The sequence below is a fragment of the Struthio camelus genome, chromosome 2 (genome assembly GCF_040807025.1).
Source record: "Struthio camelus isolate bStrCam1 chromosome 2, bStrCam1.hap1, whole genome shotgun sequence".
Lineage (NCBI taxonomy): Eukaryota > Metazoa > Chordata > Aves > Struthioniformes > Struthionidae > Struthio > Struthio camelus.
The window spans coordinates 100,979,755-101,105,261 of NC_090943.1; the positions used below are offsets into that span (position 1 = coordinate 100,979,755).

General features: G+C 41.9%; 1 protein-coding gene across 4 annotated transcripts; it reads left to right on the forward strand.

Annotated features, from left to right (window-relative positions):
- Positions 1–12,966: 12,966 nt before the first annotated feature.
- Positions 12,967–121,332, forward strand: NEDD9 (neural precursor cell expressed, developmentally down-regulated 9). Of its 4 annotated transcripts, XM_068931857.1 has the most exons (9): positions 12,967–13,251; positions 41,278–41,491; positions 91,259–91,340; positions 93,189–93,629; positions 110,081–110,182; positions 111,333–111,434; positions 111,883–113,109; positions 113,453–113,542; positions 115,498–121,332. In XM_068931857.1, exons 4-9 carry the CDS (start codon positions 93,195–93,197, stop codon positions 116,005–116,007), a joined length of 2,466 nt encoding a protein of 821 aa, XP_068787958.1. In that variant the 5' UTR covers positions 12,967–13,251; positions 41,278–41,491; positions 91,259–91,340; positions 93,189–93,194; the 3' UTR covers positions 116,008–121,332. The 4 variants fall into 4 exon arrangements, with proteins under 4 accessions (XP_068787958.1, XP_009676269.1, XP_068787957.1 ...); XM_009677974.2 differs by lacking the exon at positions 91,259–91,340 and having other exon boundaries at positions 115,498–121,331; XM_068931858.1 differs by lacking the exons at positions 12,967–13,251; positions 41,278–41,491 and adding an exon at positions 76,047–76,275.
- Positions 121,333–125,507: the final 4,175 nt, after the last annotated feature.

The following is a 125,507-nucleotide window of genomic DNA, read 5'->3' on the forward strand; positions in this document are numbered from 1 at the left end:
TCAATGTTCATGTCAGCTTTAAAGCAGGACAGGGCTGCAGGGAGGAGACAGAGAAGGCTTATATGTCCTCTACACACTGCATGCTGAGGGGGACATATGTTGCATTACTGCTCTGAGAGCTACTCTCCCAATTCCCTTTAATTTAGTTTTTTGCCCTCGCCCCTCCAATAACTATTTCATTCTTAGTGACATCCTTTCAGGACAAAATTAGCATTTTTACAAGGCAAAGAATCACAAAAACCCTTGGAGAGCAGTTCTTAGCTCTAATTTCTTATGGGGGTCAACTTGTCCTTTACGCGCCAAAGCAGATTCTTCTGCACTTCTGTACATCAGGATTGCAGACTCATGGTTTTATCACAGTATTTAAAGTTCAAAAACTCCTTTAATGATCCTCATGCACGGAATCAGGTCATTCTCTGTCTATATCCATTGTCTGACTCCAAGTAAAAACTCTAGAATCAGTCTCAATGTGTAGTCATCTCTCTCCGCAATGAAATGAACTGAGGCCAAAATATAAATAGATGAGATTTGGGGATAGTTCGGGTCCTGGCACAGAGAAGATGGCCCCCTTATGTCTACGCCTCTTCTCATACTATTGTTCTGCGAGTCTGCAAACAATCCTGCTCCATCAATCCTTGTTCATCCCCCTTCTTCCTCTCCTTTCAAATTGCTAAACCCAAAGAGTAACTGAAACCACATAATGACCTTCTGCACCGACTATTCTGTCTTTTGTGAATCTAAATTGATTTTCCTTGCATGGGAACATCCAGGACCTACCCTTTGACCTTCAGCCTGAGGTTATGTGTTAGGAGTAAGAGAGAATGTGAAAGCGCATTTGACTGTCAGCATTGGCAAGAAATATGAGCCACCCTATGCTAGGAAACAGTCTGTTTCTGTCCAGTGCCTGGAAAAATGGGAATTGCCAGACTCGGTTAGACACAAGGGTCAATATCCTGCCTCTGATACTAGCCAGCACCAGATGCTTCAGCGAAAGGTCTGAGAACCCTGTGGCTGGCAGATATGGGATAATCCCGTTCTTATCTCCGTGCTTTGGAGGACAGTATAGACATCACGCACACAAATACAGACACGTACACGCACACTGGAAACTGCCTATCTCTGAGACCTCTCTTCCTGAAATACTGCAGTATTCTTATTGTCTCATATTAAGTATTGCTAAATGCCAATTGTGATAGTGTGCAACATATACCAAAGACGACTCTGTTAAAGAAGGGAATGAATAAGACAAGGCATGAAGAGGATTCAGCAGCTGTGTTCAGTGTATGGGTTTCTATAATCAGCGTGTAGCTGAAGATTCAGCTGAAAATGGCTGAAGAAGCAACCCTGTTCACCAGCCCAGAGTCAGCAATTCAGACAGGAGCTAAAATATCATCTTTTTGACAGAACAGCAACACTGTTGGAATAAATTGCTAACTCATAGCCCATATTGCCTTAACTGGGACATATACTGGGTTGTGATCTACTGTCCCTTTCCCACCCCTCCAGAGTCAACAGTTAAGCTTCCCAGTGATTTTCAGTAAGTAGTCAATGATCTTCAGATCTCTAAGCTGTGCTCAACTTGTGCTCACGATCCTTCTAGCACCTACTGGAAAATGACAGACAAAGGCTCCAGATGACTTCAGTCATCTCCTGACTGCTCTGAAAGAAGTTATGTCCTGTTCTGAAAGGACAGTTTGTATTTGCCTTTGGTTTCCAGTGCCCATGCTGAGCCTTGTGAAGCAATCAATAATTGTAACTCTCCTCACAGCCCTAACACCCTATTCTGTGGCAAGTTGGGCTGACCCTACTAGATATGTAAAGGGGTGCACAGCCCTCAGCTAAATGAGTGGTGCTGTGCAGCCACGCATCCATGACCCATCCTGTAGCATGGGATCACCCTCCACATCAGTGGCTATTAACTGAGGGGCCAAGTTCCTAAAGCCTCTTTACCTTTCCTCACACCTTCCTCCTTCTACCCCAGTAAATGCTTTTCTCAAAGTGAACAGTTGTGCATCCTTCAGTGAAACCTACTCACAGTCTTTTAAGTTGGAAAACCAGAGCTCTCCCAAGCAACTGGGCTCCTGAGAGTGAAAAGGCACTGGGAGGAGCAGGGCAGGTTTCTGGGATTGAATTACACAGACTGTAGAGCTCTGCTGCCAAAATGGTATTTGAGTTGAGGTCTCCACAGGATAGGGGGCTGCCTGGGATACCCCGCAGGAACAGTGGGCAGCTGTGACCCAGGTGCAGGGAATTTATACACCCATGGAAATCAGCATTTGAATCTCGGTATTACGCTATGGGACTCATCATAGTGGGAGCAGGCTGAGTTTAGATATCTTTCTGCGCTGTCCTGAACAGATTGCCCTTTCTACCTGTTAGTGTATTTTCATACTATCATTGATCTGCATGGAAAAATGGACTTTCTTCATGTAAAATTGCAGCTGGTATTTGAAGTGAGGTGTGTCAGAAATTCTGAAAACCTACTGAAAATGCCACTGTGAATTTCCTGGCCCAATTTCTTTTTATGTTATGAATTTATCTGCTTTTAAGTATATCAGGTGATTATGAAAATATTCTACTGTTCAGTACTGACAGCTCAGATGCGAGGGGGAGGAGGAAGTTGGCAATGACCTATTAGAGAATTATCACATTGATACGGTTCAGGAAAATAGAAATCTTAGCATACTTTGCTCGTTTCATTAGTGTCTATTTCTAAGCCTTCCATGTACTGTAGAATTCTTTCTATACCAGTAATTAAAATGCATAAAATTGTTGAGAGTTATAACACGATAATCCACATTATCTGATACCGCTGCTATTTGATAGCCCTTCAAACAAAGTACAAAGTAACCTTGATCTTCCTAATGCTCTTTACTCAGAAAGAGGCCCAACACAAAGGGACTATGAGGTCTGCTTTCTAAAATCAGTAGGCATGAAAAATAGGATTGCAGTTTCTTGGCAAAAAAAGTGTTTCCTTGGTATCAATGGAGTAAGCTATTTTTAGTTTGCTCTGAAGTATTTGTAAGGGGCCTCTCTCAATCACTTCAAAGCACAGAAAGTCTTCTTCCATAATCTGGAGAATATCTTACTCCCTCTCTTTTGCATTGTATGCTACTGATCATTAAAATGAATAATAGCCAGCTTTTTTTTGGAAAGGTTCCTTAAATTAAAGTTGTCCCTACCTTTTCCCACCCTTTACAGAAACACTTCCATCCAAGGGTTACTAATTCATCTGAAAGCAAAGGAGAGCCCTGTAGCTAGAGCCGGAGCTGAGTGCGGGCAGAGCAGAGCTCCAGTGTTAACTCTGTCCTTGGCTCTCTGTATACAAGTCACATATGCCCTCAGGCCCCAATAGGCAAACACTTCCTCTCTTCCCTCCTCTTCCCTGTTCTGTCTGCAATGGCAGATGATCAGCAGAGCTCCCCTTTTTAGGCAGGTCATGGTTTAGAGAAACAGTAAATTCAGATTCAGGGCTCCTAGTCCCACATGTGAAACTGTGTGACCATGTGATGCAAAGAACTGATCTGATATGAACTCCTTCTGCTGGCTCAAATCGGTTCAAAAATGTTGATGGTTACCACTATACTGGCAAGATTCATGCCAGATCAGACCTTTCAATCAGTACAAAGCCACCCCAAGAGCACGAAATCAGCATAAACTCTATGTTGCAAGTTCTAGCCAAACCATCGCATTTAAATGTCACTGTGAATCCCTTCCTGGAGGGCGATGAGTTTGTACTGGTGGATGATTTCTCTGTGTAGGCCTCCGTCAACAGATCAGGGCTTCGGGTAGTTCAGGGCCTCAGCAGATTTAACAGTGCTATCCACTACTGCACGTTGCACCTTACGTCCCACGTCAAGCTGTGTCTTGGTGTTTCAACCACCTGCCCCCCATCAGATCTCCATGCCTGAGATCCCTGTAAAAGGGATACTGAGGACCCACCGCTGCATGGTCTTGTAAGATTTAGTTCCTGACTGCCTCCAGGGTGCACTGAGAGCTTAATGTACATTTCTCTGCACCTCACACAGCTGGTACTCAGGATAAGCTCATTAGCTTACTGCTGAGAAACCTGTCTCTGTATTTGAGTCCATCTTGCCTTCCCTGGGGGATGCAGTCCAGCTCTGGAGTCCCTTACCCCTCCTCTGGTAGAAAAACGGAGACGTGCACTTTCAAAGACTATTTCCCGAGCAGCACCGCTAGGCTATTTGGCAGTGGCTGCTGGGGTCAGATGCTTGCCCTGTAACTGATCTCACTGCGGCTTGACAGGGCAGGCCTGGTCTTTAAAAAGAGAACAACTTCAGGATGTAACAGGAGAAATTAGGGGGCCTCACAGATTCAGAGCCAGTACAATACCGGCTCTGAGGATGCTGTTCCATGGGGTTAATCCCTACAGCTATTAAGGAATAAATTGTTATATAAAGCCACGCTGCAGCCAGGTAGAGTCTCAGGAACACGGTGGTCACCAGAGAGCTGTTAGAGTCCCGGTAGCTACTTGCTTGCTTGCTGTTAGAAACACTCATGAGATTATAAAAGCTTATGAGGAAAATTTATCCCTGTACAAGTCCTGCCTCTGGGACTGAGGCTGCATTAGGTACCTAGTTCTTCTGTCGCACTGCCTATCATCTGCTATTCGAGTTTAAATGAAACCTTTTCCACTGTAAACAGTTTCCTATGGAAAATGGGATGTTTGGTTAAGTGAAATTTTTCATCATGCGCACTAATACAGAGTAAAATGTTACCATGTGGGCAAAGAAACAAATGCTCCCAAACTCAGAAAAATTCAGCCAAAATACTACATTTTTGATACTGCCAAACTCAGTGTTTTCCACACAAAATGCCAGAAGGACATCTTTTCTGAAGGAACCCTCCAACTTCCTATTTTCTCATCAACTAGTCAGGATCAAACCACTGTTTTACTGTCAGCAAGGGAGAAAAAGGTATGAAGGCTGTTCAGAGTAAGCACCGTTTTTCTTCTAGATTGGTGATAACTCAGGCCCTGAAGAAAAAGGAAGATAAAACGTGGAACTGTTTTTCTCACCTGGAATAAAATAGAGACACCTACTTTCCTCTGATCTTGAGAAAAGCCTTTTTCCCTTGAGACTACGAGAAGAATTTCCTGTATTTTTGCTCTGGAGATGCCCAGCTCCACTTGCCTTTTCAATGAGGCTCTGCTCTCAGGGGCGACATCGGCCTCTGTGTGAAAGCCCTGCCTTCCTGCCCGTCACCCTGAAAAGCTGGGTGATGTTTCGGAGCGAGCCAGAGCCTCGCAGGTGGTGTGCTCTGCTTCCTTGGCAAACCTGCCTGGTCAGGGAACGACCGGCTTGAAGAAGAAAGCAAGCTTTGCAGAGGCTTTGCCCTGAGCTGTTAACACTCTTGAAGCAAAGCTGGTTACGTTTGTTTCATTTCATAATTTTAGGGAAGCAAATTATATGCCTTCTGGGTTACAGCATGTTTCCTTGCTAACTTCACAGAGTAGCAGGAATTAGGTGGCTTAACCGACAAAGGGACTTTGTCCCTCAGTCCTTTCGAGTTTTCTTTTAGCAAATTGAATGTTTTTCATGCTTAAGATCTAAGGTAAAATGGTTCTGTTCAATTCAGACGCTGTCCCCTGAAGAATATCATTGCATGTGTGCTCTCTCTCCTTCTCTCCCCCCTGCCCCAACCTTTTCCCTGTCAACTGAGTCCTGCCCCAAGGATAGTAATAACTTCAGTTTGATTAAAAGAATAACTGTTCCTTTTCTTATGCATTCTCTTCCCAGATTCTTCACTGAGTTCTAATTTTTACCTGTCCTGGAAGTTTTTAAATTACAGAAGGCAATAGCAAACTGCAAAGGCAAATTGCAGTCCTCTGCTCCCATGCATATTTCTCATTTCTTCATAGCAAAATAGCATCATAGTGATAATATTAAAGCTATTGCCAAAGTGTAACTTCAAGAAGTTCGGAATGAAGAATGGTCATTATTAGCACTGCTTTACTGTGTTTTGGTTGAACTGAGGGTATGAGCATCCTTCATATGACCATAAAACATGAATAATGAAGGTATTTGCAGCTATATGCTCTCAAAAGAAAAGCATGGATCCAGAAGCACTGCACATAACTTTTCTGCTGAAAGTGATTAAATGCAGATGGCTAGTGGGAAAGCTAGGTTTCACAACAGCGGTCTTACAGACCCTTCAGACTGTTTGGCTAGTCATTTAAGTTAGAAAAGAAATTCACAGAATGTGACCTCTGGAATGTAGCTACTCCAGGAAGACGTAACATATTATCACAGAATGAATTCCAGGGCTGAGTTATTTGTGGTAACAACCGAGCTACAACAAAAATATTTATGACTAACTTATTAAACAAAAACATTCAAGTATTTGTCAAGGATGTTATTTACAATGAATGATTGCTGCAGATCTCATTAGTTTCTTCTTAGGAGAGAAGTAAGTGGGTAGACACTTTGGAAATGGTCCTATATGTTCATTTACAAGATATATGTAACTCCCATTATTTTTAAACAATGGGGTAACAAATAGCAAAGAGTAACAAGCAAGGCACAAAACTCTCAGAACTTCTGAAATTGCCCAGATACATACTTCAGCATAGTTCTTTAAGGGCAGGCAGGTCACACTAGTGACTCAGGATCATCCTGTGATCAACTAGTGTATCCATATCTTTCTTTTCCCTGCATACAAAAAGAGATTGCACGAGTCATGTCCCAACCGCCCTACCAGTTCCTTATTCTAAAGCTGTTCTTACAACCTATGCCAGTCTTGGCCCCAAAATTCCAGCTCTGGAGGGATCTAGGATATTCCACTCAAAAGAAATCTTGACCTGTGAGTGCCTCTCAGCTGTCAACAGCTCACAGTCCTTAATGTGTCCTACACCTATTTTTTTCCCATTTTTCTCTTCCGGGCATGCTATCGTGTGGCATTTCTCCCCAAAACAGCCCACTCCCCCACCCCTTCTTTTCAGAATAGCATACATACTTCAGCCTCTATTCAGTCAGCCTTGGAGTAATGTTTGCTACTGCCTCAGGGGCCAGCCTTGACTTCTTTTCCTGGTACCAAGGAAAAGAACAAATGCTCTACCCCTAGATCTTCCCCATCATGTGTTCCCCACCTTGCTAAACAGTACTGAAACAATATAACAGAGTAAACTCTTTGCTCACGCAATGTTAGTTATGTACTTCATTATTTCAGGGAAAAGATTTTGCAGTAGCTAAATATAGTTCTTGGGTTTTATGTTATTTACTTAAGTGTGTGTTGAGCAATCTAACCTTAGCACAGACAAACAAAGTAACTCAGGGAAATTTTAGTGCAACAATCTGTCTATCTTGAGAGAAAGTCTTCCTTTCAGTTAGAAAGCAGAAGGAGGAGATTCAACGTGCAGCTGATTCCGATCTTCCATTTTACGGTGACTTATTCCTATTGTTTCTTAAAGCATCTCATAGGTGGAAAGTGATCAGGACCCTAGGCATAACTGCAGTATATCTATCAGGTCAGTTATAATGGCTCGGCATGTCCTGTACCGTCTCTCCCTGGTGGTCCCAACCCTGTCTCATTTGCAAAGCACAGCAGCAGCCAGTAGAGCTCAGATATTCTGCATTATTTGTATCATTTCATGTAAAATGAGTTCAGTTCCATGGTAATTCAGCCTGGCATGGAGATGCATCCAAAAGGACTTTGTGTACATTTTCATAACTCAGCAATGTGTCATTCAACACTGTTGCTTAAAACATGCCTAGAACGTGCCCTTTGACATCTATTTTCAATTTTGTAAAAGAAACAACCTCAGAAGACACTGTAGTCTCTCCTCTCAAAGCCACCAGTTTACCCATCGTCAGAACCAACAGGCTATTGTTTCCACTGTGAGAAAAATATATCAAGTGCTGTTGTGCTTTCCTGAAAGACCCAAAAATCTTAAAAATGTACCCATTTTCAGGCTGCAATGTCAAAACAGACCTAGGACCAGATTTATTGTAAAAAGCTCCTTCTAGCCTATGAATCTTCCAGCAAACCTCTGATGGCTTCTGAGCACAATTTTGAGCAATTTTTATAGCTTCACTCTGAAGCCCAACACGACGTCTCATTTCACACGTCTTTGAAAGAAACCCAGCTGAAACTTGATGGATGGCTTTACTTTTTGGTATCTGCTGGTGCTTCAATACAACTTCATTCTCTGAGCAGAGAAACAAACCCCATGTGTTTGAAATGAGGAGGAGACCCAAGGCAGTCAGTTTGTATCTGGCTTCGGTATTTCTGGGAACTTTTAAATGTAGATTTCAGCTTTGGTTAAATAGGAAAGGGTTTTTTGCTGTGTTTGGTGGGGTCACACCCGAAGCACAGAGATACAGATCTGTCTGAAACAAGAAAACAGGAGTTTTGTTCTCTAAGAAAACTAAAGGAAGCTGTCTCCCAGAGCTCGCTGATCTACAGTGATGCAAATGCAAACACCCATGTTTTCTGGCAAGCGATTCATGTTTCTTAGGACCAACTTTCTCTAATTTCTTCTTCTTTATTGCTGCCGTTATTCAGGGTTTGCACTGGCAACCCCTTTCCCATGTCTATCAAGGCAATATATCTATATGGGCACATATCTATATACTTTAAAGGCTAGGGAGGTGGTAACTGTTTTTAATAACACTGAACAAATATAAAGCAAAAGTCAATTCTGACGCAAAGGGCCTCTGCAGTTGATGTTGCCAAGGAGAAGAGGAGAAAGAGGGTATTAACAGGATGCCAAAATTTCTTATCAGAGATCACAGTCCATGGCAGGGCTAGGAAAAGAGCCTTAAGTGTTTTGGCTTCCACTCTACTACCTTTACCAGGAAGACTAGCTTTGTGAAAGCCCCAGCTTGCTCTGGGGTTGCATATCCACCTCTCCCCAAGACCCTGTTGCTTGTAAGCTTGATCCTGAGTGAACGTATGCCAAAGTAGCTCCTGGGGGAAATAAAGACACAAACCAGCTGCAAGTGGATAAAGAGAAGCTTGCTCAGTTAAGCTTAATTAGCTAAGAGACATCTGAAACCTTAAGAGGGTCCTGACTGAAACACACAGGAGTGTTTCCTGCAGGCTGACATGCTTTGCTGCTGTGATCGAGACAGCCCAGCAGCCCCCCTGGAAGTGCTCCAGGAACAGCTCATGGTCTGCAGACCACGACTTGGAAGGCTATATGACTAAATAAGACTGTCTGTCAGGACAGCCTCATGCCAGAGACAATGAAAATGGGAAAGGAATAAGATGTGAAAGTACTCAAGTCCACTGAATTGTTTTATGCAACATTTGCTTCATGTCACATTTCATGTAACAATTGCTCTGTGTAAAAGTGATTTATGTAAAATGGCCTGAAGAGGGGCATAGATATATAGACAGCTCTGGGGGGGGGGGGGTGTACAGCTCAGACAAAAGCTTGATGAGTCTAAACTTTATGAGGTACTAATTACCTCAAAGGAGGCTATAAACATATAGATTCATGGAGCTATTGGAAAAGGATTTCGGGAGAGAAATATCTTTAAAGAAATAGAAAGAGATGGCCACTAAACGTAGGGGAAAATGGGTAAGATGACTATAACAGTGGTACAAGTTGCAAGCTGGAAGAACAAATGATCATTTGGACTAGAGTTGAATAGGAAAAGAGTCTCTTCTAAAGGTGGAATACCTCTGGAAATAGCTTTTGCCAAGCTGTACTGTAGGCTATGAAACAGTATAAGAATGAACAGACATCAAATTGTTCAATAATGAACCCACTGGCATTTATATCATGAATCGCTCTGGGCGTAACAGTCCCTGTGAGCCAAATGCTGCAGTAATTGATGTCCATAACATGGATACAGTCTGAAATGAACTGAAGCTGACTGAAAGGAGGAGTTTATTTTCTTGCAGTGTTTGAGCAACGCTGCTGGCATTTTTCACCAGCTCGATGACTGAGAAGAAACCCTGGAACGATTTATTCAACCACATATTTGGGGGAATTATAAATTTACGTGTGTGTTTCAAATAGCAAAATGCACAACTGTACCACTGAAAAAGGAGGAGTCAGTCTGGATGCACAACATCAATCTGTCTAGCTAAGGAAAATGGGAAACTGGGAATGAAAATCATGACTTGAAAGAGGTGGTAAACCTTGAGCAACTATTCTGATGTGCTCAACAACCTGCAACAAAAGCATTCAGTTCTTCCCTTTCGTCTCAAGGTAGCTCTTCATTTCAGCAGGAAGAGGGGTCCTCAGATACATTTCCTTGGATCTACAGTGATATATGTATTGTTTGACTTCTCCAAGAGCATGTATCCACATCCCTTACAGCCAGAAAGGCCATATCCCAAATATTTGAAATTATCGGAAAGAGTTTACAAATCTATGATGAGACCTCTAAGGACTAGGCAAATGCTTTACCTCTTGTAACACAGGGAGAAAACAGCAATCTTCCTGGTGTGGCAGGGATTATTATAGAGAGACTTACATATGCATGCAAGAAGATGACCAGTTTACGCCAGCAAGAGGCACCTTTTGCCAATATGCCAGAGTTTGCACCGACAACTCTGTAGTTTAAAAAAGGTATATTCATCTCATACCTCATTAGAATAAGAGCTCCAGACTATTCAAGTCTGGTCTTGGGTTTTCCAGGGTTTCCAAATGTCTGAGGACCCTTTTCTCCTTCCACCTATCCTGTTCTTTTGAAGGTAATGTGTACCCAAAGCACTAATATGTGGCCACAATTATTTTCTTCATTAAGAAAGTTTTCTGTGGGAATCAAACTTTTTGAACATAGCTCACAGAGGCACTGAGGTACCTCTACAGGCTCTGGTTTACTATCCTACGAGACAGAGCTCCAATAACTGGAGACTTCCTTGATCCTAAAGCTTCAGCTCTGCACCCACTTCAGCCTCAGTAGCCAAATGCAACAAGGATTGTGGTCCAGAAGGTTCAGCCAATACGCCCCACAGCCAGGCCTGCTAACAGGGGTTGAAACTAATGTAAGTAACTTGGGTGCCCATGGCCGTGATTGGAAACTTAGGATCAGACATATGAGCCAGACTGCTGCATCTGTAGAGGTGATAACGTCCAGACCAGGTGCAAGGCAAGCAGCTGGAGACAGCACCCTGCAGTCTGAACTTTGTTCTCAATGGGAATAGCGTGCCTAATCCCTCTTTGTGAACCTGAACATGGAAGTCCACGTATCGCCATCTCCAAAATAAATGAGCAAACAATAGCACTGATGGAGCTAGGAGCTGCAGCCAGCTTGGCCCATGAGGCAGATGACGGAGACGTAATTTCAGAAGAAATATTAGTATGGCTGGCTTCTGGCCAATGAGTACAGAGCCAGGTCTGGTTCCTCCTATCTTAGAAGTGAACACTGGTCTTAGCACAAATGTTCCACAAACAATTTAACATCCTTATGTAGGTGAGCAGCTGATTAGTCTAGACGTCAAAAATATCTGACTTTTGCCACGAATGGAAAAAGCTAAGACTAGCAAACAGGCAGTTTAAATAAAGATAAACAAAACAAACAAACATAAACAGTACTTCACAAGGCGATTAATGAACTCCACATTTTAAAACAGAATAGATTTGGGCATAGACTGGAAGGGTTCTTTGTAGTTTTGAACCACACAGAAATTAATAAGTTTACCTTTTGTACCTTTCATACTGGGAAGCTTTCCAGCAAGTATTCCACTCCATAGTTGCGTGCGTTGCGACTAAAAAGCCAAAGTACAACAAACTAACCTTCTAACCTCTCCTTTTTTCTTGCTAACTTCAGTTTTCTTGCTGATGACCTGTCCCACCCTGGTGCTTCCCACTTTTCCCTCTGCTCAGCTCTTTTGACCTCGGAGATCTGGCTTAATCTTCCCACTCACTGGCAGAGCATTTTGGATCTTGTCTTGACTAACTGCTGTTTCCTCTCAAATTTGACTGTCTCACACCACCACTCTGTCTCTATCCATACCATCCTTTCTCCCCCTTCAGTCGTGCTCCATCATGCAGTGAGTGGAGTTTACAGAGGCCTCATTATGTACTGAAACCACAATAAACTGAGCTCAGTTACTCAGTATTCTTCATAGGACAGATATTAGAGCCTTTCTCCTGAGTTAACTAGATTTTTCCCTGCCTGCCTGACCAGGCTGGTAGGAGCGCAGCACAGTTTTACTGCTTGACCTTTGCTTGACAGCTAGGTTCACTTCAGGCTCTGCAAATAACCATCTGCAGAGCCTACTACCAGCACCTTATTGTATCTGTTGTTCCTCTAGAAATTGCTGACACCACAACTGACTGACACCGCTGTTAGCATAACCAGAACAACTGCAGCAATGTCTCAGAAGAGGCAAGAAGAGGAGTACAACTAACCTCATTCCCTCCTCCTGCCTCCTCTGTTTGTTATTTTTTCCTTTCTGACTGACAGGAATTTTTTCACCAAAGAAAAGGATTTGTACACCTAATCCTACTTTTTCAGTTTGAGGGTTGAGATGAATGGCTAGGCCTTGTCCCAACTCCACACCAACGATGGGTTGCATACTGTCCCTCCATCACTCCCATTCCCTACCCACATGGGAAGGAAATCCTGGTTTGCAGCAACCCTGCTACTCCTTATCTTCATTTTTTCAAAGCAACTCAGGCCCTTGGCTTCTTGATAATTTGAGACAACGGGAGCGAGGGTCCTGAACCACCAAGGTACTTTTTGCTACTCATGATTTTAATCTATTGTCCATGCACAACAGTGCTGCCTTCTGAATCCACGGGCATGCAGAGCTCTGCTGAGCCAGGCAGCCTGCAGCAGTCTCACTTCACACAGCAGAGCTGGGCTGCAGCGTGGAAAATCTGAAGCCCGTGATCTAACTTTCCAGAGGTATAAGCTCTTTTCGGCACTGAAGCAAGAAGGATAGAAATATTTTCAGCAACTGTGACTGCCAAGTAAATAGTCATAATAAATCGAAATCATTAGTCTGAACTGAATCTGGTACCTAAAATGCAGTCACAAATGGCCACTGAATTCTCCTCTGGGCCTTCTTGTTCAAGGAACAGTCGGTCTGAATTTCTGAGAAGTTTGCCAAGCTGAGAGGAAGTGACTAAAGCCGGAAGAAAAACATTTATAGTTTCTCTCTTTTATAAGGAAGAGGAAAGAGATTAAAAATGCACTTTTATGACAAAATCTTCCCTAACTAACGAATGGGCAGACATACTTTTCTCAGGCTGTGTTAACGTTACGGAAGAGTACAGAAATACAAAGGGAAAGGTCGGTGGAGGGGATTAAGAACGACCCTGGCAAGGTAAGTACTACCTGGCTACACTGCCTGTTGCAAGTGTTGACGTTTTTGAGAAGCTCTACTGTCTGACACCTGAGCTTGAACCTGAAAGTCTAGTAACAGTCTGGTCCCTGTTAATGGAGCATTCCTGTATATATTTAGACATGTAGCAGTCTTCCTGATTTTTGAAAAACCCTACCAACTAATTTGATTTTTGTGCTTGCGAAGAGCTAGATTATTTGCCATTTTACTGCCCTATGCTTTTTTACTGAAATAATATTTTCTCTATCGCAACCGACCATTGCAATTCACTTCTTTCAACTATGTGGATGTTATTAAGCTCTTTAATGATGGCTTGTTTCACTAGAAATCAAAGAAGTCCTGCCTCATTTACAAAAGCAAATTGGGAACTTGGCTGGTAGCAGTTAAGTTTATTTGCAGAGTTGCCACTCCTGCCTGAGAATGGGCTAAAACCCATGCGCTTGCTGATAGGAAATACTGGACTATAAACTCTCTGGAGAAAGCCTATCCTTACTCTTATTAAGCACTGCATTAACAAACAGATCATCAGTACTTGGTTATCGTAGCTACTGTATTTGTTAGGCAGGAAGTTTCTCATTTCCTTTTTACTGCTGAACATACAGTGAAATCTGCTGCAGTCAGTCATGAATGCACCAGGACTGGTAATTGTCTCAGCAGTTTTAGGGAATGAGAAAGTTTGAAAACATTTCAAATTCGAGTTTTAAAGGCAAAGGAGATCATTCTTCATGCAAGTTTGAGCACAAGTGTTTTGATTGCCATTCCTATTCATTCCTATGTTTTCTAGCCTATAGACGTTCACATGATTGAATTTGAATTATGTTTTTCTGCTTTATTAAAGTGATTCACAGTAACTGAGGATCATAAAATGATTGCTACTTTGATGGTCTATAGTGTTGGGCACGGTGTATTCTAATGCTGGTGGCATTTGATTTGTTTTAAGCAGCAAGAAAGTTTGGAAAAAAAGCATCTGCAAACATTGTTTGCATAACGACTGCAAAGTTTTTTCAGCGGTATGTGCCCCTTTCTTTCACTTTCTGTAGATGTTCACAACCAATCTGTTATTGTTCACAGAAAAAACACCACAAGTACTCAGGAAACATTACCTAGTGACCTGCAGCACACAGTCTGGCCTCTGAGAAATGCCATTAAGGATGTGATAGGATACGATAACAGAATATGATTTTGGTAACATTATGAGTTATAAGCAGAAAATGAATAATTCTGTCCCCTTTTACCCTATTTCAAGAAATCATTTCCTAAGTTAAAAAAATAAGTTTGAATAAAATGCTCGTAGAGCAAATTCAGTTAAACAATATGCAACGCACTGTGTATTGTTAAAAGGAGGCTAATTCCTTCTACTGCACTGAATAGTTCTCTTGTATTTCTTCTGCAGCAGCAGCAATCAGGCAGAAGGGTTTGTTCAGCAGCACCACCATGCACAGCCTCTTCCCACCTTGTCCCACAGAGCTGTGGGGAGGGAGTCATGGCAGAAATATGGCACTCAGTATCTTAGGCCAGACTCTCAACTGGCCTAAAGCACTGTAGGTGGATGGAGTCCATATCTACCAGCTGCAGTTGAGATAGCCCTCTAAAAACCAGGAAATTACACAGAAAGAGAATTCAGCTCACAGTGCCAAGGCTTCCTCCGAAGCAATGGTGCTTCACAGGGTTAAATATAAAAATTATCCCAGCTACTAAAAGCATCATATGAACAGAAAGCAAAGCTTGATAAAAGATGGACACGGGAGTCTTGTGCTGAGGCTAAACCTCTGGAATACGAAATTTTCTGCTCGCTTCTCAGGAAAAAAACAAAATATATCCTCAAGGCTGGTAATAGTAGTGCATATTTCATCAAATAGGCTACACTGCCTCTTGGAAAGAGCTTTGACTCTCCTTTAGAGCAAGGGGACCACTGTGGCTTAGAGGGCTTTTCTGCACCTGATAGTGGATATAAATGAACTTGCAGGGGTCAAGCTTTGAAGAGTAGTGTGACCCAATACTTCTCAACAAATGTGTTCAAAATTCAGACCTGTGACAGAGCATGATATGGGGAGAGGAATGCAAATTGGGAAGGAGGAATCTGGTGTTTCACGAAAGAAAGGAGATGAGGAAGAGTGAAGCAGTTTGGGGAAGATATGGCAGGGTAAGCGGATGGCAACTGGTGTCATTCATAGAGGGGAAGGGTCAGTGGGTTTTGAGGGTGTGTGGAGAGGAGACTGGGCTGTTTCCAGCTGTGTTGGAAAGAGAGGCCATGAGGATGCAGAAGACTGTGGGAATCTTCAGAAGCTGTTGATCTATGGATAGGTTGGTCTCTCTCTACTCCTCCATCCTATATGCCTTTCCCCTACATCCCCTCATTCTCCTTCCCCCCTCTAACACTCTCCATCAACTCTTCCTGCCAGTCCTCCTACCTGTCATCTTTCCCCAGAAGCAAGTTTTCTTCTTACCACTACCGCATGCCATTAGAACAGCATGGTTTCCCACAGAGAATAACAAACTTCAAGGAGCTATTATATAAAGTTAATGAACTGTTAATTATATAAAGTTAATGAACTAGCACCTGCTAAAGCACTACAACATATACCTTAACATCCTGTGATATATCTAGCCTCTGCTAATGCAAATAGGCAAACCTGCGGACTTTCTCTGCACTACAGAGAGTTTACCCCCATAATCAAGGCAGGTTACTTGATAATGAGAGTTAACACCATTTAACTCTTGTATTAATTGGAATGATATCTTTGATTGTAGGTTGCGAGTTTAAAAAACAATTTTCATTAGCCTTGTCTCACCCAAATTTGCCCTTTTACCACAAAGCATTTTCTGACCGTTGTACTATGCAAGCTTAGAGGCCGGCTTTTTACCAAAAGCAGCATATTTTAAGTAACTATTAGCACTTAAAACGAATTTTAAATTGTACTTTCAAGAACTGATATTGAAAACTATTGTTTTGATTACTTAGTGGAAGCACAATTTGAATGAATCGAATACTATGCAAAGCCATGAATTTGGTATCATGAAGGTACCAAAGGTTTAAGTGTTTGCATAACAAATAGACAGCCACAAACTATTTTTTTTCGGTGAGGTGTACAGAAGGTGTTCCATTCGCTGTTATTTGGTCTGAAGAATCTAGATGGCTGTGCTTAGACCCTCCGACATCCCACACAGGAAGAGATCGATGATTCTCCTCTGTCATTAGCAGAAAAAAGGGAACTAAATAAACCGATTCCCAGAAGTTTTAGCAGGTCAGTATGTTCTAGGGTAAATATAATGATCTTCAATGAATTTTTCTAATCCCTCCGATTTAAAACACAATGGCTGTGTTCATATGGCTCCTGAGGAGCAGGCCAGCAAACAGCCATAGTACAATATGTCCCCTAATTGATCCACCTTGTATTCTTGTTGAAGAGGCTCTCAAGATCCAGTGCAGACATTTTCCCCCGAGATAAGGAGCAACCAGGGATCAAGTTCCAAGAAATATCTGGGTTCTTCCCTCTGCCTAACTGCTCACAGAAATGCCCCTGTCCAGTGCCTGACCCGTACTGGGCTCACTGCATAAAAGGGCACCCAGGCAAGTGCCTGCTGCTGTGCCTCCTACTTATCTTTTATAGAAAATTTAATCTTGGTTTGCAGACCTCCTCGCTTAGTGCAGTCACTTCCTTTGCAGTATCCATATATTCAGCCTGAACAGGGAAAGCTCAAAAGTATTTTGTGGCTCTTGAGGAGCCTCTGGTCACCTGCTGCTAGAGAGAAACTGCAAAGCTCTTCTGGAAGGTGACAAGCAGTGCTAGGGACTCTGAAATATCTGAGGAGAAGGTATTTCTTCACATGGTCATGTTGAGAATTAAAAAAGGGAAAAGGAATCTTATTTTGTATGATCATCCAATTGCAAGAAATGACTCCAGTTACCCTGAATCACAGGTTGAGGGGAGGCTGTCTTGGCTAGCTGCGCTCATCTGCGGTGCATCACCACCTCATTTATTCAAAAGCTTCACATGATGTGTTGAGACACACCATGGCACTGTGCAGGAACCCAGCCATAAGGAAGTATACAGCCATGAAGCATCTGCACTCCCATCCCTCTCTTTACCTGCAGCAACCATCCTCACTCTGGAGTTTTGTTGTACTCGCAAACACATTACTGGCTAGGTCTTGGGTAAAAAGTCCATAGGAAGGACACTGGAAAAAAGCTCATGTTCGGAAATATACATTTTTGACAACAAATAACTGCAAGGAAATCATTTTGAGCAATCTAATCTGGGTATCTGGCCCCCACACGGCAGCAAGCGATGGAGACCAACAGAAAGGGCCTTTGCTACTCCGAATCCAATGCACAGCTTCAAGAAAAGAAACAACTCCATTTTCTTTACACTTCATCTTCCTCTGAAGAACAGTTTATTCTACAAGTGCCATTTCTAGCTGAATTGATGAATTCTTAATGGCTGATAAAAGGTCTCTGAATGATTCATGCAGGACACCTCAGCAGGATTTTCTTTTGTGTCTTCTGCTCTTCTTGCACGGCCTTCTGAAAATGAGACCTTGCTGTGCAACAACAGCTCTAATTATTTCTACTTAGCTTTCTGACTGAAAGTGGCTTGAAAGAGATTTTCTTTTTCTAAGCAGCAATTAAAGAAGCCTTTGTTGAAGAAAAGGAAAGAAAATGTCTAAGCAGATTTTCTACCACAGTATTGGTGCATTTTAACTTCCACAGCCTGGTTCAAATATTCAGTCATCATGCAAGCTCCACTCTTGATGTTGTGTTGGACTGTTCTTTTAAGTATAAGAATGACATAGAGTAAGAAACATCATTTAAGGTGGACTATATCACATATTACTGAGAAGATATGGTGCTTTAGAGAGCCCCTCTGTAAATCCTGTTTTCTCCTCCCTCCAAAATAGTTTGCTGTTGATATACCTAAGTAGCAAACTATGATGTTCCCACAGTAAGTAAACTAATTAAACAGCAAAATGAAAGTGATGCAAAGTGATACAGAGCTACGACTCAAACTCTTCCTGTCACCCCCCTCCCAGTCCCCACAAAATCATTTCTCTCACCCTTGAACATCTTGACCAAAGGCCAGGGTAACTGATGCTCAAGTGGGAGGGAAATTGTACTGTCATTTTATCCCACATGCAGGTAAACAGCTCACTTTGCAGCCTAGCTAGTGCTGTGGTCCATCTCAGCTGAGATGAGAGAAGGGCTCCCTTTTTTCCTTTAAAGTGACAGATATTCTTCAATTCATTTTATAGCTACAAATGACAGTTGTCTAGAGAAACTCTTATGTGAGGAGAAGTTAGGAAGAGAAGAGCCAGCATGGGGGTAGAGGTCTGCAGCTCTGCCCCTCCATTTGATTTGGTCTCTTTTAAAAGTCACCCACTGTGACCCAACATTGATCAAAGTATCTTTGTAGAAACAGTTATCCCAAGGAAGATTTATATAACACACTTGTGCTATAGCTCTCTATTCTTTTTTTTTTTTTTTAATTACTTAGACCCATATAATAACTTTCACAGGCATATCATAGGAGACTGCCAACATTTCAAACATTTCCTTGATGTAGGATGATCACAATTGAAAGGAATGTGAATTTTATTCACAGTCAGTAAGGTTTTGTTTTCCTTAATCCCTGAAACGAAATCACTGGATAATTTTTAGTCTCCAAACTGAATCTTAATTGAGTCTTACTGTCATTTAGGCTACTGCGTGACTCTTCTAACCAAAATATTGAGGTGTCTTTGAGGAAGTACTGAGACAGGAACAACAGTAAACTATTGAAACAGTAACCCTTAGCACTTTTCATTGTTGCGAGTTGGTTATGCAAGAGAGCTTTTCAATACTTGGAAAAATATGATCAAAGTTCCTTTTCAGTATTAAAATTGCTTTATTTGACATGCTCTCAGTCAAACCTATGACCAGTGTAACTGAGCCAGGCTTCCATGGACTAGCAATAAAACTGGTGGTTTGTGTCCCAGGGTGCTATAATTTTACTTTGTGCTGCACACACATTGGGTTTTTTTTCCTACTAACATAAGAATTCAGCCTCTCTCTCAAGAGACGTACAAAACCAAACCAAACCCTTCCTCCCCCAGAACAACTCACTAGCAATTGGATTTCATCTAGGCATCAGCAAACACAGAGCAAATCAAAGCAGAGGTATGGAAAAGACATCATTGCAGTTCAGTTGGTGGTAACTGCGTTACTAAAGTTAGTAGTAGAGATCCTGGCACATGTGGGAAAAATAAGGATATTTTGGTTTCACTTCTAGCAACATAATGTGGGCTTCCTCTGAGCACTGCAGCAGCTAAACTGCAACATTTTGCCCCATGAAGTAGGTCAGGTCCATTTTCAAGTGGAGCAGAGGGCATTTTCTGTCCCCAGTGCCAGGCTCGCCTATAGATGCAAAAGAGCTACAACAGGAGCATCATGTGCAGCCCTCTGTTGCCCTCCCCAGCTAGAAGGGGCCCATGCCAACAGAGCGGAAATGTCCTGCCAAAGAGGGGACTGAGGTAGGAGATGAACAGCCTGTCTCTCTCAGCTCCTCTGTGTCAGCACATCTCCATGGCATCTGTGTTTGGGAATGTCAAGCCAAGCAAGCAAACAGGTTATCAAAACAAAGTTCTCTAGATCTGTCCCATGAAACCAAACAAACATGTGGGCAATGCCATTGCTATGAAAGGAAGGTATGTAAGACCCCGGACCTTAAACTTACTCTATGCTTTGGCTAGCATAGCTGTGAAGACAAAAAACATGGAGAGTGAGGGAAAAACAACCAACCAACCCCCCTCCCCCCATCAAAAATTTCATCCTAAGGCTTCAGTGTAGACAGGCAAACTAACATTAAAAAGTCCTTCTGCTGGTAAAATTAATTCCATTTAGGAAATTAATCTACACTACAAAGGCAAAAAGCTTTTGGTAACATAAACTCTGCTTGCATTAGCTGAATTTGCTATATATCCATTCCAGCAACACTTTAAAGTTTAGGTTAGTTTTTGGGTGTTCAGCCCATATTACAGGTTCACTCTTCCCCACCCAGTTGAAGTTAAAGACTTCTGAGCTTTACAGCACAAATAATTGATACTTTTCAAACTCTGTGTATACAAGACAGAGGAAGGCACAGGGTCAGAAGAACACATGACATGCACCTAATGCTTGGGCAAACATGATACCTTTTGGATGTGGCAGTAGCTTGCATGTAAGTTCAAAATCCTTCCAGTCTCTCTCAAAGTCAAAGCCTACTGAATAAACGTGGGATGTGTAACTCACCGCCTGTGTAAAACAATTAGCTCCATCGTATATGAGCTCACATAACAGGAAGGCCCAACAAAAGGAATTAGGAGACATCTTAAAGTGTATTTGCACTGCAGTCACTTAATCCTGGTCCGCAAGTACCTGAGGCAAGCCTGCTAAGGTAAAAGCACTTACACACCTGGTTTTACTGCACCATCATATTTTACCAATACCAAAGAAAAGAAGTTTCATAAAGCAGCCCATGCTGACCTGCACGGTGGTGAGGAAAGCTCAGTTATGAGAAAGCCAGTTAGCTCTCTACACTGAGTAATAACCCACTATGCCTCCCCTTTATTCAATTCCTGTCTGCTTATCTGGGGGATTAGCCTCCCTATGCCCCTCATTCCTACTTTACCCCCAGCCCACGTCATTCTCCAAAGTGCAATTACTTCATATAAACCGTGTTGAGAAGATAGGTGTGAAGGGAGCTGTGCCTGCTAGCCTGTCCATCAGATTCGCCTGCATGGCTCTTCCATTCACTCCACCGGATATTCCCTGAAGATGTTAGGGAATAGTTTTACAAGCTGTATATGCTGCCTAGCATTTAACTACCTCCTCTTGCATCTGAGTGCAGCCAGATGTCTAGTGTTTCTGTTGCTACTACATCTACGTAGAAAAAAAAGCACAGGACAATGCAATTCTTACTTTGCATGGGTTCAGTCCAGTGCTTTTAGTCGCTGCCAGGTGATTATCGCTGTCCTGCAACCAGGATCCAGATCTTATGGCAGAGCAAGAAGTTCATTCTGGCTTACACCTTCCTATGTATATGCTACATGTGACTAAGTGAATCTGAGGTATGCATGTTGCCAGCCGTGACTACAGTATATCCATTACCTCAGTCTTTAATGTATTTATGCACAGAACTTTTTGTCTTCCTCAGAGAGTAGCAGAAAGGGAATCAAATTTCTCTTCCCATCTGTCTTTCATAACCATAATATGCCAATCTACCTTGCAACCTATAAAATCTCCATCTAGATCAATTTTATACCCCTGAGCTTAGGTATGAACTTGGCTTTTTTTTTTTTTTTTTTTTTTTTTTTAAATTTGGCTGGTTTTATATTCTGCATGATTTATATTCTGATGATATGCCAAATTTGAAATCCAATTGCAAATTGAAATGATAAATATTCAGTGCCTCATAGAAGAGTCATATTGATGTTTATATTCGTATTGGGAAAGGTCCTTTCACTGCTCTGCTGAAAGGCTTTCTTCATCTCAACAACCACAGTTAAAAAGCTTCACCATTTAGTGTTTGGAGTGTTTAAAATCACAACAAAAATCAATAGGAACAACCTGGGAGTGGAACTGTAAAAAATAATTGGTAGTCAGGAAGAAACAGGGCTGTAATTTTGATTTCATCCTTGTTTGTGTTTTGAACAGATTTGAGATGCTGGCCTGAATTCTGGCTTACCCTCTCTCCAGTGGCTTTTATCACTAGAGAAGCATAAAGTATCTGTAAAGCCAGACCTGCCTCAGACACTCATGTTGCTACCAAAGAACCACCACAGCGCCCCTTCTCCTGGGTTTTCTAACGCTATACAGTTCCTGAGTGCAGGACACCCTGCACTTGAGGGACCACAGGCAAGCAGCACTGCATCAGGAAGAGGGGTGCTCTTCCTCTGACTGCTTTAACCTGCACCAGAAACTGAGCTGAGTTAGGACAACTAAACTTCAGTGAACTGGTAGTCACTGGTAGTCAGTAACAGCGTTCCTAGGAGCTTCATACTTAGTTTGTAAGCTAGACGATGACTTTTGTCTGCCCTATAAGTTCTACTTGTGATACTCAGACCAAATCAAGATCTCTACCATTACCAGCAACAATTAAACATTTGATTATTTCCAGGCATTCTGTGTTTTTACTCAAAATTGTTAAAATTATGTGAAGAAAAATCATTCTCTATGCCCAGAGCCACTAAAACTTGTAAAAGCACTTAGCTTGACCTACTCGAAAAATACCAGCCACAGTATTTTACCACACCACTTGTGCCTCATACTCAAAAACTCTTGTTTACCAGGATCCCATCTTTTTAGAAAAGATTCAGTGCTGACTTACAGATTTTGTGTGACAGACCATCCCCACATCCTGAGTTAAGGAGTTAACGGCTGCCACTGTAAGCAAAAGGCATTTTTAGTTGCCTGTTTTCTAATCTGAACTTGTCTGCTTTCAGCATCTAAGCGTTAAAATCTTACTATTCCCTGGAGAGTTCTCTATTATTAAGCATTTCCTTGCTAAAAGGTATTGGTGGAAGAATATCAAATCTCCTTTTAGACAAATTAAATTGACTTACTTTTTCTTGTCTCTGATTAGAGGGCACAGTTCAACCTATGTACCCTTCTGCCAAGCCATTCTCTGCCCATCTGCCAACATCCTTTTAAGAGTGTAAACATCAGAAGCAGACTCAGTATTTCACTGACAGTCTCATTAATGCTGTACACCTGGAAGTATCCCTTCCCTGACTTTTACTCAGCAATCTGCTCTAATCCACGATACTAGCACTTGCTTTCAGGTATACTGTATCATATAGAGAGCACATGTTTAGCTGATCATCCTTCGCAACAACAAGCCTAATCACTGGTTTCCAGTGTGATTTCCCAGTCTACGTGGCGTGACTGCAAAGTACATTTTTGGTCGGCAGGTACCTTGAATTTCAGTAAAGATTTAAATACACACTGTTTAGATAAAATTAGTTTACCAGACAATCCAGATGACCCCGAAGAACAGCTTTGTCCTTGACATTGTCCTTTATGACTTCATCAATGGTTGTCTCATCATTGCCTTTGCCGGCTGAAACTTGGCATTTGCTCTCAAGTCATAAACTAAGTGACTAAATAGCACTGGGCCCAAGAACAGGTCCTTTGGTATATCTGTCAGGAGTGTCCTTTTTGAATGATTCTAGTTTGTAATTGCTTGGAAAGTGTGCCTGTTAGCCAGACTGCACTCCATTTAGTGTCTTACATTAGTCTGGTATTTGTCGTTTTATTTTGAATCAGAATGTCAAGAGGAACAGTCGCATGCCTTCCAGAAACTTCAATATATTTATGTTTAAGTAAATATCAAAACCATTACCTTTATCAGCAAAACAGGAGCTATCTTACAAAAGTTATGTCAAGTATATTTGACAAGACATGGTTTATATAAAAATACATTGACTAGAATCAATTTTATTACCTTTCCTCTAGCTCCTTCCTGATTGCAATTCCACATCAGCCTTCACAAGATTTGCCCCAGAAGTCATGTTCTTACTTATCAGCTTATTACCTCATCTATAATTATTTGAGTCGTCCTTTCCACCTTTGCCTTATTTGACTTAGCTGTCTGGGTTTAGCTTCAATTTTCTTAATGCCCAACTTCATTATTTTCCAATTCTTGGTGCTTTCTGAAATATGAAGAATGTAAGAGTGCACCAATGGTAATACATTTTTCCTCAGACCACAGTAGAAACTTGCAGTCTTGTCTTGGCCATTCTAACTTTCTCCATATGCTGTCCCCTCTGCAGGATTAAAAATAAAATTTCAAAGGAGATTTGGCATGCCCCTCCTTCTCCTCAACGTGCACAACCAGGTTCGCTTTAAAATAAACAAAAAAACCCGAGGCCCCCTCTCACCCCCCAAAAAGTTGAAAACTCAGAACTCTCACCTTTGCCCTTATTTGGCCAGTGGAATGAAAACACTTTCTCTGTAAGTTCAAGTGGAATTTAACACTTCCCATTTCAATGTCCTACTATGTTTATTTAAAGTGATATCCATCACTTCAAACCATGTCATTTTAAATCTTTTTACAGTGCCTAAAAAAAAAAAAAAAAAAAAAAGAGTGCCTCATCTGACAGATTTCTAAACCACTGTAGTACATTTGACTAATAACAAGAGTATAACCCTACTACTATTCTTTCTCAGTTCCTTACTCTGAAAATAGTAATACGGTTACTTCGGGCAAGGGAAGGCAGTAGAAGCATTACAGAAAGAAAAAGGTCCTCTTTCTAAGCATCTCAACTCTTCATTTCTTCTGGCTTGTCCAGGATATAACCTCTCTCTTGCTTTGGAGAGGATGATTTCCACATGATATGACAACCCTGTGGCTCATCCTGAAGGTCCACAGTAGCAAAGGAGACCACCATAGCTGCTGAAAATGACAGAAGGGGAAGCCTGACCTTCAGAAGATGTCAATTTGTGCTTGGTGCATCTCTGGGCATTGCCATTACCCTGGCTTTGCCTTGCTCATGCCTTCTATTTAAAGAAGGCATAAGGCTCTGGTAATTTGGGATTGGCTGCCTATGTAAAGTGATACTGAATGATAGGAATGTCCCAGCCCTGTCCTAGTATGATGATGGATTAGTAAAGACCAGTATCCTAAATTCCAAGGTGGACTCAGCTGCTGTTTCCAGTTACCTAAATGATAAATTTATGCTATCTATAAATTCATCATATATGGGTTAGTACTGCTGCCTCACACTACCTTGTTGCTGCTAAAGTCATGCAACAGGAACTCAGGTGACCTTGCAAATCCAGATGGAGGGTTTTAAAAACTGAATTATTACTTACATGCCACAGGAAAGTAACTGATATGCTGAAGTGTCTTTGACAAATGTATTTTGTCTAGCATTTCATCTGCTCTAAAATTGTGTCTGATTTATCACTTCTGACAAGAAGCAGGATCACTTGTGTGGCAAGCTTTACCCATTAAGGCTGAAAGCAATTTATACCATGTTATTGCTACCTATATTAAAAAGGGGCAAGGGGGAAGAACAGCCACTACCCTTTGCACCAGCTCTAAATGATAAAGATAGATGGTTAGAGAGTGGTATACTTCATGTGGGAAGCACAAGGAAGGGAAAACGCTGGCAAAAACTATGCCATAAGCACATCTGTGCTCAGAGACAGACATCCACTATTTAAGGAGTGGCTCCTTGATGCTCCGCTTTCAAAGTGGAACAAATATTTAGTGTTGGTTCTGAGTACTCTAGCTTTTGACTTTAAAGTAACATGAAACAGTCTTGGAGAAGCATGGAGCCATTTCACCCTGGTTTATTCATTCAGATAAGACCATCCCCAGCCTAACCCTGTAAGCTACCTTCTGGGAGATGACCCACTGCTCCTTGTCTGGCTCTAGAGTCAAAGCCGCAGAGACAACCTCAAAGTTTCCAGAGGCTCTGCAGCACTAGGATTTAAGTGCCATATTTTGCAGATGTCAATACTTAGGAAACTAGGTGAGAGTTAAGGACTTCCTGGAATTAAATGGGAGGCACCAGAAACTGTGATAGAAGACCACAAGGAGGCTTTTAGGAGGGGGACCGGCACAAAATCTTGGTCTCCACTCATCATAAATATGCTTCTTCTCCCACACCCCACTCTAGTATTACTGCCTTGATGAACATGCTCACTTCAAGCAGGAAGAGCAGCAACAACTATCACAAAAGGGGAGCAGCTCAGGAGCAGGGGAAACTTGCATGTAGTCATGCTTTCTAGCATAAAGAAGCGTGTTTATTAAAAAGCAGAAGGCACACCAATCTGCTGGAAGGGATGTCTCTGGTCAAACTCAGAGGAGCAAGGAGAGAGCAGATGGCTGGGGTGTAGAGAAGGTGTCACCTGCAGAAATATAGTGAAGGACATAGCTAGATAAGTGGGGTTTACCCACTTCTAATTTAAGCAGCATGTTTACCTCACCAGCAAAGTGTGCCCGTGAGTGAGCTCACCCACTGTTGTATTTACAGCTCCACTACTGCTTTTGCCCACATGGTAGCCTGCGGCAATGCCAAGTCCAAGCAAGAAGCTGTGAAGGAGAAGCTGTTATCCTGGCCCTTCAAAGTCCAGTCTTCACAACTACCATTTTCTCACTGCAAGGGGTTGTAATTCTTCATACATCCTTAGCTTTTCAAGGTCAGCTTCTCTCCCACTGCTATATCCACTTTTCTTTTTCTTAGTTCCTTTTCATAGTAAGTTTGAGATTTATGTTTTATAGGACTTTTTTTTTTTAAATGGTGGTTAAGGGCCATCAGTCTGAGAAGGTTGATGATAACCACCTATCTGAGAAAAAGTGTCAGTGAAAGCACCAGAGTATTACTATGCAAACCTTTTCCAACCCGGTCTGCACTATGCTCTCACAGCACATCCTCTGGGATGTCCCAGCCATTCTACTGCTGTGCCCCTCATCTCCAAAATACCCCTTCAAAACTTTAAGTTGGAAACTTAAGAGCTTTGATAAAGAATAAAAAAAAAAATTGTAAGCCCACTATTGCAGTGACAGATTGACTTGCTCAGGCTCTGTTCACATCAAGGCCTAGGCTGCAACTGTCCTCACTGAGCCATGGGCACTCAAAACAAAAGTAGCAGAAAGCTAGAGGAGGGAAGGGGAGCAGAGGAAGGGAGGGAAGAGATAAAAAGGGAAAGAATAAAACTAGAGGAGGGAAAGATAAGGGAAATGAAGGAGCAAAGCAACAGGACAGAGAGGAAAGTTCTTGAAAGTGTCCTTTAGGAGGGAGAACAACAGAGGAGACTGCTCCAGCCCTTCCCTCCCCAAACAAACCACTGCAACAGCCTTATATAGACCATCCACCAGCCAGAAGCCCAGCATGCTGAGCGTGGCCCACAGAGCAGGCAACATTACGGGTAACCGGGCACAAATAGCAGTCAGGGGAGGAGAATGGTTTTGGCCTCACCTGGCAATTCCAGGTTGCTGGAAAACCCTCAAAGTATGGGATGCTCATGGTACTGCAGCCAGCTGGAAAAGCCTCACACCCATCACAGGAGAGCTCAAAGATGCTCCACCCTCCTGGCAAGCATTTTTTAGGGGAAAAACACATCCAGCTGTTTCCACCCACTTAGCGGGCTGTAGGAGGGTTTGGCCACAGCTGTTATGGCAGATCACTTCATGTTACATTCTTCAAGGGGGTTGTGCTTCCTCGCTGCAGGGTGAGGATTTCTGAAAAGGTTGGAGGGGGAAAGAGTCACAAGAAGAGAGCAGTGGAGATAGGGTTGGGGGTAGAGCTAAATGAGGTCCAGAACTCAGTTTTCATTTTGTCCATTCCCAGGTAAGTGCTTACACTGTGAACTGCACTTCACTGCATAGCATGTCTCACTTCTCCATACAGCTCTATTCAGAGGCTATCTGTTTTCCTTGAAAATACTTTGTAGTAAGCATCAAAGAAAAAGCAGATACCTAAATTATTATGCAGAAAAGGCCCCTGGTCTGAGTAGTTCCACGCAGAAAGGCTGATTGGATCATATGTCCTTCTCTCCACAAAAAATATTTTTTAAGGTTGTCTATTGAGGGACGGTTTTACTACTGAGTCTAGTAATACACTAGGCTAGAAACAGTCATGCCACATGGGGGAAATATTTTAAACTTTGAAAATCTGGATTTTTGTTTGGAATAATTATTCCAAAAATTGAAATCTTAACAGCAACAAAAAAGTCACGAGGATGCTTAAAAAAGAAAAAAAAATCACTGAAATGATCAAATTATTTGGATTTTTTTTTCAGGGTTTTAGTTAGACAAAATGCCAAACCAAAATTAATTTTGAGCTAGAGTTTTTGTTCTCAAAAATGTCACAAGGAGACTTTAATTAAAAGTCAATCTTCTGAAAATTTTACTGCCAATAGACGTGTTTTGAAATAACTAATTCTAAGCAAAACTGTCAGTTTTAAACAAAGTAATGTTTTTTTAAATTAGAAAAATGATTTTGTGAGAAATATTCCCAAATAACTCTTTAACAGGGCTGTCAAATGCCTTGTAGTCATGTCCTAGGGAAACTATTTTGTAAACTGAAACTTACTGCTCTTGCAAAAGCAGGAAGACCCTCCTCTGACCTCCCTGCTTCCGTTCTTAGGAAAGCACGTTTCAATGACGCAAAAAAATGACTTACCACAATATTTCTTTGAACACAGAATCTCCTCCTCCTTTCCTCTGTCCAACAAAATAATGCTTATATGCAATTGTGAATTCACGACCAGTGACAACGGCTTTCTGCTGGCCTTGAACTTCTATTCACCCCCTGCAGATATCTCAGAGTGTTACCAGGGCCATCAAGCAGGTGCTGCGTCTCAATTTATTAAAGGGTTAATCACTTCTTAGCCCATTTTCCAAATGGGCCATCTGCCTATCCTGTTCATGTCCTCTCCTCCTAGGTTTGAATTCACTATGAAATTTGATGGTGGACTTTGCACTGTTACGCCCCTGCAAGTGCTGTTAGAACTGGCAGGCAGGTGAAAAGAGTAAGGGAAAGGCAGGTTGGAAGTCAGCTCCTACACTTTTTGTTTGTCGGTGACCAGTGGACCAGTTTGTACCTCTTTACCAGCTGCTATTTAACACATGTAGCTTCTATTATCCACAGCACATGCTGGCTTATCTTGTGAGGGCATTAAGGTACATGGAAGCATTCGAGATTATCACAGTTTCTGTCAATTCTTTTGTTAATTCCAGTGCTGCTGACATAATTTAGTTCTGGGACATGCAAGTCACTGACTTTACTGTTTTCCTGAGCCTTTTTGTGTCAGGCTTGCTCACAGATAGAGCAAAAGTCTCACTGCAGGTTACCCTTGGCTGTCCCTTAGGAAAAAGGGACAGGCGTGTTTGGCTCCCTTTGAGGCAGATTGTCCCTATGGAACTAGCAGACTGATCAGGGAAATAAATGGGAAGTGGTGTTTTGATCCATTGACAATCTGTTGCATGTTAAGGACAATCACTTTATACAGGTGCAGCCAGGGCAGTCGACAGGCAACACATTGCTACCTTTTCTCTTCGTTTGCTACCAACATTTTTCCTTTGAAATAGGGCTCAGTTGTGACTGAACACATTGCTTCCAAAGACAGATCTCTAGAAGATGAAAATCATAACACTCCACAGTGCTCCAATAGGTGACTTTTCCATTGATCTACTTGCAAAAAAGACACGACATCTTGCTCTGGGTTCTGCCAAAATTAGTTTTCTGCAACTATCCTAGAGTGAAATGAAATCAATCTATTCAGATCTATTTGTATCCATAAACCCCAGTGCATAAAATACTTCCTCACATAAGTTACTGTTCTTGTTTAGTCTAACTGGCCCAAAGACCAGACTGATGCACACCATAGCTCAGATACAGTTACTAAAACTCATGCAGCTGTGTATGGTCCTGAATACATTAGGTGGAAGCAGTAGACCTTCCCCATGAGAGGAGCTGAGGACACCCAGCTCCTGGTCAGATGTATTTGGCACATCCGTGGCCTGACCCCCTAAGGACACATTCTGCTATCACGTACATACAGAAACATCTGCTATCACGTACATACAGAAACAGGAGTTGCGTTCGCTGACTTCATAGCAAGCAAAATAATCTGTTTTGAATATTGGGCTCTTCTGAGTGATTCCAGATTCGCACTTGTGTAAATGAGAGTAGCCCTGGGCCCGCACTGTGCAGGGGTCAGTAGTTCTCACGAGCTGAATTCCCCTGGAACAGGCCCAGCTCAGGGCTGGCTGTTAGCTCCTTGCACAGCCTGCTAGAGGTGGTGCATTCTGCAGGGTAGCTGTTGGAGCGTGAAAGTCTCAAAAATTGCTTTTGTACATGAGAAAACTATGAATACCGTAGTTATTTGCTTGGGTTGTTCACCTGCCTAATGTGCAGTGTTTTATTACAGTGTGAGTTAACCCAACACAGCGTACCTCCTGGTGTGGTTTCAGCGCACCCCGCACGCTCACCTCCCTATCTGCTGTTAGTTCATCTCACACCTGAGCCATTGAGCTCCAGGAGAGCCTCCCCTGCAACAGCAGCGAGGTTTAAACAAACAAGTGTTTTTCATTCTTGTTTAATGAAAACGGTTGCCAGAACTTAAAGTCTCATATATATATATACATATTTCAGAGATTTGCTGAACTTTGAGAAGCATTTTCTGCCAAGTGGTATGCCCTTCTTTTTGTTACCAGACCAAACATACACATTTGGGCTTCAATTACCATAACTGGTATGCTAGTGAGATGTTTAGCTAGGGATATAACTTGCTGTGAGCGGTAGAGGAAAACCAAACCAAACCAAAGGTTTAACACGTTACAAGCAGTGTCTTTGTGTTTATACCAATGCTGAAAGTAATTATCCCTTGGCAATTTTTCAGCAGTAAAAATTCTGACTGTTTGATAGTGCTGCAAGTAAACCAGGGGTGAATAAGCATGAGATGGAATGAATTGATACTCCTGAAGCAGAAATTGATTGGCACTGAGAGAAAAACATATCCAAGATAATCTTCAACTGACATATGCGCATCTCAACACATAATTGGATGAGGAACTATTTACAGGGCTTCAAACAAAATTGACAACTAAAACTTAAACATGTATATTTAAATACGTATCCACTTAGGTGAATCCTACCTTTCACAAATACATTTGTTTTTAATAAAAAAAATATATTGTTAGTATATATGCTTTTTGAGATAGTCCAGCAAGTCTCTTCACCTCATATAAAATATAAAAAATCACTCCTAACAGCCAAGGAAGCCGGAATATAGGTACAGGACAAACAGTCAAACACAGCTACTCCACAGGAATGCATGATGTTTGGAAGATAGACTTTGCTGGCCGAACCCTTGCCCACCATGCACAACATCCCCTTTCATTATGGCAGGAATTTGTGTGTAAAGTGGGGATGGCAAACATCTTGGTCAGTTGAACAGCCTGCTGCCTTGTTCATGTTCACATCTGAGAGGATCCGCAGACTAAGACTTCATTTGCGTACTTTTCCCAAAAGGCCCAGTTTAGCAGAGAACTAGAGCTATTACTCAGAGGTTTGCATAAAACCTAACTGGTGGAGGCTGTGGGTCTCTTACTCTACAGCTCAGCTGTTATGTAAAATCAATGTTTAATTCTGTTCCTCTGTTTCACTTGATCACCCATCTCGCACCTCTTATGAACACTGCCACACCTCTTAGATGTAAAGTCTTCTGGGGAAATGAGAAGGGAGTACTCACCTATTCCATCTTCAAATCTGAATAATTAAACTGGCTGTAATTCTGATCTATGCACCCACAAGTGCCCTAACATTTAGGCCAGAGCCTCAGAGCAAATCTTTATTTATGCAATGCCAAAACAGAGCAACCATTCTGAGGTACCTAATTCACCTCACATGGTAAAGAGAACCTAGGCACCTAATTTAAAAACCAAATGATTAATCTCATCACTTACATAATTATCATGCCAGCAATGACATTTTCACATCACTTTACAGTTCTAGTTTTATGCTCCTTCCCCTAGAAAGCTCATGTCAGACAAGACTGTAACACAACCCAGCATCTTACAACCAAACTATTTAACTAGACTATGTCTTTTTCTGTTGAGTCCAAATGACATTTACAACCCCTAATTCAAAGAGCTGTTATATTACTGCCAAAAAAGCATGAGTTGCACAAACTTTCAATGGCAATCGTAAAAACAGTTCCTGACGCAATGCAATTGGTAATTACTCATTCAAAGCACATCATAAGTTTTTAATTTGGATGTTGTTCTGTGATTTTTGCCCATTTTTGTTACAGTTCTGGTTTAGAGTACGAGCTCAGTGTTTCTGCTTCCATAGAGTGACCTCCAGTCACCTTAAGCAGGCAGCTGAGAAATCCCCCAAGTGCATCTGGCAGCTTAAGCCACCCCATCCCTCCTTGAGCCCAGAGTGCAAGAGAAGACAGATAAGAACCAGGAACTGTGAAAAGGTAAAGCCGTAATATGGGAAGTAAACTGTTGCGGACCTCCTGGTCTGTTTAACAGAGTGTAAAGGTTTTAAGGCAAGATAAGGGGCTGGATCCAAGTCAAATCCGCTAACACATGACTTTTGAACTCAGATGATTAAGTGGATGCCTCTGAGAGCTGGGAAGAGTTCTGCATAGCAGCTATTTCACCTCCTATAATACAAAAAACAGCAAAGTAAACCAGGTAAAGTGAGAAGCAATTTGCAACACCTATGCATTCAGCTGCTGTAAAGTTTCTTCCCGACTCACCAGGGGCTGGCAGGTGGGAAACATTAGCTACAACAGAGTTTGAAACATGGCGCTCAGCTACACAGCTCCGAGCGCAGCATCCTCCTTCAAACCAGCCCGGACCTCAACTGGTGCTGGGGTATAAGGCCAAGAGCTGTGGTAAGGGAGGAGGGAACACGTTGCTTCTCTTGTCATCCTTGCCACAGTGGCAGTAACTTCTGGCCAAGGGGTCAGGCAGAGCACATAGGATGCTAACATCATCAGTGCCTGCAGCTAGATCTGAGAGGAACTGTAAGTCAAGCCTGAACCTCCACGTGGCGTAGGTTTAAATGTTTGATGTTCCTTCTTACCTCAGAATGGCTTATTCATAACAGTCAGCTCAAGCGGGAAGAGAAAAGACAAGACACCACCAGCAACCACCCCCAACTTCTTTTTAGCGTCAGCTCTGAAGCCAAAGAGAGCTACTGCACTGCAACCCTCTCTCCCGCCTCTGGTGTTGCTTAGGGTAAGCACGAGCTAGCAGTCAGATGGAAGATTAGGGCTGTAATTCTGAGTTGTGTTTGTGTTGGCAACAGTAGTTCCTGATGATCACTTCCTCAGGTATACTGACTGTATGCTATGCATACCATGTACAGAATGTTTCCATCCTACTTAAAAACCCAAATGCTCATAAGAGGCGGGGTACCATTACTCTAAGAACTGTCTAGCAGAACCCTATGAGTGCCTGCACTTGCTCTTTGGTGCCAAGCCAACTTATTGCTCATTAATTGCCCAGGACCAAGTTGGTCCCTGCTAAATTGAGCCTGTGAGTCAGGGCCTCAAGCAGGTAATGGGCCAATGTTTGTCTGCCCACCAGCAGACACCATGGGAGTTTGTTGCATGTGTTAAAGTAGTAACCCTGTGAGGCAACTGCTACAAGAGTTACTTCACCTCTGCCGCTCTCCTTTGTCACCTGTGACTGATTCTTCACTGCAGGTAGAACATGTGGACTCCTGCTAATACATGCACTTCCAACAGGACAGCCTCACCTTTATTTTCCTCTGGCTTTCAGCTATATTACTTATTCTGCTTTTACATTAACCCATGCCTACTCTGTCTGCTGTTCATTACTACCTCCTGTTTCTTATAACTTATCTCCTACTCTACTGTTAAAGACTCAGTGGGTGGCAAATGTCTGGTTTACTGCACTGTGGATGAGATATGGCGAGTCTGTAGATTTGCGTAGGAGCAAGTACATGTATAGGTGTAATAACTTTCCCTGGGCAACTCATTCAGCAACAGTACAGGTTTGAACTCTAGCCATGAGATGTGCCCCCAGCTTTTCACTACCAACTCGTACCTCCCAAAGTGGTGTGTCTGAAAAAAGTGATGAGGCCCGGTGGATGCCGACCACTTAGCAGGGTAATATTCAATACCTATGAATCTCTTTAAAATTGCTCATTATTTGCAGACACATTGAGACAGGTCCAAAGCAACAGCTTATATCTGAAAGTTCAGGAAATGGCAAAGTGTAGAAGCGGATTTCAGAGCCTGCTCACATCTGTTGTAATTGCCCGTACTCACGTATCTATTGTTTTGCAACAGGAGGGAAATAAGCTGCTGCAAGCTCCCAAGGCTCAGCCAAGCTTGTTTTTCCTGAACGCTGAACTAGCGTTACTTAACAACAGGGTCCAGCAACAGTTTGCTCAGAGCCTATTCAAGGGCCTGGGAGCTACAGAGCACGCTGTTTACAGAGCACCAGCAGCCTCTGCTCTGCCGCATGACACGTGGCACGTGGCTGGGACCTCCACGCTCACCTTACTGTGAAACACAAACAACAAGTTTAAACCACCTCCAGTAGCAAAAGGCTAGAAAACTAATTACTCGTTCCATTTCCTTTTGCTTGTGCACCTCAGAAAACACAGGTACCATGCTCATGGGACCTGTCACCAAAACTGAGCACCTTGTATTAGCAGCATGTATTGCCCTGTTGTCTTCTGTGACTTACTGAGGCTAAATAACGCAGGAAGCCACCAAAACTGTTGTTCACCCTTGTTGAAGGGAATAAAGCTCCACTGCAAGGGAGGTCCCATGACCCAGCCTGCCTGCCCACAGGTACTGCTGTACAGAGCTGCTGCTACAGGGCTTTGCACCAGTCTGCTCACCTCTGCCTCTCAGGAAGACTGAAATGGCTCCGTTCTTTTCTAACTCAGTTCACTCAGTGCAGACAGAATACAGTTTGGATGAGGAGGAAGAACAACTGAGCACGGGTTTTAGACCAAAACATTCTATTAAATATACATATATATATATATATATATATATATAAAAATATATATACACACACACGCACACACATACACACAGTCTCCATACCTCCCGCTTGGCACATCTCAGTCCAGCATTCCTAGCCATTAAAAATGATTACAAATTAAAAGAATATTACAATTCAAAGTACCTATCTTTGTAATTAAGACAGCATGAATTGCCTTTATACTTGCATTTTTTAGCTTTAGTCTTTACCCTATGCATTCTGTCACACACTATATTTCCCCATAAATCCCATGTCTCATTCAGTGCAGGTACTTTAAGTGTTACTCAGTGACTGTGCTGTAATAAGAACCTTTTCTCGAGGGCCCCTACTTTATTTGTTGCAGAGGCTGTAGAGTGCTACTGAAGTAGTGGATGCAGTTTATTGAAAGAAAAATTATGGTCTCTTGTTTTAAAAAAAGAATTGTTTTCAAAATCTCAGATTCCATCAATACTACCACTGCAGAGCTCCTACAAAGTTTAGGTTACCTCATTTAACCCCAAGCTTTGAAAATAGATACTTCGTATTCCTCTATTTCCAATTAATTACACTGAAACATTTCTGACCTGCTTTGCTGAAGTGGTAAGCATGCACATCAGTAAGTCAAAATAAAGAGCTATATTTCAAATTAATCAAGTAATACCAAAAAAGTTACGTACCAGTACCAGGTTTTTTTTCCCCCAACTTAACTGTTAGTGTTCATCTTAAAACAAATCTACTTTCCAGTTAAGTAAACCAGTAAGCAAAGCTGTGTCAAAGTCCGAAGATGGTTGTTAACAAATGTTGACAGAAGTCCAAACATTTACCTTTACAATTTTCAAAACAAGCATTTGAGAACATAGGTATCTAAAACTTAAAGTAAAAGCTGTTCTGAAAGGAAATGAAATGGAAAGCAATGTTTTGGACCGCATGGTTTTTTGTTTGGCGGTTTCCCCTCCACCTTCCCCCTGCCCCCCAAAAAAGAATTATTGAAAATTAGATTTAGGTTGGGGGGGACGACAAGATTTGATATTTAATTTCAAAACAATGCTTTCTTCCAACTTTAGCTCTGGTTCCTAAGGAAAAAAAGGTATTTGCAAAGTTGCAGTTCCAAAACAAAAGTTGCAGATGTCTCATGAGACATCTCGAATCAGTGGAAATTACAGAGAACTCTATAGGGAGTTCATAGAGAACTGCAGCTAATTAATTTGCCAATGGCAAATCTGCAAAGCAGTCAGCTAAACTCCCCCTATAGAGGAAAGCACTTCCAGAAGGTGAATTCACCCATATATGCTAAGCAACAGCTTTAGAATAGGATCAGCTGTATTTTAGAAACACCTTTCTCCACTCATAGACAAGTGACTCAGACTAGATACCTGATAATAGGTGAAGCCAGTCCTACATCGAATTAACTTTTCTCTGTGCTTCTCTGCTCTATTAAAATATGACTTATCGTCACGGGGCAGATAAGCATTGTGTGGACATTTACAGTGAGAACACTACCAAATGGTCAAGCAGAAGTTAACTTTGTAGTTCAGTGCTGAAGATGATGTACTGTATATACTAGATAAGGCCTGAGGCCACGCAGCTTAAAAAGGAAACAGAAAAGGAGTAATTACAGCTGAGTGGCAATGATTTTTTTTTTTTTGGTAATTTAAGGAATTTAACCTTAAGTGAAGGTCATACAGGCTACCTTGATTTTGGTGCTTGCTAATTTTTTAAAAAAAGACCCTAACCAAGCAACCTTAATGGGATGCTCTTGACATCACTCTCCTAATATTTTAGGAGGAATAGGTTGGCACAGAACTTCATTTGTGAAATGGACTTTTTTGAGCAAGCAGGATTCAATATTTACACTAAATGCTCAGAACTCTGTACTAGAGCTAATGCTATAACTCATAGTAACCACAAGTCCTTATTCCTGTGACAGTTCTCCTGCTAGGAAGGGAAGAGACAATTTCCTGAGGTTTTGAAGCTAGCTGCAGAGAAAGAAAACACAGCCTGGAGCGCTGTTCCAAACCCTGAAGGGCAATGATCTCTGGTGTAATGCTCCTCAACCATTAACCTTCCACAATGCTTAATAGATTAAGTATTTATGGTTTAAGCATGGTGGTTAAGGTGCTCCTTTTCCACCTTGCTGGTCAGCACAGCTACCGGTGAGGCCCGACTTGCACAACAGGTGTGGCTCTCATTTCAGGACCTTTTCAGGCAATTACAGGACCTTTGCCTGTGGCTTGACCCTGAAAATATCAACCCACCCAGTCAAAGTCTGGCAAAAGTGTAAACACTCTCAGGTATGATCTTCTAGTGAGAAGCATGAGGCAGCTCTAACTGCAGGTAACTACAGCTGCTGCCAGAATTTGGGTACACTCCTGTAGTTTAGATTTAACATACTTGATGAACTATTGCAATCTCACAGCTCCCACCCACTTTCAGAAAAGTGAAACCAAACACTTACTAATGAAGGCTTATATGTCAGCCGTCTATCCCTGTTTTAAAATTCTCCCAGCTCACCTCATCTCTACCTCTTAACACCTTTTTTTCCTCTCCATGCAACTTAGAAAGGAGAACTCTTCCTACCAGTTTCTCCTTACATGAAGGATGTTGGAAAGTCACTTCCAGCAACAACAGTGGCTGTTTTCTGGGGTCCTGAAAACCCTGCCTGGTGTATTTGAGTTGTCAAAGACAAGACCCTCCTGTGGGGAAACTTGGAAACACAGAAAATTTGGACACTCTTTCTAATACCACAACTGGTTTTCTGTCCAGGTCTTGTACAAGTCATTTCACATCTTCATACCAGTGTTTGCTCTCCCACTGTTACCTCTTTAGGCTGCAAGGACTGTGTAGTAGCCTGGCCCTCAAACTGCTCTCATAATTAGGATCTAATGACTTCCTGTAGAGCTTCAATCAGCATAAACAGAAGCTTTTTTGAGTTCTAAAGGGTAGAAGAAATCTGAAAGAGCAACTTTTGAAATACGCTGGTGAAATAATAACGCAGCGCATAAAAGGGGAATTCAGCATCAAGCAATAAATAATTTGTTTGTGAAGCAAAAGCACAGAGCGCCTGTTCATTATGCAAGATGGAAAAAAATGCCTTACGGCAGATCTGGAGGGCGTGTGGGTTGCACCTTATTTTCTTTCCTCAGTGCTATGAAAGGGTACAAAGTATAATCATGCAGTACATGGAGCAGCAGTTAGCCATTTCAGTACAATGTTGTCCTTCTTTAGTACAGAGGGGCCTAAGAGTTTGTTTGCCTTTCTTCCTTAAACACAGCTGACAAGTTGTTCCCCTCCTCATCTCGCCTTTGGAGGATTTTAGTTGGATCTGTCTTTCGATCAGTTTATTAAAACCATGATTTACCCTCGTAAATCACATGGATCACAGAAGGGTAATCTTGCTCTTCACACCATTTGGTGAGCAAATGTTTTCTGTATACCTCAGACTGGACTACAGGAACTGAACTTAGTAATTGAAAGATAAGGGTAATAATCCCAAAACAGTCATTTGAAAAACCCCGTTTTACTTCTGGAATGCTACTTGGTTGCCTAAGCTGTCAAGTTAAGCGCTAGGTAAAAGCTCAAGTTTTCTGCAGCCTTTTAGTTTACAGGATTTTAGCATAAAGTTACTGCTGACATGAAAAGAATCTAACTCCTTTAACTAAGCAAGGGGGATGAATACTGTATAGACTTCATAGGCAGATTTCATGCCCTTTTCATAGCAGTGAAAAGAACATACCACCAGCGGAATAAATATGCCAACAGACTGCAGGCTTCTTGCTTGGTGCATTTAGCAGAAGACTATCCTGCTGTATTGTTTGCAGGGATCTCTCAGCTAGTAACTCCTTCCACCTCTCCAGCTACGTGGTCTTTCCTGGGCTGAGTACATGCCAGCAGGTCAGAACTGACCACTGCCGAATCTCAGAGAAACAGAGACGTTGTTGGATCAAATACCTTGCTTGTCCTATTGCACTCAAGAGTCATTGCTTCAGATATGACTCAAATAACAGCTTGAAATATGCTCTTCTTTCTGCAAGAGAGTTACATTTGCATTACTGCAATGACATAATTGCACTTTACAGTTATGCCATACAGCTGTCCACACCTAGACAAGGCCCAGCAGCATCAGCACATCTCCCAGGTCACAGAAGATGCATGCGCTCAGCCAAAGCAAGAAGTCTTAAACAGCCAAACAGCCATGAGCTGTTTGACACTTCCACAATGGAAGATAAGAAAGGTACAGACTGCCCTTCCTCAAGGCTAGCATCTTGCAGAAGAAAAGGTGGCCTTGCAGGAAGACAGAGGGAAATAACTTTCCTGTTCACCATTCCGAGAGTACAAAACACAAATAGTGCATGGCTTGTGCAGCAGGGGCTGGAGAGGAAGAGCAAGGGAGCCAAAGGGGCTGCTAAAGCTTCCACAAAACAGGGAGTCCAGAAAGATGAACCAAGCGAGGCCAGCATTGGTGGCCCCTCAGTGAGGCAGCACATGCTGCTTTTACAAAGAGTCTCTGTGAAGTTGCCCCCCATCTTTCCAAGATCTTTGGCACAATATTTTATTGCTCTTCTGGGTGAATATTCAGCTAATAGACTTGGCTAAGTGCAAGAAGTTGTCTCTGGGCCCTTTATCCCTCAAGAAACTTGCTGTGTTCAAAATATGGGGAAAATTTTGGTACTGCTCTTTAAATCCACTGCAAGTTGGACAAGGGGTGAGCAATTGTGTTGAGCATGTTGAATGTATGTTTCGGAAGCCAGAGACAGAAAAAAAAAAATCAGCAGCTGGCTGCTATTCACACTAAAATATTTTTTTCTTCCCTGCGAAGTGCTGCTTCTGTGCTTAAGACCCAGACAGACAGGAAAAATCCTTGCCAGGACGCCAGTTTTCCTCATTTATTGGGAGCAGAGAAATGAGACTGCTGTGTGACTTTTACTAGCAGTGTCTCTCAGCTGAAAGATCCTGCAGCTTACTCAGCCTCTGCTATTAGTCCTTTTTTGGGGGGGAGGGGGGTATGTGTTTACGTAGTGATGTGAACATACTTTAGAAGGCAGTCATTTCTCCCTCATTTTGTACAGTTCTATCCTCCATAGTTTTTGGATGAGACATTGGTGCTGCCTAGAAAAACGCAGGGGGAAAAGCCATCCTTTCTGGGTTCTCTGTATGATACAACTAGAGGATAGCAAAGGCCTGCTGAAATTCTGGAGCTGCTGTCAAACCCTAGAAAATCCCCTAACAAGAAAACCAGTCCTAAGGGACAACCACTTTTCTAGGTTTGCAAGTAAAAATAGTGAAAGTTACTGAGGTCTTCAAAAAGCAGATGTACTCTGTTCTCAAGGTTTCCTTCATACTGACTATCCCAGCAAACGGAAGGCATCCCAAAGCCAAACCACTCCACCCAGCTCCCAGCTCACCCTGCATGTCATGTGCTGGAAGGATTGTGTTATGGCTCACTGCAGCCACACACCAAGCCCATCTAAAGCTTAATTCCCTCCACACGTGGCATAGACCCTCCCCATTCTTTTAACTCAGAGCTCTCTCATAAGCTTGCTCAGCTACTTCCTAACAGCTCTTATGCTTTTTCATGCAGTTCAGGTCTTTTTTGACACAGTAAGTGTCTCAAAAAATCCCTATCAAAAAACTGGTCATTAGTTTACAGTCACTTATATACCTGAGTGGTCAAAAGGCAAATTCCCTGCAGCATAGTTGTATTCTTCATCCGAATAAGGACAGGGCCTCACCAATGTTATGTTTGGTTGCTGAAAACAACCAACAGATTTAAAAAACAAACTAAAATGACTTCCGAAAGCAAGAGTGGCCAGTTTAAAGGTAGGTTAATGAACTTCTGTATACAGGTCAGCCTTTGCTTTACGTTTGCTTATTCCAGATGGTGGTCTAGCATCTAGGCACTGTCTCAGTATGAAGAACAGAAGTATTAAGAAAGAATCTAAGCTATTCAAACCCATAAAATAGTGCATTTTGAACTCATGATTGTAGATTGGTTGTGTTTTGGTTTACGGGCTGCATTTCCCTCAAAGCCTGTTCAGTGAAGCCCAAAGAAGCTGATTTTTTTTCTGGATAAGGTCTATCTGACCTTTTGCATTGCCAGCACAAAGCTGCAACATTAGGCTGCAGACCTGCAGATGAAGGAACGGCTGGAATAAACATTCCAGAGCTATTGAGCAATTTTGGATATTGGCTTCCTGATAAATGCACTGGGAACAGTAAAGTAAGGCCATGCAACATGCATCAGTTTATGGTACCTGCCAAAATTCCTCAGTCCTTAACGGGGATATAAAAAGGTCATGTCACTGATTAAACACAAATACATTACTGACAGTGGCATAGTTATTTAAACCTCTTTTAGAGAGAATCGGTTTCACCCTGAGGTCAGCCTTGTGCCTCATCAGGAGAACTGTGCAGGGAAATCCTGTGCTATGCAGAACCATTTGAATTGGCAGGACGGTAAAGTCGACGGAAAGGCATTCTCCTTCTTTGTTCACCTGCATTTTATTTATGTTTTTTCTTTCAGTGAAAGAAAGTGCTTGTGTCTATGAAGAGAGATTTGGAACAAGGAAATCCTGGAAGTGAAAAAAAAAAATTCTACAATTGGGAAAGGCAAAAAAAGCAGCTGGTTTACCACAATGCTGGATTTCCTACAGCGATAGCTATCGTCAATACACAAAGCTCCTGTGTTCCTTAGATTAACATATTGTAGGTGGAAGCCAGAAAAACACTGCATAATGGTAAGTTTCACTTTCTACAAAGTCAAAAGCCATTTTAATAGAAGCTTAATTGCCTTTCTTTTCATGAAGTTCAGCAAGAAAATACTCTCTTTCTTAAATGTGGACCAAACACCCACAGCACTCAGAATTCAGGCTTCTCATTGTTAGGCTTGGCTGCAGCCTTAGTTCAAAAGCTAGCAAGAACTAGTATTTTGGGTAGCTGTAAGGGTTTGAGGTAAAGGCGTCTTTGCTGAACACATTTCCAGAGCGACTTTTTTTGGTAAAGAAGAGTTAGGCATGTCTCTGTAGTAAACAGTGTCTCAAAGGATGTGTGCAGCCCACCGTGTCAGCAGGTACAGTGTTTAAGTACGAAGACGCAACTTCTTTGTCCATTGCTGGGTAAGAGGGGAACTTCTGAAAATTGTGTTGATCAGTTCTCACATTTCAGGGAAACTCCTAGATGTCAGTAGGAAGAATTCAAAATATTTTACTGGCAATCAGAAAGCTGGCATGGCATAAAATGCTTTAGAAGGCCTACCTTTCACTACTCAAAATCTCCGAGTTCCTGACATAGCTCTTCCTATTTGCCAGTTCATGGAAGATGAGTTACCATGCAGAGTGCAACATTGCAGTAAGGCATGTAGGCGCAGGGCTGAGGCAGTAGATAACAAGGAGATAAGATTGCTATGTTGGCCTACACGCTTATGAAGTATTCCTTCACTCTGTCAGCCTGACTAATATGTAAATACATAGGCAAGTCTGTGCCTGAGTGGCTACGCGTTACCACACACCTACTATCCAGCTTTTGAAGTCTAGACAGCCCTTGAGGCAAGGGTCATGTTCATGCAGGTGGAAGCACCTGTCAAGCACTGACTCTTATACTATAATAAACATTTGATCAGTAATGAGATAAAATTGGAGCTGGACAACAGGCTTCACTTTGCCCCTTAACTTTCACACCCCAAAGAACAGGCTTCAAAGCTATGCCATTACACAGGCAATAGAAGAGATAAGGAAGCACACTTATGATATAAATTAAGTAAATCATGCCAGCCTCCCAGCAATAAACCCATTTCTAATTATCCTGGAGCCTTCTCATCTCACATGTGCTGCTTGAACAACATGTTTCAGCTGCTGCCCGAACACCCATCATTGGCAGGATGAAGCTGCGAGCAGAAGTCTTACAGCAGAAGCCTGAAGACAGGCTCACATGTCCCAAAGCTCATGTCTTGCGAATGATGCTCTGGCACTATATTCACCCCTAAGCTATCTATTTTAAAAGACGGCCACAATACAACTTTCAAAGAGGTTCTGGGGTTGGGGAAACAAACAAGTACTCAAAATCCCTGATTTTGTGAACAACATAAAAGATTCCTCCATTTGCCACTGCAACTGCTTTGAGAAAAGAAATATAACATCCAGAATCAGGTGCGAGGCAAAGACCCTCGAATTTCGTTCTGCTTTCAGGCTCAGTTTGTTAGGAGAAAGGATTCTTCTCAGGGTTTCTTCGCTGGGGAATCCCTTAGGATCCTAAATCCAGCCTGAACCTGTCCGTATTTTTTAGTGAATTTCCTAAGCAAGGTCTTTTTCAGAAGCCACACTAGGTTAAGATTTACTCCTCATTCTCCACTCTGTTTATTTTTTCTGACCTTTACTGTTCCCACTGTAAATGAAAGTCAGGGGTCTTTACACCCCCTTTTAAAGAAGATAAATGCATAAATAAGCACCAAAAAATGTCTCACATAAGTCATGCCACTTATACAATTAAACATTTTCTCCTTCTCGTGATGTATTTTATTGAGGTATAAATCACCGCTAAAAGGCAATTTAGTGCAGACAGGAATTTTATGGGGAGATGTAGCTCTCTTGGGCTTCTCTGGAAAATGAGAAACATTCAGAGATGATGCATCTTGCCGGGTGCAAGACTCACAAGAGCTAAACGGAGCTCCGTCTAGACTGAGATTTAACTTTCTCATTTAAATCAACTGAAATAGCACTGTGCTGGATGCAACTGCATAAAACATATCTATGTTGGATTAAGTAGGTTTTACAAAGCCCAGTCACACGGAAGAAATTTTACTAGCAGAATGGAGCATCGTCAAAAGAAAGAGTAAACAGGAGCTGAAAGGTAGCAATGACTCCCTAAGTTTAGCAAGGTTTTTAGGAGCACTCAGTTTCTTCCTTCCATTAAACAGAAATTTTCCCATTGCTTCTATTACTGAGACAGGTACATGGATGCTTGTGGCAGATTTTACTTTCTCCCAGCCTGGGCTTTCAGCTGTGGACCCTCCTCATTTCCCTCTAGCAAAGCACAAATTGAGATCAAATCAGAAATCTAGGCATGCTTACATCTGGAACGCGCCTGGGAAAAGACAGCAGGATTCAGATGAGGCTTCCCCCTCCCTTACCTTCAGTAACTGACCAAAGTCCAAATATAGAACAAGCCCTTGCACTTGGGCTGAACTGCCCAGCTAGAAGAGAGAAGGGAAATCTCTGCCTTGCAGTGCTGCCTACAAAGATGGTGGACACATCCTACAGACTACCAAAGAAAGGAAGAGGATCCCTCCAGCCTCAGTTAGCCCATGGAAGCAGGGCCCTCACAGTTAGTGGGCAAACAGTGTTTGCCTCTAGCAGTTCCCTCCTGCTATATCCCCCAATTCCATAGTTGGAATTTGGATTTTCAGATGGAAATTTCAGAAGGAAAGAGGTCTTTGGGTATCTTGTTAGTAACAGAGAGTGTTATAGTTCTCCAGTTAGCCCCACGCTCAAGGATCTGAGGCACTGCACTGGGTCAGTATTTGTCTCACCTAACAAAGACAGCTAGCATAGGTTAGTTTCTCCATGGTCAGTAGAAAGTGATATTAGGCTAAACGGGCCCCGGAGATGCCTAGCTTTTGGCATCTCAATTAGACAGGATAAACTTGAGCCTTCCTGCACTGAGAAATAGAATTTGTGCCTATCACTAGAGAGCAATAACAACAGCAGAGTAAGTCCTGCCCACACATCTCAATTCCTGTTAAAATCAATGCCTGCATAGTCACTGGGCAAGGACAATGTTTTCCCCTCTGTGTACAGTCCAACCTGTACCACTAAACCATGCCTGGATAAAGTGGAGCTATGTAACTTAATGCAGCTGTCCTTTTAACTGGTCGTTTAGAGGTAGATGGCAGAAACAATGCACCGTGGATGGTAACAAGCTGAAACAAGTCTGTAGGCTCAGATGGCCCCCAAACAAATTATATTTGAAATATTTCCTTCCCAACTCGCAGCATATTAAAGCACCTAGGTTTACCTTTTGTTCTTCTGAGCCTTGCACTGTCCAGTGCTGCCAGCTCGTGATATATTTTCTGATGCACAAGACTCAATGCATGCCATTTTCTACAATGCCCTGCCAGCTCCCAAATTCTGTGAGAATCCTAGAGGTTTGTTTGTTTGTTTGTTTTTAATTAAAGTTACATATTTCTCAAGCCCTCAGTGTTTTATCTGCTCCTGCAATTCAGGTGACCAAACCTGATCTGCGTAGCTTTGCAGGCAGCTGTATCATGAAAAAGGGTGTCCTTCCCCGATGTGTGTCACACGGGACTTTGGATGCACATTCCCTGGTGCTTTGTACTACAGTAAACTGAGCTGCTCTGCAATATTTGTCCAGTGAATTGCTCCCACCCCGATCTCCTGCAACAGATCTCCTTTGGTTTCCAGCTGAATATATATACCTTGCCTAATTTGTAGGGTTTTGAAATAATAGCTAATCTCAGCTAATCAGTAAGTTTTGAATCAAGCCACTATATTGTTGTCTGACCAAAGACTGGAAGGGGAAGAGTGTGTGTTGGGGGCAGGGGGAACAGAATTAATAAGTGTATAAAAAACTGGAGAAAAAAAAAAAAAAAGAGATTGGGAGGGCTGGAACAAGTCCATGAAAGTACTGGCAAGAGAGCACGGTGCCTTTCAATCATCTGTTCTGTTTTGTACTTTAAAGGTGTAGTAAAATGTATTTATACCTGATTCCTTAGTTTACAGTGAAAGCAGTTGCCTCATAGGTTTTAAAAGTGGTCTCAGCTGAGCAGCAGTTCTCCCAGCCTGGATTTTAGGGATTACATCTCACTCCATGAATAATGCTTTCATTCACGGGGGGCCATAGCTTTCCATCTATAAATAATCTATGTCAACTGGAGGTGGAGGTTATGTTCCTCTCCACTGAAATGCAGTGGAGGCCTGAAGGAACAACTGCCTGAAACATGCCTAATTACAGGAAACACTGTGCACAGAGTTCTAGGTTATTAAAAATTACTGCAGAGAAATTAGAGTTTAGTGTCCAGTGAAGCAGCAAGAAAAAGTACCTCGTAACAGATCTTGAAGCAAAATACGAATGGCTCGTATAAAAAAAGAAAAAAGAAAAGGAAACAAAAAACTTTTACAGCAGAATAAGAAGGGCAGGGGGGAAGTGACAGAAAACTACCAGCCTGCTTCATTCTGTGTCTGCATCCAGCCCAGTAACTCCTGGGCTGCAGCTAGTTCATTACAGGTTTAAAGCTGGCTTCAGCCTCTCCCCTCTCCAAGAGGGACAAAGCTCAAGACAGACCTATGTCAAGCTCTGCTCCACCCAAGAGTAGAGGAATGAGAACCAGAGATACAGCTGATGGAGAAGTTTAGCTGAAGTTCAGGTTGCCAATTAAAATGTCCTTGATCGAATAGAGGAGGTATCACTGAGCTCGAAGGATGAGTGCAGAAGTATCAGATGCCACATTTGCCAGCTGTTGAGTAACCAGGGTATTTAAGGGTTGTAAGAGGAGTCACCAAAGTCACAATTGCTTAACATTAACTCATCCAGTTGAAAACAGTCTCTAGTTGCTATGTTTCACTGTTGCATAGGGTTGCCACAGCACATATGTGGATCACTAGAATTCACACCAGAAGCAGCCAAAGAGAACATTCTTTATAGCAACATAGAGCATTCTTCAGAGAGCCAATTTATGTAAAACACTATTAAAATGCATCATCACCATTACTTTCTGTTGGAAGGGGAGGGATCCACAATAACAAACAAAATATACATACGTACAAAGGGTTTTATTAGATCATTGCTAATATTTGCTTCTGACCCTGAAAAGGCCAGTTCTGATTACAATCAGGAAGGAATCCTTCTTGCTTTTCCCAATTTTGATCTGGCTGGAGCAAATAACACTGAATAGAATAAAGGGAAAAACAGAACAAAACCCCTTTCTTCCCACAGCTTCTCTAGCTTAATCCAAACCAGAAATACTCAGATTTTCACAAGAAAGACTGATCTATACAATGTCCAAAAAGTAAGAAGTAAAGGTAAATACAGTAAGATAGGCCACCCTGAAATCTTTAAGCATGTGTGAGCAGGTCTATTCAGGTTAATAGGGCCAGCCACAACAGCGGTGGCACAGGCTCAGACTTAGGGTAAACATTTGCCTTTCAAAATAAAAACAAATGAAACACAAAGGGCCCAAAGTGAACATATACTTTTTCTTTAAGAATTCCTCTGTTCTGTTTTTTTTTTAAACTAACAAACAAATGCTGGAAGGGAAGCACTTCTCTGAAAATTCCTTAAAGCTTTATTTGCTTTAATCCTCAAGCAAGAGGCTCTAACATCTACTTAAGTTATATGAATACAAAGATTTCTTATCAGCAGCATTAGAATGCCATTAAGGAACATAGATTCACGAGTCTGCCGACAAAAGATAATAATCTCTATGCTTTCCTGCTTGTTTCCTAGCACATTTTTAAAGGAGCCTTATTTCCGTTTTATTCTTTTTCTCCCCTCTCTTATTCATGAGATTTCCTTGTGCTCATGACAGATTGTTTATTTGGCCTGGCATTTTGTTGAAAGAGAACTGCCAAGACCTGTCTGCACAGTGCAGAATTGCCACATTAAGGAGAGAGCTGCTTTTTGTAATTTTATAATCTACCTTACAGGGTGAATAACTTTAAGCCTAGAAAAGCTGAGAGGTATTACCTATGTATGGCTTCTTGTGGGCTAAGTCAAAATCATATCTTTAGGACCTCCAACTTGTGCACTGGACCCTGATCCCAAAATCACATCGTGGACCTATCTCTGCTACTGTACCTTAAATACCACCTTGACTCTCTCCAGCTCCGCTGTGGCTGTGATGCCACTAGCAATTGCACTCCAAGACTGCTAGATGGGATAGGAAACAAGTAAGGCAGCTGGTCTCAGGCTCTCTGCTCCAGAGCTTAGAGATAGCCTCAACACCACATTATATCCAACAACAGGTTCAGAGGACAAACTTTTATCCCAAGAACACACCCCAGCCATCGGCACAGCTTTTCCATGGCTGAACCCAAAGCCATTTGAAATGAAAGACTTACTCATCTCACCACACTGCAGATCTCACCTTGCTGCTGTGTCCAGGCCACGCAGCTAAGCGAGGCACCACTCCCTCCATGACGTCGGCAAAGGGCAATGGCTGTAACACAGGCCATTTCTGTCTCTGCCCAAAGCTACACAAACCCTAACAGAGAGAGGCACCTAAGAAAAGAATAGATGGTTGGTTCCCTCCTTCCTAATGAAGCATTTCAGCTACAGCCATTGTTTATTCAAGAGGCTAATAAGAGATGTCTGTGACTATTTTCTACTTTAAGTCACTTGTTAAACAAACTGACTGCAGATGGAGGACAGCCATTGAGCTTTATTACCAATTGATTTGTTTCCTGGCATTTAAAGGCAGAAATAGTGGGGCAGATCTGTTCCCTCAAACTGTGGGCGCTACAAGGTGTGGGCCCAGTCTGTGTTTACAAGCTATTATCCTATCCCATCATTGGCTTTTTCAACTCCTAGGCATGTCAACAGACATAAGGCTCTGTGTGAGGCAACATGAGAAGGGTTTGGTTCGTCTGTTCTCAATCATAGATTGCTGACATGCTTTAACTATCTTTTAATAGAAAAGCTATTTACATTACACACAACCATTATTTGTTTTTCTCTACTGCTTTCAAGGGAAGACCTCAGCAAACCTAAGCAGAGATGGGCAACAAGGAACTTAAATGCATTTCATATGTTTCAAGTCTTACAAGTGAAACATAGACCGTAGGCCCAAACCACAAAGTTTAATCCTGCTAGCTCTTACCACTCTCTTTGCACTGAGCCAGATGAGACCCACGGAACTACTCCTGCAACAACCAGAATCCAAGCTTGAATTTTGTCAGACCCATCTTTCTGCATTAATACCGATATGCACTCAAGATCCCACTCAAAATTTTCAGCTGGTGCCTATTAAAAATGAGACCAAGCTAATTAAAACAAGCAGTGAATGTTCTATCAAGCAAATATTTTCAGAAATCTTTACCGGCTCCCAGAATGTCGTGGGAACCAGTTCAAAATACCACTTTTGAAGTCTTTTCTGGAGTCTCTCTCTCAGCTTTCTTTGCCGTCATTTTCCCCAGTTCTCTGACTCTTCCTTTTGCTACTCTGGCGGCAGATGCCTTCCCTACTCTCAGCCCTGGTTACCATTCTGCAAGGTGTGGGGTATCATCAGTGTACGAGCACTTCAGCAAATGATAGCACTGCTAGTATCTTGCAGGACCTGATTCTCAGCATTAAACTAAACAGTGTGCATGCAGCTATTGCAAGAATTTACAGGCAAATAGGTTTTTTCCACGTGCTTTCATCATCTGACAGAGCTTCTCTACCCAATCTGATAACTGCAGTACACAGGAATCACTGGACTTGATCCAACTAATCATCCATTCAATCCAGCATGCTGATTTTGATATAAAAATATCTGCTTTGCTAAGGCACAAATAACCCAGCACTTTACCCAAAGGGAAAGTTTGTCCCTAACCTACATTGGTTACTGATCAGTTCACGCCTTGAATCTGAAAATGTATAGCACTTCTAGTGTTTTCTAGACATGCCAACCATAAAGCCATCAAACACTTGCTGGTACCCAGATTATCACTTGGATACATAACACAACTGAAGTAGTTGCACAGATCCCCTTTCCAGACTTCCCAAGTCCATGTGACCAATCTCTTGTTGATCAAGCTCTGACTCTTGCCATCTTTACTTCCCATGACCATCCATGGAGTCACAGATTTCCAAAGACTAGAGATAGCAAAAGTCCACTAAACTATTTCTTTACCCTTTTCCCAGACATAAAGGTTCAGAGAAAATGTTTTCAGAGTTACTGAGTCCATTTCTTAGTGCCATATATAGTAGCTAATATCACAGAATCACAGAATGGCCAAAGTTGGAAGGGACCTCTGGAGATCATCTCGTCCAACCCCTCTGCTCAAGAGGGGTCCTCTAGAGCACATTGTCCAGGATCACATCCAGACAGGTTTTGAATATCTCCAGGGAAGGAGACTCCACCACCTCTCTGGGCAACCTGTTCCAATGCTCAGTCACCCTCACAGTCAAGAAGTTTTTCCTCCTGTTCAGATGGAACTTCCTGGGTTTCAGTTTGTGCCTGTTGCCTCTTGTCCTGTTGCTGGGCACCACGGAGAAGAGACAGGCCTCATCCTCTTGACACTACCCCTTCAGATACTTATACACGTTGATCAGATCGCCAGGCTCAACAGGCCCAGCTCTCTCAGCCTTCCCTCCTAGGAGAGAGGCTCCAGTCCCCTCATCATCTTCGTAGCCCTCCGCTGGACTCTCTCCAGGAGTGCCATGTCTCTCTTGTACTGGGGAGGCCAGAACTGGACACAGTACTCTACATGTGGCCTCACCAGGGCTGAGTAGAAGGGGAGGATCACCTCCCTCCACCTGCTGGCAACACTCTGCCTCATGCACCCCAGGATACCATTGGCCTTCTTGGCCATTGCTGCCTCGTGCTCAACTTGCTGTCCACCAGCACTCCCAGGTCCTTCTCTGCAGAGCTGCTTTGCAGCAGGTCAACCCCCAGCCTGTACTGGTGCAGGGGGTTATTTCTCCCTAGGTGCGGGACCTTGCACTTGCCTTTGTTGAGCTTCATGACGTTCCTTTCGGCCCAGCTCTCCAGCCTGTCCAGGTCCCTCTGAATGGCAGTACAGCCTTCTGGTGTGTCAGCCACTCCCCCCAGTTTAGTCTCATCAGCAAACTTGCTGAGGGTGCACTCTGTCCCTTCCTCCAGGTCACTGATGAATACATTGAACAAGACAGGACCCAGGACTGACCCCTGGGGGACACCACTAGCTACAGGCCTCCAACTTGACTCTGCGCTATTCACCACAATCCTCTGAGCTCTGCCATCCAGCCAGTTCTCAATCCACCTCACCATCCACTCATCTAGCCCGCACTTCCTGAGCTTGCTTGTGAGGATGTGATGGGAGACAGTGTCCAAAGCCTTGCTGAAGTCCACTGCTCAGACACTGCTCAGTCCACTGCTGTTGTAGACAACATCCACTGCTCATAATAATATAGTCCACTGTACAACATCCACTGCTCATAATATAGTTAATGCCTGACACAGATTGTAATATTTTAATGTTCTGCTGGTCCACCCTAATGTTGTGTTACATTTTAATCTAGCATCCAATTGGTGATCCTAAATAAGATCAAATTTGCAAGGTGTGATATGCAGGACATGTTTTCCAGCAAATGAAGTAAAACCAACTAAATCCCACAGATTTTTCTGGCTATTTTCTATCCAATTCCATGATGAATATCAAGTGACATAACTGGATTTTTTTCCCCTATTTGAATCTTTTTGTATGGTTTCTAAATAACAGAGAGCATAAACAAATTCTTATTTCTCAAGAATAAGAACTGTATCTGATGTCACAAGCTCCACATTTTGGTCCTATTAACAAATACTTTAGCACTCCTTCCTATGTGAGCTTGTAGAGTGGTATGGCTTGGTTGGCTTGTTCAATAGCATGAGGATCTACTTGTAAATTCAGATCTGATGAGTACAGAGAGATAGTTTTTGTTCTTAAGCAGCAGGACTGTTGGCAGTATTATGTATGTGCGCTGTTTTTTGCAATATCATCTGCAAGTTTTTATTTTAGATTTCCAAAAAACATGTGGCTAGACTTTCTAAAGGTGAGAATAGATTTTACAGAAGATGATAGTTATCTAAAACTTCATTGGGCTACCAAAAAAAAAACCCGTCTGTAGAGGAGGAATAAAGAAGCAGCTGCAAATATAGTGACATTAATGTATTAATCATCTGCTGGCATGGCACACTATGGGAAAAAGGCTAATTAAAAGAGAATTAACAATATTGTGGAAGATCAGCTAGGATTACTTTACAGTGAAAGCAGTAGCAAAACATCAGAGTTATCAATGATTTTTGAAAGTTCTAATTAAAATTCTAGAAAATGAAAATTGTACCCAGAAATTGAATCCTCCAACTTCATCTAAACTGGACATATACTCTTTATTAGCTCTGCAAGCATTTATGGCTTCAGGAAACTTGGAAAAGCAAAGACTGGCTCTATTCTCTCTATAACCTAAATCCTGCTCCCATAAAAAATCAATGTAATGACTGCCATTTATATCAGTGATGGGTGGAATAAGTCTTGATGAGAGTACGTAGTAAACTGCTGCTGATTTAACGATGAAGCATGTGATATGCACGACTTGTTACCAGAGTCAGCTAAACTATGGAGCCCAAATTCCAGTTTTACCCTTCTGACTGCAGCAGGTATGAATTTTGCCTAAAGTACATAATCTCAAAATAATGTTTTCAAAAAGGAAAATAGAGAGTGAGTCCAAGGGCACCTCCTTTTCCAACTCTTGTCCATTTGGAAACAGTGCTTGTGTACTGTAAAAATGAGTCTTTCATTCATCCAGTTTTACCTGCTACCGACTAAAGCTTGTTCTTCTCTTGCACTCTATGGAAGGAGCCCCGTTAACTTATAGAATAGGCATGATAAAAATTGCAGCTAATAACAAGGAGAAACAGAGGCAGTTTTCAGAAGCAGGTGTCCTTCAGCATGCCATTTGTAAGGTACAGACTCAGTACTTGGGAGACTTTCCTATGAAAAGAGTTTTGGGTGCTCCCTTGAGCCAGTCTTGGTCACTCTGCAGCAACAGCCTCTGTGTAGGAAACTGGCATTCCCGCACTGTGGACACATCACTGAATCTCCCACTTTGGCTTTGAAGTAATAGGAGCTACATTGTCTGGGCCACCTCAGGCCACATTGTGGCTGAGGAGTAGAGGCAGGGTACAGAAGAGTAAATTCAACAGCTAATCCTTACTGAAAAGATTCATGATAGGGCCTCCTGTTTGGAAATGGAAGTGTCTTATAGCCCCAAGCCAGAAGGAGCAGAAAAGGTTTGTTCCAGAAGCAGCAAGAAACAAGACAAATAACACTTTTTTTTTTTTTTTTGCTCAGTAACAGCCAAGAAGAGAGATACTTCATGATTTTGTAATGTCCTGAGAGAGCAAAAGTAGCTTCATGCACAGATGTGGTTTGGTGGGATGAATTATGATGTGTATTTAGTTTATATTTTGAATTACTGAAGGCTGATAACTAGAAAGGGCCATCAGCCATGAAGTTCAGGTCCAGGTTTGAAACAGATCCAAAACTTTTCAGAGTGCAAGGTCACGGGAATCTTGGGTTTTGCTGTGGTTTACTGCAGAGAAAATGGTCAGCTACAAAATTTAGCTGTGGAGCCATCCCTGACTTTGTCTAGATTCATGGCTTTGGCTTGCACCTACTAGTGGTAATAACTGTGAGAGAAAGCTCAAGGGAGGAAGAAAAGAGAAAATAATGTCAGAAATTCCAGTAGCTTCTGGAAAAAATGCATTTGACCTTTATTATCTACTAACTTCTAACTCTAACACTTAGCTCTGTTTTTTCCTTTTAAGATCTTCTTGCTGGCAGGAGGGAGTCCAAAGAGAAAAGAGTCTCTGGAAAAAGTGTGAGACTCTGGGGAGACAGTTATTTACTGGCAGTTTCATAACCACCCCTGCAATTTTAATGAAATTTCATTTGTCAAGTTCAGTGCAACTTGGTGACAAGCCAAGCTTATTCTGCCTGCCTTTTTGCTCAGAAACATCTTTTTGGTCTCTTGGTCCCAACCAGTGCCTTTATTTCATTTAAGAAGCCTTGAGAGGAAAAAATAGTTGCAGCCTGTAGTTAAAAAGCTGTTCTCAGTCACCGATGGACATGATTTCTTGTTTTAATATGAAAAAGGAGTTAAATTTTAGAACTGCTGTTAACACCATATGTAATAAAACAGGCTCCTCACCAGCAGTACTTCAAAGGGAAATATATTCAGCTTTGGCAAAAATACAAAACTGGTTGTGATTTTATATGGACTCACCACAGAATGGGATGAGGCCACCTAACAGGATTCTGGACTGAGTATCCTTCCAATGTAGGTTGAAAGCTGCAGCTTCCAAAGGGGGAAATGCATCTTACTGCTTACTAGTGTTTTTAAACATGTGAGGCCTGGTTCAAGTAAACAGCATATATTATATTCCTGTGGTGGATAAAACAGTTAAGCTATTCAACTTTTCCCAGTTAACATACTACTTTAACCACATTTAAAACTTTTTGCATGTTCAGTCATAGGATGGAGTTGTCAACAAAAGCAGTCACAGGTTTGTCTTGGAAATGAAAAGGAGAATAAAAAAACAAGCTAAAACAAGTGAACTGATCACACTTCCCCCATTATTCAAGGGGAAAAAAAAAGAGAAAAAAGACAGTGATTTATTTTAGACAGCTTGAATAGTTGGAGACAGAGAGATGAAATATGGCAAGGAAATCACCACCCTAAACATGTTCCTTTGAACTATTTCTTGGTAATTCTTTTTTAATCTGCCTGAGTTATGAGCCCTTGGAATGCACATACCATTGCTATGCTTGGTAATTTGCACTAACAGCTCTCCTGTGTGTTCCTAAAGCCTCTGTGGAACTCAGACTAAAAAAGTCAACATGATGCAGAGCAATAGAGCCCAGTGGTTTGCCTGAGACAGGCTACTCAATCTCTTAAATGGGTGCAAGCGGTCCTGGCTTCTCCCACAATTAGAAAGCACATCCATGCCGCGAGCAAAATGCATGCGATGTCCCCCACACGTTGGTGCGCAACAGGTTGTATACATCTATCTGCACCCTGCTGAATCTTGTCAAAGAACTGTTTGAAATTGTCCAGATCCTCACAGAACCATCATCACTGTGGTATCAAACACTGCCCAGCTGCATGTTCAGTGAAGTGACCATCCTCTGTCATGTGGGATCCTTTCCTCTTCCTGCCAGAAATAACATTGTTTGTGTAATGAGTTATTTTATTTGGGTAAAGTGGTTTGTTTGCATTCTCCTCTAAATTATAAATATAAGTAGAAAACAGATACCACAGTTTGCTGTGATGAGATTCATGTTGGGTGACTTAGGTACCTAATTGCTGTGTGTTGCACAGAGTCTAAAATTTACGTCCTTGGAACCCAGACCTCAGCCTAAAGGTCCTGAACCTCCTTCTCTCTTTCAGCCATGCAGCTCTAAGCTGTTTGGTGCCTATTGCACATTAAATACCGGTCCTGTAGCAGGCCTGTTCACGAACCCCAGCAAAAGCCATGTGCAAAGGAGGCTACGAGGACTATGCCTCACTTTTGCCAAAGGCCCCACTGGCTACAGCTTATTTCTGGGACGCAGGAAGTGAGAGTTCAAACCTTTTATTTGCCCGATGCGAAGCAGGTGCTTTAAGCTGCGTTCCCCAATTCCCAGGAGTCTGCCTGAGCCATTAGGTTGTTCTAGGAGGAGGTCCTCTCACTGTCTCATTAGATGGACTTACTCCAGTCTGCTCCCACACCTAAATTGGGACAACTATCTCTAGGTTAACCCCTGTAGATATTTTATTTTGCATGCTCTGGAAAGCCTACAAGAGAGGCTTGTAGGCTTTCCTAGCCTCATTCAGATACCGGTTTCAGCATTTGATGCTCCTAGAATTTCTCTCCTTCGTCTTATAGCCAACTAACTAATCTTTCCTTCAAATTTATCTGATTTCTTCCTCTTCCACAACATATGAAAGAAAATATTAACCTCATTTAGAAATACTAAAATTGAATTTCAAAGTTAAATCTTGCCAGTGAAGCTGGTAGTTAGTAGACAATGCTGCAAAGCAAAATAAAGGGGAATAGCTAAAAAAGGACAACTCATAATGCTATGCCACTGTGTATGGGGCCTCCATCTGCAGCTTTGCTGTGGATGTGGCAGCTCTTTGTTTATTTTGAAGGGACAAGTTAAGCAGTCACTCAAGGGTGGGTAAGAAAAGCCTGGGGCTGGAGATTACCATGTAGTTTTCTAATTAGACCGGAATGAAAATAGGTCTAAATTCATTGGGTATACACAAAAAGTTTGCATACTTAGTAATTGATAATAATTATGGTTCCCTACAACAACAGTAATTGGCTAGCTGTTATTTTGTAACCTAAGGCAAATGAGCAGGGTATTTGTTTTACTTAAGCTGACAAAACTTTCCAAAGAGCCCACCACAATAACATTCCAGAGCACAGGGAGAGCTGTCATTTTATCTGCTCTCTGGTGTTAAAAAAAAAAAAACACACACACACATGCAGCATTTCATAACGTTATCTTAGTGAATGGCTGACAAACTGCACATCTCACTTTCTGGAAGGATACAGGGAACTAAGTATTAGCCAAACAGTCTAACTCTACTCTACCTTATAGTATAAATGCTGTCGTGTAAACCAGCAGCACAGTGCAACATAGGAACAAGCTTGTTCTTGACAAATTGATGGAAAAGACTGACTCTCATTTCCTTACACAAAAGAAATCACATAAAAGTAATCAAGCTGAGATTTAAACTACCTGGATACAGACACAAACTATACAATGCATGCATGTTAACTGTCAGCCAAAAAGTACCCGAAATGCCATCCCAGTTATCTATGGGTGGAAGAGGAAATAACATGAGGAAATTTTTGATAATGGACGATTGTTAAATGATGACCATTTTTGTTGGGTTCTGGTTTTAATGATCAGAACTTGACTACGCAGGAAGAAGAGAGATTTTCAGCTGCACAAATACAAGTTATGCAAAAGCACTACCAAACCCATTAAGGCAGCTTAACATGTAGAGAAGATAAGTAGAGGCTTGCAATAACATGTATGTTGAAAGCATTAGAGCAGCCACTTGCCTTCCCTTGCACTTACTCCCTCAGTCCTAAGTCTATGCAGGAGTCATAGAGAGTCTAACCGCTATCTATGTAAATCTGCAACAGGACAAAATAGCACTTTGGGAATTTAGTATAATTTGGTAAATTTGCCACACCAATCTACAAAATGTCTATCTGTGTGTGTATGCTTGGTTTGCTAAGGAAATGAAAGCTCAAGGGATAACATTCTGTGTGTGTGCATGTATGTGTTTACCCAGCTATCCCTTCTCTGATAACTTTTCAGTCCATTGCACAATGCACACCCCCTAAAAAATCTGATAGAGGTGCAGAGGCTTCAAAGAGCTTGTGCTGACATGTTTCATGAAAATAAGTATCCTAGTAAAGGCAGAAGACTCATTCATGTCTCCTCCCAGGAGAAAAATCATGCTGTTAGCTCAGTTCTTATCAGATATCTGAGAAATTCCTCATCCCCTTTCAGGAGCTTAGGCTATATGCAGTATATTCCAGGAGAAATAAGTATTTAAGAATATTTTATTGCATTTCTGTGGATGAATTTCAGCTTTTATGGTGTCCCCCAAATCCAGCTAACTACGTCTTTTATTGCAGCCTGGATTTCTCATGAGGTCTTATCCACAAGAGGGATAGGTCCTTTGCAGCCCTATCTGAGAGAGTTCAAGAATTGTTTTGTGAGGTAGAGGCACAGACTCTTAATCTTGTTTTGCTAATCTGAGTTTATAAACTGCTTCAGTTGTGACCGAAGCGATGATGAGTAACAAATATGAAGTTTTAGTGTTCTAGTGGATGGTATTTGCAGTAATTCAAATGCTCATAAAAAGATTGGCCTAAAGGAATAAATGGTACTAGGAGTCCAAACAGTACCTGGAAGAGGGAGCAGTAGATCATGAGCTTACATTTCTGAAAGAGTGTAGGATGTTAAGAAAAATGAAAGAGGGGAAGCCCAGCTGTTACAGGGTTTTTTTTCTCTCTCATTCAAAAATGGTGGAAAATACTTTAAAAAGCCCAGAAAAAAAAATTTGACACAAACATCTGTATGATTTTATAACTGCAGATTAGGTACTTCCTCAGACTTAGAAAACCCATGGTTACCCCCTCTTCTTTGTGCACGAGAGAAAAATGAGAGAACTGGGGGGAAGGGAAATACCTCCAAAATATACAGTTCTTCTGTTGTTTCCTTCCCAGAAACTGAATAATTGCGTTGAAAGCAAGTTCATCAGGTTTTGCTTTAAAATCTCTGCCAGCAAAATTCAGACAATTTCATGGAGAAAAACATGTCTTTTCAATCATCTGCCTCAATATCATTACCTGGATTGTATAAATCACTTATTTAATGGCTGGTCTTGATTTTGAATCTACAAAACTCATTTGCCATTGTGTCACTGTCCTTAAGTTAGGGTGTTCATTTGATTTTAAAAAGCAGTCACTAACTAGACTTTCATAAGGAGCTGTGCAAATGCCAAAAATTGCAGTTTCCCAATTCCATTTGCCCACATTTTTAATGTAAGGGGCGAGCGTTAGTAGATAATACAATATTCTTCGGTACAGCTTGGAGCAAAAAAGGCTTCCATTCTCTCCGTTACCTACTTCATTAGTGAAGTAGGAAATAGTTAATTTCTGTAAGGTTGATTTGGCTTATATAAAAATAACTGAAGATATCTAAGATTAGAAAGCTTTGTGTCCTAAAGTGACAGCCATTTATAAATCTGTATAGAGAAACAGCACAATGTAGATATATTCCTCAAGCTATATACTACTTGGATAGGAGTGGTTTGTATCCCAGGAGAATTGAAAGTTTGCCACTCTAAAAAAACTTACAGAGGCAAAGGGAAATTCTCAAGCTCCTTAATATTATTTTTGCTAGGTGAATTGCCAGCAACAATGTTTTTTGAAAAAGCATGACAAGGTAAGGAACAGTGGCTTGTATCAAACAAATCCTTTGCTTTAAGAAAAGCTTCAGAGGGAAAAGGGTCAGCTGTCTTTATTTTGCCACTCAGAAGGCGACCAGGTTAAACTTCCCTGTATCAGTTTACTGCTGGACTAGAACGATGGAAACATTCAGAAAGGGGGAAGGAGGACAAATTTTCCTCAGTAGCCACCTGGAAGCACATCCCATCAAGGACTAGAGACAGCTTTTGACCTGAAACACCTGCATAAGCTCTATCTGAGTTTTGTCCCTTTCCACAGGACTAGCAACAATTGCAGAAACCAAATATCTAAATGGAAGTAGTAGGGAAGAGAAAGAGAAGTACTTTTGTTTGAATTCCTAAGTAGAGGCAATTGAAAGGTGGGAAGCAGGGTGAACTAGAGGTCTAGTGTTAGTTGCAGTCTAGTAAAATGACACTGCCTTAATCTAGTTCAAATGAATGTTCAAATAGTCAGTCGTGAGTACGGTGAAAGTAGAGGCCATATCACACTGCCATTTCTAAAGGCTAAATCCTCGATTAGTGGAAATGTGTGTAGATTCATCCAAACCAGTAGAACTAGAAAAAATTGCACTAAAATGAGGGGCAAGCCTGAAACGTTTAGGTTTCCCCTTCAGTCTGCACTTGGCACTGAGTGGGACTTTATTCATATTTCAGCTAAATCAAGTTTTAGAGGTCGTTGTCAAAAAAAAAAAAAAAGAGTTCTTAGACATATCTCTTCTTTACCCAAGAGATTACCTTTTAAGATGGATCTCCAACTAAACATTTCAATAATCAATGTAATATGCCATAAAATGAGAAATAAATGCGTGAAGATATGGTCAGACTTGGTTATTCTTTCTCCACCAGAATAGATACTTACTTTTCAATTGGACTTTTAAAATAAGATAGACAATTTAAGATGAAGGATATTACCCAGCATGAGTAAAGAAAAGAAAGACCGGTGTTTCGAATGAAGCATGCAAATATTCAATATTCACTGACTATGTTAAGGTACATTCATTGAATTTAAATAGTATAAAATTGTTTTACCATAGAGCTGTAAATATGCTAAACTGTAAAACTACTATATTTTCACGTGGATATGATTCGTATGCGTGCAGACATTTTAATATTCATCATCAATTAGAAACGAGATTACTAAAAGCAGGAGTCCTTTTCAGAAGGTAAGGAACTCAAGATTTCGTTACTCTTACTGAAAACGCCTTAACCGAGGAGTAGTATCATTGAAATCAGTTACGCTACTTCACAAATGAAGCAAAACTCTCCTCCTAGAGAGAGTTTTAAGAATGTATACTAATCACCAGTTAAATGTTTAAATGCCAAACTGGCAGGAACAATTTGAAATTTAGCAGCGTTCAGAAAATACTTAGAGACAGAAAAGACCTGAGAACAGATCCTGAGAGTGCTATTCAAGGGAAAGAGCATCCGGTTCCACTGGTAGTCCTTGTTCCACATTGAATAAATGATACGATTAGTGGAACAGAACATAGCTAAATGTAAGTAGGATTAGGAGCAGGTAAGCTCTAAACTGCTCAAACAACTTATTAAGGTGTAAAAATAGAAGAACGCTGTTGGCTTGATGAAAAGGTCAGGACATTTTCTTCTGTATACGGTATCCTTTGAACTTAAGAGAGCTACATTAAAGAGAAAAGCAAAGCTCTCATACTACTGCAGCAGATTGCCTAGCTATTGAACCGGGGCCCAGGTACATTGACCACAAGACCCTTCCGTTAGTGGAAGCTCACTTGAAATTCTTTCACTATGTCAGGAAGAAGCTGAGCAGCTGCAGAACAGGGCTGCAGTTATAATATTAGATATAAATATTCCATTCTGCTGTAGGAAGTTCAGGCAGACGCACTGTGAAAATTCAAACAGTGTAAGCTTTCAGAAAGTTTCCCCTCTTGAATGTTATGAACATTTCAGCAGAATAAAGAAAGAGCTGGAGAATATATCTTATTTCTTTAAGTGCGTTAGTCCAAGCACCCCCTGAGCTAGCCCGGTGCTTTTGCAGAAATTTTCAGGACTGAAGCCAGTCCCACACTTACATGTCTGTCTTGAATCAAATTTTTCTTCAAGATGGGCTGAATTTTACTGTAGTGTCTTCTACAGTAAGGTAGAAGGTAAACATTACCTTCTGTTAGAAAGATGAGACGATATCCATGGCCCACCAGCAATTACTGCCTCTTTAACTCATCACAAATGGTTTCCATCCTCATCAAGACAACAATCGGCTGTTCAGATCAAAAGACATTTCGAGGTAGTTTTGTGTCCCACAAAAACACCAGATGAAAGCCAAGCCCAAAAGCAAATCACCCTGAAGCCTTTGTTTCCTACTCAGACTAGATTTATGGGCCAAAGAATCCAACCTTATGTAGGATGACTATGCTCTGAACACTTTCATTTGGAAAAAAAAGAAACTGATTCGGTATAAATGGGATGGATCTGGATGATAATTAAAATTTAATACTGGAAGATAATTAAAATGAAATACACATAATCAGTCTAGTTTATTTTAATATAAACTTTTCTTTCAAACACTGTCATGATTTGGAGTCAGGTGCTGGTTTTAGGGAGGTGTCATTGATTTCACTTTCTTTCACTAGACAGTTGGGAGCTGGGAGTTATGAAATTTTTCTTAAAAGCTTTTCCTGAAAGATCAGTTTACTGATTCACTGGGCAAATATTTCCCTAAAGCTTCTCTTGGTAGCAGTTTTAAACTATGATTTTGAGAGCTTTTCGGATTTCTCTTCTAAAAAGCTAAATTTTTTGTTCTTTAAAGGAGAAGGAAGATAGAAGCATGACTTCAGTGCTAGCAGTAAAGAACTGCTTGCTGAGTATTTTCAGCAGTTTCAGTTCTGTCAACTATAATGCAGTTGCAGATTTACCAAGTAGCATTAGCAGACATTCACCTTCTGGGCTACAGTGGTGTGTGCAGCAAATGCTCCCAGGGCAAATGCAGATGGTTTAGTTGCGCAGCTGTGCACATCTAGTCACGTCAGGGCTGTCCTTGTACCTAGCACAAGGGGTGTCCTCTGCTTTCCAGTGAATGGAGAAATGTCATTAATGTGGTGACCCCTTCTTCTTCTCAATTTATTAGCAAATCTATCAGGGAGGAGAACAGAGAACCTTCTATCTTCAAGCCTAAAGACCCGTGGGACTGCTGAGCTCCCAGTAGGGCAGAAAGAGTTGTCTCCCTCCCTGGAGGTACAAATGCACTGGTGACAAACCATGACTGCCTGCCAGCAAAAATGAAAGATAATCTGCTTTTCTGCTTTCATGGCAATTGGCAGGATTGATTTCAGCAAATGAAGGCAGCTTCTTCAGTGACCCAGCAAGCTGCTGCTTAGCTAGTCCTGTGTTTCTAGAAACATGCCAGCCATTTGGAAGAAGCTTCAAAGTCAACCACTGCATCGCATTTTCCCCATCTTTCAATGTAAGGAGCGGGTGTCCTCACATATATTTCTACTATACTCCTGAGGAGTTTGTCTAAGCCTCTCTTAACTAATTGACAACTGGCTACAGAAACTAGCACCCATGAGAACAGTGAGAACCTTTGCAGTCTCCAAGGCCTGAGGGCTCAGAATAGGCCTCAAAAAAAATAACGTGGACTTAGCAGATGTTTAGCAGGCAAAGAGGTGCTATATAAGGATTCCTTGTACCGTGCAGTTAGTGTACCTTTGTGGCTGTGGAGTCAGGCCAGGATGCAAAGCCTAGATGGGTACATGCTGCAGAGGACAAAAGAATCAAGATTTATCAAAGAGGCGCTTTCAGTGTGAACAGAAGCCAAAGTAAAAAGTAAGGCCGGTGGTACTAAGTACTCAAGCCAGAACCATTGCACTGCATGTCCCCGTTTGTCATTCTCCCCTTCTAGTTACTACCTGCTTTTGGATATGTAGGTAAAACTCCATAGCACCCAAAGAGTCAGCGTGAACAAGGCTCAGAAAGTAACCTAGTAGTTAATTCTTCCAGTACCACCAGGCCCAGCAGTACTCCCCAAATGTCAGTCTACTGTGTTCAGCATGCAAGTTAGGCCTGAATCTAGCCTTCCCAGCAGGCTAGCAGCAGTTCAGATGACTAAAACAGTGGCTTTCATCTGTTTGTGAAGAACAATGGTGAAGTGTTTGGTACAGCGGGCACAAAATCGCAAGCTTTCTCAGAGTCATTTTGGTGCAGCTCTGCGTCATAACTAGAGAATAAGGAAATCACATTCTTTCTGAATGTGAGCCTGTGACCTAGAAGTCTCAGCCTGAGGTGTGATTTCACTTTAAAGCACCAGAAAGACACATTTTGTAGCTGCAGTCAGCAATGGAGTTAGCTTGCTGGTGCAGAGAGTAGGATATTGCTGCAGAGGTTCTTGAATCAGTAATGAGTTTTTGGTTTTTAAGTATAGTAGAAATTAATAGCAATAAAAAACAATTATAAAGACTGCTTTCCCTCTGTCATATCTTTGCCTTCTGTATATCTTCCCCCAAACACATAGACATTTCAGAAGTCCTGAGAAAAAGTTACTGACTACTTTGAGAGCTGCAAAGCTTGTCTGCAGTGAATTATTTTCTTCTCCTTGCTGGAGCAGGGCCAAGGCGGCTTGTATATTTACAGGATAAAAGTGACAGAGGTCACAGTAGCCTAAACAAGCAGGCAGTAACAATTTTACAATGGACACATTTTCACTTGGTTGAACATTATAGACCGGAAACAGGTCTGGATATTTCTACTGCTGTTACTCCGAGTACCACATTTCTTCCTGGTCCCAGAATTCCTAGACAAAAATTTTACCTGGAAGCACCTCAAACGTGTTTTGAAGATGCAATGATTATTATTTTATGTGTCTCTTCTGCATGTCTGGTTTCTGCCAGAAAAATGCATTTGTGGACAGGGAAGTTGGAGGTCTGTCAAACTCCAGCTCAGCTTTGCTGAGCCAAGATGTACAGATATCTTGACCACGCTCCAAAAAAACATTCAAGGGTTAGTTGCAAATGGTTCAGGCATCCAACCTTTGTCGTTCACGCCACTGTGGACAAAATGGGATAGGACCTGTTGGATATCCTCGCTTTTCTGCAGTAGAAGCTGTATGTTAGCTGGGATATCCTAAGCTACCTGTCCATAGACTCCATGTTCAGGTAACTCAGTCTCATCCCTATTGGGGCCACAATTACTTTTGGGAATCCAGCCCTTAAATGTTTGCCTACCTAAGTGAACTGAACCTCCAGACCACTTTGACTTTTGAGGAGAAGGATGACCGAGCAGAGTGAGGGAAATCCAACTAGATGCTATTTGTAGCATTAAAACACGAGGATTTAGTGGGGAAGGTCCAATGAAGCTACAGCAGCCCACTTCATGCAGTGTGCATGTTTCCTCACTGTGTAACATTGCCACAGCTGTGTAGTCCATTCTCCCTGCCATTAGCTCCTGACTGCCTGTACCTTAGCTGCTACATACTTCTTGTGTGATCATGAGCAAATTACTAAGTGCCTTGGTTTTCCTTCCTGCAAAGTACTGGTGATACAGCTACCCTAGCTCAAAGAGCAGCTTGCAGTTCAGAGATTGCTGACCTATACTCATCAGGAAGAAAACCCGGTGGTATTAGAGGATGCAGTAAATATTTTTAAACATATAAGGGACTATATGATCAAATAGGTGTATTACTCTTTTGCCATATGTAGTTCTAGGCCAATATACATTTCAACCCTAGAGGATTTTCTTTTAACCAAAATTTAACCACCTTGTGGTCAGTAAACCACTGATAGACTATAATGTATGTAAGCTTTCCCTTATTTCCATTTGCTAAAGAATGTAGCTAAATGAACCAACTTCTTCTCCAGTACTCCTTTTCTCATGTTAGCAGTGGCTGTGGTCCAGAGATGGTCTCATATTAGCATCTCAGCACTTGTTTTACACCTTATCTTGTCCAAAATTGGCACTCTCTGCAATTAACAGGTAGCTGTTGCTTTGAAGGCTACACTCACTTTTAAGTTAAAACTTCTCAAATCCTAACAGATTTTTCTGTATCTAACTAAATGATTCACAGTGAATATTTAGAATTCTGGTTTTGTCTACACGTTACTAATGTAATAAGGCAGAATTATTGCCCTAAACATACAAATGCAACTGTCACCTACTTCAACATAAGCTTTATCAGCTGGACTGGTCCCAAGAGGCAATAATCACTCATAAAACCAAGGAACTTCAGTATAGCTTGTGGGTTCTCAGCATCACCAAAATCTTGCATGAATCAAAGACTGATGCAGTCTTTAACATTTGTGGCTAGTTTAATAAAAGTTTTACCATATATACCTATAAAAATGGAATGCCTGACATATGTCTGGGGACACCTACGTAGTCATGTCACGTGCTTGTTTGGTCTTGTTTTCTGAAATGCGGAACAAACCCTGCAAGAGAAAACTACAAAGACAAACCTGAAAGCAGAGCTGAGAGCTGTTCAAAGCGACAGGTGGAAAAATTCCTCTGTGAATCAGGTGTCTTTCATTGTATCACTGTGCAAAGAAAAAGCTGAAAGATAAAGCTGTTTAGACACACTTTTTATTTACCCAAATATTTAGGTGAAGTTGTGACAACTTCAAGACAGCAAGAACAGATCTAAATTCAGAACAAGTTTCTAAGGGACCCTATTTTTTCTCCAAAGAATACAACAATGAAATAACCCTTGTCAACCTCAACGAACTTTGAGGTCAGCAAACAGAGCAGCCTTAAAGCCTGAGGGGAGGGGGCAGGAGGAGCAATTGCTATTCACCATATGAATAGAAAGCAAAGAGAAAAGCAGACCTGACCTTTCAGGGAGACCTGGAAACAGCCCCAAGAGCACTGGTCATTAAAACAAAACAAAACACACAAAAAGGCATTAAGAAAATCTCACTCCAACAGGAAGAGGAAGTGGTTTAAGGGGATTAGATCCAGAAAAACAAAGCTCCGCTCTTCCTCAGGCCGTGGAGGAGTCCTAGAAATATTCTGTGGCATTGATGGGGCTGTGAAAATGGACAAATGTTGGCAACCACTTGACAAGTGATAGTAATGGGAGGTGACATCCCTGGACCTCAACCAGCTAGCGCACAATTGTCTCATTTTCATGGTGTGTCAGATTAAATTTAGACTTTAGCACTTTGCTTGTCTTGTGCCCTTATCTCCTTTCCAGAACAGAGCACAGCAGAACATTTAGAACTTTACACTGACTTTGACCTGCAAATACAAATGCCAGCACCACAAAAACTAGTGCTGAATCATTTCTTTTCCTAGCTGTGACCTTTTTACCTTCCCTTTCATGCCAGTTCATTTCTTCATGAGTGGCTTTCATGCATCTATATCCCAGAACTATTTGAGAAGGTTTGATGGATTTATATTGGAAGAGCTGCTGGGAAATTTTCTCAGCCAGGAGCCCGTCAGGGTGGGCAACAAACATAATCTGACAATATCTCTTCAATAACCTTAATGAAAACAACAAAGCCCACAACAGCCTGGTAACCACTTTTGCAAAACTAAAACTGAAATGCCCTAAAAACTTGGGATGTTATGAGAAGGCAAGGCTCTCATGAATGTACCATAGATGACAATTTTGCCTTGGCACTGTAAGACTTGAAAGCTAAGTCTTTTCTGTCTTGGGTCTGAACAGATGAAATCTTGGAGTCACAGCCATACTCAGGACAACTTGGCTGGCATCAGGATTGCACCTTCCCATTCTTTTATTGAAGTAACAGCTTCTTCAGCTGTGCAGAACCAACTCATCTGGACATACTGCTATTGAGAACAGACACTTTAAAAGCATTGATGCTTTCTTGAAGCTGACATTAAGATCCTGGTGTCTTACTGCATCAAGGCATAAATATCAGTCCCTTGAGCTTCAAAATTATTCAGGACTGTAAAATGGGAGGCAGTTTATGGACTAAAATCAGGGCTGAAGTTAAGTCCACTGAAGGTGGTTGGTTCTGTCTTCAGGAGACTTTGAATTTGAATCTTAGGCTCAACAGAAAGCAGTTGTGATGAGGGAAGAGGAGAGTTGTCAAAATGAAAGCAGGCAATAAGTGTCATGTACTTCAGCTGCACGGGGACTTTTGGAGAAGAAGTATTGATATGACTAGATGCTAGACTAGATCTGAATTAGTCCAAATTTACGAAAGTAAAACAGGAGATTTCTACTATTGCCTACTTCTGCTGGAAATACCAGAAAAATTACATTACTTTGTGGTATTTCGGCACTTCTGGCTTCAGAAGATCAGAACATAGACACAAATAAAAATTAGACAAAGGACTGAACCAAAGCTCTACCCAATATCCATAGATTTGAGAATACTTTGCATCTGGTGCAAACTTTATGGCTGGATTCAATGAAAAATGGATGCAGGAGGAAAAAGCTAACATGAACTGTCAAAACCCTCAAAGAGGTGAACCGCACTCTTGTTCCACAAGTAAACAAAGACTCTTCAGGGGCCCAGTTCAGGGAAGCACATGCATACAAACGAAAGAGTTGCTGAACAGGAAGAACTTTGAGCACATGCTTAAAGTTAAGCACTTATTCAATTGCTTTGTTGAACACAGGCCATAGGTTCTAATCCCCAGCAGTAATTTCCCATTTGGAAACCCTTTCCAGGGGAAGAAAAAGGAAGAAAGACAGTTGCTCAGCATGATATTTTTAGATATATTTTTAATGGAATATTTGTTAAGCTTTCTTCCATCCCCACTCCCCCCCTGCCCACTGTCTGGATTTTGTGTGTGTTTTTTTAATGGTTAGCAATGCATCACAGTACGGCTGCTGTTTAAATATTTGCCTCAAAAATATGTAGTCTGAGCTTAAGAAAAGTGGTTTGGCACAAACCGGACATTTTCAAACATCCATTTACCAGATGGATCACTTTGTTCAATTACAAAGAAAAAGATGGTAAAGAAGTTGAAAATCAAGTGGAATGTTCCTAAACACACAGCATTGTTTACTATCTGCATGCCTCCTGGCATTCTATGAAAAGCTATCAATAAGCTCTTTAAACACGTTCCTTTTCTTTTTAAAAGTCTGCAGTTTTAACAATAAAAAAGGCAGTAAATATATTCTACAATAGTCTGATGGAAAAATGTGCTAAAGTATTTCTATAAATCAAATGTAGCAGTTTGGCACTACCTCTGAGGCAGTAAATTTAGTAAATTAGGACCAGATGATTTTAAAATAGAGACTTACATAACTTTCTAGTGTGATATATATATTTTTTAATTTAACACAAGTTTGTCTGTCTTCATAAAATTACCTTGGCTGCTACCAGAATGTGATTCAATATTTAAGAATCATATTTTTTGTGATTTATCAAGTTCAAGATGTTTTAAATATCAAAGTAAGAAGGGGAACACATGTCTCAAAAGACAGAAAGGGGTTTAATTTCTACTGATTCTCATAAGGTGTGGATGCTTTGTATCCCTAATGCCCCTGACTATTTCCTTCTCACTACTTTGATTAATGACAGCCATTCTCTCTTCCCATCTTCCTTTTCTTGATCTCTTTCCCTTTTTCCACAAATTCAAGAATGTCTCCATTCCTGCCCCTAGTGACTGCAAATCCTACAAATGCAAGTTGGCCCGGATGACTTTTCTTTTCCCTATTTGCTTAGGTCAGAAATCAGCACTTGGGACCTTGTATTTCCTATTGCTGTCTCACTTCTGAGCTCTGCATCAGAAGAAGATCCATCTCTGAGGAGAGATGAAAATGAAATGATAAAACCAGTCTAGGGAATTAGAACTAGCATTAGTTTTAAGTTTAAACCTTTTGACTCTATCTTTATATACTGAAACTTACTCTGTCAGCTCTTCTTTGGCCTTCATGTTAGTGAGCAAGTGTTTACACCACTAGGTAGTCATGTTAGAGCATTGCTCATGTTCTGAGGAGAGAGGATTGCATATACATGGCCTTCACGGCCTTCTTTTTGGGCTCTTTCACTGGAACAATAGTTTCTGGAGTAGTCATTGTGGAAGCCTTCCATGGTAGCTGGGGTTACTGCTGTGAGCTGCAGTGCCCTACTTTTGAAGCATGAGTCAGGTCCTTTTGCAGTAAGGCAAACAGTAAGTAGGCATACTTACTGCCTAGAGAGGCAGAGCTGCTATGCTCTCTCTCAAAACTGTTTTGAAATTAGAGGAGAGCCTCTCCAGTGCCCTGGCATTCCCTGCAATTTTTAACAATGGCTTCCAGGCATAGATTCTTCAGGACTTTCTGGTGCAAAAAAATGAGCTAAGCTCTTTCTGAAACGGTAGCTTCATAAGAGCCGTAAGTATATGTGGAGATGGATCTACACAGCTCCCAGTCAAGGCTGAACTCTTAGGAGGCGTGGGGCTGAATCCTCATGTTAACCCTATGACTCAAGCCTCAGAGTTTAGGAGGAAATATGACTAACCTACATAATGAGTCAAGTAGGGTGTGTGAAAAGGATGGACCCTGGGGGTAAAGACAGGAAAGAGAATATAGAGGTTGAAGGAGTGACCAGCAAACTGCTGCTGTGTGCAGCTTTCCCTTCACATGATACCAAGTGCCTCTGTCAGCTGTGCAAGTCTAAGTGTCCAGCCTGAAGAAAGCAGAAGCATAACTGTGGTGTTCACTTGTGAGAGCCTAGTTATCTGCAGTGCTGCCTCCCTCAGCAGAGATAGTCTGCTAAGAGGCACCAGTTAAGCCAGAACTCAGAATCCTACACGGTGTGGGCCAAACCCTCGTCCCAGTGAAGTCAAGGGAAGCACTGCCAGTGGGAACACGCTTTGTCCTTTTCAACCCCTGCCTTTGGCTACCCTATTGCTGGAAGCACTCAGAGTTGACAAACAGCAGCAATAGAAAAGAGAGAGAACAGAGTTCCCACGTTCCTTCTTTTCCAGTATTGTTTCCTAAGAGTCCTGCAACATGCAGTAATGCACTGATCTTTTCTTTAAATGACATTGGAGTGAACTGCTTGTTAAAAATAACAGAAGAGGAGGAGGGGTTTGGAAATCAGTCATTTTCCTTTAAAGAATGGTTTTGGGAGAGCAGACCATAAACAGATTTAGATGGCAGCAGGGATAACCATTTTTGGCAGTTTTGTGAAGATGCAAATTGACACTGAGTATGAGATGAGAGTTTAAATACCAACACCCAAAGAAGAGAAAAATAAGCCAGACAGTGTGAAACATTTCACGTGCTGTTCTCTGCTGGATATCAACTGACTTCCACAGATCTGCTCGAGGAAAAAGAGAGAAAAGGTGCTCCTCTTTCTATCGTATGGTCTCCCTCCAAAAGAAGTAAATCCCTTTGACATTTCTCAAGTTTCAAATCATCTCCAGGTTGAGGCTTCACGGGCAACTAGTGGTAAATGCAAAAAAGAACTTTGGACTAATTTTAAAAAATGTCCCTAATTTGCATGCTGTTACATTTTCATTTTCAATTCCTCTCCTCCCATCCTGCTGACTGCAGGATTGCAAAGGTAGGAAGAGAGGAAGGTGAGGGAGGCGTGAAGAGTACGCAGAAGCAGGGCACCAGAGACTGGAAAGCACAGAGCGGTACGCTACCACATTTGAGAAAAACTTCCTGGGGATGACAGTAACTGCATATTAACGAGTTTGTGTGGAGGCAAGAAAGATGGCACCTGCTAGGAAAAAAATTACTGATGCTACTCTTCAAAACTTGATCTTCCCATATATCAAACACTAGGTGTGGAACTTCTCATGCAGAAAGGTGAACCTTTTTATTCCAGACCTCTGTTTCGTACTTCATTACCCTCACTCATATGCCTTCCTTCACGAAAGGCTCCTTTATGGATGGAACTTAACACAGTCCACAGAAAGTAGCTTCTCCCTTGGGTGGGCTTTTGAATCATGTCTCCATTCTTACAAATTTAGTATGCCAAACGCATGTACTGCAAAGAGCCCGGGATGTCCCCAAACTGGGATCATATTGCTGCGGTGGGGTGATTGGCCTTTACTAAAAAAATAACAAAAGCAACTACTCATTTTACTCTTATTATAACAATTTTAATACCTGGCAGAATAGGGAAACATGATCCATGTGGATAAAATCTTAACTTTAGATTTTCCTCAAACTGGGGAAAGTTTAAATAGAAAGCTCAGGTAAAGATCTGAGCTTTTGCATATTAGGACTATGATTTTTCATAACAGCATAGAAAACTTAACATGCCTAAACTGTCTGAGGCAATTCCGATTCCAGTTCTGGATTCCTTTCATCTTAAAGTAGCTCTGATGCCTAAACAGATACTTCCTCTTGAGCAACCTCCCTGTATTACATTTATCGTATTTTATCCATACAATTGTGAATTAGCAAGAACAGAAGGCTTTTGTCATTCTCCATAGTTGCGCTATTTCTCGGCCTTTCTTAAGCAAAAAAATAACTCTTTACTTTTGGCATCAATAAGTTGAATGGCATGCATGGCACACTTCTGGCAGCAAGGCTGTCTTTTTTAACCCTATAAAAACCCTATTAAAAATATTCTGTGCCAGAGGGGAAAATAAAGGAGTGTATTCTATGAGCACAACTGCTCGACTGTTTTGTTTGTTTGTGAAACGAATAAGCCCTTTAAAGTATCTCTGGAAGCATTAGGCCAGTGTGTGTTGTATCCTAACACATTTCTGTCACCAGTCTTCCCTACATACTTTAAATTCTTCTTGCCCTCTTGACAACACCGGTTCGTGGGCAGGCAAGCACTGGAACACGGTCTGCTACAGTGTGGCAGCTACTTTGAAGGGTAGAAACTGCCTACATTGGCACCAGCTTCTGCCCTCTCTCCTACCCAATCCACCCACTGTATCAAGGTTCCCAAAGATCTGACTTGCCTTCACTTTCCAAAGTGCCCATGGCAGCTCTGCTGTGACTTCTGCTGTTTTACACAGATTCCTACTTATGTTGCTGAGAATTTGAAGCCCCCTTAACTGACCCACATGCTCTACTCCAACTAGACTGTTGCAGCTGTGCTGCATGGACCTGAAAAGGCTATTCTTCTCCATCCTTATCTGCAGTTAGTATTCAGCATTGAGTGAGAGATAAATCTACTTCACTTTGATTTTACATCCTCTCTTTCCATTCCCCCAGGGTGAGATGGGTCCCTCATGCTGTTTTAATAGTGATTCCACTGTTTCCCTTTCCTTTGCTCACTTCCTCCTGAGAAGGTGACTGCCTGGTTCTAATGGAAATTGTAGTGGTATTTATATTCATCCTTTCCTTAAACTCTGAACTGACTTTTCAGTCGTTGTTCACCGGCCCAGGCTGGTGGCTTAGTGATAATACAGTGCCAGAATATCTAAACTCCAATTGCCTTCCATGATTTCCCAAGCTAACAAAGGCTGGATTCACTTTCAAAGCCTTTGGGGTGGGAGGACATCAGTATGTTTCTTTCTGGCTGGCATTTGAAGAAAAACAGAGAGGACAGAGGGAGCTGCATTTATTCACTTTATCTGAAGGAGGGTCACTAAACAGGGCCTTGATGGTTGACTTACAAAGTTAAATGAGCGATTCCTGAAGAAGGCCTGCATGAAATGCCATTCTTGAGAATGTGAATAGCTTTTGTGTTTTATTATTAAAGGATGGGGGATGCCTTTAAGACTGGTTCCATATATTTTAAAAGAAATGTAGAATTCTAGAATTAATTAAATGGCAAAAAATAGTCAAATTTAAAAAGATACTTCCATTAAGATTTTTTTTTCTCACACTATGACCTTCGTATGTAAACCTGACCACTACAGAAAATCACTGTCAACCCTTCCTTCTTCCAGGTTTCTGTTACTGTTGCATGCAATAAACTGCTTGCCTTGAAAAGATTTCCATCACTGGTCAAAGAAAAAGAGAACAGATTTTGTTTTCATTTGCTGAAATGCAAGCTATTCCCTTCTTTGGATGAAAATGAAGGGTTTTTTTAATTATTACTTACTGAGATGGGAGCAGGGCCTTTCTGTCCAGATACACACAGAAGCCTGCCCACACCAGTGGTGAATTCTTGTTACTTTCTTTTCAGGAAACAGCAGCATTTCATCTTTTTTCACATTTCTCCAAGCAAGCAAATTCCAAATTCTGATTGTGTATAAAACCATTCTATACTGTTTAAATTCAATCCGCTGCACAGCAGCTGAACCAGTTCAGGCAGCATTATATAGGCTGTAGGATCAAGGCTCATTATTAGGACTCTCCTTTGCTCATAAAGTGCAGTGGCATTATAACTAAATTAATTTTAATCCCAATCCCCTGGCCAAGTATCGCAGCAAGAAGTGATGAAGATGCTGCATAACATTATCCAAAGCATACTTAGGGCTTTGTGCAGGAAAAAAGATAGCTCAGCGCTTCCAAAATCCAGAGCTCACAGACCTGTTCTGAAAAGACTCTCTCAACTGTGAGAGAGACGCTCTGCTGTGTCTCTCTCTTCTCAGGTTGTGTCATGGGAAAGGGGAACAAGGGATTTTTTGTTTTAGTAACCTTTTGGGCCAGGATATCTGTCTCGTGTTCTTCTCCTATCAGTGTTCACAGCACACTAGTTGGCTGATTTGCTTCAGTGGGTACTCCCTTCCCAGCCTGGCTGACAGCTCTGTTTCATGTTGTTTGCTGAGGGGTGCGGGAGGCAAGCATAGAGCTTGGTTGACAAGCAGCCCCTTTGGCTGCAGGACCATTTCACCTGCTGCCCTCCCCCAGGTATCTCAGAGCTGTATTTGGCAATTGGGAGGACATAAGGAGAACACAGTGGTAAATAAAAGAAGCAATCAGCTCATCAGGATGGTGTATGAAAGAAGCAGACAAGCACTAGGTAACCCAAATGAGCAGAGAATAATATTAATTTGCCCTCAGCAAAAGCAAACAAACAAACAAAAGCCATTGATGCAGGCACAAGATGAAGTCACAGAACTCATTTGCTACTTCACTAGAATTGCAGCGGCATAAAATACAAGGCAGTGAATCAAGTCATTGCTGTGCTGTGAAGCAAAAAGGCCCATTATATGAATCACCCTCCTGAGAACTTCAATAGGGCCCTGTCGTTATAAATCCTGGCAATATAGCTCGAGTTGCCTCTACAACACAGACACTGGTAAAGCCAGGTCTTGGCTTCCTCATCAGCATGTTCCATTGTATAATTTAGCTGATTACCCAAGGCGACCAATTCAAAACTTCCCAAGACTACTACGCCTGAAATGCAGTATTACATAGTCAAGGCACAGCAGTTGACAAGGTTATTAAGAAAAGCTAAGTGCTTGCACTAACCACGAATGTGTGCTTTCCACAGTCCTCACTTTTTTTAGTAATGTGTCAAGGTTACAGGATCATATTTACAAATGCCTCTTTCAAGGTATATCCAATTCCTGATATTCATGATGCATCAGGGAGCTCAGCCATGCTGCAAGCTCTGCTAGATGTGCTACACTAAGTGGGAGTATTTCACCCTTGGGGAAATTAAAAGCACCCTCAAAGCTCAAAGAGAACCTAAAATGGTTAACGGAGTAGGTGAGACAGACTCGAGGGAGGGTGAGTCTGAATAAAACCAACAGTGAGACTTAGTAGTGAGGTAGTAGTATGGGATAGCAATCTTTCTTCTTCCTTGCAAAATACTAATTATTTTATCTGTTCCTTTACAATTGTAAAGCACAGCTATCAACACTGGTAAACTTTGGGGTTTGCTGCCCCAAAATTTCATTCCAGTGACATCTACTTAAACATGTTTAGTATGCATTTTGGAGGAATGCATAATAAAGGAAAGCAATAAATATACAAGGGAACACCCAACTAGAATTTGACATTAACACATCTGTTACTGCATATTAAGGTCAGTCAGGTACATTTTTAAAATATCAGAAGCACTACAGGCTAAAACAGAGGAAGAGGTACAGCTTCTAGAAATTGTAAAGCATTCTGAAGAAGAAAAACAACAATCGCATGAAAATCCTATATTGGTAGGATGACTGGAAAACGGATACACTCTGGATTTAAATATAGGTGAAGTCAGAAATATGATTCTGCATTTCTTATATTGGTCTCTGGCGCTTATCTAGTCTTTATTAATGTGGTAACCAAGTGCTTTACAATCTTTAATGCATTTATCCTCTTGACAATGGTGCCAGAAAGGGAGGCTTTCACATATGGGAAGAATGGAGTGCAAAGAGATTATACAGGGCTTATTCAAGGAATAGGAATTTGGATGCTAGTTAAATACCATGCTAACACCTTAGCCATTGCATCCTCTGTCCTTAGGAAATGTACCCCAGGAGAAAATTTTATCCTCAGAGAGAGTGAAGGGAAAAAATATGCCAAAAAAAAAAATTAAACTCTATAGTTACAGAAACACTCCAAAGAGATTTGCACTCTCCTAATTGTAAGCTGGCTTTGTATAATCAAAGAAATTCAGAAATAATTCACTGAAAGAATTATTTTCTTAAATAAAGTATCTAATGATACAGCAACCAGGCAAGCTTTGTTCTGCTGAAACTACTGAAAACGTAAAAGAACGTTGCCCAAAACTCCTCTGAAAAACTATAAAATCAGCAAACAAACATAAAGAAAAAAATAGAAAAAAAAGAGGCCAAGCAGCTAGTGAAGCGACAGCAACGCATAGAGAGCACAGTCAGCAGCATGTTCTGCAGTGCAGAGAGCAGACGGTCACTTTCCTCACTTATAACTGATACATCTCTTGTATTGACAGGGACTCATATTATTAGGGCATGTGCAGTCAAGAAGAAAAATACAGACGAAAAATAGTTTTGCATGCATTTAGTAAATACGTGCTATACAACTTCATATTTTATCCTGGAAGTAGAGAATGGAGGAGGCGATTACAGAAAAGGGTATTACATTCTTTAGAAGCCATGAAGCCATTTTAGCACTTGCATCCTTCTCTAGTGGATCGGTTTGCATGAGCATTTAAGGATGCCACTGTACTGTGGAAGTTATGTTTGTAATTTAGTAGTACAAGATTATTATTTGCTGTTTTTCCTTAGGCCACTAGAAATAGTCTTGGGTCCATCTGCGACCTAGAAACGACTGGCTGGCTGTCGGGGCAGGCCCGGCTCCGCTCCCCTCAGCCTCACAGGCCCCTGAGGGAGCAGGCGAGGCTCTGAGCAGCGTTTGGTGCTGTTTGTCACTTCAGGGCAGCTATTCCCAGGGCTGCTTTCACTGACGGCCAGGCCACTCTGAACCTTGAGAACAACAGAAATCTCTCAGCAAAAGAGACACACCAGCAGGGGTGGGGAGGAGGAAGGGGCGGCAGACAGAAAACCTTTTGTTCGGTGCCCGTTTCATGTGGAGAATATGAGGTGAACGGCTTTGAAACGACACGGGACTGTCAAGGAGCCGCTGGGTCACAGGAAGCAGGGCTGTCGGCCCTCACGTTGTGAGCGGGTTTCTTTCCTTTTTTTTAAGAAAAGCGAGGAAGCAACTCATCTTAGCGAGCCCCCCGCCTTCCCCTCTCCCCTTCCCCTTCCCCCCCCCCCCCAACGGCAGCTCCGCCGAGGTAACGGCCACCCCGGCGGCGCGAGCGGGGAGGGAGGGGGGGAAGGGAAGGGAGGGGCGCCTTGTCACGGGCGCTGGCCAATGGGGGCGGTGCTATGCAAATGAGCGGGCAAGCCTGGCGGCGCGGCGGGCGGCGCGGCGCTGAGAGGAGGCGAGCGGACGGGCGTGGTGGTGGTGGTGCTGCTGCTGGTGGTGGTGGTGGTGCTGCTGCTGCTGCTGCGGCGGCGGCGGCGGCTGCGGTGGTAGCGCGCTGCGCTGCGCTGCGTGGAGCTGCAGGCGTTGGGGCGATGCGCCGGGGGCCGCCGCGCGCCGCCTAGCTCCCCGCGCGCCCGCCGCGCTCCCCGCGCGCCCGCCGCAGCCATGAAGTACAAGGTAAGGCGAGGCGGCGGCGGCCCCCGCTCCGCGGCGGCAGGGAGGGAGGGTGACCCTGCCCCGAGCCGTTGAGGGGGAGCAACTGACAGGAGCCTGGCGGGTGTTGTTGGAGGGAAATCGGGGCTTCCCTCGACGGGTGCGACCGTTGGCCAGCCGTTAGCCGGGGAGGGGGGAGGCTGACCGGGGTGGGGGGGGGGGTTGCCTGCTCTCGTCAAAATGCCAAAGGAGCTGCCCAGCGGCATGACGGTGTAAGTGAATTAGTACGGGAGGCTTTAAGTGGAAAATAATGAGGCAGTACATAGAGATAAGCTTGGAGAGGACTCTCAGATGTTTGCACGGCGTTGTGTGTTGAAAGAAGGGGCTTTTCTCTGCCTGTAGAGCTGTAGGTGCCCATCTGATGGCTAGGTTGCCCTCTTATTTACACCACTGCTGGTAAGGGTGTAAATACATCTGCTTGTAGGAAAATGCATTTTTATGTGTTGTATCCCGCACTGATTTGGGACAGTTATTGCTACTTCTCCCTGTGATGTAATCATCCCCTTTTCCAAATCTTTAAGAATATATTTGGTTATTAAATTGCAGTTTTTCAGGGTGGTCTGTTTTAATAGGCTGAGAGGAAAAAAAAACAGATGTATATTTTAAAATGGACAGTATACCCCCCTCTCCCGCCTTAAATAAAAGCAGTGATTTAGCCTAACCAGACTTTGTTTCAGAAGACACAAATATGGAGATTTCCATCATAATATTACTCTACTTAAAAATGTCTGGGCAAGGTACTGGATTGCCTACAGGGCATTAGATTACTGTACAGACATACCGTAATCTTGTGTGATTGGAAAAAAAGGGGGAGAGAAGGAAAACTTTACTTTCTCTGCCAAAAATAACTTCAACATCAATAAAAAGGTGATTTAGAAATGTCACATACATTACATACACTTACTTAGAGACTAGCTTACTTTGGAAGCAAAGCCCATCTTTTTATTAAATTTAAGCAGCATGTAGTGTAAGAGAGCCCAGATTCTGTATTGCTGAGCAAGGCTTACAGACCTGTGTAGAAAGGGATGTCTGAGTGCTGCCTAGACAAATATATATTTATTCTGATTCTTCTCTGTGCATCTTTGAGTTGGGCCCAAGCTTTCAGAAACTATCTTACCTAAACTTTGGGAAAGCTTAGAGTTGCTTTTCAAGGCTGCTGTCAGTTTCACTATCTCATGATGGTTAAAAGTGACCAAGAAAAGGGAAATTCTGTAAGATACAGATAGAGAAAGACCCTCAGTGACCTAGGAAATTTTGGCCTGGATGTGGTGGCTTTTTTTTTTTTTTTGACTGACTGATTAGACGTTTGTGATCAAATTCATCACCTGTTCCTTTCCACTCCCTGCTCAGATCAGTTCAGGCAGACTTGACACTGGTTTAGGAAAGCTGTACTTCTTACCAGAAAATATCAGACAGTTGGGAGTGAAAGAGCAGAAAATGTCATTGTTAGTCCAGAGCTCATGAAATGCTTTCCAATTACCTGTGACTAAGCAACACTTTTCTCAGTGGCAAAATAATGGCCCTGCATAATTATACAACTCCCTGACTTTTCTTGTCACCATCTAACCTTCGTGTGCTATGAGGGGATCATACTTCATATGTGGCCACGAGGCACTGCAGGCATAGGAACTGATAAGGTAGCTAGCTCTACCTTATTCGCCCCTTATCAGGGCGAATCTTCCTTGCTTTGTAATATTTCCTTTGCCCAGTCTGATTGGAATGAGCGCTTTGGTTCAGGGAGGTGATTACGTAATTCTAGACGGAGCAAGCTAGACAAAGAAAGAGCAAGTCATAAAAAACGAAGACAGAGTTTTTGGCCTCAAAAACCTTCTTGTCAGACTAGAGTGTTTACTTTCCCTGGGAAACGTGAAGTAGTTACTTATACTGTTTAACTGGGACAATCATCTTTAGATCTGTTTCTTATCCCCAGAGTAACATATAATGAAAATACCTGCTCATTCAGCCTCTGCTGTTTTCTTTCTATAGGAGAACAAACTCCTATACTTTTTATGCAGAAAATGAAGGAACAGAGTGTACTGGTGTCTTGCCTGGGAAAATACCATCACTTCAGAGGTGGCTTGGTTTCCAAGTATAGAGTTGGGTCTGCTTAACTACTCCTGGTATTCTCCAGGTGGTATTATTTTGGGCCCTTTCATTCTTTACTTCTCGTGGCCTTGTTTAATAAGGCCTTGTTTAATTAAATGACTGAGATGCTCATTATAGTCCAAGGAGAGTATTAACATTTGTATATAACAGGAAGTGACTCGTGTGCAAGGCCCTGAGTATGTCTTCCCATCACTGCTGATGTTACTTTTGCTGGGACCGAACACAAGGTTTTGCTGGTCTGAACTTCCTTTCTGCTACTCGTTCCGTATGTTCTACCTCTTTTCACTCATAAACCTTTTGAAAATTTGTTCCCTCTCCTTACTCTTCTTTGACCTAAATTTCTTTCATTCTCCGTCCCATTCTTTAAACATTTTCCCAACATAAGACTCAAGCCCTAGTCCCCTGAAAGCCAGTGGGACAATCCCTATGGATTTCAGCAAGTTTAGAATTTTACCTTATATCTGTCTCTCCGCTTTTGTCTCTCTGTCTTTTGCTCACTGTGCCTGATTCAGTGAAGATGTGACTGCTTACATCAAGAACAAATTTGACCCCAAGTTAAGTCCTATTCTACCATTCATGCACTAATTGGTTACTGGAGAATACAAAAGTTAGAATAACTGAACCATAGGAAGTTGGGAAATGTTAAGCATAACAAATACCTAGGTGTTGGCTATGAGTATTTCTTAGTCCTGCTTGTTTGAAAGTTACTTTCAGAAACTAATTCCTCTAGGGTGCAGTTGTATCATAGCAGTACCCTGGTTCCCATTGTGTTCTTACAAGATGCCATTCTAGTATTCTGTGTTTCAGAAGGTAGAATCAACCATTTCTGAAAACAAATCCGGACTAAGATTCCAAGGATGAAGCAGCTACAGCTGAAATGTACCACATTATGAACAGAAATGTCAGTGGGATTACCATGATCAGACAAGAATATGGATAGGAGAGGATCTCTCCGGGCAATGATTTCCATCCTCTTCTATCTCAGACAACAAAAGTGAGACACAACAAAAAGGGGGGGAACATTATCCTAACAAGGCTTTTGTGGTTTGTTGGCTGTTGACAAGCAAGATGGGGAAAGGAGAAAGGGGGACTTATCTACTGAAAAATCCAAACAGTTGGTGAAAGAGAGGAGAAAAAGAACAACTGCATTCCTTACCTCATGTAAGCCAAAAGGAATGACGTAGATGTTAAATATGAGGTCTTGATGATCTATTTTTAGATAATTTGTTGGGCAAGGAAGAAACCTAAGTAAATAGGGTTTGAAATGCCTGCCGTTTGTGCTAAGGCACAGTGCTGTAATATATAGACTAGATTACAATGCCTGCATGCCAAGACAAACAAAATAGTGTCACTGGGAAGAAATACCATATTCCCAACCAGAAATGCTTGTGAAAAGCTGCTTGTAACCCTGGCAATGAAAGGCTTTTAAGTTTTGGCCATGTAAAGGGAAAAGAACTGCCTGTACTTTACTAACCAAATCCTTTCTGTTTTCTTTATTCCTCACACTCCTCTTTGTCACCCTGTGATTGTTGAGATACTAAAAAGGAAAACAATCAAACCTAGAAGTAAAGAGGAACAGTAAAACCTTGTAAAAGATAGCATTAGAGTGAAACAAACCAGTGAAGTGAAAACTGCCCTAGTTTGTGCTGTCTTTGTTACAGCCGTGAATTTACAATGGAAGTTTTAAGATTTTTCTCTCATTTGTGCTATGGAGGCAGATGGCAGGTGTCTAGCAGAGTCAGGCCTGATGACAATTACCAAGGGCAGTACTAGTGAGATGTAAAGGTAGGACTGGCTCCTTTCCAAAGCTTGGAGGGCCACTGTCACTTTCAGACTCCTGCTATTCCATGCTGTGGCCTCTGTGTGCCCCCAGTAGATGCATGTGTCATTCATACACATTCTATTAGCTATAGAAATATATACTTTATACAAAACTGAGGTATTTCCCTCAACACCTCGTAGTATTTGAGCAACCATCATGATAAAATTTATTTGCCCTCCTAAAGACTTTGCAAAATAGCCCCGTGCTGTTAGTTCCATTTACAAATGGGGGTGCTAAGGCCTAGGGATGCTACAGGGACTTGTCTCAGAGGAAGAAGAGGAGCCATAACAAAGCATTGTAGCTAACAGCATGCAGCTTTTTGCATGATTTTTAAACTTCTGTTTTTTTATGCTAATGGCTGCTCACAAGAAATCTCTAACGTAGATATCTCTCTCCGGTGGTACCTAGTATATATATGATGGGGAAGCAGAACTGGCACATGAACAATCTTCCTTCTATTTTTAATACTTCCTTTTCAATTTGACCACAGGAAGTGCTAGAGACATAGGATGGCTATAATCTGGTGGTTTTACTTACACTTTTGAGATCCCGCTGAAGATTGCAGTCACATTAGGCTATTATTTTGTCATGAGGTACCTTGACCTAAAGTTAATCATTCTAAACAGTGCCATGCTATCAAAAGACTGATCAGAGAGGCACTATCAGATCAGAGTGCAGGAGAACTACCTAATAATGAGAGTGTTTGTAGAAACTTGTTTTGAAAAGGAAAGATTCAAGTGCAGGAGGACAAAGCCCTGCAACCCTTTTAAGCCAATGACCACCATTTTGCAAAAGATAGGCTAGCTTTGGGGGAAAAATTTCATGGATTGTTATTGTGACATAATTAACAACTGTTGGACTACAGTTCTTAAGACTGTGTACAAAAAAGGCTGAACTTTGAACATTCCCTTATTGTTCCTGCTGTGGTACTTGCAGATAATGAAATGCACCTGGCATATGTATATACATTTATTTTTATTTTTATATATATATAAAAATGCATACGTGCATGTGGGGGAAATTTCATAGATCACTTTTGGAATCTTATCTTCACAAGTATGGCAACAATCAGCGTTAGAAAAAGTTATCCTTGGACTGATATCTTATCGCTGAACATTGAACTCCTACATGTGCTGGCTCATGAGAAGTTTATATTACTGAATTGCCTGTGGTCCACTGCAACATTACAAATTCCAGAGTTATTGCAGTAAAGCCAGGTGTGACTAGTGACCTAGGTAGGTAAAAGTTCAACAAATGGGGAATTTCTGCTTAGTCGTGCACACCTCCACACTCCACTACTGGAGCAGGCATACTCATTGGCCACTTTGGCCGGCTTTAGAAGTGGTAGGAGATGGGAATCCTGTTTTTCTTCAGGCAAAGTGCTGGTGCTCCTGGCAGCGCACAGAAGTGCAGGAAGGGAGGACGTTCCCTCGGTATCTGCAAAGGGCAAACAACCTTATGCCTTTGTGCTTACAAAAGGTAGAAAACCGTAGTTAGAGCATTGGACTTCTTCATTGCCATATTGCTATTGTCAAAGATATCAGGAGCATGGGAATGAATTCTGCATACGATAGATGGACCGAGATCACTCAAGAGCCTAGCTAAAGTTTTTGTTTTGTTTGGTTTGGTTGGATTAATTTATTACAGATATTTAGACGCTTAAGTTTAATTGAGTTAGGCTCCTGCCTGTCTCTAAGATCTACAATTTAATTTCATTTTAAAGTGACATAAACACTTCAGAGGAGCATGTACAGGTGTCTAGCTTAGCTGTAACAATGGTGGACAACCCATGTGTTCTACAGTTTCCATTTCTGGTTGCACTTGATGGAGAGAAGTAACTGAACTCCTTAAGGCTGAAGTCCGTATACAGCTGTAAGCGCCCACGTTCAGTGAGATTTGGAATGATAAATGTGCAAGTCGCTTTTGAAGATGCTTCTTTATGTAATACATGCCCTCTGAGCATCCATGCAAGTGATGAACGTTTGTCTGTTACAGCTGTACTCTCCTTTGACTGCCCAAAGATGCTTTATACTAGGTCTTCAGTAGGATTAATCACACAGTCTTCTGGGACTGTACTGCAAAACAAATGCCATATATTTTTAAATCGGACTACTACCAAGTAAAGCTGCATTTAGAGGTGTTCTTTGCCGCGTGTGAATGTGTGAATGGCTGCGACTCTTAGCGTCAGTGAAGCTGGGTCAGCTCATAAGCTATAGCAATGAAAAACACAACTTTTTTTTTTTTGCTGCTTCTCTATCACAGGCTGCTCTTGGAAAGTGACTTTTTTCTTTTGCTTGTTGGTCTAGACATTACGTTCTTACCTTTCTTTTTTTTTTTTTTTGTTTTAAAGACACTTCATTCACAGTCAGGCTGTATTAGCCTGTGTGGAAAGGAAGAATAATAAGAATGGGTTTATTCTTCAGGAATGCAGTCAGTGCATCAGAGGCCATTTCTTAGACAGGCCTCGTTGACAGAGAGGTTGAGAATTTTGTCAGGAACAACTCTGTGAATCATTTAGTGACAATCTTGGAAAGTGCTGGAGCATCCTAGGAGTAAATCTCTCTTTCTCCAATGAATGTCTTGCTCACTTGAGGGCAGAGGGAACAAAACACAGACCATGAAAATTCAGTGTTTCTCTTTAAAGGATTTTTTTTTAATCCAAAAGCTTCAGTACAAAACAACTAGGAGTGTATGCTGCCTGTCTGACATGCAGTTTGCAGGCGGTCGATTTGTGTGAATGCCCTTTTCCTAGGGACTCTACAACCAGTTAAAACGCTTATGATAATCAGCCATTTTTTACCATTATAGAAGAGCCTAGCTTATGAGCAAGTAATAATCTATTTTTCCCCCTCCCTGCTTGTACTACTTCCTCTTATTTGCAGCCCAGAAACTGCACAAAACAATTCCTCACACAATCAAGAATATAGGTGATGTGTCATTTCAGTTTCGGAATAAGCACTGAACAACAACTGATTTCAGAAAGCAAACAAACAAAAAGTTTATTTCTCCTTCTCCAGGGGAACGCTTCCCTAGAAAATGCCAGCTTGTCAAAATCAAGATGTTACGGAAGGGTTGTTGACTTTTGGCCAGTGTCCAGCAGTATGGAGAGGACCGTGACTGGACCTGGCAAACCTTATCTGCCAGCCAGGCTGGTCTCCACTGCAGGCTTGTCCAACTCCTAGGCAACATGCTTTCTGTCCTACCATTAGGCTGCTGGGGAGCTGGCTGGAGCCTGGGAACATCAGTTCCTGAGCTCATTTTTCCTCAGGAATCTAGATTATTAGGCTTTTTTTTGCAAGTTGCAGCTGCTGGGTGGTGTCCCAGATGGGTGACACCAAAGTCAGAGAAGGGTGGCTTTCCCTGATTTGGAGAATTCTTGGAGAGAGAGGGGAAGAAATGCATATCTCAATTTAACTAAATTTTAGATTAGAAAAAAAAATACACACACACACACACACACACACACACATATATGTATATATATTTACTTACCAAAGCTGAAAACATCAGACAGAAATAAATTAGTGGTAGATAGAGAAGTCTTATCTCTACACAGCTACAATTTGTTGACAAGTGACTTGTGATAGTTTCCCTGAAGAGTTGCACAGGTAAGGGTTAAATCTGGGAGAAGGGTGTTCTTTTAAGGAGATTTTGTCAGGGAGAAGACTTTTCACAAATGCCAGAAAAGGGAAAACTGAGAACTCAAAACACACGTTTCGGGATTCTTTCTTTCCATCCTTCCATTTTTTTCCTTCTGTTCTGCTCCTTCAATTCTTAAGCATTCAACATGCAATCGCCTTTCATTAGGGTTTTAATTGCTTGCCTGAGGGAAAGAGGTTAGGTTTTCCACATGCTTTTTGATTTTGATGTACTGTGGTTTAATCACAATGAGATCATATTTACTCTAAGGCTATTGTTTGCATGTTTTATTTTTTCCGTTTTTTTTTTTCCTGTTGATGTCACAGAAGGCACACAGCCCTCAGACAGATTTGAAAAGGCCTTTTAAAGTCATGGAATTAGATCACACCCTTCCTTGGGTGGGGGGAAAGGAAATTGGTTAGGAGGGCAAAACATATACAGAAAACTTTGTGAGTTAGGTGTGGTGGAATTTCCCAAACTATTGATACCACTTAAAGGTATGGCAGGGCATATGGTTTGCCTTCCCAGAAAGAACAGGAAAAAAAAAAAAGGTATTTCAGCACCGCTGTAAAACCCCCAAAACTCACGCACAGGACAGGGGACTAATATCAGGATATGTGATATATTAATAGATCACTGCTCTGCTTCACTGTAAATTTTACTGTCACTGACCATATCTGCCTTTTATGATATCTCCAAAACGGAGTGGGTGGTCTGACAACATAGAAGCCAAGCACATTACTCTCACAGGCATTCCCCTGATGCTAAGAGAAAAAGCATTACCTCAGATATGCCCTTTTCTAGCCCAGCTATGACCTGTTGAGTCTCACTGCCCAGAATCCAAACAGAAGGTTGCTATGTGGTAAAAGGGAGTTGCCACTTTGATTACGTGGATCCGCTACGTGCTCACCAACCACCTTAGAGGTTTTATGTGATTCAGATGGCATTTGTGGTACATTCATCCTTCTCTGCATCAAAAATCAGAGGGGTAAATCAATTCATTATTTAATATCTGACCTAAATCTTATATTTATATGATTATCTTTGTAATGCCCAGGAAAGCAGAGTACCCTCCCCCTCCCACCACCTCAAATCTCCTCCAACTAAAATAAAATAAAATAAGAATTCCCAGAACAAAAAATTAAAGCACAGTCAGAAAGAGACAAAAGAGTATCATCCAAACAAACAAACAAAACCCCTAGCCTGCTGTCCGCTTAGGCAGTATAAAGTCATCATTCTATTGCTCTTAATACATACTGGCAGGGTATTCTGAGCCAGAAAACTTTTGCTTTGTTTTCAACTCATTTGTCCAGTGTAAAATGTCAGGCATGGCAATAAGCTGATATACTGAGTGCAGAACAATGAGGTATTTTATTCACACAGGCGAGAGCTTCAATTACGATCTCTTGCTCTAATCTTCATTTTTGCATTTTCCCTTTCTACTTTCCCCCTCTTTTTCATCACTAGGAAGGCACCCTGATTCTACCTAATTCCTTCTTTTGGATTCATGTATTTGGATTCCTTCCTGAGTTGCTGGTTCACTACTGTGCCTCAGTTCTGCAGCGTACAGTGCTGAGTGCTTGTAAAAAACCGGACACGTGAATGTCTCCTGTTTGCTTAAAATGGAACAGCTATGCTGGAACAAAAGCGGTTCTCAGAACTGAGCGTGCTTGGTCCCTCACATGTTCAGATTAATTTTGAATCCCAGTCTTGGATGACCTGATGGATCACATCAGCATCTTGAGCAGAAGTGTGAAATGTCTCAGCACTAGCTGGTCTGCTAGCTGAGTGCCTGCCACCCTTGCTAGGTGGAGTATTCTGCCTGCAAAAACTGACAGTGACTATATCTGAAGCATGCCCATAGGAACAGTCAAGACGTAAAATAGTAACACAGAGACAACTGTAGTGCCCTACTTCAGTTTATCCTGATATGAACCAGTAAGGAAGCACATTCCTATTTTTCATCCTTGCTTTCTGCATAGCTGGTCACATTGCAAAAAATGGCTTTCTGGACAAAGCCCAGAATGGACTTTGAAATTCAGGCCCCTGAGGCCAGACAAGAAGGGCTGGGACAGCTCAGTGGAACACTGAAATAATGCACTTGCCTTTCTCCTCTTCAGACCAAAGATTTTCCACATCACATAAGCTCCAGACAGCTTGGCATACTTTAGTATGACTGACAGCCTCTTTTCCAGAGATGCACAGGACCAGACTGTAAGGATACTTAAGAGTAGAAGATCACCTGTCCTTATGAGGGCTTTGTTCAGGCTGTTACCTTGTAGCTCTCTCATTAACTGTAAAGACAACCTTCCAAATCTGTATATGGAAAAGTGCCTTAATTTCTGACCAGCAGGACTCCTAATTAGTTTGGCTAGTGACACTTCACCAGAAAAAAGTTTGCCTTAAAGCAGAATGACTTTTTTGGTGTAAGAAAGCAAGGGAGAGCGTAAAAGTGGAACTGTGGGCCTGCACTGTGGGTTTTGCCTGTAAGAGTCAACTGAAACATTATTGTGCTGAGTATCTGCACCCAGGCTGCCTCTTTTATCATTGGCTCTGAGCCAAGGAAGCTCACATTTCCCACAGCCAGCGGACAGACCTGCATCTGAACTGGATCGTAAGATCCTTTCAAAGCCCTTCCACCTGCTCTGCTGAAGCTGTGGTAGCCACACCACCCTGGTAGTGCAGGGAGCTCTCTCATGCCTGTTTGGTAACACATTCTCCTTCCTCAATGTAGCTATTGACTTAAGATTAAAAAAAAAAAAAGTACCTGCACACAGATTGCTGTTACAGGTCTGCACTTGTAGGTGGGCTGTTACTGTCAAGCAGCAAGGGTCTGCTTTCCAGCCCTTTCCCCATGTATGTGCACCCAGGGATGTGTCTAAGAACGTGTCAATGCAGCTTTGTATGTACCAGATACTGTGCTTGCTGTTCACACTGCCCTCTTCCAGTTTTGTGAAGACCAGCAGGAGACATTTCCAGGGCTCAGTGTCTTGCTCTGTGACTTCTGTCAACTTATATTAAATAGACTGAATGAAAAGCTGCTTGCTATAGATAGACCTTTTACCTACCCTGCCTCAGTAGTTTCTTTCCTTGTGAGCACAGCACAATAGAGTCTTTATTTCTGAGGCAGCGACAGGAAGAAATAGAAAAGGAGATGGGAGCTAAAAAGCGCTGATGTTAAACTGTCCAATAACTCTCACACTGAAGCTCTTCTGTCAGAAGGCACAATAGAGCATGAACTTCCCACCCTTTCACCAATACTGCTTGTAGTCAAACTGTTTTTCTCAGGATAAAATTTACCCTTTACTGGATTTTCAAATTGTTTCTTCATTCTTAAAGGTAAATTGTTACCATTAGTCCTACTGCAACCAAGCATAAATAACATACATAAATGCTGAAGCTTACTTTGGAGCAGTAGTGATTCATTTTTAAAGAGACCTAAAGCAGAAACAAGGGATAGTGAAAACCAAAGGGAGACAGAGGGATCTGCATGAAATATGATATGATGGATAGGTAAAAGTCATCCAACCAAAATTAAGCTATTCGTTTGTGCACAGACACTGTTTAGGGTGGGGAGCCCCCCCCTTTCCTTCCTTTGTTCCTTTCTTCCTTCCTTCTCCTGAAGCTGGCTAAACATAGAAGAGGAGCTGCTTGGAGTCTGAAGAAAAGGTTTATCCAGTAATAGAAATAGAGTTCCACCCTTTTACAGTAAGAAAAAAAGTTAATTTCCCTGCTACTGTTTTCACAGCAACTCCTCACATAGGAAGCATATTAAAAAAGACAAATCAAAACAAAAACCACAAACTAGACACAGAGTAGGATTCAGTATACACAAGCCTTGTCTGCTCTGGAACATTCTCATATTGGTCTGCTGAGGGAAATGACTGAAATTCTTCGAGCTCATGGTTGGTTGAACCTTTTCCTCGAGTGTTCATTCATTGCAGAGCTGGCTCAGGAGTCTAGTCAACAGCCCTGCACGAGGGGTTTGGCACTGCAGCGCTTAGTGCTTGAAGAGTCCATTGTATTTAATCTCATAGCGTGTCATGTATGATTTCTCTGTTTGCTTCCGTGACTGTGTGCACCTCGCACACTCCTGTTACCCACGTCACTGGATGTGTTTACTCTAACAGAAAGCGTAGATCTTTCCACCACTCTCTTTAACTCTTGCCCCTTCCATCTTCTGCCACTCAGCCTTATCAGCAGCCTTTTTATCCTTCAAACCATTAATAACAGCATTCTATTAGTTCTCTTCCCTTAGAGGAAGACCAACCAAAATAGGTCATGTTCTTCAAAGTATTTTCATACCTCTTCATTCAGCAGTAGGCATGTAAATTATCAGTTTCAATAGACTGAGGATAGAGAAGACACTTTTGACTGTTCCATGACGGTCCTCATTTTGTCTTGATGCATCTGAAATCTGGCCGTTTATCTCTGCAGCATATGAGAAGAAAAATAGCCTGCAGAATCTTATTTTTTGCTTAGGAATCAGCAAGTAGAACAGCTGACAGCTTTCAGGGCAACAGAACTTGTTCTCAGTCAGCTTTTACTAGGACATACATCCTGGACTCAGAAGACAAAAATCTAAGGACGGCAGAGAATAGAGATTCCTCCTTTCTGTGGCTTATCTAACAAACTGATTGCTCCTTTCTGTGGCTTATCTAACAAACTTAAACTGGCATTTAAAAAACATTCAGATAGAAGTTGCAAATCCCAGGTTCAGTTTACCTAGAGAGCACTTGAAAGCTTTAATTTTGTCTCAGCTAATGTAGAAATTTGGGACCACAGACACAGTAATCTGCATTTAATCTAAAGAGCATCAATTTCCGTTTAGTTTTTAAATAGAACTTCTGACACAAGCCATCAACACTGTCTGCTGAGCCTTTTCCTGCAATGTTTCAGCTAAAATCCCCAGTCAGTAGCTACTATGGTCAGGCTGTCTTTCACTTTGACCTATTGATGACTGGTATAGCATTTCTTTTAGAGAAGACTGAAACTTTCTTTTTTTCGGTGGTTTTTATAGAAGATGCTTCATACTACACTCAACAGTCCAAGGTTAAGAGGAGTTTAAGCTTCCTGAGAACAAACATTTTCTCTTTTGCCTGTACAGAGTATTAACATGGTGGGGGCCCAACCCTGGCTTAGACTTCCAGATATCACAGTATTACTAGCAGGGTTTAAGGATAAAAAACGCTGAACTGAATCTTTCCACCGAGTTTTAGAGCAGCACTCACTAGTTGAAGTATGGCTGCTGTACTGCTATAACATAGGGGGCTCAGAAGTAGCTATATATGGACCACAGCTACTTTCAGCTTTTGAGGAGAGCACAACTGCTCTTATTGGGCATTTAATGCAATAATCAGCCTGGACCAAAGACCAACAACAGAGACTTCCACCCTTAATCTTATTAAAAAAAGGGAGTAACTGCCAGCGTGTTTATTTTATGAAGTACAGCTGGTTTCCATGGCGAACCAAAACTTGCCCCTACTCGAGGATCAGATAACTTTTCCCCTGCCTTTTAAGAACTTGAACCTGTAGTTCCGAGTCTGTCACCCTCCTTTTTTACGGATTGTATTAGAAATATAAAGGGACTTTTGTACAACTTTCCAGTTGCCAAAACAAGCTCCAAGACAAGTTTCTCATCAGGCCTTTCTGTAGTGCCAGTTTTTTTGTTTGCTTAAGAAATGGCTATGTTTTTTTTAGTGCTTAGTCATACAAGAAGGTCACTGCTGTGCTTTTGCCTTTGCATTTCAGAGGTTAGTGCTTATTTGATGCCTACTTCAGACATATGAGTGACGGATCTATGCCTCTAAGAGCAAGTCAAAATTAAATTCAGATAATCCTCCCCTGTCTCTGAGCTGATGAAACCAGTGAGATGGAGTGTTGTGAGATTTGGGCTATGATGCCCACAGTAGCTGAAGATTATTCAACCTGTCAGATCAATCTAGATGAAGCCCACAAGTATGGAGAGGTGTCTCACATCAGGACTTCTTTCCATGTGTGGAAAAGTAGAGACTACCATCTCGGTCACCCTATCAGGTTAAACATAGCTCTGTGTTTCTTAAAAGCTTTGCTTATGAGCTTCTGTGGTGACTATTTCATTTTTCCTCGAGACGGAATATGCTAACTCATGAAAACAACTGTGATACTGTTGCCGAAGGTCATTCTAAGAAATGCTGTGAAGGAGAAAGGGAGTCAGGGGAACAGTCAAACCATAAAGGACTTGCTTAATATGGACAGTACCTATGCTATTGGCAAGTAAGCAACAGGATTAATATTTTTGGTTCCAGTGCTTATTTGCCTGCGGAGGAATATTTCACCTGCTCCATCAGTGATTGATGCTGGTGGCATGGCTATAAGCCATTTAAAAGGTCTTGGAGAGATGGCTGTGAAATAAGCAGCAACCAATTAGTATAATTCATGTACTGGTGCCTGAGTTAACACGGACAACAAGGGTCTGAAGCTATTCGCGACAAAAAAGTTCTTGAAGCGCATCCAGAAAGTATTAACGTGCTGCACGCCAGGTGGTGAGAAGGTCACTAGGACAGGGATAATGAGCAACTGGAAAAAAAATTCACATGGGAACTTTTATCTGCTGTAATTCAACCACCATTCCCAGCTTTGTTCCGAGATTTGCTTTGCCGTAGAAGCTAATCGGGCTTTTCAAATACCTTTAATTACTAAGTATAATGAATAAGTATTTATCGTTTATATAGCCTGTATGTTTTGTGGGGCCCCTGTAATCTTCCTCCTCCTATAAACAACACCCTCTGCAAAGGCCTTGTTTAAACAGTCAGTTCAAGAACCTGAGCTAGGCATGTTGGTAGATTTCCCTGTGAAAACCACATTAGAAATACATATGAGATTAACCTGACTATTCAGACTAGACAGGAGCTTTTTTTTTCTGAGCTTCTTCGGCTCAGCTAAGCAGCAAAGTCAACACAGTGATAGTACACATGTAACATCTTAGAAGCGACCACTGTGATTTTAACCATACTAACGATCAGTCTTACGATTCTGTCGGGGCATAGTCTTTGGCATAGAGCTCCTTGCTCTATCTTTATTCGCATTTCTTAGCATTATTGACTGAGGAACAAAACAGACATACATCAGAGAGAAATGTGGGGCCCAGTGCTGCTGTTTGCATGGCAGTTCAGAATGGTAGCACTGCTTTTCCATGCCAAAGCTTACTTTATACTGACCTCACTAATGATGTTGGTGAAAGGCAAAGCCAGTGTTTCTCATACATTTGAAAGCTGATCCCCCATTCAGAGAGAAGAAAACTAACCTTGTGCACCCCATTTCAACCCCGCATGTTTTGGGAAAAGCATATTCATCTACCTTCTATGTGACATTTGAGCTTCCTCTTTCTCCATCCACCAGTCAGCCCTTCATACAACCTCCTGGCTGTATGCTGCAGTTAAACTTTGAGCTGAGCAAGGCCAAATGGAAGTCAGCTCTCTAGGTAAGCACAGAGGTGGTGGGGAAACATCAGTGTTTGTCTATGGGAAAAGATAAAAGAAGCAGGGGCTAAAAAAATGCTTTGATGTGTCCAAGAGGGAGAATAAATAAAATAAATTAAAAAACACTAAACAGTACTTGATGCTATCCCTTTAACAGAAGAAAGATAAACCTGGAAGGCAGCTGCAGCAAGATGTATCCCATTTTATGGTGGATTAGCACCGTTTCAGTTTGTGTGCTGCATCCAAATACTTCAGAATGCTCCAGATACAAGGCTTCTTATACTATTTCAAGTGCTTATAATTAATTTTTAACTGCCTCCGCTGACTGCCTTCACTGAAAAGCAGGCAGGCATGGAGCAGTTCTTGCCAACGCATTTAGAAATATCACCAGAGACAAGAAATGAAATGTTCAGGGCCTTTGTGAGGGGTCCAAGAATGTCAGTACATACAGCCTGCCTACTTTCCACTCAAAACCTGTCTTGGCTGATTATTCAGGATGGGATGTGCCAGACAAGCCTGCAGAGAGAAAGAGGAAGGGACCTGAATCAGTCTATGAAAGGAGGCAACATGTTTTTAGGGAGACATTTGTATCTCACTGACCACAAGTTTATATGGACTCAAGAGCTGGCTTAAAACCACCTAGCAGAAGTACTGCTGGTGGTGTAGCCCCAGCAGAACGGCACTTAGTGCAGACCGCAAAGTCTGTCTGAAGCACTAGGCAAATACGTGAGAGTAAGCCTGTTACTGTGCTGCTTGCAATAATCGAGCAAGATTGTTTAAACATGCTTTTATGTATGTTGACTTAGGCTACAGTCACTCCTTGGCTGCCTTTAAGTCCTTCCCAAGTTACATATGGATGTGCTCTATAGTAATATTTGATACTTAAATTCTTATGCTCTTTGACATAAGGGCAGAGCCATATAGATTGGTACAGCTTCTCCCATGACAAAGCCATGACTCCAGCTGGGATCACTGGGCAGCTTGTTTTTATAATAATGTTCTATTCAAAATCTTTCTACAGAGAGCAGGACTCTGAGGAACCTTGTCTTTTTTTTCCCTGCCCCCCCCCTTTTTTTTTTTATAAAGGGAAGGGGACGCTTTTTGCCTATTAAGGTGGAGCTAGACTGTGTTGTACCACCAAGGGAATTTACAGGAAAAAAATGAGAACGCATAGAGCTGGATAACAACATGAGGATCATAGCTGAGAAACAGGGACGTTCTGTCAATTTGTATTTTAGACCAGTGTTTCACAGTGTGTGGTCCACAGACCCTGACCACTTTCAAGGAGTCTGCAGGTGGCAGCTAAGAAAAGCCAGCCTGCCGTCATTACACTCATGGGATCTGCACCTCCACTGAAACGTCTTTTGGGAGCCTGCAAATTGAAAAAGGTTGGAAATAACTGCTCTGAATTATGTCCCTAATAGTCTTGTTCAAGTTTCATTTCAAATGTCAGCAAGCTCATGTTAGCAATATGCAGAGCACAGAGAACAGTTATAGGGAAATCAAGGTCAGGAGACGAAATTACAAGTTCCAAGTAACAAGAAGAGAGATCTCAGAGACGAGAGCAGAACTTACCTGAGCTGCTTGTCTATTCCGGCAAATAGATGATATAAAGAGCTTCTATTTGACCTAGTATTACTGGAAAAGGTCTTATTACCAGTGTCGCTAATGTATAAGCATCTCATGTCTCTGAGGTAGAAAAGAGGAATCCTGTGTTGTATCATTTTTTTTTGCTGGACATCTTTTCCAAATTCGGTTCTTATCTCTCTGCACCTAGAACGTACTTGAAGTTTTAAAAAAAAATTTAACTCGTTTCTTCATTTGTGTTTCTTCTCCTTCTTTCTCCACAGAATCTTATGGCAAGAGCCCTGTATGATAATGTCCCTGAATGTGCAGAAGAGTTGGCCTTCCGCAAAGGAGACATTTTGACAGTGATAGAACAGAACACCGAAGGTCTTGAAGGATGGTGGCTCTGCTCCTTACATGGCCGGCAAGGCATCGTTCCAGGCAACCGCGTGAAACTTCTGATAGGCCCAGTGGTACAGGACAGTCCTTCTGGTCAGGATGTCTCCAATTCAGGACTGACACATCAATCCTTCAACCAACAAAAAATCTATCAAGTGCCAAGTTCACGTGCCTCTGCACGGGACCCCGTCTATCAGGTGCCACCTTCCCACCTGAATCAGGGAATCTACCAGATACCCACTAGTCATGGTCTAGTGGGCCAAGATATTTACCAAGTGCCACCCTCCATGCAGAGAAGCATTGATGGTCCACCTCTGGCTAACAAGGTGTGTACATTTATTTTCATGTCATAGCTCCAAAGCAGGTCACTTGTGCTAACTGCCAGTAAAGAAGTTAATGGCTTGTGATAGCCTGTGGACTTCAGAATAACGACGTAGGAAGAATAAAAAATACGCTGAACTTTAACTTGAAGAGCTACTTATCCGCTCTCTGCTTGTGCGTTTATTGCTGAGGGAGGAAAAGAAAGGCCTATTGTTTAATAGCTTATTTAATTCATAAAGATATACATTTTAGGGTGGTGCTACCATAGGCACTAAAGGTGAGGGAAATTAGTGATCTAGTGTTCTCACAGGCTCCCCAGGGAGGCTGAACGCATCTGGCCTGTGGCACTCTTGCATTGTGTTCAGAAAGGAGCTGGAATAGTGAGATTAACTCCCCCGCAAGTGAATGAACAGTTACATCACCTGCTCAAGTAATTTTTGTTTAATTAAAAACAATGTACCGCTTTGTTGCCAAGTCTCAGCTGGGTCTAAATTACAAAGAGAAAGTGAGATAGGTTGGAACAAGGGGTGTATTTGGAAGAGTGAGAGAGCAGCAGAGTGATGATCGTGAGGGATGTTTTAATACAGAACCTAAGGCTGATAAGAGGGCAGTTGATGTTTACCTACAGCTAAATGCAAGTTTCTTGATTGAATGTGGGAGCTGCCACAGCTACGTGATACAGCTGTTGGTGCAGCAGCCAAGAGCTCCTGATCCTCCAGTGAAGAGAACATTGCATCATGTGGGTTTCCCCCTCATTCCTATTGTCCAGCTTAGGCCCTCCCCTTAACCTTCCTCCCCAAACATTTTCTACCACTCCCTCCACTCACCTTAGCAAGGAAACCCTGTGCAGGTGGCAGCAAGACCTGACGGCAGAAAGGGATTGGGGAAGGTGCCCAAGAGAGCAAGGGGGTTCTCCTGGCCTTCTAACCCATTACTGTTGTCAAACCAAAAAGAAATTGTCCCACAATCCCTCCCTCTCAGCTCAGCAGCTCCTCCAGCTATTAGTACCTTCCCTACTTTTAGTGCGTATAGCATAGCATTTATATCTGAGTTATGTGAGCAGATCATAGATATCAGGAAGTTCCTGACTGGTTTAAACTTTTCTCTCCCAGTTTATATTGGCAAGATAGTTGGTTTGGGGCTTTGTTTTGTTTGTTTGTTTGTTTGTTTTTGTTTTGGGGGGATTTTTTCATTATTCAGCCTTTTTCATCTCAGGCCTTTGGAAAACTTCTTCTAATGCTTTTAATTCCTTATTATAATTTCCTTTTCATTGATAAGAATAAATAGATTTTTTTTTCCTTCTAAGTGTGAGCAAGAGAGATGTGAAATCATTCCAAATCAGGTTGTAAAGAGGTTTGTTTGCTGAGCTGTTCCACAGTTATTCTCTGAAGGGTCTGCAGGAGGATAAAACTGAGATTGCTGCACAGGTAGAGATAGGATCTTTGTTGGAGCAATTATGTGGGTTTTCTTGGGAAATCTCGCATAATTTCTCTCCTTTTCTCCTTTGCTCATAGACTAGCTATAGTGAAACCTTTTTCTGGGGTAGTATAGTTTGCCTTTCCACAGTATGAGTTAGACATCCTCCAAGGTAGTTAATGAGGACCCAGTAAATGGCCTATTGGTGGAACAGCATGGAGGAGATCACGTTTTAGCATCTATCATCTGCATGGAACTGTTGTGTAGAGATACCTCAGCATGGGCCACAGAAGATACACCATAGTGTAGAGCTGCACTAAAATCTGTTGGGAAGCTCAGGATATTGGCTCAGACAAAGAGCCATGTGCTAAGTAGCTACCTTAATTTTAGAACCTGAGTTGCCTAATTGACCACTAGCATAGTTTAGTTTACTTGCATAACGCAACCCTGCAGAGTACCTGCAGACTAAGTCTGAAAGGAAAAATCCTTTGAGCTATTTTCTGCCCTTCCTCCACGTAAAGTCCCTTCCCTCCACCTCTGGCCGTACTGAAAGCAAGAGGACATTCTATATAAGCATGGTTGCTGCAAGAAGTGTAAAGAAAAAAAAAAAAAACCTAGGTGTGATGAGAAATTAAAACAGATTTCGGTTAAGTGCAAATTTGTTGCAGAAACTAGAGACACTAGAACACCTGTTTTCTCAAAGTTTCTGCCTAGGTTTGGTTTCAGAAAGTTTGATTATGCATTTTTCTGAATACAAGTCACCATCTTCTGAAAATGAAGATCATTACTTGGCTGACTTATAACTTGGCTCATTTAAATCCTTGCATTTTTTTGAAATGTCAACCATGCTGCATAAAAACATTGGGTTACACGGCCCACTGTAGAATATATTAAACACATATTTATAAAGCAGCTTTCCCTTAGCAAAGTAGCTACCAACGTGCTTAGCGCTAGCCACATCTTGTTGCTTAGGATGGGATTGTTTTAATTGTTTTAAGCTATTTGGCCTAAGAGCCCTGAGAATGCTGATATTCGCTGTATGTTAGCGGCAGATTCACTGGATGGCAAACTTCATTCCAGTGGCCTACTTTGATTAGATACAGACACATGTCTAGTTCCTCGGAATTGTCTCCGTTTTGCACCAGAAAGATCCCACTAGGACTGAAATGATGATGCTAGACGAGAGTGAACTGTAGGGCTATTAGCAACAAGAGTCTGAGGCAAAAAATAAAGGAAAAGTACTCCATTCTTAATCATCCCAACCTTGCAAAACAGTATGTTTACAGCTACACTTACCAAGAAGAACTATTGCTAATGCCTTCATTACAAAAAAAAAAAAAATCTAATTAAAGGGAAGCGCTTTTGCACTTGCCTCCTTTGTATGAGTGAGGAAACCATCTGCCATCTAAAATTCCCCTTATTAAGGGATCTGTAAAAACAACCTTTAGGTTTTAAGGCAAGCTGGAAGTCTTGAACATTTGATCTTGGGAATCTTTGCTTTGACTTCCAAAGTAATGGATATCTTTTCTCAGACTTGCGACACCTGCCTCAGCGGCTTAAGTGAGCCACTCTGTCTTCTTTCAGTAGCAGAAACAGTTACTTGGCATACTGTGTGTTTTGGCGGGTTTAGGGAAGTTGAAGGGTTTCATTATGCTCTTGTCATATGGGTAAGCTTTCTCCCTTCCCTTAGCTAGAGAAGACTGTGTGTCCTCGAGCATTCTAAGCATCAGCAGCAGTTTCTAGCCTATCCATTTCTGTGCACGTTTGCCTATTTTCTTTGTGCAAATGTGTGGTTTGGCTTCTGTACAAGTTTTGCAGGCAACGCTTAGGAACTGCTGTCAGGCAAGAATTGTCTAGCCTCAAGTGACAGTAAATCAACAGCAGGCATGTTATAAAGCTATGCTGAGGTAACATGTATAGTTAGCCGGAAAAGCAAAGCAAGTCAAAAAGGAGTCCTGAGGCAGATAATTATAATGATGAATTGATTTTGGCCTAGCAAGTTGTTGACAACAGAGCTATATCAGCTCATTCTATCAAATGAAAATACTACGTTCTAAAACTCAACCTACTACTGACATAGATAACGAAGGATAGTTTAAGATTAGCCTTGCTCAGCAGCAAGCTTTTCTAGCTGGGCTGCAAGTTTAGTCACAAAATGGTTACACCCGTAAGCATGAAGAGTGTCTGAGGAGCATAAAGATATGAAAGCTGTGTCTTAGGATTTCTTCCTCCACTCTGCTCTGCCCTCGGCCTTATTTTTTTTTCCCCACTGCAAGCAACAAGGAGAAGGAACTTTCAGACAAATCTGGCATTCATGAAACATGAGTTTTATCCTTGCCAAAAACTGCATAGTCTTGAGTGGCATCTCTGTGCATCAGCAGTCTCATCTGCAAAAGACCTCATTTATGCAGGCTGCCTTGAGAACATCCTCCAAGAGACTTTGTGCTTAGATAGCACCTTTCTTCTGCATCTGTAATTGCATATAGCATTCCTAGTTTAAAGCTCTTGTGCAAACTAATGATTAAAGAAAGACACCACAATGAAATAAATCTTCTCTTTGTGGTTTGTTTTTTCCCCTAACTGGTCTGTTGTGTTAACAACACCCCCACCCCCCAAAAAATAACATTGGCCAGAAATTTAAGGGAAGTGTTTTCCTGTTGGAAAACAGTTTCAGCAATATCCGAAAGCTTTCTGTAGGAAGCAGCAGCTTTTGCAGAACTTTTGGTCAAGAGAAAGCAGCACAGAACAGAACATGAGGCTGATGTACCACAGCTGTTCAACCGGAGGGAGGGGGAGACTACAGTGCGCTACAGGGAATATCAGCCCTGAACTACAGCTCCCACAAGACATTGAGTGACGTGGGCAAGGGCGAATAGAGATTAATACCAACTTGGAACTTTTTTTTTTTTTTTTTTTTTTTTTTTTTAAGAACTTTACAGTTCAGGAAACACTCAGATTTATCCACCTCTGCAAAGTGAATAAAGCAAGAACAGGAAAGGAACTTGAATTTACACATGAACATCCCTGGCCTATTTCCAAGTATAGACATGCACCTCATAGATTAAGAGTCTCACATCTCACCATCCTGTGATCTCCACCCTTTTCCAAAAGTTCATTGCCTTCAGCAAGAAGTTTGCCTGTGAGTGAATCATGGCTAAGGGATCACTGGTTTGGTTTGTTGACTGACAGTCTTATTTTTATCTTCGAGTCAGATTGGTTGAATCCATGAGAAAGTAGAAACACCACCCCACAAGTAGCACCACCCTAACAATTTTGGCACAGAGTTCAAAAGCAAAAGGCAGTTAGCTGTGTTCTGACATTTTTCCTTCCAATTAAACAAGTACTGTCTTAGCTGGGAGAAAACAAAACAGCTGCATATAACGTTTGTTCCAGAAATAAGTTTGCCTCTATGTTATTGTCTGTCTTCTTACCTAGTTTGACATATATTGGAGTATGAGGAGACATGCTTTGAGCATAGTAAAGAAAGAGTTGCGTTTTAAATGGCAGATATATTTTTCTCATTAAAAAGAAAGGGAATGTATGTACTATTTGTATCTTGTTGGCAAAATGTATTTACATTCGGAAATAGGAAGAGTATCCTCATTTACCCTCAGATCTTAAATACCACAGCTTCATGTGATACGGTTTACTTAAATGGCCCAAACAGTAATCTTACAGTCTTTCCTTTCTTCTGCTTTCACCTTCCAAATTCCACTTTGGGGATTTGTATCCTTTGTAACAAAACATTGCTTCAGTGTTAAAGTGTTAAACACACATCAAATTTGCTGAGCGCAGCAGGAATTGAAACACAAACCTCAACGCTCGGTGCCCTCTTTCATGAGATGTGCTTTAAAGGGTGAAATTCTCTCAGCTAAATACAAACTGAATGCTAAAAACAGCACATAGCCTTTTCCTTAGACTTGAGAGTTTGCCCTGTAACTTTCCACATGAAATTAATAAGAGAACAGCCATTTTACTGATATGAATCCTGTGCAGTTAATCTACCCTCAGTGGCCTTCCAGAAAACCACTGAGGGAAGAAACCCTTACCCACATGTCATAGTAAGGCTACATTTTATTAGACTGAGTAAACATATGAGCTCACCATTGCTCCCTGCTTCTCTGTAAGTGCAGGGCTCTTTTTAATCAGTTCTATTTATAGACCAGAGGTATGTATTTTTTCCCCATAGTAACAGAAAAAAGGCCAGTCCTGCATTCTCATCCAACAGATGAGCTCCTCAGGGAGACAAATTTGCCTACATAAATTAAAGTGCAGGATTAAACCTTAACAAAACTATTGAAAAAAAATGCAAGCTTATGGGCTTCTTCCTGGTGGTTAGAAACCTAAGTGGATCTTTGTTTACATCTGAAAATACACTAGCCAAACATTAAGTTTGTATAATTTCCGTTTCCCCTAAAGTACCAGAATCTAAAAACAGAATCAGTGGAGTATTTTACAAGAACTTGAATGGCAACTGATGATGCAAAAAGTGAATCTCATCATAAGGCGGAAGCATGGTTTCTGGAGATAGTTGAAGACTAGTCTTCATCCACCCTTTTCCTGTCAGGGAACATGGTTCTGGTTGAAATCTAGAGGCTCCTGATGATTTTGTACATGTTTTATTTTAGAAGAAAATTAATTAGCATCAGAACATCGTACTTCCACGTCTGGAATGAAGTGTTTGCATTTTTCTAAATAATAGTGTTCATATTGAATCCATTTTTCAATTAAAAAAAAATCTAAATGAAGTTTCATGCCAAAACAGATTGTTATAATGGAACCAAGGTGAAATTTATGTCATTAAGTTCTCAAGAGACTAAAACCTTTCTTAAGACAGCCCATTCTAAAAAAAAAAAAAAAACAGAATACACACGAAACCCGGGGCTAATCATCAAAACTTTTTAATATGCACAATCAGTCCTTGCTGAGATCACAGAATGGCCAAAGTTGGAAGGGACCTCTGGAGATCATCTCGTCCAACCCCCCTGCTCAAGCAGGGTCCTCTAGAGCACATTGCCCAGGATCACATCCAGACAGGTTTTGAATATCTCCAGGGAAGGAGACTCCACCACCTCTCTGGGCAACCTGTCCCAATGCTCTGTCACCCTCACAGTCAAGAAGTTTTTTCTCAGGTTTAGATGGAACTTCCTGTGGTTCAGTTTCTGCCCGTTGCCTCTTGTCCTGTTGCTGGGCACCACGGAGAAGAGACTGGCCTCATCCTCTTGACACCCCCCCTTCAGATATTTGTATACATTGATCAGATCGCCTCTCAGTCTTCTCTTCTCCAGGCTGAACAGGCCCAACTCCCTCAGCCTTTCCTCATAGGAGAGATGCTCCAGTCCCCTCATCATCTTCGTAGCCCTCCGCTGGACTCTCTCCAGGAGTGCCATGTCTCTCTTGTACTGGGGAGGCCAGAACTGGACACAGTACTCCAGGTGAGGCCTCCCCAGGGCTGAGGAGAGGGACAGGATCACCTCCCTCGACCTGCTGGCAACACTCTGCCTCATGCAGCCCAGGATCCCATTGGCCTTCTTGGCCACAAGGGCACATTGTTGGCTTATGCTTAACTTGTTGTCCACCAGGACCCCCAGGTTCTTCTCGGCAGAGCTACTTTCCAGCAGGTCAACCCCCAGCCTGTACTGGGGCAGGGGGTTATTCCTCCCTGGGTGCAGGACCCTGCACTTGCCTTTGTTAAACTTCATGAGGTTCCTCTCTGCCCAAGTCTCCAAGCTGCCCAGGTCCTTCTGAATGGCAGCACAGCCTTTTACTATAGCTATTATATTGATGGAACGGCCAAGTGAGGATGCAGTTTACGTCTGTTTAAAACGTACCAGTATCTATAGAGCTACTTCCATAAAGTTGCCAAAACAAGCTGTGCTAACATAAATACCACTTAATAGGAGCACCCATCTGTACGTTTGCCTTGAGAGACCTGTATGAAAATGGAGCCAAAATACAGCTCATGAGCCAGATGACCTCTGTAATGGTTAAATTGCATTGATCTTTTCCCTGCTGGAAGCTTTTGTTTGCTTACTTCTCTCAGAGCAACGTGATTCCTAACCTAAGTGATTAAGGAACTCTTCCATATTTCTGCCTGACTGCCCATGGCAACACTCCTGTGAAACAGAAACTGTTTGGGAATGTGTTATCTCAACCATTTTTAAGCCCACTAGGAAGTGCCAATTCACCTAAAGTGAAACTGTTCACAGGAGGGTCTGTTCCGATAAGCGCCTAAACTGAAAAAAAGAAAATATTTGAAGGGAAACAAGAAGTCATTGAAACACCGTACTTCATCCTAAATGAAGACTTCTGTTTTCCCAACTTTCCATCTAGAAATTTAGGATGGAAATGACAAAATAACTGAAATAAAATGGAACTCTTCAAAAGAGTTGAAACAAGACATTTGGACTGATCCTAACCAATTTGTTGTTTGTGAGCCCGTAGGATTTCATGTCGTTCACAACAGTCAGACCTCTTTCTGCCCTACTTTTCCCAGCACTGTTTCCTCTTCTGCGAGCCTACCTTAAATTTAGCCTTCTGTCTTTGCGAGGAGAGGGTCACGGTACTACCAGCATAGGAAAGAGTGTTTGTTTGCCAAATGGTTCTTCATGTTAGAACCTTTCTAAATGGGAAGAGTAAACAGATTGGGAGGACCAAAGCAAAATGCTTTGGTGCTGAGTTTCCCTGCACACTTTTCATTAATTAAAACTTCAACTCACATTTTATCACAGTTTCCAGAGAATGCTTTGCTCTTTAGGAGATGTACATATTTCCCTGCTAGAAGAAGTATTTCACACAAGGAGTTGTGGGGAAGGGTTGTTTCTCTGTTAGATACACCCACAGACATTTGAGTACTCCAAAGTGCATGACTGCTGTATCACTGATAACTGTAACACATCAGCTCCTTAGCCTTGTGTGCCAGCACATGCAGAAACAATGAAGTCACTGATTATCTAAAATAAAGAGTTGCCATGGGGATGATGGTGGTAAAACTCTTAAAAAGAGAATTGGACAAGTATTCTCTTTCACACTACTCTTAAAAATGCTGGTAATTTAGTACTAACTGGTTTATTCTGCTCTTCTTTCTTCTTCACTCCTTATCCACTCATAAAAATGACACATCCTCAGAAGCTTTGCTTGACCTTTTCTCTCAGATTTTTGTAGGCAAGAATGACTCCATCAGAAACTAGGAAATACCCCTTCCCAGCCAGTCCTGCAATTCAAGGCTACCAGCACCAAGCCTGTTGCCACTGAGTAAGCAGAAATGTTGCTCATAACACAACTGGCAGAAAGCCCTAGAGCTGACATCAATGAGAGTGGGATTAGGCCATGACAGCATCATTAAAAAAGGGGGGGGGAGGGGGATAAACCCAGTGAAATCTTGTCAGTGAAGAAATAGTGAAACCTTTTTTCTTATTTGTAGTGCTCATTCAATAAGATCTATATAAAGACTCTTTCTACCTGCATTTAGTTTGTGATCATGAACTCCAGCAGCAAGCAAAAAATTCAACACTGCAATCCAAAGGTACAGCTGATGCACATTAGCACAGTACCGCTGCACTCAATACAGCCATATTAGCCTGTGCTAGTGGAAGATTAGGTTGTTTATATAATTCTATAGCTTTAACAAAATATTTGGAAAGGAGATAAGCTGTATTTTAGCTAGAGAAGAAAGTACAGGACTGAAAAACAGTTTAATGAACCTGCTGTTCTGTGCTGGTTTTTGAAAGAGAAAGGGTTGCGCTCGGGGTTGTAATGTCTTGATCAGGCTAATTGCAAAGCTGTTGGCTATACCCACCTAAACAGCTGTTCATGGTTTGAATCTAGGCCAGCTCATGATTTCTTTCACTTTTTTTTATTTTAAATCAGTTTTACAATTTCTGCTTTAAATCTTCCAGACTCACAACCCAAAACATGTGTCCATCTGGAAATATCTAGGCTCAAAAGAAGTAAAAAGCAACACCCAGTTATATTATTTGTTTTTATTATTATTTTTCACATTACAATACCACAGGGGAATTTTTTGAGAAGGGACATCTACAGGTAGGGCATTTCATCATCACATACAGCAATTTCTGTTTAAAGCCCTGAGCCTGCATAGTTAACCATTTTTAACTTAACACACTGTGAATCAATGACATCAGGACTGTTGAGAGCCCTTACAGTTAAAGCACAAAAGGAGATCTTCTTAGAAAAGCATCTTGGGCAACAAATGGAGACAAAGCACATGAGAAAATTAACAGATATTTTGAAGATGCAAGCAACACCAAGAAATAAAGCAGTTCTAGGTCAGTAGTATTCGTCGCATCTCCTTATCTACACACATCTGAATCTTGTTTCTGAGAAAACTCGCAGGGGAACATCCGAGTAAAGGCAATCCGTACAAAAGCTTCAGTATCATTATGTGTGTCGATGTGCTCTTTTTTTTTCTGCCACATAGTGAAACCAGCATCTCAGTCAGCCCAAGAAAGAGAAAACAGTCATTTCTATTGATTTCCTTTTGCCTTGCAGTAGCTGTTAGGCTTTTTGCTGTAGAAACCAACTCATAGATTCAGCTACAAACCTGGTACAGTAGAAGTGCCTCTACTGGCTTCCTCCCCTCTCCTTCAGTGTGTGTAAAGCCTTAATCAAAAGCCTATCCAGCATCTCAGTGTTGGTAGAAAATACTCTGACAAAACATTTTTAGCAGCCAGATTTTCATTCCTTATTTATGCCAAAAATAACGTCTTATGATTTGATGATCTTAAGACCTTTGACAACTCACAAAAACAAAGTTTATAATTATTGAGAGTATCCCTAGCACATATGAAAACATAACCCCAACCTTTACTCACTAACAGCTGGGAAACACATTAGATTTCATCATATATAGCAAACTAATGAATAGCAAACACACAGTGTAAGTCAAGGCTACTGCTTCATAAAATATTTTTTGTTCATTTATTACTGCAGACAATACTGAGTGAAGTGATAGGTAGTATTGTCAGGAAATACATTATCAGATAGTCACTAGAAATCTTGATGCTGCTTGTAAAAGAGAAGAGAGTGTTCTGTAGGGAGGACTGAGTTTTAAACAGCTAGCCAGGTTCTTTCAAATGCCTAGATTATCTTCAGAGACTCTCTTTTTAATACAACCTTCTCACTGTTCAACTTAGCCACAGACCAGTTCCCAAGAAAAGGCATTTAGATTGATACATCTACCTTCTAAGTACACGAAGCAAAATGGAAACAAAGGCTGAGAGTGGCTCACTGTCTCATCCAGCATTGCTTAGTGATCCTGTCACTGCCTTTCAGAAGGCTGAGAGTTCAAGAGAGCAGAGGCTTCCCCCCTGCCCCAATTCTCTCTCTTATAGCTTCCCCACGTTCTCTCTGGCTGTTTCATTCTCCTGACGAACCTAAGAGAGCCCAGGTAGCTGCTATGAGAGGCTTGGGAACAGTATTGCAACAATTGGAGTTTTGTGTTAAACAGACTTACAGAAATACTTTACAATAGAGGACAGCTGTGCTCTTTTTCATTTACTTACATTTTGATTGATCTGTCCTGTCTCCAAGCTTCTTAAAGGCCCAGACTTATGCACTACCACTTGGCCTCTTCTGGAGCAGGACTTTTTCCAGGGCAAGATGCAGCTGACTTTAATAGAAACAGAATTGATAGCTGAGATTAGCAGCAATTTATGGCTGTAAACTCATGCCCACTACTGAGAGTTACTCGTGGGGTCGAGAGAAGAGCATTGCGAGAAGAAATGTATTTCAGTACAACTCTTCCTCCAGGTTTAAAAAATATATAAAGTCTACTTCACATGCCTTCTATTTTCATCTCCGTAAAGTGCAAATTTTTCATTTTAAAAGCAGTTAGCAAGGATCAGTAGGTTCTTGGGATTAGAACGGCACACTGGGAAGCAGCAATCTGCCTTTCTCGGCTCTGTTGCCTGCCTGTGATTAGGGGCAAGTTATTCAATGTACCTATGTTTCAGTTTTCTCACCTGAGAAACTCAAGGAAGCTCATTTCCTGTCATTCTGCATATCAAGCATTGTTATTAATAGGAACAGACCAAATTCTGCCCTCTGTGATACTGTTGTAAATCTAGAGTAATTCTGTTGGCTGCAGTAGGTTTATTTCCCCTTTGTACTAGCTAAACAGTGTAAAGTATGGTTTTGTCTGTCTGCATTAAGCAGAGAGCTGTCTTATTGCTGCCTTAGCAATGTTCTTTTATTATAGCCTAACTTCCATTTTAATCCTGGAAGAAACATACTTTCCCCTTATATTTAAGGAAGAGGGATTTAATGAACCACAGGACTGAATATTTTGTAAAGTACATGCACATTCAGCTCTTTTTCTTGGCCAAGAACTTGCAATTGGCATGGAAAGAACCCAAGTAATTGCTTGTGGAAGAGCATGGTGTTCGGCGAGAACAGAACAAACCTTCTACTCAATTGTCTTTGTTTTCCAGTACTGAAAGTTTGAAGCAGGCTCATTACATGTTTCACCAGAGCCAAACCTGGTCCCTGTTGCTCTGCATGGATTAAGTGGTTATGATGTTTTGAGAATGCTGGGTTAGATAGTTTGTGGGAACACCATCTGTTTCCTTTAATGTATAAACAAGGAAAATTGCTGGTTTGAAACGCAGGATTATTTAAACCCAGATGACCACAGGCATTCTTAAAAGAGAAGAGGTAAAAGGAAGAAAAATCCTCGTATGGTCTGAAGTTCAGTGACATTTGTTAGAAAATAAATTCCTAAACACTAGGCAGAGCGGCTATCCCTGTTCTAGAAGTGAGAAAAGGGAACTTTTCTTTAGCAGCCATCTCCTTCCTTCTGAAAATTGAACGGCCATCAAGCATTCAAAACTATAGAAAGGGAGAGGTTCAACAATACACCGAAAGGGCTAAGCATCCCGTTTGGAAACAGGAAGTTCATTTAGTGTTTTTATAGATGAATACCCCAAATCAAAAGTTACTTCTGAAAATCTTGGTTTCAGTGCCTTTCTTTCTTCAGCTACCTAGCTACCTCCCTCTTCCTCATACAACAGAACCAGTGCAACCACATGTCCTGGCTTCTCATGTGAGGCTACTAGTGTCTTGGGGGCATGAGAATCAGAAGAAATAGTCTATCTTTTCAATTCATCAATTAGCATGGGTATTCTTTCAATTACTGTTCAAAAATCTTTGCTCAAGGTGTGTGTTGGCGATGAGCAGCTTATGTTCTGAATTGACTAGGAAAAAGCCGTCCAGCAGAAGGCATGTTTAACCTAGTTGAACAGTGTCAGAAGAGAAGATGACTGGAGGTACAGTGGGAAATATTCTTGTGTGAAGGGCAGACCTTTTCAGCATTTATGGAGAATTTGATGATGAAATCGCTCAGAACATGTTGTTGCTTGATAATAATCTTCCGCTCAGGAAAATACACCTGAGTCACTGGGAAACCATAGTTGGCTTTCATGTTATCAGCAAACCTTGGTTGTTGCTGGGTTTTGCTGGTGTTTTTAGAACCTTCTTTTCTGTCTTTTGTGCAACTATTTCAGAAGCCTAAAAAGGAGAAGGCATGCATGAGTTTTGTTTGGAAAATAAATGCCACCTTAAGTAGAGGGCACTGCTAAGCACAGCTCTGCAGAATACTCAGATATTGTGTTCTCGGTCCTCTATACAGGCAGGCTGTGCACGCTGCAAAAACAGGCACTTAGTATTTTACCCTCTCACTACCTTTGACAACAGACAAAAGCATCCAGGACAGGGGCTTGTTCCACTCAAATAGACAAGTGACCACTTCAGATTAGCCAAGTCTGGAAAAGAGCGAAGGTGGTAAAACATATGATAAGAAAGGTCTTGAAGCACTAAGTGAAATTGGCTTGCTTCGTCTGACCACTCTGAGTAAGGTTACTTAGGATTATACAGCAGCACAGTAAATAAAAGCAGCAGTCTTGTAGTTATTTAAGCCTTTCATATAGCATCTGGCATGTCAGCCTTCTCTAAAAAATGGGAAAGATCCCTAAGGAAGAGCTACAAGAATTACTGCAGCTGCATGATACTACTGTATGGCAGAGTGAATGGGGGGCTCTTTCTATAAAAACTGGACATGAGTACAGCTTCTGTTCCACATACGTTCCGGACCCCGTGGCACAAGTATATCATTTCCTTTGCCATTTGGGCTTATTTCAAAAGCAAAGCATTATATTTACCTATAGCAACAACAACAGTTTTTACATGGTACCTTATTACCTGCGTTGCTTCACATTCTCTTTTATGTTAGAGGCCTCTGACTTTTCTTTGAGTTTGCTCATTGAAATTCATCCTCTCAGCAAGGAGAGAGTAGTAGTGTTCTTGGATCCTGAATGAGTTGAGGCATGAGATAGGCAGGACAATTAGTGTTGAGCCTGTACAGAAGCACATCTCTGAGTGCTGTGCAAATCCTAAAGAACTGAGGGACAGTAAAGCTTCTACAGAGGTGCTAGACATTGCCTCCACAGACAGATCATCTGCAGGACTGTAAGAGGCATCACGCATGCTTGGTCTGGATGTGAGCTGGTCAAATTTTACTACTAATCTGGATTTAGAATAGAGTTCAACTCCTGGAGCAGGTGACAACTGAGCTATTTACTCTTGCTCATAAAATCTGCAATTTCAGACTGAGGGACCAATACTCATCTTTTTGGAGCTTGACCCAGCCCAACTCCTGGCCTTATCCTGCAAGGCAACAATCAGCAGTTAAAGCAGAGCTGGATTTCAGCAGTGCTGTAGTCGTCCCTGGGGCTTCTGGCTGCCTTCCATGAACAGTCTGCTTTTTTCTCTGTGATGGTCAAACAGTTTCCCTGCCCATTAGCACACAGCCTGGTGCCACAGTGTTCACAGTAGCAAAACGATTCATGGAGATGGGCTACCCAGGAAACAGGCCTTTGCTTTCCCTTTGCATTGTCTGTCCTCCTGGAGGATCATTTTTAAAAACCCAGTGACTCATTATTGAAGCAATACAGTGGTTGTAATTTTGGAACCCCTGAAGGGAACCTCAGACTAAACACTGCTTAAAAACAAATCCTTCTTTTCCTAAATTGGGTGGAAAGCATTTGGCGGCACCCTACTGGAAAACAAAGATCCAAAAACAAACTGCAGGCTACGCTAGCCTGATCTCTAGCCTTCACTGGCAGAAAAAGCATGTGAAAAAGAGCTGATAGTAAGTTAGAAGTTCCTCAAGCAAACAACATAACCCCAGTATTACATGAGAGTGGCCTGGGAGGGATAATGTCTGGGGTGATCCGTTGTGGGAAATTTCCAGGAACTTAAGGGAGAACTTTCTTAATTGTTCCTCTGTAAATGTTTTTTTACAATGTAGTAAGTGACTGTGGAAAAGGAACCATCTGTATAAATTCAGTACATTTTTAACGTTCTTTTTTAAGAATTCATATGTATGTAAACCCTGTTAATCCCACACTAAATTCAGCAGGAATTCTCTCAAGGGCAGTGAACTGAGTTCTCTCAAAATCATATAGCTTTCAGCTCCTGTCTTCCCTGTCTTCTGATGGAAAAACAGCTGCAAAATGCCATCTTCCCCCACCTGCCAGACATGAACATTCCTCACTCTTTGAAGGCACACGCAGGCAGTGCAAAGGCGGATGCTACAAGGCACATCACCTTGGGCTGCTCGCATTGAATCAGATCTGTGTTCTGAACTAATATAACAGCCACCTCAGGGGGAAAATCCGGTTTCATGGTACAGGATCAAAGATTACACAGCAATATTTGGGTTGGCAAGTAAAAAGAAAAAAGCCTATGTCATTAACATAGCAGAGAGGGGTAGCAGGTTAGCATCAAGGAGTTTCTCTGCAGACCTCAGGTAAGCAAAAGTCTCTAGGGAATTCAGCCAGGATGCTAGGATTTCTTATAGCAAAAACTGTTACAGGATCTTTACTGAGCATGTGATGATAAACTGTTTTATATCTTACATGCATTTCCAAGGATAGTTAAGTAATCTTCTTACAGGATTCTCCCCAGCTGAGCATGAAACCACATCTTATATGGGCCTATGTCATTTGTCATTTTGTGCCTTTGGTTTACAGTATTTGTATTTCCTTATTAGAGCTAAATAGCATTGGCAGAGGTTAAGATGTCAGCATTTCCGCTACAAACCCCTCTCTTTCTGGGGGTTAGGTAACAGCGTTTCTTTGTACCACGCTATACTGAAATTCTGCCACGCAGATGCAGTCCAAGATGTAAAGCAATTATTTTTGACCACATTTTATTTGAAGTCATTATGGTAGTTAATGGTTCAGAAAACATCTAAAATGTAAATCCTAAGCTTTTTTCAGAGATTATTCTTCCATTATGTACTTTGAGAGTGCCTTAATATTTCCTATCTCTTGGCCCCTAATATAGGCAAACCAGATGGAGACAGCACAGTTAAACGTTCTACTTCGATAGGTTTAGGCATAGCCCTTCCAGGTAAAGCATCTTCAGAGCCACAGCTCTCACTCAACCATTCAGGATGTTGTCCTGCAGGGCACAGTCACACAAGAAGTCCTGCTGGAGCAGATGGGAAATACCTCCACAAGTAAAGGGAGAAGACTTTTAGGGCCTAAACAGTAAGGCATAGAGTATCTTAAGCCTTTGTCATTAACTGGGGACACTCAACACCTCATTAGGATTAGAAGGACAGGGAGCCCTAATCTCACTCAGTCAGTGGGTAGTGTGACCATCATATCACAGTCTGTGCTAATGGGTAGACAATGAGAAGAAGTGATGAAGCTCTCTTAGACCTCCTCCCTGCTGGAGAAGCTGTGCTTGATGAATCGGAGATGTTACAGGACCAGCAAGCAGCCTTGTCAGAACTGGTTAGGAAAGAAAAGATGATGCATTTGTAGCTACTATTAGTCATTTTGCAGTTTTTAACTGTCAGAAGTGTAGGTAGACTTGTGTTACTAAAATTGCCATATAAAATCTGGAAGTTAATAACACTGGAATGTTTATACCAAGAACATTATACAGTTACAGGGAGCACATGCCAAGAGCTTCAAAGACTTAGGTGTTCATACCCTTCTTTTTTAACCTACAGGTAATAACTCCAGTCAGGTCAGGACAAGGTTATGTTTATGAGTTCCCTTCCAACTACCAGAAGGATACCTACGATATCCCCCCTGTGCGTCCTCTCCAAGGGGTAAGTACCAATAAAACTGCCAACAGCACTGACGGGGCACAAAAGATGGCAACTTTCTACCTGAAGTTTATGAACAGAGCAAGTTCTCTCCTTCCAGAAATAATGCAATGGCTTTTTCACAGAGTGCAGAAGAACTTCAAAGTTGTATTTGATGTTGAGTATGATCTGGCAGCGCACCAAACACCAAAATCCCATTTGTTTTCTATGTTTTGATCAAACAGAATATCTGAACTGAATAAATGTGTTGCCTGGGAACATTTTTTTCCTTCACTTTGTTGTTGTTGCATAGTTGACAGTAATTCACTCAATAAGGGCAAAATTGTTTCCTAAATGAACAGCTACTATGCAGGCAATTATTTTCACCATATATCTACTGCACCATGTCATTTAAATTGAAATATATCTTTGTGCTGGGGAACGCACCTGACTTTTGACCCCAAGACTATGGACATCCAGAGTGGATGCTTGGAGAACCTATAACTTAATAGCCCTGCATCTCTCTGTGGCTCTTTGACAGTGGAGCTTCAGGGAGCAACATTGAAGCCCAATGGTACATAACACCAGGCTGACTCCAAATGACTGGAACTGTTAGGAAGTCTAGAGTAAGAGACACTAACATTGGCTGCCTTAGACCACACGCAGAACCTGCTGTGATGTAGGACGTGCCACCAAATGGGACATTTGCAACATCTGACAGCTGCGCTCTCTGCCAGTAAGACAGTCCACACTGCACCCAAAAAAGCAGATACGTGATGCTGACAGGAGCAGCCTTGGTCTCAGAGTTTAGCAGTGTGTACTAATACAAGCTTACTCCTCCACGCCTCTAATCTCTATCGGTGAGTGTATCATCACATCCGGTCACATGAACATACTGCTCCCGTTGACCCCAACAGGCACCTGTAATAGACTAGCACTGATTTAACCCTTGAGTCAGCCCTGGCTTCATCTGTCCACTTAGCAAAAGCGTATTTCTTCCTAAGTGCTCAAAACCCCGGGCAAATTCAAGAAAGTCTCCCCTATGAAACAAAGCTGCGGAGCCCTGATGATCTTCCTGCTGTTTGAGAGAAAACACAGAAACCGAGAAAAGTCATCTGAGATCAGAGCTCTCATGAGGTGATTTGTTTCTATAACAGATTTATTCTTTCTTTAGATATACGACATTCCCCCAGCATCAGCTAAGGTGCCTGTATATCCAGTTCCCATGGGAGAAGCAAAAGCATTAGGCGTCTATGATATACCACCCACCAAAGGGGTAAGTGTCATGCTGTTTCCACGGGATGCTATATTTTCATGTCTGACCAAAGACTTATTTAAACAAAGAGTTCATGTATAATCCTGAAGGAGAAGGAGGTTCAATACTTAAATATTTCCTTAGGCTTTTAAGCTGTTTAGTAAAGCGGATGAAGCAAAGCTTTGTGTCAGAATTCCTAACCTTATGGAGTGTGACTTAGTAATTAGAACTAGGTTATCTTTGTGGCAGCATACTGCTTTTTTGAGATTTTACTGCTTATGAGAATTTGCATCAAGATGAATGTTAATAAGATACTAAAACTGACCTTCTGTCAAACTCAGGATAAATATCTGACTCAATGAAAGTCATTGGCACATCTTCCAGCCCAGCATTTTATTGACCATAGGGAAGATGTAAATTATTTTGCTGTTTTAGTCAGAGGCTTCATGGTTTGCTTTCTGTGTTTCAGATCTATACTACACCTCCATCTGCATGCCGAGATGATACAGGCCTGAGGGAAAAAATGCAGGATTTTTCATCTCCACTGGGCCACAGTGCAAGACTAGAAGGAGTATATGATATTCCTCCGCCTGTCACCAAAGCAACTGGGAAAGAACTTAGTAAAAAGTTTTCTTCTGAGGGCCTTTTATCAACTGATGGAGCGCCACGCAAACAGAGTGTGTATGACATCCCTGTGAACCATCAAAACCAATTTCTGGGACAGCAGATTGCACCTCAGAAAGATGTATATGATACCCCACGGGGGATTGCCTTTACAGGACAACAGACAGGATTAAGTGAAGGTATAATCTCAGAAGGAAGAGAAGGTGTATATGACGTGCCACCGCCAATTCCACAAGAGACTAAAGGGTTACAGGATGTGACTGATGGGATAAATAGGTTGTCTTTCTCCAGCACAGGAAGTACCAGGAGTAACATGTCCACATCTTCAACAACATCGAAAGACTCTTCTTTCTCAGCATCAACTGCACAGGACAAAAGACTAATCCTTGATCCAGATACTGCTATAGAGAGGCTTTATTGCCTTCAGCAGATGATGGAGGCAGCTGTCAATAACCTCATGGCCTTCATTACTGCAGACTGGCGGTCTTATGGGTATATGGAGAAACACATCAACGAAATTCGTACTGCTGTGGATAAGGTAGAGCAGTCGCTGTTGGAGTACCTTCAGTTTGCGAAAGGATCAGCAGCCAACGCTTCCTGTCTGTCTGAGGTCAGCCTGTATAACAAAATGAGGAGGGAGGTACAGAGGCTGGAGGACTCTCACCAGATCCTCACACAAACCAGCCATGATCTGAACAGCTATAGCTGGTCTTTGAATGTCCTAGCTGTCAACAGACTGCAGAACAAGTGCGATGACCTAGATCGATTTGTTATGGTGGCAAGGACAGTCCCAGATGATGCCAAGCAACTGACCACCACCATCAGCATCAATGCAGAGGTACTCTTCAGACAAGTGCTGAGCAGCTCACGTGTCAGAAATGTACCAGAGAACATCATGAACACTCCTGAATACGTATATAACAATCCTCACATGCAGCAGCATGGAGAGAAAACACAAAACCACTGTAGCTCCCTTTCCCCGCTCCTGAGTAAAGGTCAGCACCCTCACAGTACTACTGATGAGAACTCAGAAAAGAGCTGGATGGATGACTATGATTATGTTCACCTGCAGGTGGGTAAAACAGACAGCTTGTTCTGCTCAAGGCAAAGTAAAGAGTTGTTGGTGCTTCTTTTTGCAAGAGCTGTTTGCAGAAGTGATAATCAGATTGTTGCACTAACACACGTTCAAGAGTAGTTTCACCAGAGTGATTATTTGCTCTCAAACAGGACCTTTGCATACATAGTAGCAATAGCCTTTTGCCCCTACCACACTATCCTTTTCTCCTCTCTACTCAAGGTTGCACTACCAGTGAAAGAGCCAATACAAAGAAGCCTGCTAGTCAATTTACAGGTTGTTAAATAAGTCAAGGGCAGTTTTGATTTAACACAGTATCTTTTTATCTTATGCAAAACAGGGGAAAGAAGAGTTTGAAAGACAACAAAAGGAGCTACTGGAAAAAGAAAATATAATCAAGCAGAGCAAAACAGAGCTAGAGCACCATCAGGTACGTTTGGTCAGGCACAACAATCACATCGAATTGCAGTGTGCTTTGTACATAAGGAGTTCTGGTCAAATGCAGCAAGAAGGACTTCTCTTAACAGTGTGTAGCTACTAGCAATGAGACTATGAGGTGTGCAGGAGTGCCAGAACACACAGCTGGAAAGTCTCAGGTACCAGGCTGTGAAGATGGCAGCTATTGGGTCTTGGCTAAACAGTGACCTCAGGCTGGTTTCTTTCCAAGTAGGATTTGTGCCAGCCAAGCTCCACCGTTGATGGATTTAGTACAGCAAAGGACAGGGACATGCACTGTCATGCTCCAAATTGGAAATGGCAAGCATCAAGATTATGGCACGTTTCTAGCCCTGTGGATCTGTGGCAGTCATTGCTTATGCCAAAGAAAGCTTGAGTATTTACCCAAATTAGCCGTCCTAAAAAGCAACATCTTTGCCCTGTTCATTTACTTGCTGCCACTTAGTAACTGAGTGGAAGCGAAGCCACAGCTCTTGCTGCTTAGAATGGCAACTCTTGTGGCAGGAAGAAGCCTTTCCCTTGAAAACAATTTCCAGCCATCTCAGTTCAAGAGACTAATTACTTTTTATTACAGTGCACCATTGTGGTAGGCCCAGTGCATACGTATAATCAGAGGCAGTCTTTGTCTCCGAAACTTTACCACAGATAGGAAGAACATCTCACAGTCAGTCAGTCACAAAGCCAGCTTAAGACCTTGGCTTTTCTGACCTGCAATCTAGTGCCTTAATCACGGGACCACACTGAATACAAGTGCCGCCTGCGCATCCGCTCAGCGAATCTCAATACAATTACCTTAGATCCTGTGCCCTTAACATCACTTTGAATGCTAAAAGGGCAGGTAGCTTAAGATTGACAGTTGTTACTGTGACGGTAATACATCAATATATTGTTGCCGTTTTGTGTGGCAGAAGATTACAAATGGAACAAACTAAGGAGCTGAGAACGTTCCATTTGTTCAGTGTGGTGGGGACAGCGGTGATAAGAGACCCCTAATGTTTTGCATTTCCTGCCTTCTGAACATATCAGACTTCAGCTTTATCATCACTGAATTGTAACTGTTCTGTCTTTAATTTCCAGTGTATTTTTGTTTGCTTTAAAAGCACTAAGGAGTTGAAAGTTAAAGATTTGCCATCTCAAGATCCCACAGAGGTGGCAGCTTTCTAAAGACTGCAAATGGGGCAGTCACTCGGATGTATCTCTCTTGTTTATAATTTCAGAATATTCCAAATGAGCAACAGCCTGTAAATTCTGGAGGTTTTTAAATGCAGATAAAGTATCTTAGAGGATTTTTTTTGTCCTCTGAGCTTTGTGCATTTAAATTTATGGTATGGTAGGAAGTACTTGGTTACCCCTCACTCCCCAAAATGAAAACTCTTTAAAAACATACATAGTGGCTTTTCTGTAGCGTAAGATGAATCTAAGATAGCCAGTGTTGTTTTGGGCCGTGCAGTGTAGTTGTAATATGGGATAATTAAAAATACATATAATATACATATATGTAATATGTCCCCGCAAAGTCATTTACATGTCGGCACATGCTAGATGTTTGTCTGAAAGCTAGTTATGTCTAGTCTGTTCTGCTTGCCTAGACTCCCTTTAGAGTCAAAGCAGGATAGATACCTTGAAAACCACTATTTAGCCTTCCCTGTACTAGTTATGTAAGTTATTGGAGGTGACTTGCTCTCTCAGAGGGAGTCTGAACAATTTGACTTAACTGTCTACCTTTTAGATGTGCTAAAGCTAACAGAGAGCGTGCTAGGCAGTGGTTCAGAAAGAATTTGGAAAAAGTATCATTGTACCTAGTTCAAAGAGCATTAAGAGATCACAGTGAAAAGTTTTTGTGATCTACTAAAGGCAGGTCAAACTATAAATTGGAACAATGTGTTAGAAGGATGTTCTTTATGGAAAGCCCTTTTATCTACGTTTCAGATCAATCAGTTCCAACGTCTGGAGCAAGAGATCACAAAGCCTGTGGAGAATGACATCTCAAAATGGAAGCCACCTCAAGCTCTCCAAACTGCAAACAGCACTGCTGCCTCTCATGACAGACAGCTGCTTTTATTCTATTCTGACCAATGTGAGACTCATTTCAACTCTCTCCTAAATGCCATTGATGCCTTTTTCAGTTGCCTCAATGCTTCTCAACCTCCACGAATCTTTGTTGCACACAGCAAATTTGTCATTTTGAGCGCTCACAAACTTGTGTTCATTGGCGATACGCTCACAAGGCAAGTGACAACTCAGGACATACGCAACAAAGTGATGAACTCCAGCAACCAGTTGTGTGAACTACTAAAGAGTATTGTTATGGCTACCAAGATGGCTGCCTTGCATTACCCTAACACGGTAGCCCTACAGGAGATGGTGGACCGAGTAGCAGAGCTCTCTCATCATGCACAATTGTTTAAACTCTCATTAGTTCAAATGGCATCATCATGAAACAAAATGGAGTCCAATCCATGAACAGTGAAACAGAAAAGCCAACAAACTGGAGATATTTTTATGTAAATGGTTATCATTTATTTTTTGTAAATATTTTATATGAAATATTTTAAATATATTTTTAAGACTTAGAGAATCTAATGAAATCAGAAATCTGAGGGATATATCTCGTTCTGTATTATGGTTCTAATATACGTTTAGATATGTATACACTGCATATATGTATATGTTGCTACATTCCCTAAGACATCATTAAGCACCTTAAAAGTACACGTCGGGTAAGCAGTACATAGCTTTGTATATACTGCCTGTTTCTCAGTATATTTGTTAACTGGATGCTGCACTCTTCTTGTTTCATTCCAGCTTAAATTTGGCACATGGACTTGGTTGTGAAACCTACGTAGCAATCCGTGAAGCAAATGTAATGGTTCTCATAGAACCTCATCCTCTTCTTCAAAACTACTTTCTCTAATTAACTGCATAAACTTTAGCTCTCCCTCTTGATATTATTTTGCATACAGGAGTCAGCTGTTTTGAGAAGCACATGTACAGAACTGTAACAAACAATGCATCAAGTTATATGGCATTTAGGAGAAAAGCATTTTTAGGCAACATAAGAAACAGACCCTTCTAAGAAGGAAGGAAGGATTGTATATACTCAGTAGAAAAATTTGAATGCCACAAAACATTTCTAATAACTATGCAACATGGTATTTCAAAACCTAGGAGGATTCCCAGCAATGTAAATTCACACATTTGCCTTGTATATCCAGTCAAACTTGAAAGCCTAATTGTTGACGGGCTCAGAGTTATCCTGAGAGCATCCCAAAATCCATCAGGCTCATCTCTGAGGTTGCAAATGTGCCATGTCTCAAAAGGCCAGTCCCTTCCAGAAGGATTAATGTAAAAGTGTTGTAATACACGTGGAAAGAAGAACAGCCTAATTTAAAATAATCGATATTTAAACACCTAGATAGAGTACACATAATTTAATGAAGACAGAGCACTTATTTTTCTAGGACATGTTCTTGGGATTTCCCTGCATCTATTGCAATTCTGACTTTCGATCAAATAGGGGGCTTTTTTCCAAATTCTATTCTATAGCTGTTGGTCCTACTGCAGTTGCCAGGAATGACATCCTGTTTTAATGGACAATTCCATCAGTAGTACACTTTGTTCTAACTAGTAGCTTTCAACTTGCATTTCTAAAAAAATTGTTAGGAGAGATATGGAATCCTTTAGAAATTGAACCACATGCAGGCTGCCCCATAACATATATAAACTTATATTTCTTCATTACCTTTTGTGAACCCCCCAAAAATAAGTTGCAGAGCTCTAGTTGTCCATGGTCCACAGACTGGAATCTACTCTTCAAATTGGGAGGTAGGAACAGTTCAGTTCAGATAATGAATTCCAGGCAATTCTAGTGGTTTTAAAGCAGAAACACCACTATCCTTAGATAAGTCAGTGCAGTCCCACCTTGATACATTTTCAGTGTTTGCATGAGACACCAGATTACTAGTAAATACATAGTCACAAGATGGGTAGCAAGTAGAAAACAGGCATTCCTGCCGAAACTTCTCCTTCCCCAGTCTGTATCTAAAGATGTGCCTTACTGCAGTGGGATTTGTTGTCTCAGATATCAAAAACATTTTAGCAGTGTGTGCAGTTTTGTTGTCTTAATGTAACTGTCTCAGAGCAAAAGCTGCTCTTAGGCACCGTAATGTTGCTTCTGGAGTTTCCAGAACATTCCCGGGAAGGCCAATGGGAGCTGGCACAGCCTTAGTAGTCCCAGAATTGGCTCCAGGCCTCATTTCTGGTATTACATTTTAAAGTCTCCTTAGTTTGACAAAGAGGAAGGGTAGTTATCGTGTTGTAACCAATATCCAGTTGCCAAAAATAATCCACTTGAACCTATCTTGTACTTGTGTTGTTTGGGACACTCCTAGTTTTCCTTGTTCATTTTTTTCACTGTATAGTCTTAGAAAGTGAAAATGTGTTTTGAAGCTTAGCTGTTCTGCTGATAGGTTGTGCTTTCAGGAGAACCTTTATTGCAAAGCTGCATTACAGTTTGTTATTATGTATGGAGTAACTTTAAAATCATTAAATAAGAATAGCTTTTTTAGTTAAAAAAAAAAAGCCATTGTTCGATCTTATTTCTTCTCTCATAGTCCTCTATCTTAAAAGGAAATATTACCATTTGTAATATTACCAAAGCAATTCTAAAATGGAGAGTTTACATTCCATCTTTCTGCTGATCAATGCTTATAACGTGAAATGGGAACTTGAGCATAGAGAGTTTCTCTACCTGTCCAAAAGAAAGAGATGAAGCATCCATGCAGCTCAGCTACAGGCTGCTCACAGAAGGCATCCAGTCCAAAATGTATTTATCCACAGGGTCCTCAGCCACCCCACCCCAGCCGTGCTTCTGTCCCATTGCTGAGGTCAGCTCTTTCTTTCTGCTGCTGCGTCTCCCTCTGTACACCGGCTCAGTGGACACAGGTGAAGGGGGCAGGTGGTCTCCACTTTATCCCACAACCAGGAGGGGTGGCAGGATGCAGATGAGACTATCCACCTATTCTGGCCTGATCCAGCATTTACTGGCTAAGCCATGATCCACACAGGAACTGGAAGAGCAACTTTGCTCAGTGTAGCCATCACTCCCTGCCAAGCCAGTGGTAAGAACAGGCCCCCAGTTGTAACAAGTGCCAACTTGGGCATAGCTGGGCCCAGATTCCAGCTGAAACAACTATACTGAACTATGCATGTTTGTGGGATTTGCCTGCAGCGATCACTCCAATACAGCCAACCACGCAGGTGTCGCTTAAAACCAGCTTCCCGAGAGCACTCCGTTTGGTTCTGCTAAATTAAAAAAAAAGCCTGACCAACAATAGAAGAGGGCCTGGATAGCCAAAACGATTCAAAATAGAAACCAGAGCCTCTTTTCTAACTCCTCTCGGAGTCGCAGCATCCTCAGTCAGTGTTCAACATACTACTGACATTTGGCAACAAAGTTGATGGCCAATGTGAAATGCCCAGAGGAGGAGAGCGTCTGCCTCATGCTAATGGAAAGCACTGAACAAACTGGGGTCCTTACTCCAGACAGTGAAGTAAATATTTATTCATATTAGTAAAATACTTCAGAAACCTCCCATCCAGGATAATAATGAGAGAGAAAAAGAAGGAACAAAACACTACTGAAATGCTCAGGCAGGTTTCAGAGAAATTGTCAGTCCCATCCGTACTCTGGACACTTAACATTATTCACATTTCAGTAGAGCCCATAGGAAGCTCTGCCCTGTACTACACAGCCTCTACAGTTTTTTTGCAGCCAAGGCTTGTGCGGCTTCTACGTTTTCAGTCGCTGCATATTGCTGCAGCTTTGGCTAATCCCCTGGCTAATCCACTGACTGCAGCAGAGGCATCACAAGTGAAGTGAGCCAAGTTCCCACATCATTGCCTCTTGCAGGGGATTTGAAGATGTTGAGGTGTTATCTAGCGTGTAACTTCTAAATCCTAGGGCTCTTGGCACTCTCCTGTGCTCTTGGCACTCTCCTGTGCATGCATCTGGGCTACATTTCAGACCTGTCCCTCCCACATCTACTGCCAGAGCTCGTCAGAGTGTTCCTACGCTGGTAACATCATCCCTCTGCCTGCGAGCCAAGCACCTGTAGCTGTTCTGCTCCAAATCCTGTTCTTCTTCCAGCTGTTCCCTTTTGAGTCTCACTTTGAGGCTGCCTACTCCAGCTTAACATGCCTCAGTCTCAATTTAAAGACTTCAAAAACTTTTAAGATTCACTCCAAACATAGTTCTTCATCCTCACTTCCTACTTTCTTCTCTCACAATATTCTCAGCATTAGTTCACCTTTAGACAGGAAGGTTTCCAGGGCAAAGGCAGGGCTTCACCAGTCTCAGACCAGGACAACACAGAGTGTTACTCATAACTCTCAAACATGCCCATTCATTTCCTCTGTTCTCAACTCTTTCCTCAACAGGCTAAGACCTGTTATATTAGTACTTTCAAAAACAAAGTATATGCATTATTTTTAAATCAGCTGGGCCCCATTTCTGTCTAGAAAAGGAGATGGACTGTCCAGGTAACAGGGATTTTTTTTTTTTAATTTTTATTCTGAAGCATTTTCTTTCTGCTATTTGGACCCAAATTCCACCCAAGAGAGCAGCTTTCCCTGACTGAGAAGTCCTGGATGTAGCTGAGTGGCCTTTATATCCAGTGCTGCAAAGTCATCCCAGAAGTACCTCTGACTCAAAGAAGGTGTGAAATACAGTATCTGATAGTATCTGGATAGTATATGTATATACAGTGTGTATATATGTAGATATCTGATAGTATCTGGATAAAGTGAAGGGCTGTAGGAGGAACACCTAACCCAGCCTTATTGCAAACATGTGGACTTCAGAGGGAGCAGGAGCAACAGGGAGCTGAACCTCCTGGGAGCTGGCATGAGCTGCTAGCACAGGGCTCTAACATAATAGCTGGTATCGCTTGTAGTTTCCCTCCAATGAACTGCCCTGGGGTTAAACTTATTTTGATTAAATTAAAGCTACATTTTGACTGCAGCTCACACAATGGCAGTGTCTTGATTATTCCGGACATGCCAATGGCCATTGGACTTGCTTAGGAAGCACAAGCACATTGTCCTTTGTTCAAACACCCAAACATTTTGTTCTTATTTGTTATGGAGGGTGGGTATGAAATACTTGGAGCTGGCCAGCAGGTGAACCTCTGTTTGAGCAGACTACGCTGCAGCGTTACTTTGTACCTCCAGAGAGCTGCTGCGCTCAGAGCAAGGTGCTTTTCATCCCACTAGCTTCCGGCTTGGCAGCTTGGACCAGTCAGGGCTGATGTCCCAAAGCAAAGGGGCAGTGAATCCAATTTTAGGCAAAAGTGCCAGGGCACAGCTGGACACACACATGCTGCTGGCTGTTTGCTTCTCTTTAGCCATGCATGGCAGCAGAAAATCAGGAGCTGCCAGCACTGTAGCAAGAAGCAAGGGGTACTGAGGGGCTGCTGATGCCTTCTCAGGCCTCCTACCAAATCCATGTATCTACAGCGACGTGGTCCCAGTCCACAATTGCCTTGGGATTCAGAGTAAGAAAAGCTGAAACGTTCCCGAGGGAACAACAGTGCTGAGCAGAACACACCTTTCCTGCCTGTCTTGGGGTTTAATTTGCAAGAGGAATCTCCTTTCATGAGATTGAAAAAGACAGAACTGAAGCACAACAGACACTCTCAGGCTAGACTCAACCCAGAATGGATCTGCAGCTCGCTTGCTTTTCTTTATGTCCTTCTGGTTTTAATTCCAGACCCTGAACCCTCCTCAGAAGCAAAATCCATTGAGTTAATGCTTCTTTTAGAAGTCTGTATTGTTTCTACTGATGTGAACACTGTGAGTCATTACTGAGGGTTAAGCCCAACACCTGGAAAACCTAAGAACAACAAGAAACACTGTTGCAGCTATAATAAAATCAGCATACGCGCCATCTCCCTATCAAAGTTTTCTTTTTTCTGCAGAACATGAAGAGACACGATATCTTTTTCTGTACAAACAGCAACTTGATATATCAGGCTGACTACAGCAGAAACAGAATGGGAAAGAGCAACAACAAAGTATCAGGTCTACGGGAGATATATAAAGCTCGTCTCATCAGCAACATATTGCCTTCACTGTGCGTCACAAGCAGCAGCTGCCTCCGCACACAACGGTCTCCCAGGAGGTTGCAGATACCATAAACCCAAACACAGTCATGATTCCCTGGTTCCACACATGCTCCTGCATGCTCATGCACACGTGGCATCAGCTCCTGTCAGTGACAGGAAAGAAGCAAAACCCTGCTGCTGGGTGGGGGATTGTCCCATAAGATCAAGAGAATTCTTCTTCCCTTCCACTCAACTTCTTAATTACAGGAAAAATGATCAGAGCTCTTTTCGTAATGCAAAGCTGCAGGAAACCAAATACAAGAGGCTTTTTTTTAGCTTTCTACTTATTTACCTTTATCTTGTTCAGTGCTGCAGCTGGGGCTACCTAAACCTCTTCCAATCAGGAAGGTGCAATAACAATGTCCCAAGAAGCATCAGCTGTTTTTATTAAGGGGGAATCAGGTTCACTGAAGGACAAGCAGAAAAACCTGAAAGAGGAGAGAAGAGGAGAAGGGAAAAACAGAAACCTCATCTGAATTTTAGATTATCTTGCAGAAAGGAATGAAGATACATCCTGTAACATTTTTGTGCAGGTGGAAGACTCCAGGGCACTTCCCCACACAGTGAATCAAGCCTGGCTTTATCCCCAGTTATACTCAAAGTAAAAAAGTCACAAGGGTGAGTGGCTATGAATATGAACAAAAAACAAACAAAAAAAACACAACAACAAAAAGATCAACTTTCAGTATCTTTTCATCCGGTGACATATCTGTTTTGTTTTAGTTTTATCAAGGATGGTGGCACTCTTAGCAGCAGCCTACCCAAAAGTCTTTATCTTAGGAGGCAATTTAAGCTGGAAACTGGTACCTATAATTAACCTGTATTCCAGAGGGGGAGAAGTTCACTTACTTGGCTTTTCTCATGCCACATTTCAAAGAAAAATTAATTTTTGATAAATTAGAATGAACATATGTGCATTTTGCAGTGCTGGACTTTCAGCTGTTGTAAGACCTCACTGCTCAAGACACTGCTTTCTGATGTCTAACAGATTTGGCTTAGGAATGAGCACAACCAAGCTGGCAACTTATATCACTTTTATGGGAACTGCTATGATGACTAAAAAGATGCTCTTGGAGCAAGGCTGCACTTCACAACACAACTCATGCTCCAGCATAAGCAATGTGCCGAAGGAGGTGGAGGTGGGATTTTCCTCCCACAGCAGCAGGTGGAACTGCCTCTGTGCACTGGAAAGGTAACACGGAAATCCATGTACCATGCAGACATGGGCATTACAGATGAAGAACCAGCTCCATCTTAGCAGCAAGCTGCTGAAGGCACCAAGATACACAAACGATAGAACCTCTTTTTTTCCTCCTCCCTTTCTTCTCCCCAAGGCTGGTGGTGCTCAAAAACGTCCCTATTTGGATTATCCCCTTTGCTGCTCCCAGCATAAGACACCCCGGATGCAATTCACCTAGCTGTGGATACTGCCTGTGAGAGTCATCAGGGCTGCCTTTAAACTCAATGGAGAGAAATAGGCTCAGCTAAGACCATGTCCTATGATTAAATCAAATTCAGGATGAGAACATCCCTCTCCAGGGTCCACTGATCACGTCTCCTTTGGTCTTTAAGGACAGCTTAGACAAGCAGCTCAGCTGCAAACATATCATCGGCACCTAGACTTTGAGCATGATGAAGCCTTCCCACAGATCCTGCCTCTATATCCTGAAATTCAGTGGTGCTGCATGCACAACAAGCTGACTCAAACTTGCAGGCTCCACCACAGACCAAGCAAGCCTGATGCTGGTATCACTAACATTGAATTCAACAGTCCTAAAGATGCAGTAAATCAGAGCTATCATAGCAGTTCTAGAAGCTGCGCCTGCAATCTGCTGAGAGCCACCTCTGCGCTCAGCCACCCCGGTCCCACTGCTTTCCCCGAACCCTTTCCCCAGGACTCAGATAACCTTCAGCCTCTGACCCTACAGTCCTCTCGACCAAACCATTCCCTGTGCCAAACATGAGGAAAAAACTGAACCACAAGTAGGTCAAACCTCCTGTGCCTCTCCTGTGCCAGAAACTTTCTTGCCAGCTGTCTGCTCATAGCAGCACAGAGCCTGGGCAGTTACCAAGGGCTTGCATAAGAGCATAGTGCTCCTTGAATAAGCAATCCTGGATGCATCCTTGTCTTGCTGAAGAAGCCCCTCCGATCCAGTGAAAGCATGTGCCCAGCTACACAGCTAGATAGCTATAGAGTGGCTGGAATAGCTGTTTTTTGGCATGAGAGGGACTTAATCGTCAAGAAAGGTTAAAGGATCTGATCATATGATTCATGGGATTGAGTGGTATTTAATTTTGAAGCATGAGAGAGTGAGTTTACTTTCTTTTATAAGTTAGAAATGTTTTATGAAAGAATTTTTTCTTTTACTCTGAGTATTTCTCCACTATCAGCAGAAAGGCCTCCATCCCATTTTTGTCAAGTTTTCCCCAATACAGGGATGAGCATGACGTGTTTGTTTGGCAAATAAAATGTACCTTAAATACTGAGTATGTACATTCAAATAACTGAATTTTAACTTCTACAGCATTTGCAAGTTTTTGTTTTTCCCTTTCACAGTATTTGGGAACAAACTCTCAAAACAACCTGTTCTCAATGCCTCACCTAATTACACAAGCAAAGCCTTGTGTCTGCGAGAGACTGCCGGCACACTGACCTGCAGGGGCAACTGGCAGCACATTAATACAGCGAGGTCTCTGGGCACTGTGCTCATTGCCCAGCAACCTCACAGCGCATGTAGACAGGGAAGAACCAAGATTCACGCAAGCTGCTCCCATATTACAAACCAGTAATAGGATAATTTGAAGAAACAATAGCATGCACTTAAAGGCCAAGAGTAAATGCCAGATCCTTACCATCCAATTCAGACTCCCACAGTTTGCTGCTTTTCCAAACTGGAGATGGAGCAGATGGATTTGCCTCAGGCTGCGTTAGCGCCGGGGTGGGGGGGGAAATCCAACAATTCACATGCTCCATGAGGAGCCATTACATCTTATCAGCCACTTATCAAAGGGTCTCTTTGCTGCAGATAACCTTTTTCTGACCAGGGTCCCATAACGAGACAACAGCTTGTGGTGTGGCTGCCTGTAGCGTCTCTTCTCATAGCAAACTGAAATCTTTGGAGCAACCCACCTAAGCCGTTTTACAGAGAATAACGTCACTAGAAAACATCAACATCTGCTTTGAGGCAAGGCAATGGAGAACAAAGTCTCTGTGCCCTACAAATACTGCTCATTTTCCAGTCTTTTAGAAAAATAATCAAGTAGGAAAGTGAAATATAATATTTTGTACCAGAATGCATCCATAGTTTCCCAGGAGGAAATTGTAAGACAGGCATACACAGGAGAGCACTCTAGTGGCCTGTGCAGATTTTTATTCTCCTTCCTCAGCAACACTTCCTTTCCATGGACATGAAGACCAAGGGACAAGCCTTATTTACAGAAAAGCCTCAGCTGTGACCCTTCTCAGCAAATGAGATGCATTTATTTTTAAAGCTCCTTCCACACTCATAGCAGCAGGTCATTGAGGCTTGTTTTGTGTCTAGCCCATGCTTGTGCTGCAAACAAAGCTTTTCAAACTCTACCTGTTGCACAGATAGAAACACTGATTTATTAGCTTTTCACAGCCTCCTTGCACAGGTAAAAACAACTATACAGATGGTGGGACAGTCTCAGGCCTGCTGATTCCAGCACAAGGCTCAGAAGGCAAGGGCAGCCCTGACCTCCCCTAGCAGGCGCAGCATCCTTGGTCATGGACACAGAGGGGCAGGAATATTTGCC

Bases quoted from the DNA above. Each gene is read 5' to 3' on its own strand.
- NEDD9 (XM_068931856.1), top strand. The intron at 93,630-110,080 runs GTGTGTACATTT...TTTAACCTACAG, and splicing joins GTCCACCTCTGGCTAACAAG to GTAATAACTCCAGTCAGGTC. The intron at 113,110-113,452 runs GTGGGTAAAACA...TATGCAAAACAG, and splicing joins ATGATTATGTTCACCTGCAG to GGGAAAGAAGAGTTTGAAAG.